The sequence below is a fragment of the Acipenser ruthenus genome, chromosome 19 (genome assembly GCF_902713425.1).
Source record: "Acipenser ruthenus chromosome 19, fAciRut3.2 maternal haplotype, whole genome shotgun sequence".
Taxonomy (NCBI): Eukaryota; Metazoa; Chordata; class Actinopteri; order Acipenseriformes; family Acipenseridae; genus Acipenser; species Acipenser ruthenus.
The window spans coordinates 28107848-28241986 of record NC_081207.1 but is presented as its reverse complement, the minus strand read 5'-3'; the positions used below and the strand labels follow the sequence as shown (position 1 = coordinate 28241986).

The 134139-nt window shown below is 36.7% G+C and overlaps 7 protein-coding genes across 23 annotated transcripts; 1 reads left to right on the top strand and 6 right to left on the bottom strand.

Moving 5' to 3' along the window:
* Nucleotides 1-16929: 16929 nt before the first annotated feature.
* Nucleotides 16930-38110, bottom strand: LOC117424269 (unconventional prefoldin RPB5 interactor 1-like). Its single transcript, XM_034040475.3, has 11 exons — nucleotides 37692-38110; nucleotides 31110-31144; nucleotides 29731-29809; nucleotides 28730-28865; nucleotides 22758-22849; nucleotides 22237-22297; nucleotides 21003-21171; nucleotides 20006-20255; nucleotides 19688-19830; nucleotides 18041-18272; nucleotides 16930-17858 (listed from the first exon to the last, which is right to left on the bottom strand). Exons 1-11 carry the CDS (start codon nucleotides 37749-37751, stop codon nucleotides 17670-17672), a joined length of 1446 nt encoding a protein of 481 aa, XP_033896366.2. The 5' UTR covers nucleotides 37752-38110; the 3' UTR covers nucleotides 16930-17669.
* Nucleotides 38111-49434: 11324 nt separating this feature from the next.
* Nucleotides 49435-55795, bottom strand: ccne1 (cyclin E1). Of its 2 annotated transcripts, none has more exons than XM_034040597.3 (12): nucleotides 55193-55795; nucleotides 54612-54664; nucleotides 54376-54463; nucleotides 54222-54284; nucleotides 53627-53793; nucleotides 53318-53453; nucleotides 52223-52369; nucleotides 51586-51681; nucleotides 51345-51488; nucleotides 50925-51036; nucleotides 50576-50733; nucleotides 49435-50123 (listed from the first exon to the last, which is right to left on the bottom strand). In XM_034040597.3, the coding sequence occupies exons 2-12, from the start codon at nucleotides 54623-54625 to the stop codon at nucleotides 50007-50009; spliced, it is 1242 nt and encodes a 413-aa protein (XP_033896488.1). In that variant the 5' UTR covers nucleotides 54626-54664; nucleotides 55193-55795; the 3' UTR covers nucleotides 49435-50006. The 2 variants fall into 2 exon arrangements, with proteins under 2 accessions (XP_033896488.1, XP_058848722.1); XM_058992739.1 differs by lacking the exon at nucleotides 55193-55795 and adding an exon at nucleotides 54950-55046.
* A 4302-nt stretch (nucleotides 55796-60097) lies between these two features.
* Nucleotides 60098-65398, bottom strand: LOC117424750 (tumor protein p53-inducible nuclear protein 2-like). The gene is made up of 4 exons (XM_034041430.3): nucleotides 65262-65398; nucleotides 63329-63493; nucleotides 62152-62293; nucleotides 60098-61504 (listed from the first exon to the last, which is right to left on the bottom strand). The coding sequence occupies exons 2-4, from the start codon at nucleotides 63447-63449 to the stop codon at nucleotides 61288-61290; spliced, it is 480 nt and encodes a 159-aa protein (XP_033897321.1). The 5' UTR covers nucleotides 63450-63493; nucleotides 65262-65398; the 3' UTR covers nucleotides 60098-61287.
* LOC117424751 (protein C19orf12 homolog) lies at nucleotides 65393-70265 on the top strand. 15 transcript variants are annotated; one of them, XM_034041435.3, is made up of 6 exons: nucleotides 65393-65503; nucleotides 65882-65954; nucleotides 67632-67712; nucleotides 67973-68038; nucleotides 68156-68333; nucleotides 68609-70265. In XM_034041435.3, exons 5-6 carry the CDS (start codon nucleotides 68174-68176, stop codon nucleotides 68872-68874), a joined length of 426 nt encoding a protein of 141 aa, XP_033897326.1. In that variant the 5' UTR covers nucleotides 65393-65503; nucleotides 65882-65954; nucleotides 67632-67712; nucleotides 67973-68038; nucleotides 68156-68173; the 3' UTR covers nucleotides 68875-70265. The 15 variants fall into 15 exon arrangements, with proteins under 15 accessions (XP_033897326.1, XP_033897323.1, XP_058848717.1 ...); XM_034041432.3 differs by lacking the exon at nucleotides 67973-68038; XM_058992734.1 differs by lacking the exon at nucleotides 67973-68038 and having other exon boundaries at nucleotides 68143-68333.
* Nucleotides 70266-72767: 2502 nt separating this feature from the next.
* LOC117424139 (pleckstrin homology domain-containing family F member 1-like) lies at nucleotides 72768-78658 on the bottom strand. Its single transcript, XM_034040250.3, has 3 exons — nucleotides 75957-78658; nucleotides 74636-74841; nucleotides 72768-74145 (listed from the first exon to the last, which is right to left on the bottom strand). Exon 3 carries the CDS (start codon nucleotides 74123-74125, stop codon nucleotides 73304-73306), a length of 822 nt encoding a protein of 273 aa, XP_033896141.3. The 5' UTR covers nucleotides 74126-74145; nucleotides 74636-74841; nucleotides 75957-78658; the 3' UTR covers nucleotides 72768-73303.
* A 409-nt stretch (nucleotides 78659-79067) lies between these two features.
* pop4 (POP4 homolog, ribonuclease P/MRP subunit) lies at nucleotides 79068-82328 on the bottom strand. The gene is made up of 7 exons (XM_034040251.2): nucleotides 82183-82328; nucleotides 81815-81867; nucleotides 80941-81164; nucleotides 80254-80331; nucleotides 79962-80023; nucleotides 79513-79614; nucleotides 79068-79413 (listed from the first exon to the last, which is right to left on the bottom strand). Exons 1-7 carry the CDS (start codon nucleotides 82187-82189, stop codon nucleotides 79277-79279), a joined length of 663 nt encoding a protein of 220 aa, XP_033896142.1. The 5' UTR covers nucleotides 82190-82328; the 3' UTR covers nucleotides 79068-79276.
* Nucleotides 82329-103406: 21078 nt separating this feature from the next.
* On the bottom strand, nucleotides 103407-118248 carry LOC117424395 (V-set and transmembrane domain-containing protein 2B-like). Of its 2 annotated transcripts, none has more exons than XM_034040688.3 (5): nucleotides 117425-118248; nucleotides 116311-116498; nucleotides 115642-115671; nucleotides 114556-114949; nucleotides 103407-104213 (listed from the first exon to the last, which is right to left on the bottom strand). In XM_034040688.3, exons 1-5 carry the CDS (start codon nucleotides 117495-117497, stop codon nucleotides 104122-104124), a joined length of 777 nt encoding a protein of 258 aa, XP_033896579.3. In that variant the 5' UTR covers nucleotides 117498-118248; the 3' UTR covers nucleotides 103407-104121. The 2 variants fall into 2 exon arrangements, with proteins under 2 accessions (XP_033896579.3, XP_058848710.1); XM_058992727.1 differs by lacking the exon at nucleotides 117425-118248 and adding an exon at nucleotides 116630-116759.
* Nucleotides 118249-134139: the final 15891 nt, after the last annotated feature.

The window sequence follows — 134139 nt, the reverse complement described above, 5'->3', positions numbered from 1 at the left end:
CACTATGGTATTGCAATGTAAAATCATTATTAGTGAATTGGGCTATACCATAGTGACATGATTACCCTGGTGGTACCATTCTACCAATGATAACGGTTGCCCATCTGATATGTGGAGCCACTGCATTGTCATTGAAGATTATTTATTAGCAAACGCCCTTATCCAGGGCAACTTACAATTGTTACAAGATATCACATTATTTTTGGGCCTCATGGGTTTTTACTGGAGCAATTAGTACCTTGCTCAAGGGTACAGCAGCAGTGTCCCCCAGCTGGATTGAACCCATGACTTTCCAGTCAAGAGTCCAGAGCCCTAACCACTACTCCACACTACTGGTAACAGTAAAGAAACCAAAACTTTCCACAGAGTGAAAGAACATTGCATGAGAATGTAGATCCAATGATTCAGGTCTCAGTAATGGGAGTGTTCTTCATGCAAATACAAGCAAATGGCTCAACTACAAAAGAGGGAAAGGATCACATGGGATCAGTAAATACTAACTTAATTTCCCTTTTGTTTGGTGTTCATTGAGAACCATTCTCAATAAGAACTAGTTTGACCATCTGAGAAAACATCGAAAACCTGAAAAATACAGTAGCTTTAGATTTAAAGCCAGTCTGTATCAAAAACTAAAAGCACGTTCCCATTTGTGTTGTTAATTTCCACTCTGCCTTCCTAGCTACCGTTGCTTTACTTCAATGCCCGGACACTTGCAGTGTGTAGTTAGAGCATACAAACAAAATAACTTGGCAATGCAGAAAGAATTGCTCTTTATAAAAAGAAAAATATTGATCATGAGATGGCTTGCTTTTAAATTGCTCATTGGTTACGTGGTGCTAACAAGCCTTGACACTTTGAACAGCAGCTCCATAGAAACATCCACCTCCCATGTCACCAGACAGTTCTCCCATTTTTAATTGTAGTGGATAAATGGAAACAAAGAAACAAAGACAATTGGCAGACATTAACCAGGCTTTAAATCAGCCTGGAGGGGGCTCCAGTGAGATATGCAAGTGAGAGAACTTACCAAGGGTCTTTGCGTCTGTGCTCCTAATTGATGCTACTTACACAGATCATAGGAAGATAAGGAAAGGGCTAAACTGTTCTGGGAAATCGCCACAAGCTCAACATCACAAATAGGAGGCTGGTTGTTGTCCATCTTCTTCCCTCTAGGATGTTTTTGTTTTTAAATGGGATTAACATCTACAAATTGAAGCTAAGAAGAAGAGTAAAAGGTTTCGCTATGGTATCCATGGGCTTCGTAATACATTGCAGCTTTTGCAGGTTTTAAGGATGTGGAGGGTCTGGTAATTACCTACAAGTGATTCTAATATCAGTTCCATCACCTTCAGGCCCTTGCAAGACGATCAGAGGTTCTTTCTAAATCCCAGAGAACAAATGAATAAAAACATCCCGCCTTGCATGTGACTGGCACGATTTGGAGAACTGTAATTATGTAGGCTAATTGGAGTTTCACAATTTCTTGTTTGAAGTATAAAGAAATGACAATGGGGTAAGTATGGGAAGCTATAATGCCATATGTAATGGTGTAAAATCCAAACTAATCCAACACCACCATGTGCCCCTATGATAAGATGCAGCAAAGACTGTCCTCAATTTTGTCTTTTTTTATTTCTCGTTTTTACCATCTGCCCTTCTCATCTCCCGCAAAACAAAACTAATTTGCATCCCTCGTCACCCCCCTGATGAATAGCAAAGGTCCAGGTGCTTTGAATAAAAACATATATCATTTTCTATTGCAAACAAGGCTGTTTTAAATGCTCCAAAATAATTGTAAGGTCCTTTCTTCAATAGTTTCCCCTTTACAATGTTATTAATTAGCAATTTAATTAGGTATTCTAAATAGCTTCTGATGCGAGAAGCTGTAAATAGTGAGTGGTGGGAGGAGATCTGAAAATGAAAAAAAAAAGAAAAATATCGGAGCTCTTTACCGCTGCCTTTTTGTATCATATGAAGGTCACAATAAGATGTGATTGTTTGGCACAGCAGCAATGAATTATGCCACCCAGACAAGCTTTTAACCCATGTGCCTTCAGTCTCAGGGAGACACGCCGAGCTGTGCTCTCTTTAAACAGTTTTATATTGAAGAGGATTCAATCACCATAATGAATCTAAGGCCAGGCAGCAATCTTCTTCACTGAAAGAATTTCTAAAAGGTTATAGAATTTGTAAAATGAACAGCTCGGGGAGTAAATGGCTGTGTGGGTGAATCAATTATCCTAGGACACACAGCAGTCATAATATTTAGTACGCATCATAAAGTGTTTCAAGAACAATAAGACATGCTAGTCTTGTATTGTTTGCTTTGGACGGAAGCAGTACACCTAACATGTTTGGGATGAGCTGTTAGGGATAAGGCTTACTTTTAACCACCCTTTGGTTCTTAATACATTTGGTGCAATACAGAAATAAAAACAAAGGAAGACATGCTACATTAGGTTAAGAGTGTAGGAGCTGGCACATTATTTCTGTTAATTCTGAAGGACATCGGAATGTATATGTTGATATATAGGTTTTTATATGCATGAATTTACTTGGAATAAAATAAAATCTTGATCATTGTTTTCGTGAGGCCTCATCGGGATTTTTTTTTTTTTTTGGACAGTAATTTATTTAAGCAGCACAGCTGTGCCTCCCCCTTTCCATTCCAGCACTCATAGCGACGGCATTCTTCTCATTTTCATAACCTGCCACCGTTTTTACAGCTGCATATTTTGAGAACTTTACAGTTTACATTGTCATGTGTCAACACCAGCTTGACCTGGATTACTTTTTCAATAGCACAGGCAATGCCCTCCTCCTGGTGGGAATGGGTCCCTCTTTATTTTTGTTTTCCTTAATTAACTATAACCATCCAGTAAATATAACAATGAGCTGGAAAAACAGAGGGATTGCTCATCAGTGTCACTCATGAAAAGAGCCAGGATAAATGACTCCTGAAATCAAAGGGAGATTACATGGCTGACTATGTATCATCCTCAATATATTGAATGTAGTCATTGTAGAGATAGAGTAGTTATAAAAAGTGGTATTGTGCGTGCTGAAAAGCTGTGTGGGTCTGTGCATGACTAATCTCTCTTCTGCATTATTTTATTCAATCTTCTCTGACTTTATGCTGTTGACATTTTTGCTACACTCAGTAAGTTTGAGTGAATGGACTCTCTCTTTGTTTCAATGTTTAATTTATTTAAAAATGTTCTTTCGACTAATGCTACCAGGCAGGATAAGCCGTTCTTTTAAATACAGTTCTAACGGGCGGTTTGGGTTTTCATTGAAATAAAAAGAGTATGATAAAGTCTGATGAAGTGCCCTAACCATACTGAAAACTTTTCTAGATAGATGAAAGTATGGTTTATCCTTGGAAACATAAATATGGCATTTATATGCCTGCTTAGTAAACTGCTAACAACACAGTTCAGAGTCAATGAGCTACTTTTACATTCATGAGGATTACTGGCTTCCTCTTTGCATCTGATGCCAATCAGAGACACCGTCGGTTAAAATAAGGAATCTGTTATTTTGTCTTCGTATATCCTCTAAAAATGCATCGGGGGGCTCAAAAAATCAGAAACACTAGCAGTGAAAAATAATTGCCTAAATGCTGTATAGAGGTCATGGTTATTGAAAGATTAGTTACCCTAAGTCGATCAGCAACCATCATTTGAATTTGATTATTAATTTATCTTGTTAAATTGATTATAGCAGTGCAGCAGGCAGGATCTGCTCGATGAGCACATCACAACATATGGAGCTTTGGTGCCATGATCACAGAGCACTGTTAAATCACCCGAGTCACAATGCACAGGCTGCTGTGGATTCGAGGTGGGTCATGTGTCGCTATCCCCTCCTGCTTTTAATCTAACCAGGTGCCTGGCTGGCTCTCTTGGCGAGCCAATCAAACAGCGGGCAGACTGTACCTACGGCCGTGAAACCCAGTTAGTGTAAGTGAATGAACTTGGAAACTGATCCATTATGTTCTCCTATCTCTCTGCACTATTTTTGTGGGATAGTCACAAAAGCATACACTTTTTCACGGGATCTGTCACATTTTGTTTCCTGCGTCCCATTTTAAAGGACTGGAGAAACCCGTTTCCTATCGTACATCTGATGCTATACATTTGCCGTAGCTGTGATAGTATAGTTCAGGGGTTGTCTCTTCTACGGCATTCCATTGCAGGACTTCTCCACTTCCTTCATTATCTAATTGACCTGAAGATCAATTGAATAATTAGGACGAATAAAGTCTTGCAATAAAAGAGCCAAGGTGGTCTACCAATGTAGTTAATGTTTTTTAGCAGGCTTTGTACCATACTTTGGTGTTCATAATCAGGCTTTCTTATGCTTTGCTTTGGCTATGGTAGTTTTATTAAAGGTAGTTAAAGATTTGTCTGACAAATACCAGTAGGTGCCAAATGTAATATCTGTGAGAATAGACAGGAACTCAGTTAAATGTCCTATCAGAAGGATTATATGGACTTCAAATAAATTTAATAGAATTTTGATAAGAAAAAAGTTAAAGTAATTAATTTATTTTGGTACTTACTGTATTATTGAATCTTACTTTTAAACAATAGCTAGATAGATAGATAGATCTCTGTTAGTTTTTAATATTAAACTGGTTTGTTCTCAGTATGTAATTGGGTTTAAGACATCTATAGAAATGATGTATATAAAACAAACATGGCTTGATGATTTGTCTTATATAATTAAGTCATTGTCAGAATGGACTTGATATTGATGTAAAGACACAAGAACTGTTTCATTTTTGGCAAAACACACATAATGTTATTCATTGTTTTGTGAACAAAGGCATGAAATCTTATTATAAAATATTATGTGTTTAAATCACGGTTTTACCATTTTTTTTTCTTTTCACAAGCTTTTAAAGAACTGTATTTCCATTTTGTATGACGATTCTGTGACTTCCATGACGTGCAGCATAGAAAGGATGAAGAGACGCAACAAACTAGCGTTTCGACTTCGAATCACCCACATGGAATACGATTTATTGCATTCTATCACTTCACAGCACATACTATTTGAAGAGCACAGCAAACAAAACCTGAGATGAATTCAGCACTTCCTGCCAAGTAATAACACAAAATAACAACCAATCAACCCACTGGTACACATTTTACAGCTTGACAAAATAGCCCACAAAAAAGACTGACAACCAATATATTTAATGTAGAGTACCTCTGCTCGTGGGTATGCTGTATACAGTACATCAGAAGCTGTCAGTATAATGTGCATTTGGCTTGTTAAAACTTATTAATCAAGCGTTAAGGATAAATTAAAACAAATTTACCACAAATGACAATCTAGAAATGATGTATAACGAATACATCATTTATGAATGACATAACCTTATTATGTGTTACTATTGCTTAATTATAAATGCTTATTTTTTGTCTATTGAACATGTCAAGCTTGCTCAAGGAAATGCACAATAAAACCATAATATAGTCAAATGAAAATAATCATTGCAAGTTGGCTGTTGTTGCTTTGACTGTTGTTCTGGGACGGTGAATACCCTACTCTCCTAAAATCATTCAAAATCAGATTTAGAGCTACACAGCAAAACCTCTTTGCAGTAAGGCGTAGCAGTTGATGCAAACTCGTTTGTGTTGTTTTAAGGAGGGTGAGAAAAAGGCTGTGCCACCATTTCAGTCAGCAAATTAATAAATCAATGGACCAGTCTAGACTTTACTGAGACCACAAATCCTGGGTTCACATTAGAGCTGGCCATGCTCTGGCTCTTGAGCCCAGGGGGTGGTTGTATTAATCCTGGATCCAGGTTCCGATCTTGCTCCCGTGATGTATTGAGTTGCACTAAAAGGATCACCGCTGATCTTGAGCTCAGTTTCGGCTCAGAATCTGATCCTACTTCGATCTGGCTTCAGAGCAGGATCAGAGTCGGATTAGAGCTTGGTCTAATGTTTTAAAATGGAGGAATTATTTTGTATACGGCAAGACTGTGTTTCGTTATCGGCAAAATCAGGTTAACTGCTTTATAGCATGCGGCAATGCTTATTTTTGCTTCAAATAAATAAATAAAATATAGTGAACTGAAACAATGTACAGTATATGTTTATATCACATCCTATTGCAATTTGTATTTTCATTGAAAAAAAAAAAGAAAAAACACCAGTTTGGTACAATTTATTTATGTATTTATTTATTTATGGTCAGCAAAAATATATACTGGAATTATTTAATTCAGTTGCCCCTAAAACAAAATCACAGAGATTTGCATAACAAAATGACTACCGGGACGTATTACAGTATGTGTTGACAAATTGTTATCCTTTTATTGATTTTAATGAATGGCTAATTGTTCAATTAAATCTAAAAATCATTCTAAAAGTATCTATCAATCACTGTGTATATTAAGAAGAGTTACAATAATTTTATCCCAAACTCTACTTTTACCAGCGGAGGTTTTGATACCTTCTAATTTTCATGATAAAATGTGCTCTTTATATCTGCACGCTAGAGTGAGAATGGCATAATGCAAATGTAATGGAAGGTATGAGAATTGCCCTTAAATATATATTTATAATGAAACGCTGAGGTTTTCCCCACAATTTCAATACATTAGATAAATATTAGCAGTTTTGCTATTAAAATTATACTAGTACTCTAATGGTATAAGAAAATGATGCTTTTAAAAAGTGCTTTCCACTTTCAATTCAAACACAAAATGTCTCGTTTTCAATCACTCGACAACACCCACAGTACAGAAATGTTCATTGATAATCAGCAAAATGAGAATACGTTAAAATGATGTAAAGCTGGTACATTCGTATCTCAGAGAAACTGGAGAGGAACGGGAAATGAAAACAAGGTAAAGGCAATTATCCAAATAAAGCTGAAGCACTACCGGATAACGACATAGAACGTCTGTACAGCACTGAAACACTATGTTTTAAAAAAACCAACTGTACTGCTGAACCTTGTCTTCTTTAATATAAGCATCACAAGGGTATCCATGTATTATAAAAAATCTTCAGTGAGTTACAGGAAAACAATTCCATCTCGGGTTTCTGTGACAGTTTATAAATTACTCAACCTTCGCTCTCGTAATTTATGATGTCACAGAAACCCTAGATGGAATTATTTTCCTGAATCTCACTGAAGCCCATCTGTTATTCTATATATAAACACCACCAAATAACAATGTCCAAACTTTAAACGTGTTCCTGTTGTTTACAGATAAGAACTGAACTTTATTAGGAATATATTGGGTTATTGTGTTTTAGGCATCATATTACGATAATGTTTGTTATGGTAATTGTTTATTTATTAAGTTTTAAAATGTTTAGTAAAACATAGCTTTACATTTTTGGAACATTGATAAACTTTAAATAATGAAATACAGAGAGAGGTGTGTGATGTATTTAAACAGCTAAAATAATTTAGAATAAGTAACACATAGTGACACAAGAAGCCAGGTGGTGCAGTGGGCTACTTTGCTAGCTTGCTGTGCTTATCCTCCTTGTGGGACTGGGTTTGAATCCAGAACACCACCATCTCCCACAGGAAAGTTGTGTTTCACATTGATTATAAGGTACAGCACAGCAAGCTCATGAATTAGCCCACTGTTCCATCTTACTTTCATGGAAAGTTCTGCTTTATCATTGTCTATACAGGAAATTATCTAATTCTACTAAAATAAAGGGAGGAATCAGCTGGATTTTAACCCAGTCCTCCAAGGAGAACAGCATAGCATACTAGTGAATTACAGCACTGTGCCATCTCACATCCATGAAAGTGCTTGCTTTTTCAATGACAAAGTAAATTAACCAAGTCTTTGTAATAAAAAAAGGAAGGAATTAATCAGGATTTGACCCAGTACTCCAAGGTGAACAACACATCATACTAGTGAATTAGCCCACAGAGCCATCCCACTTTCATGGAAGTTTCCTTTGTCATTGTCTATATAATACATGATCAATTTCTTTGAAAAGAAAGTAAGGAATCAGCTGGATCTGAACCTAGTACTCCAAGGAGAGCAACACAGCATGTTATTTAATTACCCCACTGTGCCAACTCACTTTTGTGGAAAAAACTCCTTTATCATTGTCTATATAGGGAATGATCCAATTCTTTGAAAATAACCGAGTCCCCCAACGATAAACAGCACAGCTTATGTGAATTATCACACGGCACCACTTGGCACCTAGCTAGAGTCCAGCATTGCATAAAAGATCTTATATCAACCTCTTTATATTATTTTTATGCTTAAGACCACTGACACCTTGTCCCGTTTTGTAAAACTGAGTCTATCAAAATGAAAATGAAAGGAAAACACATGTCCCTAACATGGGGTTTGATTATCTAGACTCATACCAGATGCCAGAGTAGTAGTGTATCCTGGAAAAGGCATTTCCACTGGGTTATACAAAGGAGCTTGACTTTTAGGGTGACGGGAAAGCCTCCCCATTTATAGGACTTGTTCTTTTGGTATTCACACAATGCTAACACCCTATCTTTATTTCAAGAGCTTTTCCTTCAGTAGAATGCAATAGATATTACTTGAATCGGGAGCTTGCTTCACATTCATTGACAGAACAGGAGAGCTGCTTTCATCAGGTCCAGTGGTTCCAACCTTCCGAAGAAGTATGGTAAACCATTGCAGATATCCAGTAACATGTATTTATTTATGCATCAATGGGCTATGCCTATTTTTTTTCATCAGAAATCATATGGTTTGAAGCATTTCTATAAATGGTAACATTAAACAACAATATCTATCTAAGAACATGTAAAAACAATGTCTTATTTTTGTCTTGCAAGTTTATTTATATTTTTTCTATTTATAATGTTGTGTATGTTATATAATGTTGGATTATATAAAATCACTAAATTATTATTTTTGTGCCACATACTGTAAATGTTGGAAGTCACTGCTGAATGCTTTTCATGTCTAATGTCACCCTGTGTTATTGTTATCTTAAAACTGTTTGACCTAAAGAAACAATCAATAAAAACAATTATAAGACTCCCGCAGATCCCAAGGACTAGACTCTATGCTAAGCCTCTGTGTATATTCTTTCCTTCTCCAAGAATAACAATATTTAATTATAGTTTATAATTTATGCACATTATCAAAACACTCTCAGTTTATTGTTCTATGTGCATTGTGCAAATGACATTTTTTAAGACAGGGTGGAAAAAATGTTTGCAGGCATAGATGTAGATACTGAAGCCAACGCAAATCTAAAATGAATAAACATGCTGAATCTCTTCAAGAGCTAAATGAGATCTGTTCAAAATAATTTGAAATTGCAATAGGGCCATTCATCATGGCAAAAACAGCGCCTCCAGCCTCGGCTGCAGAACCATATCACTTTAAAAGTACCATTAAATAGCAAAGTTTGACTCTAGGTCTGAGGGCTTTTATTGTTGCTGAGAAAACTGACTACATGGCATATGACATGAATGCCTTCATTGCTAAAGCCTTGGGTTTTGCTCACTCACTCGACAAAATGAGTCTGTAGGTCTCAGCCTAGTCCACAGAACACATTATAAAACTGCCACACGGACATAAATCTATACAGAAGAAATTCAAAAAAATAAGTATCCCTCCTCACTCCACTCAGAGAGCTGCGAATAGCAAAGACAAACTGAACTTATAATAATAATAATAATAATAATAATAATTCAAACCAGTACTTAAGATGGAAAGGGTACATTTCTACTTTTCACTGTACTGAAGCACTTCCGACATCTGAAATATAAGTCAGGGGGGCTTTTCGTTAGCTACTGAATTAGCTTCCCTGACTGACAAAAGCTGTATATCGTGCGGTATACAGGGACATCACAAAGGCTCCCATTGACAGGACAGCAGCATGTCGCTGAAGGAAAGACCAAAGCACTTTTCATATAACAGCTATAACTACAGAACGATCTAACATGCTTTGAGACAACTGCCCCCCTCAATATTATATCCATTCAGAAGTGATCTCCTCATACCCTGCAGTTCTGATTACTGATGGGTGCTTAATTACTCACATCCGCGGTTTTTAAACCCCAAGAAGATACAAAGCTTAGTCCTGTTTGTGACTTTATACAACATGCTCCTTGGACATGAGAGGTTAAATAATCCCTTACAAGTCCTTTAAAAAGCTCTCAAAAGGAGTGGTCTGTCGAAAGTTTTTTTTATATTTTCATTGAACTGTTAAACTGCCTCTTGGTAGACTCGGATTGCTTTTAGAGCCCAGAACTCTTAGAAAATTCCACGTCTGTGATAGAATGTAGCCACATTCCATCATCCGTGGTGCTTAGTCTATGCACAAAGAAATCATTGAAGGTTTGTGGCTGAAAGTTGAAAAGTTTTACTTGATGTAAACATCAAGACACTGGCACAAGCAAGTGTTTTATGAAGTCCTAATAGAATATTGGTTTTCATAAAGCCGTTTACAAAAAAACAAAAACTGCACGATATGTGGACTTTTATAAGGTTAGGGTGGGGGAGGGGGGGGAAGACTGTTCAGTATTATTGAGGTAATGTTCACATGGGGCATTTCTACACATCATTTGACACATTTTAAGCAGAGAAATGGAAACATTTTACTTTGTGATTGTTTAGTGTTCCTTTTCTCAACGCTGTTGCAGATGCCCTGCGCTAACATTTCTGAATGCTTGATTTTTTTTTTTTTCTTTTGGTTTTGAATGCCTCCAGGGTACCTCCAGTCATTCCTAATCAGCTAATCAATAGTGAAGGGTACCAATTAGCAAAACAACTTGCCCCAGTGAAAACCCCTCTACTGTTCCTGCCGAGCTTTTATTATACACCTATGGGTGCTTTATTAAAAGTCATTTTTAATATTAGCCCTTCTGGATTTTCACTTAAGAAGCAACTGCAGGGGACGTGGCTTGTGTAAAAAGAAGCAGCTGTCATTTCTACTGTCAAAAAAATCTTTGTATACTCAGTTTTGTATACTCTGTTTACATGAGGCTAAAGAACGGAGGGGTCTCCTAGTAAGACTCCGTTCAGCCTTAATGTAAATGCACTTTCATTTGTTATATAGCAACAAAAAAAAAAAAAACTACGTGGTAAAAATTCTCCAAAACGTCATCAAGCATGATTTTTTTTTCAGATAGCACAAACACACACAGCAAAGTCACCATATCAGAAATAAACAACTTTATGGATTTGTGAGTAGTCTTAAATTCTTTCTTATTCATTTTGTGAATTTTAAATCGTGTCGTTCCCCCACCCCCCTTCAGACCAAAATAACACGAATAACAATTTAGTAAATAACTTTGAGAATCTAGCACATAGTATAGTAAGCATTGTTTTAAAACACTAACAAATGACCTAGGAATTGCAAGTGCAACAGATTTCCTGAGAGTAAGGTATGGAAACTTAAAACTTTCTTAATATAGTACCAGATAATATGCTTTAAAAAGAAAATAAATGTTTGCTATAGCATGTGTTTCTTTCATAAGTGCACATGTGAGAACTATGTAGCTAATAGAACAACAGAATAGCAACTATTTAAGTTTCATGCAGTTCAGGCTTTTTATTTTTATTTTGGGTCTATATTCTAAATAGCAAGTTATCAATATTTAATGGACATGCTTTATTAACACTAAGAACCATAACAGTGAATGAAAAAAAAAAAAAAAACTTTTCATGTTCATTTGCCTTTTTTAACACAGAGTCTGGTCTTGGCAACTAATTCTAAAATAGTTTGATAGGGAAGGGTTACACTTTCATTTTCTTATGAGGACAAGGCTGGGGGTACATCTCTCTCTGGGAAAGGAGCATATATTTAGCAAAACATCAAGAAAAGGAAAACAAATGGGAGTATCAAATCAGAGAGAAACCTATTTCAGTCATTTATCTTACATGTCATAGATTTTAGAAATCATATCAGCTTTATCCCCTTTCCCGGGCCTCCAAGGGCTTGGATTCCAGTTATAAGAATCAGAACGTCTCAAAATTGTTGTGTTATATTGTTATCTCAGATATCAAAACATAACTTTAAAAAGTACCATTAACATGAAACTAAATGACTTTATAATGATGTTTTGTCACCACTAGGTGTAAAATGGTTGGTGTTTTATGAAATTAGAGATAGGTGAGGGACTGACGATGCTGGCTAAAGCCTGGCATGGCGCATGGTCATGTTAGCTTCTTCACAAAGCTTGACTAATAACAACGCCTTTTCCCTAAATCATTTTACTTTTAACCGAATTTGCCCCAGGCCTCCAGAGTGAATGAACCCAGTGCACCCTTTAGCCCACTCTTGAAACTTTGGAGTTATTGTTATTAGATACTAATCATTTCAATAAAGAATTATGGAAGGCTGCCGGCAGTAATTTGCTTGAAGGGTTTTGCTCTGACATCATAAACCATGAGGGTAAGGCTGGAGCAGTTTATAAACGTCAGCAGAACACCCAAGACTGAATTACTACCTGGCTTTTTGAGATTCTGTTATATGATACAGTACTTATATATATATGCAGAGCACTGGTATATACCATGTATTTGGGGTCGTTAATGTCTGAGGCCGACTGGAGACTTGGGGGTGTAAATCCATTCATCTCGAGCCTCCTACAGCTCTGTGCAGTGCTAAAGCCGCTCCACTCTGCTAGCAGCGGTTAAGTATTCATAGAGGAACTTCTTTTCTAAGTCAAGAAAAAGCAGGGTGTAAATAAATCTTACATCCTAAGTAGTTCTGAATCCGAGACTCATTATTCTCATAACTGCTAACATTTGTTTAACAACAGATGCAATCTGTTGCGACGAAGCTCACTTAACAAGCAGAGAGTAACACTAGGATTAGTCTGGTACTGTGTTATTTATTTCTTTGACAGACGCCTTTATTCAAGGCGACTTGCAGGTGTTACAGGGAAATACGGGGTTACAATGCAAAATCAATAGAAGAAATGGAATAATTTGCTTCAAGATTGATAATGTGCTTGAAACGCCTGGACTTTAAATGGTTTTTAAGAACCTGCATCTGCCAATGAAAATGTTTCATAAAAGATATAAAAGCTATGCACATACTGATTTTCTGTTGGAATATAAAGATTTTTTTTTTTTTTTAAAAGGAATAAGCATATGTGGCTGGTTTTACAAACCCTGATTAGAACAGGGTCTGTGAAACCAGCCGTTAAAGACAAATTCAAACTAACATTTACTATAAAATATTTGAGTTTCAGAAGTAGCCAAGCACGTCGCTCAGATGTTTGGAATAGTGCAAGAGAATGTCTTTTAAATTGACTTCATACAGCTGCATTCAAAGTGTAGTACATTGTAGAAAGATAGAGCAGCAAGACTCTGCAAAGAAGGGACAGCATTCTATTCAGACTTCTATTCAAATACAAAGTGGCAGAATGTCAATGATAATTTCAATAACATAATTTTGTTCCGACGTCATAGTCATTACTGGCCCATATAGGCCATTAACACTCCTCTTTCTGGCAGGTAATGACCATAATTCTCTTCAAAATGATGCCTTACTACTATTGCACGGTCCATAAAAACAATTAAGACGAGTTCACCACTGCTCTGTGCACACGCTCACCTCAGCATCTTACATTAAAACAACTGGGGAACGTGGGTTAGAATGGTATTGTACCATAGCCCTTTGTTGTCTTCCTAAATTCATTTTCCTTTCTGCTATTTAACAAACAAGGGCTAAAGTTTCTTGTACCAGCTCACAGTACCAAGCAGGAAAACCAGCATTTACAATTTGAACAACGTTACTTAAAAGTAAAACAGCAGAGTGAAGGCCAATTGATAGTGTCTGGGTGTGCTTTTATCCCAGCCGTCTTTTCTGCTTGAATGCACCTCATGATGGTGTTACTAACCTCAACCTGGAGCAGCAGCAGGGCCGCAGGCTTCCCAATACAGCAATGTCATGCTTTACAGGCACACTCGCAGCAAGAGCATGAATGAAGCAAAAAAATTGGTTGCCTTGGAAACACTTCAGTCCTGGTAATTATTACTGTAACTATCTCTGCACACCCAACCTATAATAGAAATGGATCATAAATTACAATCACTGACTGGCAGCCTTCTGTTGGAGCTGCTGCTGCTCCCTACTGGTGAATAACAGATCTCACAGCCAGGATTTAAAAAATATTTTTACTGAAGTTGAATATACAAAACCAGACCAGTTTTTCTATTTTATTTTATTTTAGAATAACAGATTCCCACAAAACAGGTAAAGCTCAATTGTTCAATATACGGATGATAATCCATGTGTTTATTTCACGTCAATGCTATTCAACCACAAATCTCTGAAAATAGGGGTTTAATCCCCACCAAACAGCTATTTGTTGCTAATAGCTGTTTGGTAGGGATTACATGAGTGCTGCTCTTACATTCTTGGGATTATTTTGGATGCAATGCTTACTGCACTGATATCATTTCGCATTTGTATGGATTCATTGGTTTGGGGTCAGGCTAACTAATGTCATGGGAGTCCTTGAGCCTAGAAAGTGTGGAAACCACTACATTAGACCAATCCACAGCCATGAAAGTATTACTAAAACATGTGGTATTTAACTAGTAAAGTCACAACCAGTCAATTCATTTACAAGACAAAATTAATTCACAAAGACTTCTCGTTGAAACATTTTACTACAAAATTTCTTTTTAGTTCTAGGTTTGATAATTTTAGAAAGCAGTAGTATTAAAAACTAGCATAAAACCAAACTATTATGCAAAAAGCCATCATTTGATAAGGGTGTTTAGCAGAGCAAAAATACTATAATGAATGCAAATAAAGTGACCTGTGCTTTTTTGTATTTCCTGTGGAACAACAAAACCATGATCATTCAGTTACTTAAATAGCAGCCAAATGAAATAGGTTAATTACCAAAGCATGTTTGATCTTCATTACATTGGAAATGCATACAATAAAACATCCACATTTGCCCCATTATGACAGACAAATTACTTTTGAGCAACCAGAAGATATTTATACATCTCAACTTTAGAACTGATTTACTGCATTGAATTTGGAAGGCACAGTGGGAATTGGCAGAGGACACATCATGAGGTTACTGCGGGATTAAATGTGGCTCATTGTAACACAAAATTGCCTTAAATCAACTAAATACAGCTGATTTTAATTCTGCTTTCTTTTCTAAAATGGAAAGCATTTTTGATGCAAGGCGAGTGTGTAACAGAGGTCTTAACCACTGTGCCAGTTTCCCAATTACTGGCAAACTGCTGAGCCTTAAACCAGTTATCACATATAAACACTCCCCCCGATCCCCCCCCCCCCCTCCCCGTGTCGTGGGTTTCAGCTTAAGAACATTCTCCCATATTTACCATTGCTGTCCTGAGCTTGTCTCCTGGCTCTGTGCAGACCAGTTATTCAAACAAATTCTCTATTATTATTATAAAATGGCCAGGATTACTGCTTAGATCAAATGTGCAATGGCATTGATGGACCAGCAAATCACTGATTAAGTATCATACCAGATCTCATTGCAATGAAGAGATTAGTAAACCAGTTATATTGTATATAGAAAAGTTGCTTCTAGGAGTGTAAGCAACATAACCAAGCGATGTTGTTACAGACATTTCAGGAGGCTGTATAACATTACCGTGGAGATGAAGTTTGGTGCCTCTCAAGCATGACAACACTATCACAAATTCACTTTACATCAGCAGTTGTTGCACTCCATGTTTTTTGGGGGGGTTTGTTTTAAATGACCTTTATGGAGGCTTAGGTTTACCAAAACGCTTCCAAAGTGTGTTCTCTCTAATGGCCTCTGTTCAAACAAACCTGCTACTGTACTGAAGAGATGATTGATCTCTGGGAAAATGCTAAGTCTTCAACACACATGGTCAGAAGCATATGAAGAATCATAAGATTAGTTCCAAGAGAATGACAGGGCAAGCTAGCATAATAAAAATAAAAAAATATATACAGTAATAACAAAACTTGTCAAAAAAGAAATTGGCTAGCTTAGTGTTATTCACCTGACCAGGTGTTTGGTTTCAGACTGTTTTGCAGATAAACAAGGTTGAGAATCACAGCGTCTGTAAATACTTCTTACATTTGCATCCTAATGCCACCAAGCAACCAGATGTGTTTGTTAAAGCTATTATAGATATTCAAAGTATACTGTGCCATGTAATAACAGTTTCGAAATAAAAACCATGTGGAAGAAACAGAGCAATGAATCTTGGCAGGAAGAGGTACCAAATAATAATGGATAACAAGATTTTAGGAATACTACAAAGACACCAGTGTAACAGCTTTAAGCTTAAGCAGGTTTCTACTTTTTTCTGTTCTTATTTCAATTACTCAAATGCTGTTTTTTTCTGTTAAGGTGCTTTCAGCAGAGTACAAGAGCTTCTCTTCAGTTCTAGTGGCCTGCCTTAGATATTTGAAATGTAGGCAAGAAAAGAAAGAGCCAGTGCCATCTAATGTTCTGCCACTTTGGACTAGGTTTCCTTATGTTTTTCTGGCAACACAGGGGTGTGCACTAGATGGCATTGTCGCTTACTAATCTCAGTGACACTTTGGACAATCTAGCCTACATGCATTTGTCTGTATGTCTGAAGTGCGACGCTCCTAAAATCATTTCAAAAGCATCTTGAACACATTTACTTATTAAAAAATAATAAAAACATAAAATTAAAATAATTTGAGCAATTGCAACAAGAACTCAGAATGAAATGAAATGGGGCAGTAAAAATTAAACAACCCCAAACAATTAGTTTTTTACTCTTTAATATAGACAGTCTCGAAGAAGGATTCTACGGTTAAAGACAACAGCAGAATGCAGTTTTTATTTTCACAGGATACACACTATTGATGGTTGGCATCTTGAAAATAGGTTTTCCCAACAGAATTTCAAAATGTCATACTGCATTTAAACCAACTATTAAAAAAAAAAAAAAAAAAAGGTACAAAATCTAGCAGAAAGCTTTCAGTAACTAGTTTTATTTGACAATTAAATTTAACAGTATTTCTGACAAATTTATCTTTATACAGTTAGCTCAAATCAACCATCATGGTTGTAGCAGTTGTACAGCAAAGAAAATTGAGGTACAAAGCAATGCTAGGTAAACACAGAAATTCTTAAAATGTATCCACAGTCAAGTTGGATTTTCTCAAGTCTATGTGAAAAGGTACAATTGATTACTTTAGGATAACAATCTTAAAAATAATATGCTGGTAATGAGCTTTGACTGTCAACACTAGATGCAAGATAAATTGAGAAAGTGAACTGTGCAGACAGAAAAATGATACACCAGCAACATGTAGCTCCTAAAAAAGTACTGATATTATAGCCATCACAGTCACCAACAAAATAATTTCCTTAGTACAGAGTATTAGACTAATTCACAGATCATAAAACTAGAGGATGAACGGCCATTCAGAGTTTAAAAAAAAAAAAATCTGTAGGCTACATTTTTTTTTCTTTTCCCTGTCTTTTTTTAAAGCCTGAATTTAAGGTGCTGCCTCAATAGAACCAAAGCGCTAGGGTACAAACCCAGTATCCAAAAGTATAATGCAGCCTACTGAAAATTACGGAAATAATGTACTTTTACAGTTTGAAGACAACTTATTAAAAATGAGAAATTGAGACTAGATCAATGCAGACTGAAGTCACCAGTCCAGTTTCTGATGTTCCAGTAAAAAATAAACCTAAAAAAGGCGTTAAATCTGCTGCTGCATCCTGGCAGCTTTGAATTTGGATACCTTCTTGCAGAGTTCCTTCTGCACCTGGGGCACAACTTCCTCTGCCTTCCTCTCAGGAATTGTGGGAAGGGCTGGAGAAACGATGGTTAGGTGTGGAATCAATGATGGCTGGGTAGGGTCCTTTTCCACCACTGTTCCCGAAAATGCCTGCCCGGAAAAAGCAGAGACATCTGTGTGTGCAGAAATATGGACTTGAACAGGCGTAGATGTGGACTTTTTATTTATTTATTTATTTATTAAAATTTGGGTAAAATCCAAATTGCAAAAAAACTTTAGGAGATAAGGACTGGGACGTTTGCAATATCAGAACCAAGTTGTTTATGTCTTACTTCAAAGACCCCCGGTAGTGGCAGAGGTTTACTTGGGAAGTTCTCCTCCTCTTGCAGAACCCCTTCGCTGGTGTCGCTGTGTGTGGACTCATCATGGCTCAGGTTGCGACAGAAACCCCGCCGGTCGTCGCTGCTCTCGCTGGTGTCACTGCACATACTGTCCTCCCGGCTACGAGACTTCAGGATGGATTTGCGGGGAACCAACTCGCCGTTCACAACATCGACAAACAGCCTGAAACAAAAAACAACCACTTAAAAGCAACTTCATAGAGGGGTCTCATTATCTCAGGTCTGTCTGTCAGACAGAAGATACATTTACATAAATTGTTAATATTTTCAGAAATGTGTAGTATAAAAAAATTATAATCACCTCACATTGAACAGCAGTTTGAACCATTCCATGCTTTACAATAGACTTGACCGACCCAAGCTTGTTTGCAAGCTTTGTGGTTTGTCTAATTAAACCCAGGTGTGACAAATTAAGCTTACAGTAAAACCTGCTCAACTACACAGTCTGTTTTTCCACTCTGCACTGGAATAGAATCACAGTGTATGTGAGAGATTTTAAAGTGTCTTGGGAAAAACAGGAGCAACAACAGTGTAAGGTGGGCTTCTCCCCAGAAAGTCCTGTTATTGAGGGAGGGCCTTGCTTTGCTTCAGTGGACTCCTTTGAGAATTAGGGATGCACAGCTGCAAGGTCCCCTATGACCGACGCCTGCCAATACCCGATCTGCAGCCAGCTGGGAAGCTGGTGATGAGGCAAACACATTGATTTCCCTTTCCCTTTTTACAAAGGCAGTCGGCTCTATTATCTTGTCACAAAACAGATCCCAAGGCTGTGCCCTACACCTGTTCAGAGTATTAGTCTAATGTAACAAAATGTGACTACCATTTTCAATCTCAGGTCCAAACCCTGTATTTGTCTTGGGAGTGAAAATGATACATTATAAAAGAAAAATCAAGCTTTCTAATCAAAGTTTTAAAGGTTTCTAATGTTAATATCAGCTTAATTTTTGTTTATGTTTTGTGACCTCTAAGCATGCTAAAGAAAGCAAGAATTCAGCCAAAAACAGCTGCAATTTGGAAGGCAGACAGCTGCTAAATCAAAGATGGCTGTGAGGAGGTTATGGATTATGGATAAAGAGACACTAATTTATGGAAAAAAGAAGATATGCTTTCAGCAACGCATTGTTCTGTTTAATGTACAGTTATGACTTAATTGGCAATAAGAAACATTAAAATGGTGATTTCTGTTTACAGTGTCAGACATGCTCTTTGCTGCTTGTTGTTTGGAGAGTTAATTGCATCGTTTGACAAACCGAGCATGTGTAGTTCATTAGGGGTTGTTTTTTTTTTTAAATATGGAATGTGTATGTTGCTGTTGGAGAGATCTGTATGTTTTCACGGTTTATTCCTAAGGTGTTCCACAAGGATTCAATACAACAGTATACATTTTCTTCAACTAGCTCTGGCAAGAAATTTCCCCAAAATGTCTATTTTACCTACCAAAGAGATTACATTGATCTGCGTCTGTCCCAGACTGTGACCCTGTAAGTGAAATCGGGATTGGACAACCAGACTTAAACGTATCTCGAGTTAGACACTATACTAACCTCATGACCACTGGGTCGGTAATGTTACTGTTACCTGTAAAGGTCTGCAGGTGTTTTAATTTTTGTGAGTCCTGGAACCGAGTGTCCGTTCCCATTGCTATTTTTCCTCTTTCGCTTGGCTTCCTCCTTCCTCTCACTGAATTTCAGAGTGGTGTTCTTCCCTGTGTTTATCCTGACCTGGGATTGACAGAAAACCACAGTTGAGATGTTTTTTGCAGGGCAGTAAAAAGCAGTATCAATAACCTGCAGAAACTAAGTCAACATGCAGTCCATGCACATCTACCTTTGTTTCTTTAAAGTATTGTTTCTAAATATTTCCAGTAAATTTGCAAACCACTCTGTCAAAACCCACCCTTTTTGGCTCCACTGTGTGAGTGAAGTAAATCGTTGGCACGCAGCTCCCTTCATCATCTTCATCGTCACTGTGATGTTGGCCGTTGCCGTTCGCCTGGCATGTGATCAGTCTGGAGTCTTCCTGAGTAACTGGAGGCCAGCCCTCCTCTCCATGCAGGCAAGGCAAGTTCCTGCTCAGATGCTCCTTCTCTTCCTCAGACGAAGAGGATGTTGTGTCGTCCCCATTTGTATCTGCACTGTAAGATATTCTGACAGGGGGATTAAGATAGCGTCACTTATTGATCATTGCAATTAAAATAAACAAATGCATAAACAACTAATTACACAAAAAAACAGATTAGTAGGACCATACACTAGCGTGCTGTATGAAATGTACTGCAGATTCACTTGCAGGCAACCTACTGGTTTCAGGTCTGTGCTGTGCACAGCATATAAAAGGTAACAGGCCAGCATGCACACAAACTACAGATTCCAAGAAATGTCTGTCAGTAAAATTAGAATCTTTTATATATTTCAAAACATATCAAACTAGAAGGCTGAAAGACATCACTAATAAGTAGGAAAATTTATTTTGAAATACTAGTAGATATTGAATTCTTATATTATTTATTATTATTATTTATTTCTTAGCCGACACCCTTACCCAGGGCGACTTACAATTGTTACAAGATATCACATTATTTTTACATACAATTACCCATTTATACAGTTGGGTTTTTACTGGAGCAATCTAAGTAAAGTACCTTGCTAAAGGGTACAGCAGCAGTGTCCCCCACCTGGGATTGAACCCACAACCCTCTGGTCAAGAGTCCAGAGCCCTAACCACTACTCCACACTGTTGCCCATATAGAAAGAATACTATCAATGGTCAACTGCACAAGTAGAACTCTGTGTGTGTGTATATAAATATTTCAATACACTTCTAGGTCCAGGTAGCTCACCACGTGGCCCTAGTGTTTTCATCAGGAAAGATTGATTGGATATTTTTGCATTACCGATCTTTCTGATCCAGCAGCTCTTCTTGCGTCTCCAACTCGTCCAGTCTGGCCCACAGCTCTTCTTCAGACAGTATACGGCTTGTGGCTTTGGGATCGCCTTCTCCACACTCAAAAACATCTTGGTTTTTCGGTCTGGAATATGGCTTGTGGGCAGTTCTTTGTTTTCCTGAGGGGCATGCAGAGAAGAGGAGATAGTCTCAGTTCACTGGTTATGCTGATTAAGTCACAAAGTACTCCCATATATATTAACTGCGGATTGATTACTTTAACTAAGCATACCACTGGTCAAAATATAAATTTTACCTGTTCAGATTCCATCTGCAATTCATCCCCCATATATTTGTTGACCAATTTTCAATACGTGAGAAGCCTTGTAACTCACATGAGACACCCACTAAGAATTATACATTCCATTTATCCGCAAGTAAAAATGACCTGTTTTTAAAATGATGCTTTTCTGCTAATAATGACAGCTGTTATATTACAGAATGTCTCAATATGACCCACAGATAAACACACACAATATTATACTAGATGCAAAACAAAATATGTCCACTTCATAGTAAACTGCTCTTATTGGAACTCAAAAATGAGTGTTGTGCAATTACAAATACGAGACTCTACAAAGCTGCAGGGAAAGATGGCTCCATATGGCTTTGGGTCACTATGCAAATTTGAACTGCTTAGATTTCTAAGGGTTGCCTTCTCAGTTACTGAGTTGGAAAGGGTTAAAACGAAAGCCAGATGGACAGAGCTGGAAAAAGATGAGCCTGGCCTCCTGGGAGCAAATCTCCACACTGTTCTACACTGGGCAGCTACTGGAAAAGGTCAGCTCAAAGTTTGGATAATCTGTTTGGTTTAAGACATTCACCGCCCGCTTCATCACAGGCAGGCTTTCAAAACTAATGAGGGAATCAGTAAATATTTGCTGGTGCTCTGAAAATTCCCCAAGTTGCTGAACATTTTCCAGATATGACGTGTGAAACGCTTTAAAAATTAGCTAATAACTTATTAGCACATGCGTGATGATTTTTAAAATTGACACACATAATTGAAATTACACAGGGCACAAGGTAATAAATTCCAATCAGAGTACTTTGCTTTATTTTGTTATACACTTGTGAATAAAAACAACTGTAGCCACAAATTGAAAATGTTGCTGTTAATTGCATTCCTAGCTACTTAGCAATATGAAAGTAATGAAGAGATGCTAGCAAGCATGTAACAATACCTTTGGTAAGGATTTCTTCGTTCTCAACCTCTTCTATAATGTCCACAAAGTCTCCCTTTTCCTAATTAAGAAGAATAGGTTTCAGAAACCACTGGGAGAATCTACATGCACTAAATAAGGTGCGTTTGTTCAAACCTCCTATATCAGAAATAAACAGCAAATGGTGCCTGCATCATAAACAGGAAAAGCACTCAAAATACACAATTGTGTAATAGAATGCTATTATTTCTTGCAATCAAAAAATACATCATACTGAAGCAAAATGCCCATTAGAAGCATTTCATTCTCAACACTCTCTTGGCACATATATATTACACTGTGCAAATACATTCTTACTTATTATCCTGTCTTGTAAAATAGGATAGGCAGAGTTTGTATAATTTAAGCGTCATTTTCCCAAGTGTTATTCAAATATAGCAAGTCAGAGAAAGAAAGAAAAAAAGCTGATTACTCTATTGGATGCTATGTTGTCACAAGCAGGTTCTCATGAAAGGATCATTATTGGAGTTACTGTAACTTACAGAAGATTGTTTTTCGAGGTCTTCTGTGAATCCGACTCTGGCTTCAAAATTCTTCACTACTTTGTACAAGTCATCCAGTGCAGTTTTTACATCTGAAACGGACAAGGAAAGAAAAAGATGAATAGCACATTACTACGCAGGAAAAAAAGTAGGACCTAGAGAAATTATCAACATTTAATCCTTATGCCAGGAACAGGCTGAAATAACTAAAGATTAGTCGATACCTAGTCTTTACAATTAGTTTTAGCATATTTCACTCACATACATTGGGGTCAAGGAAAAGATTATTAAAATGCCTATATTTATGTGCTGCCTAGAACTGTACTAAGTTATTTATCTACGTCTTGCATTATTTTAGCAACATCTGGCAAAGTAATTTCTGTCATGTATTTGTCCCAGAGACAGGTGTATTTATATTAAAATAATCTATTTTCCAGCTTCTGCTGTTATTGAAGAGAAGATTTAGTTTGAGCTAGTGCATCACCCTTTAAATTGAAGGAATATGTATGTATGTATGTATGTATGTATGTATGTATGTATGTATGTATGTATGTATGTATGTATGTATGTATGCATGCATGCATGTATGTATGCATGCATGCATGTATGTATGTATGTAAATATTAGAGGTTGGCACGGATACCTGACCTGGGTCTGTTTTTACTACCGGGTATCGATTATTAATTTGAGAAAATGTAGAAAATATGACAATGCAGTTGTAAGTGTGGGTCCCTGGCCGGCACAATACAGACAACGTTAAAACAAGCTTTGCATTAAGCCTTTTCTTAACTGACATAATATCAAGGTTTTACAGAATAACACACATCAGCAAGTATACCTCAATATTAATAACTGCAGAGGCTATTCTCATGGACCAAATTGGAAAGAAAACAACATAACATCCTGTTGGGTTTATGTCAGCGATATCTCGGTGATCCATTAATAATAATAATAATAATAATAATAATAATAATAATAATAATAATAATAACCGTGTGGCTTCCAATACGGAATGCTTTATCGACAATTATTGCGCAGATATAGTTTTACAAAAAAGACCAAGTAGCCTTTAATTAAAAATAAATAAACAAATACATAAAGTATTGAGCGGTATACCCCAAACCGTAAACATTTTATTTATTTTAGTGAAGTATATTAACAAAGAAAAAGCATACACACTCCAAAATGTGTAAGATGCAAAAGTACAAAATTAAATCAGTAGAGAAAAACACTTACGAAAACGTTGACCCATTATATTAACCATGCTTTAAAATTAAACTTCTAAAATCAGTAAATGAATACATTACAAACACTTTAATGTAGCCTACAGTACAAAAATAAAACTCCTTTGCTTGGATGCCATGTTTTAAAACAGCGGAATATGGCCACTAGAAGTCGCAAAGAAACTCGTAGCATGATGCGCATTTAACATTAATAACTATATTCAAACTGACAGGTTTTTTTTTATTTCGATGTTTCCAGTACTTAAAAAGGCTACACAAGTCTACAGATCTGAAGGGACTAAACGTATATGTACTATATAGTATTTAAATACGTATCATGCACTTAAAACAATTACCCGAAAAAGACCCGGGTATTTCACGGCAGCTGCCTGGTTCCGGATTTTCTACCCGTGCCGACCTCTAATGTTAATTAAACATACAAACTGCATATAAAATAGATCAGATTTACTGTAAACACAACACCAATCTTATTCCTATCTCAAGCTTGAAGAAAAATGAATGGATTAAAGATTCAAGAGCTCTTAAGAACCACATATTGGATTTGCTATTAAAAAAAGGAAATGTCTTCCTGTAATTAAAAGTCATTTGGATATTGACAATGATGCAGTAACACTCACTGAATCATCTTTGACCAGGAAATCTGATATTAATGACCCAGGACTAATTTGCCAATGCAAATTACAGTAGGCCATAATCCCCAGTAGCCTTCTGCTTCCAATACATGTGCCATTGTGTGCTTGTGTTTTCTGTAAAATAAGAGGCTTTTCAACACTTAAAGCACCTTGTATTTTTTTAATCCAGAAGATAAGACTTGAAAAATAGAAGCACCATGAGTGTATTTAAATTAATCTTTAACTTGCCTTCAAACACCCTGATTAGCATTAATCTTGAAACACTATAATTTACAGCTCAGGTAAGGAAGTCTACATTGGTGCTAATCAAGGTTTACATTGCGACATGTTTGTTTCAGCCATATAAAGATATTTTTGTAATTAAAAAGGTTAAGGGAATAAACAGTAACCTGCATCCATAGCTCCTAGGCACACTCAGAAGCCAAGCAAGATTGTTCCTGTAGGCAATTGTCTATCCTTGAGTATTTAAAAGATACACAAGTCTATTCAAAGTCACAAGAGTCAACTATCTCTACTGACCCCTAGTGGCACAAGCAATTAGAGCAGGAACATTTGGACATTTCAATCCTCAAAACTGCAGGCTGCATACAGGCAACATTCATATTTAGACCCCTTAATCTACAACTGTTTTTGATTTTTCAAGTGAATTTTATGTAGTCGCACCATGGCCAGTGCCCTATTTTTATATGCGTTTCATCGACAATGTGCACTAGAATGCTAGAGTGGAAAAAGTGTCATTGCATCCTCTAAGGTCTAAGCCAAAGGTGTTTTGAGTATTTACAATTCATAGATGTTATTTAAGACTGGTATGGTGTATGATATACAGCATTTATTTAATGCAATAAGCCAACCATAAACAAGTGGAAGAAAAAGAAAAAAAAACTTATGATGCCTTCCTCCATGCAGTTGCACACCTTGTCCCCGATATGTTTGCTTTTTATTCCTGCTGCTGGGCTCATGATACTCAAGATATGTTTTTAGGCGGTTGATAATCTCTACTGCCGACACTCTTATGGACAGGCTGTGGGACAGTCAGTTAATCTCTTACTCCACATGGCTGTGGAAGATCTTCAAAAACAGATCAGACCATGGGGGAAAAAAAAAGACAATGCTAAAAGTCTAATATGACATTGTATGTACATATCATGGCAAGTGTAGCAACTGTTTCTGTTTCTTGTGGTTAAAATGGAAATGTACTTCATCTTAACTTGGTACTGTGTCATAACAGACCATCTCCAAGAGCTATTCCTACAACTACAGTAAAAGGAAAAACAGAAATAGTTATATATTTTAAGCAGTTTCAAATAGGGGTCACATCTAGCTTGATCTGTGAATTCAGTCTCTCGTACACATCTAGTAACTTTCAATAGCAACTGTCACTATCAGCTACGTTGTATCATAGTTCAAAACAGTGTGTTGCTTGCTATGTACACCAACACAAAATACTGACATCAGCCTACAAACCTCGATACACAAGGATGCTAGATCAGTGGGTTCCAAACATCAGAAAATGGCACTGCTATTACAGTACTTACCTAAAACTTGATATACAAGATTAATTACATTTAATATTGCTCTGCATATAGGCTCAACTGTTATATACTGATGCCCTTTCTACATATGTATGAAATAAATAAGCCAAGCTATTTTAAAATTAAAAAGTCTTATCTATTTACTGTCAAGATCTGTATTCTGAGACTGAGACAGTGTCACAGACTGAAGGTGAAACAAAAGCAACACAGCAGGAAGATTGGCTTTTATTAACATTTTGTGACACAGCACATCACCACTTTGAGTTGCAGTCAATAGAGCTAGATAGTGAAAATCACAGTTGACAAAGTACATTCACCCTTAGTTTCAATGCAATTTTGCTCAAGCTCAACAATCAATTGTTTTCCTTTACTTCCTTCAGTGAAAATGGACACAGCTACAGCTACATCAAAAGACACCGTCAGTCACAGTAAAAGATTTCACTTTTTGACTACTTGGCCTTCAGATAAATGTATAAAAAAAAACTACACATCCATGGATTGTTTGTTAAAACCTCCCTCAGTGGAATAAAGAAATGTTGCACAGTGAAGAGGGAGCCTAACTGGCAAGACAAAAGCAACCAGCAGCTGAGAGGTTAAGCCTGAATGCATTAACAAAGGAAAATTATAGCGTAAACAGTTCATAAAATCTCACAGCCCTGATGTCGCTCTAGATCATTAAATTTCTGCAACAATTAGACCTTTTCTCACGGCAGCAAATTGGACCCGTTGCCATGGCAAATCTGAGCCCTTAAGTCATATATCTTTCATTGTGGAAAGGTCAGATGCAGACAGCCTAATAACTCAAGGAGCTGTTTGACAGATTTCATCCAAGCATGATCACATAACAGCAGAAAACTATGTAGGCAGTTGTTAAAAGCAAGAGGGTCAGGAAAAAGGTTAAGGTTATGGAATGTTTTTGCTTCAGTAAACCGAGTAAGATAATGTGTCTAACCAAGTTTACATTTAAAAAGAATAATATTTTAGGTACAAGGTCAGACCAATAGCATTATTTTCTGAGGCAGGGACAGCAATAGTAAGCAGTATATTATTTGTTAAAACAGAATCTATATACCTTTGACAATTTAAATGAAAGATGATACATTCCTTGACTTTTAGCAGGTGAAAAATGTAAGACCTTGAGCACTAAAAATAATTGAAGGCTGTGAAACAATATACCACACCAAGAGACGGCTAAATATCTCATATTTAATTACCTTTATAATATATATATATATATATATATATATATATATATATATATATATATATATATACATTTATTTCAGAAGGAATGTTGAGTAAAATAAGATGGAATTCACCATTTAAAAAATAAATTATTCTTTTAGAAGAATGTGGACCTCATCACAAAGAGCCATCTGTTGGGTTTGTTTTGTTTTTTTGTTTAATTACTTGCTTTTTACTCGACTCTCAGATCTGGAATATAAAAAAAAAAACACTGTATAATTTAAACAATTTCAACTTTGCCTTAGAGCAAGCTTTCCTAGCAATAACACAGGATGAAATGCCTATGATCTTTTTGGTGTTTTCAATTTGCTTGGTTGATGATTTCACTGGCAGTCTGCTAAATGTCCCACAGGTACTTCACACACCGCTGGCTCCAGCACCTCCTGCTGGGAGAGGGGGCATTGAGGGCTGACAGCTTCACAGGCACTTCCTTCTTCTTTACTGTGTTTGGAAGACACCTGCAAACCACACCAACCCCAGGATGCGTCACTGCGAATGGCTGTGAATGGCTGAGATCTGGCAAGTAGCTGAATCGCTAGCCTTAGTTTATATTTGTTAGCAAAGCTGGGGTCTGAACACAAACCTCCTGAGAAGGTTTGGTCCAAGTAGAACACTACTGTATGATTTTCAGCAGTTAACAGAACAGTTTAGTCTTCCAATAGAGGATTGTTTTAGCAACAGGTCAACCCCTCTATTACCTGAAGTGGTAATGAAACAGTGATGGACTTCCCCATTTTGTCACCAGTGACATGGTTTGGGTAAACCTATTTATACAAACATTCATTTATATATACCACTAACCAGTACCTATATATGTCCGACTAGCGTATAGAACGAAGGTATTAGGTCTACATTTAGACTATGTATGTGACTACAGTATGTAGCTCTGGTAAGCATGTAATATGAATGGCATACAAAACAAATATCTACAGTCCCATCAATTTTCTTAATTGAAATCACAGTATGAGTAATAAAAATTACTTCTTGCCCTCCTAATGCACTTCAACCAAAACCTCCACAGAGTACCCACTGGTGTACCAGCTTTACTTTCTCCATCCCATTCAGGTTGGCCTTTCTATGCGAATGAATACCAACTGGTCTTTGCTGATGCATGCTGCAGTTACTAGGAAAACAGGGAAAAGACTATAAATTTAAAGCAAAAGTTGACCATACATATGTGTATTTATGTTCAGCGGCAAGACTGATTCGATTCTTTAATTTCACACCATGTACCCAGACATCAGGTGATCGCTAAAGCTTCTGCCACAGAAGTGCTGACAGGCTTAATTCGTGGTTTATAAAGTGTAAACATGACTTACGTTTCTTCCTGTGCTCCACCAGGTTACTGGCCTGCTTTGCTGAGCATTTTGCAAACCAGTTGTCACCCAACAAAACCGTGACCTCATTTGTATGGACAAGCTTTCCTGGCATGAAGGCAAGAGGGCCAAATGGTACCTGTCACAAAAAATTAGATGTCACAAAACCCCTGAAGAGAATTAAATTCAGATGCAAAAAGCCTTGCAAAAGCCATTGTGCCCAACAATCCTTACTGTGATCTTGAAATAGCCAGAACAGGTAATTCATCCACAATAATGTGGATTTGACCAACAAATACTGCAAGTTTAAACCAGTAAGTTGACACATCTACACATGCAGTATGTCCACCCTAAAAATACACACCCAAGTACTTTCCACACTAGGAGGGAGGTGTGGGACTGTGATCACAAGATCCTGCCATCAGGTAAAGTCTCCTTAACAACCCCAACCCCTTACTACAATAATAATTACATGTTTCTAAAGACACAACAGGCCAGACGGCATACAGCTTTAATCCCACTCAACTCCATTTGTCTCAAAATAAAATCAAGGCATCCTACCTCATCCGGTAGGTCACCTGCTATAAATAAATGCCTATTCATCATTCTGAACTCAAAAGGGGCTACATGCTCAGAATGGTGACATCTTTAGGCCAGAAGGAAGAATTGAATTAAGTAAGGAATGGACTTTAATTCCATAGAAGCACTTTTTAATGTAAAACCAGGTCACCTGGGCGTAATGATACTGGTGAAAGTGGAAAGTTACAATATTTGAATAACATAACTAAAAGCCACTACCATTAAGAGACTGAAGCAATACACTACAATTAGAAATGAGTGTGCACTAGGTAAAATATTCAACCCATAAACCACCAATATTTTTTAAAAGACGTATTTATTTAGTTTGCTATGAATAAATAACAGGAATGTGTTTCTAAGCAAGCTGGACTAGACTTGATATTTCTATACCACACATAAGAACGATGCTTGAAGTTGGCACTTACCATAATATCATACGATAGTTTGTCCGGCAATGTACTGAGCCGTTGTTGAAGAGCTTCATAGTCGCTTTGGACTTTCTTCCTGTTAAAATATTCAGCATTGACAATTTATAACTGCACACAAGAAACAAAATAAACAATAAAAAAATAAATCACATCAATAAAAGGTTGTATTTTAAGATCCAGAACTTTAATAACTCATTCAGCAGCTTTGAGGTACAACTATAAGAGGCCCTAGTCACCCTACCTAAATAATGCACGATCACCACGTTTTAAAAACTGAATTAGGAATGGCAACCATGTGGTTTCAACACATGTGGTCTCGACTGCGCATTATTTAAGTAGTATGGATAGGGTATATTTGTTTGGTTCTGGTTTAGTAAAATTAACAATCAAAGACTGGAGTAACAGTCTGAAAATCTGGCACAGTTTTACCCAAAGTTATGTTTCAATAATAAATCTTCAAATTATATTATGAAAAATAGCATATACTGTACTGCCAAATTAAATGTGTCTTTCTATTTAGAAACCTCTGAATAAGTTCCCTATTAGTTCCAATCGTAAAAAGATACAACCACTAAAAGGAACTTTCACTATGATCACAAGGTAAAGATTATTTCAGACCCGAACCTTCATCAAGGGAGAATGAATTGTACTAGGTAATGCAACTTTCAATTAATGAACATGCAGTTAAGAAAATAATTATCTTCCAAGAAATACTAATTTATTTTAATTTTAAATTAAATTGAATAATTGCTTAAAATAAAAACAGGACAAAAACTGGGAATTGGGTTTACTGGGAAAATGTAATGTTAGCACAGACTCAAGGAATCTGTATGCAGACTTATGCACTACAGCAAAACTTAGCCTCTAAAAATCAGAAACATTAACTATTCAGACATTTTACACTTACTTCATTGCAATGACCATATGGTGTACTTTATGTTGATATTATGATTGAGTTTGTAAAATTATAGGCCATTCCTGCTATCATATATGTATTTTATTTAGAATAGCGAGTAAAAAACAGGACATTCTTGCAAAGATTATGTTTGAAATTAAGTAAATGGTTGTGCCAGGCTACATGATCTGTATGTCTCATATCATTTAAGAGAATGATTGTGGGTCCCGCTAGATTATCAATTCTACAAACTTGTCAAAACTGCAAAAGCATACAACTTACCGCATGTATACTTCTCTGCTTTTTTAAAAATGTATTTTGTAATGGGAACACTGCTACTGCACCACACACTGGTATAAAGCTAGGTCTGCCTCAGTAATTCTTATACAAAGGATATTCACTTTGCATATACTGTATAGGCACTCAAGCCATACTCTATTGTAAATGATTAGTTATTCAGTGGAGACAAGCTTGGACTTACCAGTGCTGGATTTGGTCTTGGCAGCCAGTGACTACCTGTCATTAAAACAGACAACTGCTTATGAAATACACAGAAAAGCACATTACAGATTTTCTTTTTTTTTTTTTTTGTTAACACACATCACATTCATCATCCTTTGAAATTCTGTATAATCATGACTATGCTATTCCTTTTCATATTATCTTCAAATATAAAACCAGAAAGTGGAATTGATATACAGTGCCTAAGAATATGAATTGCATTTATATCCAATGAACATCTCTTGATTCCACAGGAACCAATCATATCACTGGCCTTAATCCAGTGCAGCCTTATAACAAACTCTGCAGTATGGGGTCCTCATCAATAAACTCTATACTGTAGATACCAAGCCTTAATAGTGCAATGTACCAATAGGGCCCTGCTTTTATCCACATAATGAGTTAGTCCACTTTTAATGCCAGTACAAATAGGGATTTTAAAGCAAGCATTTCATTTTAACTAATAGCACACCGACCACTAGGTACGAGTAACTTGTAGAATTTACTTTATCAGGGCACTAGTTACAAAATATTACTTCTCTATAGTGTGTCAGCACCTATTAAAATCATTTTTAGTGCACCAGAAATCACTTGCAGTACAACAGCGCCATCTACAGTTTGTAAAATTGTCACATATAAAACATCAGTTAATTCTGGCACGTTCACAAACACAATTAAAATGACTTTGGTTGTTTTTGTTTTTAAAAAAATTACCACTTTTTGAGCAATTTCGTGGTCCGAAGTAACTTACATGTTACACTGTAGGCTACTGATGTTCATATCTCCAGCTTTATCTTCTTAGATGGTAATTTTAAAAGGCCTTCTGTTCTGTGATAACACCTTGAACAGAAAAACTAGACCAAATACTTCACTGTATATTACCATTCGACCCATTGCTCCTTTAAGTTTGTGATAAAAGGAACATTGTAACAAATGTACTGACACTTATTGGAAAGTAAACTAGCAAGGACAAGGAGAGGGATATTTTTTGGTCGAGAAAGAAACTGGAGGTGTGGGTAGTTTGTGGGAAGATTACCTATGAAGATTTCCTTGTCTGCAAAAAAATTATACAACCGACATTTCACAATTAGCATTAAACATTTTACAGAACAAAAAATTACATGGGGGGGGCGACACAACAGTATTTTTAAATAAAGCAATGCTTCAGCCCATTTTTAACAAGTTGCATTTTTCCTATACATTTTAACAGATTACTAAAGGTGTAAATTCCTTTTCCCTTAACAGCTCGACAATGAATTTATCTTTAAAAACAGAGCGCAGTACCAGTGTTAAACCACCAGGTACTGTACAATAAAAAAAATAAAACACCACGTTAGAGCAGGGATCTCCAAGCCTGGTCCTGGAGATCCCCATTCCTGCAGGTTTTACATGTGTCTTTATGTCATCAATGGCTAAAGATCTGGAACACAAGTTAACTTGAATAATTAAGCCAATAACCGGTTCAATTACGTAACCGAGAGCTCAGTTGAAGAAAACCAGGAGACCCTGTAGCTCTCCAAGACCAGGGTTGGAGATCCCCAGCCTTAGAGGAATTGAAGAAATTTAAGTCACAATTACATTTATTTTCACAAGGGGTTTTTTATCACATGCAACACCATGCAAAGGGAAATATCTGTTCCAGTTCTCCATCCTCAACACTGCGGAAAAGTATACCAAACAAGAAAAAACAAGACCGGCGAAGTCTCCTCATGACCCATTCTCTCTGCCAGCAGTTGGTACAATACAGTTCTAGTACAGTACAGAAGTTTTCATCTTTGAGTTGCAACCCTTCTCCTGCATACATGTGTTCAATTTAAGAGCATTACTTCAGAGCATTACTTTTTTTTCTTGGTGACAACAAATAGTGTGCAGAATTGTGGTATCCCTCGTTCAATGCAAATCAGCCTTTTGAAGGTAATGTAACAGCATCAAACAGTAACAGCATACATTTTTATTTTACAAGAATGAAAAGTTCTAGTGTATCTCTACAAAGCTTAAGGAATGTCATTTCATTTTCCCCAGAATAAACAAGTATAAAAACAAAAATCATGATGCAAATGCCTTGAGGGAATGCAGTTTTAAATTAACACACTTGTGGTAACAATGCTTTTGTCTGGGGGGTGGATGACGGGAAGGTTAATTTAAGGTGCTAATCTGGGATCAGGTACAGTACTGTAGTACCCCGTTTTACAATGGGATATACAGTAGAGGTACAGAGGAAGGCGAAATGTCATTCCACATTTATCTCTGCAATGTCATCACATTAAACAATATCACCATTGTGAAATAGGTTTTTTTTTTATTATTTTTGTTTTAGAACATTTCCAACCAACAACGTGACCAGTCAAGCCATTTGCATTGTACAGTTAGTGTGCCAGAAACACTTGCTAATCAATCCCAGAACCGCAATCTATTTGGAAATCTTTATGTTTCAGAAACATGGTCAGAATAGGGATGAGGTGCATTCATGGGGCAAGGGAGACGAGAGCATTGTGAATTGCTGTCTTTATGCATCTCATATGTCTATAAGCGTTATGTGCAAGCTTTTATTGAACGGACCACACCATTCATTTTAAAAGGACAGATTCATTGATTTTTTTTTTTTTTTTTTTTAAGCTGTGGGAAGAAAGAAACATGTTATATTCTATAAATAAATCTTAAATTGTAAGCCATACTGATTTTGCAACTCATTTTTCCATAACTGTATGTTTTGGGTAAAATGAAATCTGATCCAATGAAACTTAGAGAAAAGATGTGAACAGAACAGACGGGTTTGAAATGAGTAAGTTGTGCTAATTGTTTTTACAATTTAAATTACCCTGACAAGTCTATCATCAGGCCATGCGACCATGGCGATGTCTTAACCATTTTGGCAGAATGGCAGAGTAAGGAGTGTGGTATGTTACAATTTCACACTATATAAAAACTCATAAGGCTCGGTTCTATTTTAAGATCATGAAGGTTAGAAAAATTAAATCTGACATGATATACTTCCACTTTTTACAAATAATTTTCAACTAAGGAGGAATTGACTGAAATAAAATAATCTAGGCATAATTGAACTGCTAGAAGTCCTGTAGACAGAGAATGTAAATTAAATTTTACAATCTTTCTAAATAACACTCTAAAAACAGGGCTGAATGATTATTTAACGCACTGATAGTTGTCATTGTTGTTAAGCATATATTAAATTAGGGATTCATAAATTCAGAAACACACAGCAGACTCAGAGGGGATATGAAATTAGTATTGCGCTCCCCTGGATGCAGCCCCAGAGCGGGTTCTCCTACCAATGAGGAGGCGGCTTAGATTCCAAATAGAAAGTTCCCTGTGCCAGCTGTGTGCCTGTGAATAAATCACTTTAATTAAAGGAACTATAATAGAAAGGTGGGGGGTTATGTCAAATAAAGAATATGGCCTTTGCATAAGGTAAGCTCTTAGAAAACAAGCATAAAGCAGGATTTTGCTGTTATCAATGGATCATCTGCATACTATACACCACATCAGTCTGCCATAAAAGCCATTCAAATAAGAGACCCCAAATATGAGTTCCTTTGCATATTGCTTGCAAGTTATTTAAAAATGGGAGAGGGTGTTCAATAAAATCTCCAACAAGAGCTTTTAAATTCTAATTTTTACTATGAATTATGCATTGGGTTTGAAAAAGGTGCGCAGACTAGTTTTAATACCAACTTTGCTAAAACGTCTAGTACAGTATGTACAGAAGCACTGGGTCATAATATCCTATGGATTACAATGATTTATGCTCATAACCCCTGGTTCTCTCAAGTTTAATTTACAGAGGCTAGGGAATGTAAAACTATATTTGACTAGATAAAACAATAATTAAGGGGTACTGTACAGTCATTCTCCAGAACATGTAGGGTTTACATTGCATATACAGGGGTGCCCTCATAGCTCTTAGAACACCTTTAACTAGAAACCAAGACTTCTATTCGAACCTTGCAATCACAAAACAAGACACACACCCAATGTTGGTACACTGTTGTTCAAGTTAAATCCACCATGTTACCACAAGAGGGCAGCACAGACCAAAGCTCGGTTTGTTTGGGGGAAAAAAAATTGAGAGCGAGTCACTAACACTTAAAGGAAAGGCAACTGATAGACTGATAACTCACTTATTTAATAATTAGCTACTGTACAACGTTTCGGCTATCGCCTTCTTCACATAGCATGATAGAAATAACTAGGTAGGCTTATGTGTCATCCGAAAAGCTGTAGATAATTATTGAAGTAGCGAGTCTTTCAACTACCTATCGTCAAGTATTTTTTTAGTTAGCAGTTTATCAATTACTTGTGTGTATCTATATCTACACAAACACACACACACAGTATGTAAGCATATACATAACTTGAGCTACTTAAGAAATAGCTAAATGCTTTGACCCAGTTGCAAACTTATAATTCAATCTGAATCTAATATTTTTTCGCTATTATGCAGTAAGCAATTTTTTTTTTAAGTCAGTGTGAAACGCAATTCCTAATAAAATCTCATACAACCCTTTTCGAGGCGTTGTTTGCATTATATGTATAAAAGTAATATGAATAGTATACATTTGCATAACAGTTGATGTTTATAAAAGCTAACTATTACTAATAATGACTGTAGAAGCCCTTGCCGTGGATAACATATTAGGATATAAAATCCCGTTTCCGTAATGACACGATCATCTTACATTTTCTTACTTTGGAAATTAGACTTGTCGTGCTTACAGTATACGATTTATATATATATATATATATATATATATATATATATATATATATATATATATATATTAAGAGAGTAAGTTAGCAGGACTTAGTGAAATATGTTGATTATTACACAGCTGATTTAACAGGATACAACTGAACACCCAAAAAGAGCTTCTTCCTTTAATGCTCAAGCTACTGCAGAAGCAAAAGTAGTCAGAGATCGTTTTTGACTGCTGCCCCCTTCTGGTAAAATGGTAAAACTGTTTCAGTCAGTCACTAGCTTTTTTTTAAAAATGAGGTTACTTTTCTGTGAAACAAAAATGAATATATATTGGACTTCATTACCTTTACAAGGAATATGTACTTTAATTTAAAAAAAAAATAAGAAAATAAAAAATAACAGCTTTATTGCTGGGATTTCAATTCTCAGGTTGACCTTGATATGTTGCCACACGACTATAGGCAGAAATGGTTCTGCTTATCACTTAACCCACTTAAACATGTGCCCATTTTTCTGTTTTTTTCTTTTCACGGGGGACGGGGGAGCGGGGACGAGGAGAGCATTCATTCAGGGAATGTTGTGTTGTGGTAATTGAGGGTTTGGAAGAGTCTGACAGATGGAGGGGGAAGGGCTTGTTTTATCCACCCCCACAACAATGACTGTCCACTCCAAGATAATCACATCAGTGTAAAAGTAGATTAATTCTATCAGTTGGGATTCACTGTCCAGTCTGTCTTCAAATCCACTCCGTCATGGGGCACACAGAGGTCATTTCTCTCAGGGGAATTTGCCATACATGACCCAATTGCTGCAGTCTTAAAACGAGGTGTCACCAAAGCACTATAACTAAAACAATGGTTTTGTACGATTTTGTTAAATCTAGTACTCTTTAGTGTCTATTTAACTATTAAAGTGCACATTCCTTGTAAAAGTAATGAATACCAATATAATCATGTGTTTCACAGAAAAGTGTTTTAAACCTATTAACTAGTGAAGGAGCAGCAGTCAAAGTGGGTCTCATTACAAACGTTAGTTTGGGAAGAGTCTCCTTTTGAGTGTTCTTTGTTCTATACTATTAAATCCACTATGTTATCAATATATACAATTGTCAAATGCGTTTCAAATGATCAAGCCTTGTTATTAAATGACTATTGCTGAATCCAGAATATTTCTTAAGAAAATGGGTTGAATAAAATGCAGCAGATTTCTTCAAAACTAGTGTGCCGTTAAAAACACCTTTAACCCCAGTCATTGTACATGTCGCTGGCCAAGTATATATAGCAGGCTATGTTTTGTTGAGACCCTCGCAACAACACTACCTGTCCCTGGAACTTGACACTGTCACCATACTTTCTCAACACTGTCTTGGATTTAGATTAGTACAAACACCGATGTGCAGCAACCACACGGGCGCTGCTTTCATTCTCTTGTGTGCAACATTTTTGGTTAGTTTACGTAGTGGACTACCTTCATTATTATTTCTTTTTTTATAAAACAGTAAACTGATTGGTACTTATGTATACAGACTGCATTAAAAAAGTGAAGTTAGGGGGCATAAGTCAACCATCTTATATCATAAACAAGATGCAACACGTGATTGACAACGAAGTTTCTAGAACACATTACAAACTTTCACTTACAATTACTCTTCCAAAACCCACAACGGTGCTGAACAACGTTATGTCGTTATTATTATTTTGCAAAAACAAAAACTTGACTTGTACAAACACGTGCATTTAAACCAAAAAACATCTCACACTGCGAACTCACAACGACCGCGTGGAAACGCAGATCTTATATTAACCCATAAGGATTTCCGTTTGTTTGTTTTTTTTAAAATTTTACCTTTACTTGCTCTTCTCGGAGTCTAGAAACTTCTTGCGGGTGGAGGTTTCTTTCTGCCATCTTGCGATGGGATTATATGTGAATGCGCGTGAGTTATCTGTTGTTTATTTATTTTTTTTCAAAAAAAGGCAACTCAGGGGTTGTGAGTCCTAAAGAAATGTTTATGAATGCAATTGCAGGATTTTTTTATCCCCTCTGATCTCCTTTTACTCATCAATGGAGCAGCGGTTGTTATCCAGAACTTCGGGAGTGAAACCATTTCACACTCGCATTATTGTGTTTCGCTGTTTCCTCAAAAAGAACCACTGAAGTCTCGTTTCCTCACAGTCTCAGCACCTTCTTTCAGTCTGCGCCATGTTCCTCTCTCCAACACAGCTGCTGCTGCTAGTACGCCTCCTACTGAACTCTGGGTAAAAAAAGACTCCTGATCACAACAAAGCGACTACAGCTCGTGAGAGCAGGGTTAATAAAGTGGTATTAACGTCTGCTGCTGTTCAAACAACAACACTTATATTATAGACATCATGCTTACATAATTTTACATTGTATAATGGATCCATAGATAGCATATTGGGCTGTCATGAATGATACACCATGAGCGACAGGCATGACACCATATATCACCACCGGCAATAAACTCGTATTGATCTGCAGGTAGAAAGGCTGTAACTTGACAGATAGTAACTACGCTATTATTTATGCTACACACATGACTGCTTATCTGCATGCAAAAAGGGGAAATCGGTGAAGCCAGCTGGCTGCAAAGCTGCCATGTCCTCTTACTGGCATTACGGCATAATTACATTAAAATGTTTGCTTTAAATCTGGAACAAAATAACTTTGTTATAGGTCTAAACAAAGAACAACTTTATTATATTTACTGAGGGCCTTTCATGAGATGATAAAAGATGTGGCGATAGGTTGCCATACATAGCATAGCAGCTGCTGCTATTGGCCATCACATGATCTCAAAAAGCACTGGTATGGCATGCAATGCATTCCACAATGAGCCCGGGGTGTACTATGACACTGTGAAAGCCGAATACGAACCACATGACACAAGTAATTATTGGATATGCTATTAAAAAGGGTACAACTCAAAAAAAGAAGTGGAAACAGGTTCTAAAATCAATTAAAGTCATGTACAGGCACACAAACTAAGGAAGGAACAAAACAAGAATGTAGTAAAACAAAGAAAGACATTATAAGGCAAAGCAATTCTTTCTTAACACACTACACTGGTTCCAAAAATCTGGAAAAGTGTATTGTTATAAAAGGCTTTTGCTTTACCATAATTAACCGTAGTTTTACAGTACTTTACCATAGCATATATTTGCTTTAACTAAGCTAGACATTGTTATAATTGTGGATAAGAAAGTTAACAGCACAAACTGATATTTTAAATATTTAACAGATATTAGCCTTGTTACACAAATATAGCAAAATGTAGCAAATAGAAACCAGTGCACATGACTCTTTCTATTCAATGTCAGTCAATTTCATAACACTGGGTACAGTAGCTCATATCTAATGCTCCTAATAGCAATGAAATTATGTCAGTTTTCCAGACCAGTTAGCTAACAAGTCACCTTTTCTTTAATGATTTGAATGCTGATTTTGTTTCAAACTTGTTTTGTTCACTGCCCAATTATCTTTTTTTTTTTTTTTTTTTTGCATAGAGGACTGGCATTTTTGACATTGTTATTTTTTTTTCCATACAGTGGTCCAAAAATGTCCTCCACTAACAAGACAAGCCACCCCTTACACAACCCACCAATCCCTAACAAACACACACACACACATTAAGATCAGGTTACTGTAAACCAGATTGGATGGTAAGAGAGGATGGTTGTGGTTTTAATGGAATATATAAGGGACAGCACAGAGGAGAGGGGAGGTGTCAGGGTTTGCCACTGGAGTCAACTTTCACAGCTGCATTCACACCCCTTCCCCCTGGTTTGACATTGCAGAAGCCAACCAGTCATATTCTGCTAGTTTGGGCCAGTGAAAGAGTGCAGTTCCGTTCAATATATCTTCACAATACAATACAGCAGGTGCCCCTTTCAACAGCTTTGTCAAAACTACATATAGAGGGCCAGTGGAATACAAGCTTCTACTTCTGTTATTATCAATTCTAGTTAAACAAAGACTGTACTGTAAAAAAGAAGGACGAAGATTGCAGTGATTGCAGAGTTGTACTGTGCACATTGACATTTGACAATATCGGATTTTAAATGGTCCGTTTGTACTAATTAACTCACTGCAGCCAGTCTTTGTTCATCCATTTTTAATAGGAATTCCTGCTTCAACAGATATCAGTGGGGACCCGATATGCCTAACCTTGAACAAGCAAATCCCCCAGAAACTGAAAACAACATATCAGATTATCCAGCCAGCTGTCGTCTATGAATCTGCATATATCATCACTGATACTTGAACTTACCTTATTTGAATACTTGTGATTACCTTAATAAATTATCTGTACAAGGGAGAGCATTACAAGGTTGCACAAATCAACACAATGCATTTAAACCAACCAATTGTTTACTGCCAGAAAGATCATAGGGTCTATTCAACTGAACCGAACAGCGGAGGATCAAAATAATGCCATCATTTAGTTATTTAATGGATGGAGCTTTTAGCCTTATTTTTAACTTCAGGGTGGAGATCAGAAACTAAGCAGATATTCAGTCCTGGGGCTCACACAAGCAGTTGTAAATTGTACTAATTCGAGTAGGGATTTAATGGAGACAGATTGGAAACCATCCTCTTCTCAGTTTTATTATTTGAACTAAGAGGTTGATTTGATCAGCCTATACTCCGCTGGGGTAAGCCACATCTTGATTTTATTGAAGCATGTTACAGCTTTGGGGAATTGCCCCCTGCATAAAGCCCCTGTCAATGGGATTACCTCTAAAAATAGTTGCTTGATGCAATCCAGAGGGATTCAACAGTGCTGAGAAAAGACTCAGAAGATCTAGAAATGCTTATCCTGGCAGGATATTTGATTCAAGTTTTATATTCTTCACCTGTTTTAGATTGTTGTTGTTTTTAACTACTATCTAGAAAAGTGGCATGCATTCAAAACTTGGGATAATGCATTTAAAAAAAAATATTTAAATAAGTATTTTGATCGCAAGGTATATAAATAAACTACCATGCCCCAGCACTTGTGAAGAGCAGTGCATATATATATATGGATCACATTAGTTTACTGTAAAGCTACGTCTTAGTTGGTGCTTATCTTGGCGAGAGCCGAGTTCAAATCAGCATGAAGTTTTAACATCTACTCTCGTGTAATGGAAATCATTATATATATATATATATATATATATATATATATATATATATATATATATATATATATATATATATATTCTTGTTTTAAAATAGAATTCTGTTCTGGATGTGCTACAGTGATAAATAGAACTATTTATTGGACCAACCAAAATAAGTAATTTTTAAGATCACAGATCAGAGAAAGTTGTTTTTTTTAGCTCGAAAAAATAAATGCTAAAGTGCATGAAGTGTAAAGAGGATGTGCTTATGTGTTGTACCCACATTAGTTCTCAGATAAAACATGTTCCGTCTGCAAATTCAAAAGTGCGCTGTAACAAGGTTTTTCATAAGCTTTGTTGTAAGCCTTGTTTTAAGGCACCTATAAGTGAATTAAAGTTGTAGTAAATATGCATGTGTTTTTCATTGCATTTTATGCAATATTAGCATTAATTAAATGCAAACAGCTGTCATAGCTTTTGTTATTAGGTACATTTTAAAAACTGATAAGAACAGCTGTGCCATAATTAAAATGTAATGCTATAGGGTAAGATAAATACTTACAATAATACAGATTGCCTGTTGTTTTAAGAAGCACATATTACTTTAAAGTGCATTTGTCCCTAAACTACAGGACCACAGTAATGCAAACCAATCGCACCTTTAAACAATAAGGGTTTTAAAATATTTACTTTAATTTTAAAATGTTAACCATTGTGTTAATTAATGCAAGATGCAACTGAATAAGGGGCTGGAGCAGATTGTATAGACAGAAAATGTCCACAGCTAAGCACCCATGGGATTCACTGACAACTGTAACTTGCAAATTAGTTAGCTGATGTGAGTTTAAACACCCATAAACTGTGACCCAGACTGGCTAGTACTGAGTGGTGTGGGATTGGCCTTTGCCTACATTTTTTGTAAATTGTTGAAAAAGAGGTAGGCAAAGAAAATGGGTCTTTAGAGTTACTGTATGTTTTAAAACATCCTAAAGATTGACTTCTGTTACAACCAGCTGGATCTAGCAATTATGTACTGCTTTTTTATACAGAATCCTAAAACAAAAATTGTAAAAGGCACGTTATATCTGAAGCAAGATACAGTGACTGTCCAATCACACATTATTTTTGATCCCTGCAACAACAGCCTTTGATGTTTTTAACAGACTATGGTTTTAATAACAATGTTGTTGTAGTGTTTTTTGTCCACAGCCTGGATTTTATTTCATATAAATGTCTATAACTTTAACACAAATGGGGATAACCTGGGGTACCCCAAGAACAAACAACTGAGCATTTAATTGGGAACAAATCCCCAGTCTGAAAAGTTAAGTTGTTTAATTTTTTATTTATGAGTGTTAACTCGAGTAAGTGGTGAACAACTAAAATTAATTACTGTGTATTGTGAAAGAACGTTCTGGATACTGTATTTACCAAAGATCTGATTTCAGACCACGCCGAAATATATACAACCGCCCAAATCTATGTTTGTTATGTTTCTTTCCAGAACAGCAGAAACAAAGCTGCGCACTGATCCGCATACCGTGACGTTTACTGAAAAGGGGCACTACAGCTCGTGAATGTGTAGCTAATATGGACACGTTTATGGAGACGTTGACACGCGTTTATTAAAGGTAAGAAATTAAGGATAAAAAAGTACATCTTAAGCGTATACTGCATTTGTTGTACGTACTTTATCCACGGACAATTAAAAAAAGTTTTGTAAGTAAGGAAATGCAAGTAGCGGGGTGCTGTTAATCTTAATTATGCAAAGCTAAACATGGCGCTACATGTAGATTCGACTTTTTAAAGTTTGTTATAGTATTAATTTCACTAAAACTAATTCGCAAACAGTGGAAGAAAGAATACAGTAATTGTTGTGCACATGCAACGTAAAACAAAACAAAAAAAAAATATTCGGTAAGCGAACGCAGCAGAAACTCCAAGCGTAAAATATACTGTTTATTAACTAATGTTAATCCCCCCCACCACCCCTTTTATGTTAATTTTGTGTAAAGTTACATTGGTACTCTTAACCAAACAGCAATACATGCGCTATGCCATAACATTACTGTGTGGACTACACTATACTACAACGTGCTTGGTCGTCATGGCATGAGGCATTGACACAGTGGGATGAAGGGGGGTGAGGCTACTGTAGTACCGCCTATGCACCGCTCTCTATGGGAGGTGTTATTGAAGAAGGGCGTGGCCCGATACGGTCACATGTGTAAACAGAGTCACGCCGCTTGTGGCCACGTGTTCGAGGTGGATGCAGGGGCATTTAACAACAAGAGCCAATCAGTAGTCAGAAAGCAGAGAAGGTAAACATTGTAAACCTTCCCTAGTGGGGAAGAAGCTGTACTGAGAGGAGATTCTATTCCTCGTGTCAAGAATGTTCTGATTTGTGACCTTGAGTGAAAATTGAAGGTCGATGTACAAATGCAGTACAGTAATAGCTAATACTTAATTAACTTTATAAATTTCTTTAATTTCCCTTTTCTATGACAGGTATATTTTTTGTACAGTCCCATGCGCCTGTATCACTCAGTACTCAGTAAACACGTAACATACGACACTGCAAGTACAAGTCATCACTTTAATTAAGTTTTACACCACTGTGGCTTTTAATTTTAGCTGTATGTTTGCTTCTTGTTTTGCTGATAATGGTGACCAGATTGATTTTCAAGAATACAGTAATACCGTTTTTATTTTTATATTTGAAATTAAAGTTGCATTTTTCAATATTGTACATGTTGTAATTTGTGCTTCAAAACAGCCAGAATCATTTGCATTTGATTTGTGAGTAAAGCCAGTAAACTATCCCACTGTGCCAGGTAGCCTTATTGTTACAGAGTTTACAGTACTGATGACATTTTGTTTTTTTTAATAAGTGGAATTTAAGGCTTTCTTTTGCATTCATCTCTTCCAGATCAAAGGTGCATTTGGATAAACACCTGGGTGTCATCCAGTTCAAGGGGAACTTTGTTTTTGAAGAGCTGTTTTGCTTGAAAACTGGTTTGGTGTGGATATGGCTACTGGACATGTGATTCTGTAGGGGATTGCCCTTTTCATTTGGACATTCCTGAAATGAATGATCAAATGAATATCAGCAACTTGTATGCTTAATTCAACTTTTCAAAAAGTCTTTCCACTTATATATCTATACTCACACAGGATTTACAACTATTTACATGATTTGGATCTGTAAAAAAAAAAACACAGGTAAGTTATGAAACAAAGTTTACTTTATTATTATTATTATTATTATTATTATTATTATTATTATTATTATTATTATTGTAAATAACTGCATTTATGCAGTCACACACTGAAGCTATTTTAAAAGCTATTTTAACATTGTAGCCTACAGTCTTCCTAATAATAATAATAATAATAATAATAATAATAATAATAATAATAATAATACAAAAAATAAAATAAGTATTTTGTATTGTAAGATGTATTCCCCATATAAACTAGACAAGTGCCTTGTTGTTTTGTTTTGTTTTCATAACTAAAAGGTGTTTTATTTCTTGCCCTGCTGCTGGCTTGCAAAATATTGTACACATAGAATTATGACAAATAATAAAGTGCCTGCGAGCATCCAATCAATTTAAGTAAGACCAACTGAGAACAGATTTTCATTAACATTGGGGGAATAGCTTGACAGCATTTTACCAAAGTAAAGCTCATTTTACAATAAACTGGATGGTCTTAACCAACTCCACCAGGCTTGCTGGTTGTGATGTACAGAAAGGAAGCCCAAGCAGTTCAAGAACAACTTGAATTGTACTAGCCACCAAGATTGGATGACTTTAAATACTAATTATTTTCCCTGAAACCAAGATGGGCAGGCATGCAGTAAGCTTGAGGCTATGCTTTGTTAACAAGGTTATGTCAGCCTCATACATGTCTCCTACCAAAAATATAAACACATTAAAGGTCTCCGCAGCATCTCGTGACATACCCATGCAGTCAAAACCAGACAAGGGATATCCAAGATACAGTATAACCTGCAGTGGCTAATGACCTCGAGCCAGGTTAGAACTTTGATAGGAGACCTTGAGCACCAGATGTTGCATGATGTGCTGTTCTTCCTTCTTGGCCAGCCTTCACCCCTCCCCCACTGTCACACTTCTATCTAGCCCACTTGTTATGACATTACCTTTTTGTCATGTTTACAATTGGTGGGTAGTTTTTGGTGTCCTTTTTTCAGCCCTCTTTCTGAGGCATTCTTCCAATTGTAGGACACAAAGAGGAAATGAAAAAAAAAATTAAGTGTGACAGCGTCACAAAAAACTAGACAGAAATAGCAAAAACTGTACCATGTACCATGACAGAAAGGGAAGTAAACTTCAAGTTGCGACATATTCTTTAGCCCAACACAAAACTATATATATATATATATATATATATATATATATATATATATATATATATATATATATATATATATATATATATTATTATTATTATTATTATTATTTGTTTTGCAATTTGAAGCATAAACATAATTTCTGAAAGCACAGCAGGTGTTTATTAGATCTCTGTTATCTCTGTGATCTCTCCCAACACTGTAAACCTGTATACAGGTCTAAGAAGGATATCAACACTCCAAACTGCAGAACCCTCTTGTGGTATAGAAAAGATAACACCAATAAAAACAGTAGATACGTAAATGAATTACATGTACTAACAATATACAATTGTATTTATTTTTCAGTACAAGCCCATTAAACTATTTAACCTTTCTGTAATGTACTGAGCTGAAAAAGAGACTAATTGCGTAAAAAAAGAGATCAAAATGGAAGCTGATTGTCTTACAGCACTTCACCTGACACTTTTCATCTTATGCTTGGTTTTCTGCCAGTTACCAATAGAGCCTTGTTAAGTTCCTATAGGCTCCGTGCTGTGTTGTAATCTGAACTCAGTTGGAATGAAGTAGGTTATCCAAATAGTATTTGTTTTCTGTTGTTTCAATGATGGGGAAATGTGCATGCAATAGAATTGTGGCCCCAACATTTGTTGTGTTTGTTCATCCATAACTAAGATACAAAGGATTACTGAAAAAAAAAAAAAGAAATATATATATATATATATATATATATATATAGATAGATATAGATATAGATATAGATATAGATATATATAGATAGATACAAAAGACATGAACATTTTGTAAATAAGTACATTTTTTTAGTAGTACTGAATGTCACTGTTTGTTCCAGCGTTTCCAAACAATATTACAATGGTAATATTACAAAACTAGCAAGAGGTACATCTTATTACAAACTAAGTCAAATTGACAAACGTTTCAGTTAGGCCTTTCATCTGTGTAAGGATTTTTGAAGTTACGGTTAAGAATCTATATTCGGGTGTTATGAAGTTATGAAGGAAAACTAGAAAGAAACAACTTTTATATTCAAATGATAGATTTGTAATAATTCAGTTTTATCTCCCTGCTCAAGAGAATGGAGCAATACGAGTCATGAAATGGTTGGAATGTCTGGTAGATACATGACATAGCTGGAAGTCTCTTTGGTGTTCTGGTATTTTAGTGATTTGCATACCAGTTGTTGGGTCTGCACTTGATTAGGTGTGGTTACTGGTGGCTTGTTGTGCTGTAGCCCAATGGGCACCTGCTAGTCCCAGCAGCACAGTCTGCACAGTGAACAAAAGAGTCATTGAGCGCACAACAGCTGCCATGCTGTCACTGCAGGACTGGGGCCTCACAACTGCTGGGGGAGGTTGGGCCTGAGCCTTTATGAGTTAGTGTTGTGCTCCTTGATTTAAGCACTGGTCTGTGCAAAAGAGGCACAGTTTTCCTAATATATTTAAATGTTAGCCTTTCAGTGAGATTCGGGGCGTGGGAGCTGGGGCTGCTTAATTAATGGCTATCATTACTAATTTCCTATTCAAACCCCAATCACATGCACCTTCTCGGTCTAGTGTTTTTGCTTTTTCCTCCTCCTCCCCTCCTCCTCCTTTCCTACGTGCCTTTGCATCGGTCTCCCTCTGGGGGGCAAGTGAAGCTCTCTTCCCCAACCTTACGTCAGCTACGCTACCTCTTCCTTCACACAGGGGGGTTCTCACCACGTGAGTCCGAGGGAATCCTGGGCCACACTATCATTTCGCAGCTCATGCGCTTATCTTACCTCGCCACATGAGGATCTGTTTTATTTCCTTCAGGACGTGGCCCGCTTTACGCTGTCATTGCTTGAGTCCCAGACTAACCCATCTCTCTCTTTGCAGTTTCCCTGTGGGATGCCTCTGTGCTCCCGGCTTCGGAGGCCTGTGCCTCACCTCGTCCGAGGGCAGCACCAGTTTAGTCAGGGAACCCTTTCCTATCCTTTCCTTCCAGGTCCTAACGCTCCAGGACTGTACCTTTCACCCAGAGAGGTGCCTCTGCTGAGTCAGAGCCCTTTTATGTGTTTTTTAGATCCTCTGGGCTAGCAGCCTTTGCGACCAAGCCCGGTCCTACACACAGCACGGGTCATCAGTTGGGGATCTCTTCCTATCCTAATTTCAAGCCCGCTCCTGTCCAGGCTAATGCGGCTCGCTTCTCTATCCTTCTCTCTCTCCGCCTGCTACTGTCCCACTAACAACTCGTTTCTGCTTCCTCTGCTCTACCCTTACAGCCCCAGCATACGCCCCATGAATTAATGTCTGACCTGAAAGCGTACATTTGGTCTGCTTTTTTTTAATACAAACTGCTGACATTGGTTAAATTAGCTTCACCATAACATTATAGTCTTGGACCACCATGGGCAGTTAGCAAGGCACTGCTTCTGCCAATGGTACACACTACAGGTCAATTCAATGCAAATGTGTCTGTGAGCATCCACAACACGTGGAATATCTCATTAAATTGGTGATAAGCCTTTGATAGATCAGAATTGTTATGAATGTCACCCTGATATAGGCTGTAAAGGGACTAGTTGGTAAAATACAAGTAATATCTGCCAAGATTGTAGTCAATATCCCTCACGGCCATGACTAACTTTCGCCTGCTAAAGAAACCAGTGCCCACATGTCAGCAGACCTAAAGCATGCAAGCAGCAGTGTGGAGTAGTGGTTAAGGCGTTGGACTCTTGAGCGGAAGGTTGTGGGTTCAATCCCCAGTAGGGACACTGCTGCTGTACCCTTGAGCAAGGTACTTTACCTAAATTGCTCCAGTAAAAACCCAACTGTATAAATGTGTAATTGTATGTAAATAATGTGATATCTTGTAACAATTGTAAGTCGCCCTGGATAAGGGCGTCAACTAATAAATAATAATAATGCAAGTCTTTTTTAGGCACACAAGTGGAGACATCTAGTGGTGACATCAAAATGCATTGCAACTGACACAGAGGGCAGTGTTAGTGGTATTGAGACACCACATTCTTATAATTCAGAACACACCATTTTAAGATGAGGTTATTTCAGGACTCTTACCCTCTGCAGCTGTTTACCAGTGTGCACACATGAGGAATGGGCATACATAACCATGTACAAACTAGTGATCAGCATCCAATATCAATATTTTTGATATATCAATAATTTCCATATTGCAGTATCATGGGATTTAAACATTTTTGCTTCATCAATAACTTTTTTTGACAAAACTTAAGAGCTTTTGGTGAAATAAGCATGCTGTATGAAACTAAGCTAAATATGTGTTTAACAATATCAGTTTGCTGTGCTGTAATGGATACATTTTTCAGCATAGCAAAACTGGAAATATCATCCACCGCACACACTTCATAGATGTACAGAAAGCTATATGCTTTTTATTGCTAATACTGCTAAAATACTAACGCAGTATAATTAAGTTTATTTTATATTGAGATACAATAAACCCTATACATACCAATCATTGTCAGCCTCATAGGCAAAGAAACACCACACACACTAAAGTATTATTTAAACATTGTATTTCACTGATAAGCATTTAGGTACCAAACACAATTTGCATTCTGCATTAAGTTTGGCACCATTAGCCATCCATAGGGTGTTACTAACAACCCTGTGCTAGGCAATTGTCTGTGGTCTGTCACTTTATTAATAAAGTTATTGTTTTTGAACTCTGATGCTGGCCTGAGCTGTGTTCATAACAAGACAAGGTTCATTAAGTTATTGATTTTCATATGTAAATATTTGATAATCCATATATGGCTGTTTTTGTTTTGTAAAATTCCTAGATTAAAACACATTTTCATATCGTTGCTCGTTTCCTACTGTCATGTGGCAAGTACTGGTGACAAAGCAAAACGACATGGAAATTGTGTGAAAGCGGTTGCTGTGGAACTAAATCACGTAACAAAAGTTGTTCACAAGTCCATTTCCACACAATTAGACAGTAGATATAATTCAAGAGCAGAAACCATTGGTAAAGCAGAAAGCTATATTAATCTCAATGCACTGACAACACACTGAAAAGTAGTCATGCAAACTATCTTAAATAAGTTCACACATAGTACAACTTAAAACAAAACTGTCTGAGACAGTACCTTTATTTAAAAATAACACAGCAAGGTAGCAGCATTTATATCATAAAACATGTATTACAATTTGGTAAACCAATACTCTGAAAAATTGTTAACTCTTATATATCCATATTTTATATTGCTTATCAAGCTGACTTTTTCTGGTGTCTTCAACATGCACATTGGTAAAAATGTGTCCAACAGCCCTTGAAGCCAAGAAAGACCAAATGGCCATGTAGTCCTTGCCAAGATTTTATCCCTACTGGCAGTCCATCTGTCAAGTTCCACCATCTATAGCAGCATCCAGAGCAAAGAACCGTGCTCTAAATATGTGACTGGTGGTGCACTTGACTAAAATGTCAAGTTATTTTAAAAATTCAATTGACAGGAAATGGCCCCATAACTGCACTCAATTACCATTTAAAAAAAAAAAAAGTTTAATAATGCTGAAATAAATTTATCCCACATTAAAAAGCAAAAATCTTATTTCAGTTTTTTTTTTAAAAAGGTTCTTTTGTGGTTGCTGGTGCATTTATTCTTTCAGGTCACATGTCTGGATCCCAGTTCATTCAGGAATTAAGCATCTCAGTTTTCTCGCTACTCTGAGGAGGGGTAAGAACACCAGAGGGCACTGGAGAGTTCCGACCCTTCTCTGAACTGACCGCCCGATGAGCAGAAGCTCTGTCCTACAAAACACAAAAAAAAGTAATGGAGACAGAGTGGATAGAATGAATTGCCATTAACAAACATTCAATTTCATGGTCACCGAAGCTAGTTTAAATCTCAGGTTTTTGGACAAATTTAAATGTGTAAATCCTAAACAAAAAACAGTTCAAATGCAGCTAGCACAAAGCAGATTGCTACTGCAAACTTCCGTAGGCCTAAATGTACAGTTCAGCTCATGAATATGTTGAAGAAAAGACAACTCCAAAAAGTTGAATTTCTCATTCAATCATTACCTGCAACACGGTTTTGTTTCAGGCCTCAGGAGTAACCTAAAAGTTTAATTACTGCAACAAAATGCAGCTCGACAGTAATCCAACTTATCTGGGTGAAACATATTCTCTGGTAAGGTTGTGTTTTAGGTCTTGGTACTAAATTGCACAGCACATATGTTAGAGATGAATTAAAAGCTTACCAGCCACTCCAGGAGAACGGAATGAGTCTGTATGTTGTGAGTGTCCTCTGGAGAGATGCCTTTAAACTTCTTTAATCCAGAGCTGCCCACTTCCCTTATTGACATGGCAAAGGGCACCATCCACCTCACACACTCCTCGATGTCTCTCCATTCAAAACCTGGGGAGGAGGAAGAAAAATAAAATCGTGTGTGTTTACACTCAGGTTATATTTATATAAAAAAAAAAAAAAAAAAAAAAAAAAAAACACACACCACACAATTGAAAATACATTTAAAAAAATGTGCACAGTGTATTGGCTTATATAGGGTGAGGATGGGAAGAGATTGTTCAGTATTCAAGACTGCTTACCTGAAACTTTCTGCACAAGTTCAAGTGACGAAAAGTGAAACAAAGCTGATGCAGCCAAGACTCCATATGCATATTCCAAACACCCGACATCCAGCACACACAGGTCCAAAAGCTATGGAAAAGGGAAGTTAAGACAAGTTTAAATAACACCCTTTACTTAAAACACAGTCACAATAATTATTGGCTATTTTACAATTGTGATCTACAAGTTACAGTGCATATCCATGTTAGGTTAATTAAGCTACAAATAACTCCTGTGCATACGAGTAGCTGCTGGACCTTATCATGCACAGCAAGAGGCATTTACAAAACAGCCTTACGGTCAATAATTGGGAAAATGGCGGTGGTGTAGTTCAGTGTTAGAAATAGACTCCAGGCATTCTCCTGCAAAAAATACAGAAGGGAACATGGTCAGCTTACCTCTGCTATTTGCACAAATGTCGCCTGTGGATAGTGTGGAATCAAGAGTTTGCTTGTTTCTGTGTTTTCCTTCAGGTATGCAACTTGCATGTAAATGTTGAGCCAGGATAAAGTCGTCAAGGGACTCAAACTCCACTTCAACTCCTAGATGGGGAAAAATGTTTTAAAAAAATAGTAAGCGCCATAATAAATAAATTAAAATAGAAGTGTATTTTAATTTGTTTGCAGCAAGCAAACTAACCTTCATTACTATAAGCTCCATATCAAGGATTTCATCTTCTGTACAAGCACCATCAGTAACATAGGCAAACTGGTACAGTTTGGGAGGATATATTTCCTGTCAATGAGAAAACACACGTCTTAAAGTAGGAACTTTCCAACACCTCCCTCTCTGGCAACAGGAAGACATGGCAAGATCTGTGTCATTCACACCACCATTTAGGGCAGTCCAGGTTCCAACAAGCACCCTAATGAATATGAACAGAGTTTAAAATGGTGCCCTTAACCACTGAAGAAAATCAGGCTTTTCTGATTCAGACTTGTTTAATCAGCCTTTCTGGGTACAACAGCATGAAACTCCTCCACTAGGCCTAGATCAAGGCCTGCAGAGCACATGGAGGCCACAGCAGAGTTTTGAATAGCCCATGTCACAGACTAGGTGAGAATTATGTGCTGTCCCCTTTTTGTGTTAGGGAAATCAATGCAATGTACCCCACCCTATTATATAACTTGTGAAATGTATTTGCAGGCTAGGATTAAAGATTACTCTGCATAAAGGCTTTTACTTCTCAGCAACCCTTAAATCTGTCGTTGTACTGAAGATGGAAACAAGAATTGACTTTCTGAATTAAACTTGTACACAGCCCCGTTTTATTTACCTCCAACTTTGCAGCAACAAACAGCGAGGCAATGCCGATAAGCTGTAACCGGGTTTTGACAACGTCAGTCTGTGTTGCCATAAACCGGTCAAAGAAATCCTGGGCCAAGTAAAATGTCTCCCTGTGAAGTTTGTAGACCTCACACACCTGCAGATAAAGAAAACATTAAATATCACTCTAGTCTTTTATATAGCGCCTTTCATAGTGGACCACCATCACAAAGCGCTGTACAAGATGCAGTAACAAGAAAATCCATAATACTTTAAATAGAGAAATGCATAATACATGACACAGTAAAAAAAAAAAAAATGTAATGGCTCGGGTTTTTTTAAAACTTAAGTTAGTCAACAGGTGCTTCACTGACTACATGTTAAACTTCTTGAAGTAGAATGTCCACAAAGAGCTGGACTTGTGGTACTGAAGACAAATCCTTCAGTTAGGGGCCAGAACTCATGCAAAAGTAAACCAATACTTTATTTAGTCATCGCCAATAGTTTTTTTACCCCGATTTTCACCCCAATTTGGAATGCCCAATTATTTTTATCCCAGTTCACCACTGCAACCCCCCGGCGACTCAGGAAACAGAGGCTGAAACACGCGTCCTCCGAAACGTATTCCTGCCAATCCATCATTTCACACTGTGGATCCTCAGAAGCCACCAGATCTATAGTGCCGGAGGACAACACAGATCTAAATGGCTCCCCTGCAGGGCGCCTGCGGGTCTATTTGCCACAGGGGTTGCTGGTGCGCAGTGAACCGTGGATTGCCCTGCTGACCTAAGCCCTCCCTACCCGAGCGGCGCTCAGCCAATTGTGCACCGCCCCCTAGGAACCCCCAGTCACGGTCAGCAATGACATAGCCTGGATTCAAACCTGTTATCTCCAGGCTATAGGTCGCATCCTGCACTCCACGCAGAACGCCTTTACTGGATGCACCACTCGGGAGCCGAGCCCCCCCCCCCACCATCAATAACTTGTTCTAAGGAATACCAGTTTAAATCACAAGGGGATGTGGGGTGTTCCCAAAACCACAATAAAATGTGACATGCAAATGTGATATGCACACCATGTGTTGGAATACATATTAGTTACTCGCCTCCATTAGCCAGTCAAGTAGTATGGCCCTCATTTTTGGTTGGAGATGTGGATGCCTCTCCATAAAGTGTTTGTCACGCAGGTATGTCTTATCTTTCTTAAGCAAGTTATTCCACACATCATCTTTGTTGGCCCAGCTGCAATACAAAATACAAATATAAATAAACACATCCACACCTTAAAAACAGTCAATCTAACCTAAACTTCCCAATATGGAAAACCAATAACTTGCCAAGCCGTTTTCCAAGGACTATGGTACCTTAGTCAAACTCAAAATAACACTAAAGCAAAATGCAACTAGTATACCTACCCCAGAACTGGTAGCGGAGAAGACCTTACAGGAGTGACGAAGATGTTTTTAAACCTATACTGCATGCAGCTTCCTGTATTCATTATAACTGGTTCATCTACTTCTTTGTCAGGTGTGGGAATAAGCCTGCATGGACTTGTGCATCCTGTGGCAGAATTCCAACAGGTCTGGGGAAAACAAAAGGAATACAATTCATCACCTATTCTTAACCAAACTTTCAAAGAACATTTATGGCATTCATGCACTGCACAATTCCTATTGGAATTCCCTCAGCAGACAACCAATTACCTTGCTTAGTGCACAGGTGTGCCTCTGAAGGCTGTCCACTTATTAGATCATTTCATTAAAGCTATATACCAAGGAGGCCTACTTCCTCTGGTCCGGTGTAAACACCCTCACACCTGTCCACAAACACACAGACAGATAAGGTGGTATGGGGCCCTTTGGGTGTGTGTGTTGGGGGTTTATGGCAGTCATTTCATAAACTGGTCTGTGACAGTATCCAAATATGCCCCCCACTGTATATACCTAATCAAATGCTATCAACGTGATGATAGTGAAGCAAAGGAGATACATTCTGAATGGCAAGCCATACCTGAATTTCATATTGTTTTTTCTTTGTCATCTCAGCTACTTCTTCATCTGGGTCCTGCAAGTACTAGAAAAAAAAAGGAAATGTATCATTTATCAGAGTTATTTATAACATTGTTTTTGAACGCGCATTGCTTTCTGGGTGTAATTAAACTTACAATAGCAACATCTGCTTTTCTTTTTCTAGAACGTGCACTTTCTTTGGTCACTTCATTCTTTGTAGTCGTCTTAAGCTCAGTCTGCACGCTGAAAATAGAAATAGAATAGCACTTAACACCTTTTTTAAATTCAAACGATTTTTCATTTTAATCCAGGGCCGTTTGTTCACACAATCCCCAGTACACCAGAGGCACACAAGTCGTTAATTATATCGAAGAAAAATATGAAAACTTACCACTTTCTTGACATTATATGCTTAAAAGAATCCTTTACACGTAGAAATATATCCTGTAATGACAATAAAAATATATTGTTTTGAGTACAAACTACTGTTAAACATTTGATAACACAATTCCCCAACCCCCCACTTCTGTCTCACAAAGCATAAAACGCCCAGACGCCAAGCTTCTTCAGCGCGGGGAATGGAACTGGGGCACCACGTTTGAATTAAACAAACAACTTAAAAGAGAAACCAAATAATATCAAAGTTACATCTTTCAAAAGTTGAGAAATCATTATTTAACGCCTCAAAAGTCGGATGGTTTACGACAACGTTAAAATAAAATAAAATACTTTTAGACTTCCCGGTCTCTTGGCTCGCTAGTCAGAAAATGGCCGAGCTGCTGTTGGGGAGCCCTCGTTTTTGGTTAGCGCGCTTGATTTCCCTTAACTTTTATTTAAAACAAAATTGTATATTTTTTAAGAGGGTGGCCTGATTATATCAAGCCTCTGGTACTTGACGTCAATTTACAGATTGTTGTTAAAGAAAAATAACTTAAAACACAAGGCAAACGAGCCCCCATGATCCAGCCTTACCTTACTCCTTTCAATGTTTTTTTTTTTTTTCTTTTTAAAAACGTTTTCAACGAAAGATCCAACAGTTCAGTTAATTTGGCTATAGTGTTCCCTGATTTAAAAACTAGACGATTTACAAATTGTGGAAACAATTGATTCATCAATTTTGTTCTGCTACCAGCTAATACGTGTTACTACTTTAGTTGCTTTGAGTGACTGAGCTGGCGCGCTGAGCTTTGCCTCTGATCTTGGCTGCTGTCTGTGGGAAAGGCAGGAAAGTACGAGCGGGTCATTTAAAAACCTGGCGCGCTAGATTGATTTAAAAACGTCACTGCAGAAAAAAAAAAAAACACAATGTAATATTTCAAAAAATATATATATTTGTGCTGCTATTATCTTTCTGTACAACGTATCAGTAACAGTAAATATTAAGTTTAACCGGCGTTATTCTGTATTCAGCCGGCGATGGGCGGGTTGAGGGGCGGCTCCGGAAAAGGGGAGTGGTTGCAGCACGGAACTGGAAAATAAAGCATGGCTCGGCAGTGTAGGATGTAAACAAAACAAGCAACCTTTAAAAATACAACGGTCCTACATTATTTATGCTAATTATCAAGTCGATAGAGTTAGCATTTTTTATTTCCACGCGACCGTTTGAGTTGTCATTAATAGAAAAGTTAATTTCGTGTCGCTATTTTGGGGGGATGTCAAGAAGTGCCGCGTAATATGCAGATCCAGGTTGAGGCTGGACAGAACTGAAGTTTACTGCCGGAGAACAACGTCATATATAAGTTATCTTATGTATATGTGAATAATTTACATTTGTCTGTTGTTATGGGTTTTATTTTGGTTAATTGTTACTCACCAATAGTTTGCATGTATTTGTGTTATTTGCACATTAAAAAAAAAAGAAAGTAGGCTACTTGCAGTCAGGCTTAAACTTTGGCCTATCACGTGACAAATAAACAAACTTATGTATTTCCAAAAAGACAAAATTAAGTTTTTAATCGTCATCGGCATGGTACATGTCAAAGCTTTACCAGGTTGAAATGAATGCTTCATATATCTGCATTATTAAACAAAATTGTTCAAATGTAACCAAATATTTGTGCTGACATGTTTTATTTATTTATTTTTTATAGATACTCCACTTGTTTTATTTATTTATTTTTTATAGATACTCCACTAAGTGCCCAATAGCTAAAATTACAGAATAAGCTTGTCGTGAAGCGGACTTGCAGTGCTGGAATAGTATCTTTTTGAATTTTGGGTTTACTTTCTTGTCCACGAACAATGGGCCACGTCATTTTTTAGACCCTGTAGGGGGTTGTTTATACGTACGGTACTGCACTATTCAAATGATCAAAAGTTTAGTAGTATAAAAAAGTTTGCTTTTATCTCGGTGTTGAGAAAAAACAGTGCATACATTGCAGATGTAAAATGCACTAAATGTCAGGCTAATACAAGTGCTGAGCCACAACTCAATCAGTGCCTCAGAATTGTATTCAGGTATACTATGCTATTGGAAGTGCTACCCTTTAGTTTGAAACTTATCTACTTGGACATCACAGATCCCATGGCACTCTTTCAAACAAAAACAGTGTGTGTTAAAATGTGTTGTTAATATATGTACAGTATACAGTGTTGTACATGTGTCCATGTCTTTGTTTCCTTTTGAAAGGTCTAGGGCTGAAGGATTTCTCTTCTCACACATTGCTGACGAAGGTCTTTTAAAAGCATGTGCCGGGGACTTAAGTTTCACTTTATTTCTGACCAGCTGTATTCAATACTGTGCCTGACTGAATGGGGCGGAGTGTAGGCTCTACAAGGAGATTGACTTACGGAATTTGTTGTATTTGTCAAAGACTAGCACCAAAAAGTTGAATTATAATTATACTAAGGTACCATATGAAACAGCATTTGTCATTTAGACAAATATGGTGGCTAGAAAGCCTGATGCTCTGTGCCCAGTGGCAGTACATATCTTGAAAGGAAACTCATAGTTCATTGGGACATTGGGAGAGCTCTAGGACTCAATGTGCTTAGTCCTCTGGACAGATTCCAAGCAGAAGGGAAAGCATTTAAGAGTTCTGGACACCCTTCACTATTCCTGTCCTTAAGAAACCCAGACTTGCTGCCACAAGTAACGAGGCATTCCTTGCCTGCTTTATTATTGTGATCAGGTTTGTCTTCCTCCTGGGTATAAACAGCTTTAATGCTACTGGTGCCTGTGAAATCTGTCTGACATATAAAGAGCAGGGTTTCCTGGGAGAGGATGCATTCCAGTCTCCCGGCTGATATCTCTAATGAAGGGCATGCATTCTGCATGACAGAGACTTGCTCTACTAATATAGCTACCACCTTTGGTCTATTTTTAAATAATGTTCCAGATGGCTGATTTGCTCTGAAGGTAGTAAACACAACACGGATGGACCCAGACAGCCACATTATCCTGGCTCTTGTTTGGCAATTTGCCTACCTACAGCAGACCACTGCTGTACTTTGCTCTGCCAGCATAATACAGAAATGAATCTCAGATGCATTCCCATTTTAAGTGGCTAGCGGCTGCTTATTATTCCTCTTGTTATTTCTAACTAATGTTCAAACATAAAACACTTTGTCCCAGCACTGCTTAGGGCACAGTGAATAATACCTTCTAGCAAACAATGGTCTCCATTCGGAGGCTTGTGATCTGCCAGATTTGAACTCTGCCCTCTAAATGTGAAAGGCAAAACGATTACCACACGGTACCACTTTGACAAGCTGAGCCATCCTTGTGTACTGTGGTTTATATGGACACCAGTGGGTGTCCATATAGTCAGAACTGTGTTGTCCATCACCATCGGAAATGTTACTGCAATAACTTGACTTATTTTTGCAAAACAATGAGCTATATTGAAAACTAGTATGTTACATTTTTTGTTGAACTAATTCATTTTTTGCAGAGGTCGTCCAGGCTGTAAGAATTCCTTCTCTGATTGGCTCTAGTGTGACCTCTGACACTACCTAGATGCAAGCGGAATAATCATTGGCTCATACTTCAAGAAAGGAGGGCTTTGGGCCAGTAGTGTAGACCCACAGCGTGTTAAGAGTTTAATGGAAAAACATACATAAGCTTAGAGCATGACTTGTTTGGATGAAATCACACTAAAAGTCCATTGGATTTAAGTAGACTAAATAGCTGTGTGGACTTTAATTTATGTGTGTGTAATAACCCTTGGTTTTCACTTTTATTAAGCATTATCTACAGATACTTAAACAAAAGTCTTGGTTTATATTTCTCTTATAGGGAGGAGCTAAATTCTGAATACCAGTGGGTTAAATACAGTATTTTATGTGATGCAATTTCTTATACCATGTAAATTTAATTTATTGTCTCATTTAAAAAATAAATAAATGTATACATTTTTTGAAGTCAAATGTATCCAGTGGAAACTGAAGCAATATATTTTCCATAAACATAAGTGTCTGTAAAAATAAATAAATAAATAAATAAATAAATAAATAAATAAATTATAATAAATTCATAGTTAAAAATGACATTTTGTATTCTATAATTTTAAAGCCCTTACAAATAAAAAAAAAAAAACATGCTGCAGAAACACACACACATACCATACTACTATTTCACTTAGACTTCCTTTTGCAGAAATACTCTATTACAATACAATTAGTTTTTATATATCACCTTTCACAACAGAGTCAGTGCTGTACGATCAAGAATAAGCTTAATCAACGTTTTTATCAATCGGAAGCAAGTCAGCCTGGCGGGTATTCTGAGGGAGTGAGTTCCAGAGTCTGGGTGCATAATTAGAAAATGCTGTTCCACCCATAGAGACAAGAGAGCAGACCTGAGTTGAAGGAACGCAGAGAGCGACCTGGAGTGTAGGCGTCACCAGCTCACGAATGTAATCTGGACCAAATTCCCCACAAGCCTTATATGTCAGAAGTAGGACCTTACAATCAATTCTCTGCTTTATAGACAACCAATGTAAGGAAGCCAAGTCAGTGCTAATGTGCTGTCTTAGTTTGGTACGAGTTAGAAAGCGCACAGCAGAGTTTTGGAGTAGCTGAAGTCATGACAAGGAAGGCCTATAAAGAGAGAATTGCAATAATCAATCCTGGAAGAGACAAAAGCATGTCTCAGGATCTCTGCATCCTTTTGAAACAGCATGGGCCAGATCCTAGCAGAGGAGTGCAGGCAGCGATCTTGAAAGGCAGTGGACCAAGCAACTGGATAAGATCTTAGACATTGGTGGCTCCGTGACTGGCAAGCACTCACGAAGCAGTTTAGTAGGCCAGGGATCGAGCATACAGGTGGTTGGCTTCATAGCAAGAATTTGTTTGTCAACTGAGAGGAGAAACAGGCTGACAGTAATCAAGTTTAACAATGTCAGGTCTTGGGGTGCTGGTGGCAGCTGGAATATCTGCTGAGAACAGGGCTTTGATAGAAGTCACCTTATCACTGAAATGAGAAACACTTCCCATCTCTGGACTGAGGAGGGCAAGACAGAACCAGAATTACCTGCAGTATATTATTAATTGTTTTAAACAGGAGAGCTGGATTTCCTTTGTTTTAGATGATCAGGTTAGAGAAGTAGGTGGTTTGTCTCAAGTCCTGTATTGTAGTTTATTTTTTCAGTACTGCTATTTTTTAAAGTTACATCAATTTGTTGACCACATAACTGAGTTGCTAGATGATACAGTAAGACTGCTCAATTGATGGCCCCTGATCATGCTTCTTTAATGGGAGATTTTTTAAAGGATTACTTACTTGAGTCTTTTCCCTGGAGTTTAAACTTGTTCATAACATTGCCTGGAGGTGCTAGCCAGGCGCTTTAGAATCTATATTGTGCTGTAAATTAAAGTTTTTTTTGTTTTTTTGTTTGTTTTTTTTTAATATGCAGCAGTCACGTTAAAAGAAAAATCTAAACAAAAAAGTAACATACTTTTTATTTAGTGAAGTTAGTTGAAATGCACAGAATATTTTTAACAACATTTTGTAAAAAATGTGTGTAATATTTACAAGCTGCTGTGGTGCTTCCTCATTCAATCGAAAGTACACTACATCATACAACACAATTCATTACTCTGCTGCAATTACATAAAGAAAGGCGTACTGTTCCTTTGTAATAACTTACACCATTGTATCGTCTGATTCCAGTACCAATAACAACAACGTGTTGAAATTTGAAGATGTGCTGTGAAAAATGTATACAAATCAACATAACCTTTCAAGTTTGCTTGTAATACGTATGGTATTTTAACATATACCAAGCCCCCTGAGCTAAAACAAAAAGAAAGAAGTTATACTGCATGCAACACTGGATAATATGTATATATGGTACATTAAAAAACAATGTTGCACAATGCTAAAGCATGCAAATACCATAACTGTAAAATGTAAGCATGATTAGTTGATTACATTATAGTTGCTTTTACTTCAATCATGTTTACTTTAAAACTCAATATTAATATTAAATTCACACAAATAGCTGCCCCCATTGCTGTAACATTAGCTGAACAGTGAACACACACATGTTTAATAATGCACTACTAATAAAGTCTAGAAATCACCATTACAGTATGGAGAACATACTGGTGCATCTCTGTGTAACTTATGGAAACATGGACGATTTACTGGACCGGGTCCTCTATACATCCCCAGAATCTGATACTGTCAGTACCTTGAGGTAAATGATACCTTAGCCAACTGGATAAGTGATTCTAGTGAGACATACATAGAGTCATACATATACAGTATCTCACCACCGGGATTTGCATCCACAGCTAGGGATACTAATTCCTGATGACAGTCTTACAGCTATTACCACAAGAAGTAGCCACTACACAAAATATTAGAAACACTGCAAGTAACAGCACAACACTCTCAAAACAATAAAACAGGTGTCATTATGAGTTATACAGGGTATAAAACTATAATCGCTTATTCTCAAAAAAGTGCCATTCTTACTTATTTGATAACATTAGCATGGTTTTCTTTTGGTTAATGAGAAATTAATCAGGCATTTTTGTTTTATGTAAAAAAAAATCTGGCACGCTCTGAGAATATGGGGTTTTTAAACTAACTAGTCTGCAATTCGCATTTGGATTCTTGCTTAGTAATTATAGACACGCTGGCAGGGCTGCTTGAAATTGCCACAGTGCTTTTCTTTTGGAGAATAGTGTTTCTTGGATCGGTTCTGTCTGTGGAGGCGATTCCTGCTCAGCTTTCTGCGGTTGACGAGGAGCTCAGCCCTCTGCATGTAGTGCAAATGACTGATGCGTTCAAGAACAGTCACCCTTCGTGGGGCATACCGTTCCATCTGAGCAGGCCTGCAGAGGCAAGAAAAAGTGGGACATTTAACTTAAATAAAGTAGCATTTTCTACACAGTCTAAAGGCTGCTACACGCCAGACGTGATGCGATGCGATTTTTCATTGGCCGACAAGATACATTCACAGCGACCATGCACACCACAAGCAACACAGAGGCGATGTGACAAAAATTGCTATTGACAAAACTATGATCAAGACTGGGACATATTCATCAACACGATGTAGTAATCTCGGACAGTATTTCAACATATGGCAATAAATCATACATTCCAGGCTTATCCAGTTCCTTCGAAATGGACACCCATATATTACCTTTCAAATCTGCATCTTTATAATTGTGATGATCTTTGTCATAAAACTCTGGGTATTTTTCCACGGGAAGTATTTTTTTTTTCTCTCCATCCTATTGGATACCTCTTGACCCTGCTGGATAACATGCTTTGAAGCTGTTCTCTGATCAGTCAATTCCTAAGTGTCACATGACAAATAGCCCAATGGATCAGGCCATATCGGGATGCACTGCCCAATACTTGGAGGATTGCATACATTCCTAGTTTCATTTTGGTGACCACATTCTTTGGTAATGAAATTGAATTGTGAAATACCACATACAAAAAAGTACAAAAGACTGAGATAATGACTCACCAGGGAACATCTGCATCCTCCTCCTCCTCCTCCTCCTCCTCGTCGCTGCTCTGCCCTCTCATGTTGTACACAGACATGCTGGGGTGCTCAATCAGCAGGTTCTCCAGGGGGCCCATCTCCAGCTGCAGCACTGGGCAGCTCTCTGCACACGACAGTCAAAGCAGTGCAGCTCAGCAAACTGTGCTCACCTGCGCAATCACACATGAAGAATGCACCCCCCTCACAGTATTTTAAAAGAAGTAAGTTGACATTTAGCGATCTTCCAAGACGATCTTTAGCCAAACTTGATATATTAAATGCACATATCTTTAATTTAGAGTTCCAGGACAGTATTGTTACTTTGACACATTAGTGTAATATAATATCCCTGTTTACTTCACACTTGCACCCAGAAATATTCCAAGATGCATCAAAAACAAGAACAGTTTTTTACATGAATACGCCAGTAGCAAAATACCAAGGTCTTCATAAAAGAGTATATTTTTGGTTCAACGCTTAGTAAAATACTACACTGTTCAGTATTTTACATGTTTGCTTACACATTACACATGAATAATGCCTTATGTGATAACTGCCTTGCAGGGGGCATGTTTCTTTAGTTGAGTACATGACTAGCTTTATCTTTGTATGTGACACAAGTCCTATCACTAAAAGAAAAGAACACAGAGGAGGGTTTACACTGTCCCTCTCCATGATACTCACTAGCCTTGCTTTTTAAACAGGGAGTTTCAATAAATGTCAACATAAGATTTGCCAGATCTTCATCCAGTGGCTAAGACTACTACAGTAGGTCAATGCTCTTCACTAAAGAGGTGTTACTAAACACATTCCCAGAATTTCTAGTTTTCCTTAATGTATTTGTGTTACAATCCCTAAGGCTGGTTTAAGCTGATTTATTAAATTCAACTTACTGTAGGAAGTTCGAATGAACAGTTCAGATATATTTGATGGTAAAACCTACAAAGACTGATAGATGTATGGCTTTGAAATGTTCATAGCAATGCATTACATTATGTGTCTCACCTTCTCTTCAGTAGTTCTAAAATGACTTCACACGTTAGGCCATTGTGAAATAGGTTTTGCTAAACCTAAATTGGACAAACTTTTGTGTACGAACAATCTTCAGCGTATTAAAACACAAATCTGCTCTCTCCCCATCAGTTCTGGGAATACTCACCCTGCACATTCACGATGACCCACTCCCCCTCTTCAGTTTCTAAGAGCTCTTCGTGATCGACACATTCATTTGCTTCCTCCATTTTGTCTCCAAGCAGGAGGCTTGTAATTTTTCCAATCATTTTAACAAAAGCTTTCTTCTCGGGTGTTTTTCAATCCACAGTACCTTTGAAGAAAATTAAAATACAAACACTAATAATGTATTGGCTAACCATGCTCCCTCTTGCCTACAGACTAATACACTGTATATCCTCAAATTGAAGGCCCATCCTGAAAATGAAAACCCATCTCCAGATTGATGTTGGCACGAAATGCTTCATCACAAACTGTTACACACTTGTATTTTTTTTTAAAAAAAGCATAAAATGAGTTATACTGTATTATTTGATTTTTTTTTGGCGCCCCCATGTGGCCATTTTGTTTCATTAGGCTAAAGACTGACTGACCTTACTAGCTGGTCTTCTTTATGTGTGTTGTGCTTTTAAAACAAGCAAAGCCAGGTTCTTGCAGTAGTTGTCTGGCTTGCAATGCATCCTAATTACTTTAAAAGTGGGAGTCAATTGTTTTTAAAAAGCTTCTAGTCTTTTTATTTCACGTCTTACTGCATTTTTTCTACCAAACAAGCCTGTCTGCTATAGCATGCGGGTAACCCGAACCCTCCGAAGAAGCCCTGCTCTTTTCGTTTATCCTTGAACCGTGTTAATACCAGACTGTAAAGATAGCTGCATCATGTTCAGCAGTTTTGGCAGTATCCGACTTGCAAGAGACACAGTGTAATTTGCAGATCTTACATGCCGCTATTTTTAATGCGGCCAAGATATTTATAAACTCTAGAATCATGACTTATATATAGGCTGACGTACTGTAAATTCACTTCTCTGTTTTTAAAAACGCAGTGCTTCACAATCAGGTTTAGCTTGATACTAAAAACGAGTTCTTTGGTGCCTGTTTGCCACAATTCAAAGAATACAAACCACGCTCCAGTTAGTTTACATTACCCCAAACCCTCAATTTTTTTTTTACTTTTATATCACATCTTTACATCACTTGCAAAGTGATAAAACATCGCTATCAAAGTTAAACATGTGTTTCCTTGATCGATTGTCCCTGTACTCTGCTGTACAGAAGTTTTGACATCCTGTACGTGCGTGGTGATTACAGTAGAACGTTCTATACCGACTTAAGTTGAATATGCTATGACTCAATAAGAATAACAGCGGAAGTAAATTAATACATACTGTTTGGAAGTTATTTTCAATAAAGCTATAAATGTTCGCATGTTAGCTTGTCTGTTACATAAACAACTGCAACAAAACAGTATCTAATTTCACAACTGAGACTGGAAAAAACGTCTCAGCTGTTTGAGAACAAACTCATTTGCGACCATACACTGCTCTTTGAAAATGTATGATGCTTGCATATTACTGTTTCTTACTCTGTTCAGTAAAGAATATAAATAAACAAATAAATAAATAACAAAGTATGCTCGATTTACAAACTACATAGCGGTATTTATTTGTGTAAGGCGCAGGAAAAAAAAATGACATACAGAGATATACAGAAACAGCCATAATGCTACTTCTTTTACTGGTCTAGCAATGTATTTGTTTTAAGAGTTTATTCACAGAATTGCCACAACATGTTATCGATAGAAACTTGTTACTTTAGAATGTTAATAAGTGACACTGTAATATATATATATATATATATATATATATATATATATATATATATATATATATATATATCACATAATAATATAAAAACGTATTTGAAGACAAAACAGAAAACATCTGGGTTATATCGTGTTAAATCTAACATGAAAACGCCTTGAGCTGTACTGTACAATTTTTTTTACATATTCCTAAACACAAATCCATGCAAAACAGTCGCTGCACATTTTGAGTTATTAATGAATATTGAAAAAGGGTTACCTCTAAAGACGGAAGTCGATTTTTGTACAAGAAACCGAAATAGTTGTACTCTGATCAACAGAATTCAGCTTTGTTTATGTATTGAACACTGTTTACAGCCCCCTGGTTTCGTAATCAAGATTTTTAAAACACGTCACTGTAACTCCTCCCGAAGGGGCGGGCATTTCTCATTTTTACAGTGCGGTGGTGGGCGAACCAAGATTGGAGCACAGCTGCACTCAGCAGTGGTGATAGAAAACGGGGTAGGGTTGGTGAATTTTGAGTTTCCTCCTTCTTTGTAGACATTTTTTTTTTTCAGTCATTTTATACCAAATCATTTATTGTGTTTGAAAGGGTTCCCCAAAGCACAGTTTCAAAAGATCAAGTGCAAAGATAATTAGTCACCTTGTTTATTATCACGACGACTCCGTGATCTTATATAAAGCAATGCACAGACATTTCCAGATGCATATACATTAAAAACACTAGTCACTTTATATTATTATTCTAGCCCACTTTCAAAGTATTACGTGCTAGTGGTACATATGTTGGAAGTTGATGTTTATCACGTCTATACACTATTCAATGAAGCTCACAACTTATCGGAAACACAAAACTAAGCAGTTTTTGCCTTTGTCCAGGTTTTTGGGTCGGTCGACAGACGCTAAACAGAATATTGCAGCTATCGCGTTCCACCTGGAATCTTCTAATTTGGTAAGCAGCGTTTTGTGTTAGTTTAATACAATTTACATGCCTGTATTAACGCATGCACTTAACGTAAATACAACACAAATCTCGAACATATTCATTTAAGAATACTTCCAGTTTTACAGGAAATTGACGTGTAAGTAAAACAAAATCCCGTGAATCAACGCGATGATGGCTGAAAGGTTAAAGCAGCATTGTGAAACAAAAAGTGAAACAGTGTAACTGTGCACGGATTTGAACTGAAAGAAAAGAGTGGATTTTGACTAAAAAAAGAATCGTAATTTACTGTAAACAAGATAAGGCACGGTATGTTATTGTTTGTCGTTTGTGAGGTATGTGTGTACAGGGTAAAATACGGGTAACAGCGCGCAGAACCAGCTGGTTCACAAACTGTCAAAAGTTAGGGTTACCACATGGCTCCAGATTAACCGGACGCTTTGAGACAGAGCGGAATTTCAAAATTCCCCTTAAATTGAAAGTAATTCACGTATAAATGAGCTCCACCTTTGCTGAGATTAATCCTGCTGTGGTGGAATTGCTTGGGCGCAGCAAACAATTCACACTGATCAGCTGCTTCTGATCAGATCTTAATGAACGAATAGCTAATTTATCGATAGAGCAACGAGATGATGATGCGATTGTATTTGCAGAATAATATGGGCGTTTGAATTTTAACAAACAGAAAAAAATAGCGACTGGCTGCAATTCATTCTTAGTATAATACAATTATTTGACGCGCATGCGGGTATTTAAGCACCATTATTAATTGTAGGTAAGGATGGTTCATTTACACCTTCATTTATTTCAATTTAGGGGCAAGTTTGAAATCCCGTTCTGTCTCACAGCGTCCGGTTAATCTGGAGCCACATGGTAACCCTATCAAAAGTCAAACGCTATACCACATCTGATTTAAAAATAAATAAACAGCCTGTGGTTTTACATAGTACCTATGTACACATAACAAACTATAACAGGCAAATAAGTATGCCAACTAACAAAACGCAAATGTTGTTGAATGTGTTATTGTTCATTCGGGAGCAACGCTGGATAGATTGTTAGCAAGTCAGACTAGCTAAAAGGATGCGGATGTCTTATTGTACATTTCTTTGTATTCCGTTCTATTATGTAATAAATAATAATAATAGCACATCTGAAGTATAAGGTCACCGCACCATAAAAAAAATAAACTGTATAACGAAATTTTTATACACTGGCTACTAACTGTATGTACACGACAGAGATATGTTTTCCTTTTTTTTGCAGTATACATGGTGAATGTAGTAGTTTGACCCAAGATTTTATTTATTTATTTATTTATTTTAGGAGTCTGGCTTTTTGTTTTTATAAAGTTTTTGCTTTTTTTCCGGAAGCATTTTACCTTAAATAAATCAGGTGCCTCGTGGATCACGTGACTGTGGGTAATTCTTCCATTGTCATATCAGAATTACTGGTAAATTCGGTTAGAAAAGTCATTGTAATCAACAAAGCAAAGTCAAGCATGACCCACACTATAGTGTATTGTATTTAATCTTTGCTTCTTTGACCTTTAACCTGTACCAATGTACCATTGGATTTCTTTGGTAACTTTATGTACTAAAATTATTATTGCCACAATAACCAAATAATAATTTATTACAATAAATACAGAAGTAACATCAATAATATTTCCTTGTTTAATTTCAGGCAGGTAGATTCTGGGCTTATTATTTTGTTGGGATCTGTTCCTCGCACAAAAACATCAGCATCAGTAAAGCTTTTGTAAAGGTAAATAAAATGTATTTTTCACTTGTCTACTGGACAACAGCTGGGACCAAGCAGCAAAGAACACAGGGTTTAGAAATTTACATGTGTACAGCACAGCCTTTTTCAGAGATTCTTATAAATGGGTTGGTTTCAAATTGTTGTCTTGGATGTTTAAATGCAGTGTACATTTTGCAGTGCAGTGTGGTTAGCGCTTCTTGTTGCTTGGCAGTAAGTATTGCACAGGTACTTGTAACCTAGACTTTGTCCTGTTGTCATTTTAGGTGTGGCCTGTGTTGTGTTAGAAGACTGAATAGCAGCATCTTGTCAACGTATCTTTCAGCAATCAGGTTCACATTGCTGTTACCTTTGCTTTTGTTTCAAAATAGACTCCCTAATTTAAATAAGGCAATTCAAGGCTGAGGAATTCTTTGCTTTTCTGGTCATTAATTAGTGTTTTTAAGCAGGGAGTGTCACTAGCCAGGATGCCTGTGCGAGTGGATGACGTCATGCGCTTATGCTGCGACCTGTCTCAGCAGCAACAAATGAAGGCCGCAGTGAAGCATTCTGGGAAGGGGGCTTTTGTGGCAGGAGCAACAGCTTTCATGGGGGGCCTTGTGGGAGGCCCACCAGGGGTTGCTGTCGGTAAGTGAATTGACTGAAAGAAAACCAAGCTTTTATTTGAAAAATTAGTCACATTGATTAAGTACATTTACACTTAATTTAACATTCTTCTTTTCAAAATGTATGATTTATTTCAGAAGTTACTGGAAGTACAACAATGTCCCCTGCCATTTATTATTTTTATTAGGAAAAAACAACAAGCTGTCCTATCAGTTTTAACAGTGGGTAACCCATGATATATTACATGTGGCCTTTCATCTGGTGTGTGACAGTGATATCTCATTTTCGTGCTTCAGGTGGTGCAGTGGGTGGCTTGCTGGGTTGCTGGATGACCAGTGGGCAGTTTAGGCCTCTTCCCCAGATTATCTTGGAGATGCCGCCCCAGCAGCAGCAGCAACTGTATGACAGCGTCATGACCATCATTGGGAATTTGAACTGGACTGACGCTGCTCAGCTCTCAGCGCTGGTCATGGGGAATGCAGTCCTGCAGCAGAAAGTGGCAGCTGCTCTCGTGACTTACATCACACAGGAGCTCAGAGCTGAAGTCCAGTACGGGGACTAGCCCTTATTATTATTATTTTACTTTAACCATGTGTTGTATGATCAGAGTCCAAAGCACATAATTGTACAAATTAGTCAAAATCCTATAAAAATGTTTTTAGTTGGCATGTTCAGCAGGATCAGTGGTATACTGACATGAGAATTGAGGCTAATCCTAATGTAAAAACTTGAGGGTTTTACTGTTCAAAAGTAAGCCACCTCAGTGTGTCCTTGGATGGATGCAATTGAACATAGGGTTAGTTTGTAAAAAAAAATAAAATAAAAATAAAAGATCAATACTTATTTTGGAAGCTCAATATTATAGCAGATATTAAACATTGCAGGACACATCTACAAAGCTTTTGCTCCAGTGAAAAGTGTATTCCACTCTTTTGAAAGGAAGGTTAAAAATGCTTCCGAAATAGAACATAACAACTTATGTCTAGTTCTTTAACAATAGCATATTTTTTATTTCACTTAAACTAAAAGGTACTGGTATAAAAAAATGTAGATGTAAGATCCAAGTTTATCCTGATAAATATAAGATGCTAATAACCTGGATATTTGATAACTGTTATTCAAACAACAAACTAATATCTATTGAGTGGCAAAAATAGACTGAATGCCGTTTTGAAGTGTTGAATGTTTACTTAAGCATAGGGTAAGCTCAGAACCTTGTATTTTATTTAAGAAAGAAAAAGCTTTTTTTGACCACTACCTCATTAAATGGGTTTTAGGTGTATTTGATTATTGCTGACCTGGTGTGTGTGTCACTATTGTTTTCCTGGTCTTAATGGTGGTTGAATAATGGCCTTAAAAAAAAATAAGTTTAGGTAAACTATGTATCTGTGCCTTTGGTTCAGTATCACTATGACTTGAAATGCTGGTAATATTCTTGACAATGTAAAGAATTTTAATTCAAATGTTAATATGAAATGAGTTCCAGTATGTAGTAACTTGATTGTAATGGATACTGATGTAATGAGGTTAGTGGTGCACATTATCATAACTGTGCTTCTGTTCAATTTAGTAGGTTTTATTTTATTTCTTGTGCTCATATTTTTTTATTCTCAAAAATAATCATCCACTTTTTTAACATTAATATAGGAATTGTAATTATGATTAGACATTATTAATAAGCAGGGTTGCTGCTGCCGTAGAAAATCATTCACGGCCAAGCAATGTACAACGTTGTGAGCAGAATTTATTTTTAATCCTTAAAATCAATTGACATGACATTCAATATATGTACTTAATTGCATGACAGCAATATAATGTTTAATCAAGGAACTACTTGGGGTGTGGCGTGTATACTGGACACAAAGACAAAGAGATATTGAGATTTTGATTAGGTTATTTTTTAAAGCTGTGAATTGTTGACATTAGCTGACAAAATAAATGTTTTGAAATTAATTCAACATCTGTGGTATGTTTTCATGGTGATTTAGTTTGAAGTACACTGTACTCTGGTATGTACAGTGAAGTTCCTAGTGTCTAATCAATATACGCATTGTTGTAAGAGTACCCTGCCAGAACCTTCATCCTGATAGTTAGATTTGCAAAATAGTGCTTCAGCACTGGCAGACACTGAGGAAGATAACACTTAGCTTGATCTTGCAACCAATAGGGAGGCTATTTTTTTTTTTTTTTTTTTTTTTTTTTAAGCCAATCTCAGATATTAGCTGATTTAACCCTTCCCTCAGTCGGGCATTTAAATGCATACAATTAATGTTTTTAATTTAGTGTGCCCAATAATTTTACCCTCCCCTCACCGCAGCAATTCCCCACACAGCTCAGGAGAACTGAAGGTTCAGTGGGTGTTCTCTGATCCCGTGACCGAGCCAGCTTCCTGTTTTACACCCAGGAAATCGAGAACAAAGCCTGTGAAGGGTTTTGTTTAAAGACATGCTGTATTCAGACACAACCACAAGATGGCACACTTCTATTATAATTTATAATGGTTTCATTATAGCATTCTGTGGACTTCAAGTATGTTTAACCACGTATTTATATTGTGACTCTATGGGAACAGTTCATTATCAACCAATAGTCCTGCACCCAGTGCTGGGGTTTTCAAAACGATAATCAATAAAACACCAGTAGAACCTCAAAGTTAAGAAGTACAGTTCATAATTCATAGGACTTAGAGTCTGTAGGTTTACTATGATGAGATGCCATGCAGCTGTACGGGGTGAACAGTGTACAGATTGCTCAGACTCCAGGATCCTGATCATTTAAATATGTTCTTACATACAGGCCTGGGTTTAGGACTAATGTAAAAAAATATATAAATATATCCTTCCATAGATACTTTTGACTCCAGTCCCCTCATACTGACTGACACAGATTGCACAGTAGGGTTTGGAGAGAGACTTTCCATCTGGAAGGACCAGAGTAAGCAACTGATAGTGTCACAATGACTTGTGTCATGGCTAATTCATTCTAAGAAGTCTGAGCAAAGGAAACAGCCCCAACCTCACTCGGCTGGTCACACGCAATATACCACATACAGGAAGATGCTGCAGCAGTGGTCTGTCAACGTGTGGGTCATGCAGATAGTTACTGCTTGATAATGCACTTACAGGAAATCATAAGCTGAGAAGAAGCTGGTCTGGTCTGAAGAGCTCAGGGGGCTTTAACAGACAAACATTAAACTGCAGCCTCCTTCCCTGAATTAATAGGCTTTTACTCTGGTGGGGGACAGGGAGGAATCTCTTATTGAAAAGACAGAACATAAGCAAACCAGCATATTATTGTATAAGTTTTCATTCCTACTGTACATCAGTGATAGTTCTTACTATTTTTCTTTTCTTTTTGCAAAAAATGGGGGGTCTGGATTATAATTATTCCCCATTGGTGATCCGTATCCCTGTCCTGGGGAAATAGCAATGGGACGTACACATGTTACAAACCTCCTGTTATTTAGAGTCTTGTACGGTATATATCTAGAGAAATGCTTGTCTAATTTCACAGAAATTGCTAAAGACTTAATCTCAGGATATATGGAGTCTTTTTTATCTGACTTTCTGTAGGTCAAGCTTTGCATATATATGGAGACCCAAATGTGATAATAAAAAAAAAAATATTTAGAGATGCGATTATTCATTTATGATTAAACTTTGTCTGGACATTCTTTAGCACAAGCTATTGAGAATATCTGAATCAGTGTATGAAGTCCGCAGTCTTCATAAAACATAACTTTTCCTTGTGAATAGTGTGTGGATATTGTTCATGGTGATCAGCCTTTTCATGTTACTCTCATAGGCTTGGTCACAGTTAACAAGATCATTTGGCGAACAGACAAGTGGTTAGCCTTGTGGCCAAGGTGATGGTTTATCTGAAGCGGTCAGTGTGTCATGCTTTTAATCAAGCTTTTGTGTGTTTAGTGACTGAGGCAACACACCATTAGTAATTAGCATTTTGCAGTCATTTAATACTGATTGTAGTATTTAATATAAGACCCTAGGTGCCCTATTCAAACGACTTAGGAGTTATTGAAAGTTAGTTTTATTATTATTACTACGTCTTATTAATATTTATATATTGTTCAAAATAATAAACCATTATGCTGTTATTGACTTCTTTAAATGACCCATGGGTTAAAGCTTTGGGTACAGGCCCTGTATCTCTGCTGTATTTGATAAGGTACAACATGTGCTGGCTACCTTAAAAAAATGCCACCTTCAGGCCACATTTTGTAAGCAGTGATGTATGGATGCAAGAGTGAACATATTTCATGGTTCAATGTTTTGTGATGCTATAACTAAATTAACTTTATACAAATCAAGAGAGACAGAGACTGGGGTGTTCAGGTCAGGATTGGTGTGTGTCTGCAGGCCCTTTGCCTGGCTGTAGTAAGCACTGAAATCACAAGCACATCCCAAGTAAATTAAAATTGAAAATGGAAATGCCAAATTGATTTAGAATATTGTGTTTTATTTGTGACCTTTAGAAGTGCCATTAATGCATGGTTAGTTACATCAAATTGAAATACTGCTCAACCATAATTTAACAATACATTGGAGTCATAAACACATTCCCTTAATACACACCAATACCATATATAAAGGAAACACAATTTCACAGCAATGTCTGAGCAGCCGGTAACACTGACTTCTCCTCTGTAGAAAACCAGGCATTTAATAGTGTTATTTTAAATCACTAAATAAGTATATTCACAGTCAAAGCATTGGCAGAATTCTCAAATATGGCAACATTTTTGTGCATTAGATTGCACGTGTAGTAACCTTTTTTTAACATAAGTACATATTGAATCTTTACAATTAATATGAAGATTAAATCAAAGAAACACGACATTTCACATTCCTGTTAGTTGCAGTGTACGTAATGTTGGTGTCATTTAAAGGTAATTGTCTTTGTATAACTAGGTTCTGCACAATCCAATCTCTTCAAGTCAATTACTGGCATTACAGAAAACAGTTTGGCCACTGTTATTTAAGATATGCAAAGCAAGTGTTTTTTGGATGGTAGATAATATGTGGTTTTGCCCATTGGATGGGCATCATGTCATCTTCCTCCCTCTCATCACTGTCCTCATCACTTGATGCTTCATACACGGGCATTTCCAAGTCAAACCCGTCTGAACTCCTCTTCCCAGCCTCCTCCTTGGCCTTCTCACACAGTAGAGTGTTGAAACACAGAGTGCACACTCTGACAGGTTTTGCAGAGATGGCTGGGATGACAATCCTGCACTTGGAGCATGAGTTACACACCACAAAGCCACACTGCCGGCAGTGGTGCCTCCGTTGTGCTACAGTGAACTTGTCCGCACAGCGCATGCAGATATGTGAGGCTCGGTCAGGAATCCAGGTAGCTGCGAAACTAGTGGTGGGCTCCTTCCTCGAACTGATCAACTGCTGCTCCCTGCACTCCATAATGCGGCAGATCCACGCCTGCTTTTCCTTCTCGGAAGCAGCGGACATGTAGAAAGATTTCTTGGGCGTTCTGATGAGCCACTGGTTTTTCATTTCCAGGCTGTCAGCCAGGTCTTCAACGATGATATCTTCCAGCGGGATGATGTGCTGGTTTTTGTACCAGAGCCTGTGGACCACGATACTGCCATACACCATAATGTCATTGAAGAGGAAGAACATCTTGGGCTGTGGGCTACGGCGACACAGCTTCATGAGCCTCCCCTCTCCCACCAGCACGCGCCCAGGCTTTGAAAGACTTTTACCCGACGGCGCAAAGGCTCTCTCCACGGCGGCAATGCGCAGGGCGTTATCCTCTGTGAATGCTATGCGGCCTGCCATGGTTACACTTTCTTCAGTTCCTAAAATGTAAAAAGAGATTGAGGTTAATTATTACTGTACATATGTTTTCCAGTAAAAGCAACCAGTCAAAATTTGGAAAGAATAGAAATATAACAACACAAAGTCCAAATCACACAAACTCCTCAAAATTGCCCCCAATGCAAAATTGGTATTAACTTTTGAGTGAATTTATTTATTTACTTTTTTTTAATAAAAACTGGCCTGTTTTCTGTATAAGTACGCAAGGTATATTTATTCCTTTAAATTCACTGAAATGTTGGATCTGGTCTTCCAACTTGTCAGTTTCCTCGTGATATTTGAGTCACTCTTGCCAAAAACTTGTTAAAATGTTTTTCAAAACAGAAGAAAATCTTTGATTGGCATCTTTGCTGAATTACTTTTATTCAAGTTGCTAATCCTGCAATAAACCACTAAAAGAGATCACTATTATATTTGTGGTAGATGTTACTTATATGCAAATGTATAGAGAGAAAAAAAACAAGTTCTTACCTTCTTTGCAAAATATTTGAATTGTTATTATTGAATTTTTATTCAGTCTCAAGATGTTATTTTAGTGCTAGGTCTGCAGCGTTCATTTCAAGTTGCAATGCTGCTGAAACTTCACACGGCAAGGATTTATGTAGTCGTCTATTTCCTGGTTTGCGGGCTTCCAGTAAATGTCAATCTTCTGTAACCACAGAACACTGCAAACCTTCCTATCAGACAGAAATTCTCTTATCACGGAGAGTGCAGCTTCAACACCCAGAAACAAATTATGTAACTGTAACATAGACTGCTCTGCTGCTATACGGAATCCTGCGTGATTTAATCGAATCTAATCAATGTTTATTCTAATTAGAAACTGGTAAACATTACCTTTATGGGAATTTTAAATCTGCAATTCTTTAAATTACATATTGCAGGTTAAATTACTGATTTATTTACCTTTTCAATGTCATTTATTTTTAAAGCTAGACTTTTTATCCAACTGTTTCACGGTCATCTAGTGTATAATGGTGGACTTTAATGAAGTTTTAATGGTGGATGAAACTGTTGAGGCTGTGCAATATGCATTCAAGGCTCTTGTTTTTTGTCCTTTACAGCCTAGTCATACCTAAAACCAGACATACGTGCATATACTCAGATCAACTGCTCTACAACCCACACTGACTGTAAACAAAACTTAGTTCTGTATCATAGCTGACTTTTTTTAACCCACAGCTCATCAATACTTGACAATGTTTTTGTTTTTTTTACCAATGTGCTTAAAAAATCTACTTTGCTTTTACCATGGTTTATTAACTTTATTAAGGGTTTGTCATGATATAAAGAAAATGAGCTAATAAAAGCAATGAACAGCATTACAAAATGAGACCTCTGCACAGATCACATAATGAAATAGAGATGCAGTAACAACTTTAAAAAAATAAATGAGTTGGTTATTTGGATGGAGAGTTAGTTCTTTATAAAAGAAAAATGTAATTATTTTAAAACATTAATTTGTGAGCAGTTTCTATTTACAATAAATGATTGTCAGGGAAATTATTATGATGATGAAATATGAGCAATACCCTATTTCACATTTCTCCCAGTCATGCTTATTTGGGGGAAGTGTTTCATATGCAATTAACAGCAAGAATGACAAAACAGGAAGACTTTTTTTTTTTTTGTTACAACATTGTACAGCAGTTTATTAACATCAGCAGAGTTAATGAGATTTTGGTTTATAATAAATATGTAGAGGATTCCGCACCTTATCCGGTTTTATTGGTGTTATATACTATGCACAATGCAGTTTACAGTCTTTTAATTTACAAAACGTTTGACTAACCTGGGAAAGAACCACTAGACCAGCCTCAGGTGCCACTAGCTGTTGTTTGAAACAGGTTCAACATGAATTTCCTGTGCATTGAGAGTTTTCAGAAACAACTGGTTTGTTATCTCCTTTGAAGAATATTTGTATTTTATACTGGCAGAACTATGAGGAAAAGAAAAATGACCTTGTGTAAGCTAGTTTATTTATTTTTTGTTCAATTTCCTTGTTTACTGCTTTGCTTTTTTTTTTTAAAAATCTGGCTTGATATCTTTTCCCCCCATGACCGACTCTGGTAATCATACATCCTGCATACTATTCAACAGCGCTGGAGACTTTCTAAAAGTGGTCTGGGGGTGAGGGTGTATCTGGGGAAAAAGGGGAGGGAGAGAGTCGTCCTTTACTTCAAACAAGCATGTCACAAAGGAAAAGTATGCAGAGTATAACCATAACTAAACATTGTGTGCCATACAAGAGTCATTTCCCCTCTAGTATTCTGGTTTTCAAAACTTTAACCGTTTCAGGTACAAGGGACATAAGTGTTCCATAAATACAAGCGTTCTTATTTTTGCAATGAGGTGTACAAAACAGTTTAAATTCACTGAAATGTTGGATCTGGTCTTCCAACTTGTCAGTTTCCGTGTGATATTTGAGACACTCTTGCTAAAAACCTGTAGTTAAAATTGTTTTTCAAAGAATGTTGCCGGTTTCACCAGTTGAGTTCTGTAATTGTGCAAGATTATAGTCATGAGCGTAAGCAGCAACAAGAAAGCTCGGGAGATTCCAAAACCACTTTAGGAAAGTATTTATGTACAAAAAGGAGGGGAGGGAATTTTGCAATCTGTATTCGGAGAATATATACTTTAAAAAATTCAAGGCATTTCACAATAGTTGTCAAAGGAAAGGTCTTGAACAAAGCTTTTATATGATATCTTAAATGTTTTTGATATTTAAAAATGTAAATCACCAACCATCAGATCACTGGTAAGAATTCTGGTCCACTTTGCATGGATTGACACTATTGTGTAAGAGTAGCACTGGCTGGATGGCACGCCTCTCTTGTTGTTCTAAATAATTTATTGGTGCATCCTACGTTAACTAACATAACCCATAGTTTTGTCCTAACGTACAGAGGGAGATGTGTGCAGATTGTCTAACAAATTGGCCATATATGAGAAAAGAGAGCAGCATTTTTTTTTCTTTCATATGTAAACCACCTTTCCAAACATGCCTCAATAAAAACTTCTAAAAAATACATTGCTGTAGACAATGTAATGGAAACAACAACACCATATTTTTTGTGTTCATGTGTGATAACCAGGCTTATCTATATTAAAAAAAATAAAATAATACATAGCTTATGTTTGAGTTTTCATATGAATCTGCATAATATTAAAATCTTATCTCGCTCTAATTTTTCTCCTAAGGCATAACTTCAGAAAATTATATAAAAAAAAATAATAATAATGTTGGCAAAATAATGTTAACTTTGGTGTTCTGGCTGCATTCGTAAACCAATTAGCACGATCCTGGCTTGACTGTATTATATCTGCACTGCTGACAAATATCGTTAACTCTGCAGGCTGTGCAACCTTGCTAATAAAACATCACATCTCAATGTATTCAGTGTACACAAATACCAAGCCGCTTAGTACTGCTCTAAACATTTCATTCCCAATGTCCTGCTTTATGTGGATCTTAAATTGATTTCCTTGTTTTTTTTTTTTGTTTTTTTTTTAAAGGGTTATATCTAATATTGTTGCATTGTAAATCATTAAGCCTGAACATTGTATGCGAAAGCTAAAGCATTTGTCTCCTTAGTTTAATATAATTGTACTCGTCTAAAGGTTGGTTTATACTTCTCTCGCAGACAAAAGCCATACGTCAGCTGCAGACACTTCTACGGGTGCGCCAGAAGGACTGAAGCACCCCCGATTTCGCAGACTTTTTGACGCAGCAAAGTGGTCATAGCTGTCGGTCATACTTTCAGTCAGTCTGCGTTACTGCCGGTGTCGACTTGTGACTAGGGTTGCCAACAGGCTCCACAATCCCGCGACACTGAGACGGGATTTTAAAATTGCCCGTCTCATGAATGAAGTGAATGTGTAAATGGCTTATATATATTTTTATGAGCAGCTAAAAAACTGATCAGCAGTTCTGATCAGAGCAACGTTACTGATTTGATGGGGAAAGTAATTGCATACAGAAAATAAATAGCAATGTTAACATATTAGTGACTCAAATATATTAAAAGAATAACAATACAAATAAAAATGCATTGTATTCATCATTATTGTTATTACACAAGTGGTTGCTGCGCATGGTAGCCTATGTAAGCACCAATATTCATTTTAACAAATGTTCATTTACGATTTAATTTCATTCAGTTTAGAGGTAAGTTTAAAATCCTGTTCTGTTGTTCATGCGTATTGGGTTCCTCAAAAACTTGCTCTGGTCACGCTTCACTGGCTTGCAACCATGCGACAAATGTTGGATTATTCCAACATCATCCAACCCTGTGCGTTTTGCGGTCGCAGACACACAAGAAAAGGCCGTAAGACTTTTCATAAAAGATGGAGCTCGCGGCAGTGCAGATGATGTCATTCTGACCGTCAGAGAGCACTGACTGAGACCAAAAACTGGGTCGCAATCGGAAGTATAAACCAGCCTTAAGCCACTGTGCTCGTTCATGAATGCAGAACATCTTTTGAGAGAAAAGTGTATTCAAGGGCCACCTAGCGGATTTAGACAACATTGCACTTTGACAGCAAGAAAGGTCGCTTCATTGATATTATTTTTTGGTGTAAATCATACTTTTATTTTAAAAGTAGCTCACTTTGTCAATCGGCATCAGCAACTTTGACAAATCCTTTTTTTTTTTCCTTTCACTTGCATGTCACTCAAAAAAAAAAGTTTGCACTGGATTAGTGACTGATGAAAGAACTTCATCTAACCATTATACTTGTGCTTTTGTTGTTGTTGCCACCACCTAGGATAGTGACACAATATTTTACAACGCACACCATTTCATTCCAGTTTTCTTCATGCCTTTAGTTACAGGGTTAACTTAAATGGTGCGTACACTGCAAACGCTTGATTACCACTTATAAAAGAGAGAGTACTAATTACTGGATGTAATCTGATTAGCATTTAATAGTGGAAATTAAAAGTACAAAGTGAAATGAACGGCTTGGAAAAAGATGCCAATCAATATCTTTTTTCAGGTAGCCAAGTTCCTTTTATACCACATCTGGCAGATGCAAATCTCTTTCCATTACTCTCTGCGGGGGAACTGGTGACATATGTGGAAAGTCTGCTTCAGTTTCACTGGCACCTGATTAAAGGTCTATGGTTCCTTTAACTTTAAATTTCTTAGCTGAACGCTCGCTTGATCTTAGCTGGAACTTGCTGCCATAGATATGGGAAACAAATCCATCAATTTCCACACTGAACACGCTGTTGCACTTTGGAATGACTGTTGAGAAAAAGAGAGAATTAGATTTTTTTTTTGTGGCAATCGCATAATGCATGATCATTAAAAAATAAGCATCCTTTTTTTCTTTACATTATGTACCTTTTAATTTGTCATCTTTAGTAATAATTTTGAACATATGCTTCAGTTCTTGCAGAATGATGCCTGTAGTGCCCACATAGGAAGGACATTTGGACTTTACCACTGTGGAAATAAGACAAATATTAAATACAAGGTGTCTACACAGTTCAGTTTTTACGGCTTGGGTAAATAAATGCAGTATTATTATTATTATTTATTTATTAGCAGATGCCCTTATCCAGGGCGACTTACAATTGTTACAAGATATCACATTATTTTTTACACATTATTTTTTCATACAATTACCCATTTATACAGTTGAGTTTTTACTGGAGCAGTGTACCCCACCGGGGATTGAACCCACGACCCTCCGGTCAAGAGTCCAGAGCCCTAACCACTACTCCACACTGCTGCCCCTGTGAAATACAAAATGTAGTAACACTAAAATTTTCACTAGAAGTACATTTTACCTGTTACAACAGCACCATGGAAATCTGCCTTTAGTAACTTTGTTTGGATCATCATGGGCTGACTGAAGAAAAGAAAATAATGACAATGATACAGAATGTCTGTTCAAAAGGACAAACACACAGATATTACAGGACAAACTATAACATTTCTTGAAATTCAAACAATTCCAGACATATCACTAGAATATATACTGCCTGTATTAGAGGATAAATAACATACCAATTAGTTAATTCACAGTTATAAGAAACAACCACTCTGATTTCTAGTTTCACATATGTACATATGGCTTACACTTGTGGTCCTAGTCCATTACAGAGGTCACGTATGTACTGCTTCCATAACTCATGCAAGGGTAAGAACAGCTCGTATCTGTAATGGAAAAAATGTTTAAAAAAAAATTAAATAGTGAACCGCTCAATCTAAATGCAAACTTTCTAACCTTTAGTCAGTTGCTTTACACTTCTTACTTACTTCAAAATCTTCAGTTTTTACAACCCACTCTCTGGACTGGGATCATAAACAGTTGTGTGAGCCAGTGTCAGACAGAAATGTTTTAATTCAATTTCTGGTGGTTCCAGTCTAGCACTTTCTAGATCCACCTTTGCAATCATTACTGAAATATAACTGACATGAAAACTAATGTGGACTTCTAGTAACACAAAACAGTGGACTCTTCTCACTTGCATATGCTTCTTTGGATGAGAGTGTGGCACATCAGTGTATATTATATAAGAACATAAGAATCCAGAAAACGGATCATATGGATCATCAATACTAGTCTGGATCCTAGTAGCTAACTGATCCCAAAACGTTGTCAACGGGATCATTTATGTTGGATTAAAAATGACCCTATTTATCAGCTAACTGTTACAGAAAGAAAAATGCATGTATTGATTTTGGGTCACATCTTACTAGGTTCTGGTGATCAAACGTTCACACAATATAAAGACGCAAAAAGGCAGCAGATTGGGCACTGACTTCTGTTGTTGTGGTTTAAGATCAAATATTTTCATTTGTCTTCTCTCTTTGGCACTCAGGCTCTTGGTTTTCCTCTTCTTGTTTTTCTTTTTCTTCTTGAAAGCATGCTCCAGAATCACAGCCTTCCGGCTCAAATGCTTCTGGATGTCCTTGTCTTCTAGCCGTGGCATCGTGTGCTTCAGAAAGGAATTCACAAAGGCCTCTGCCTGCTTGGGCCCATGAGGCTGCAGAGATAGACACCCAGAACATTAAAAGACAAAACAAAAACAAACAAACAAAAAAAAAATACATATTTTGTTTTGCACGTCACGGTTGTCATAAAGCATGTTATTTTTTATATATATATATATATATATATATATATATATATATAGATTTTTTTTAAATGCCACCCCCCCCCCCCCCCAAAAAAAAAGGAGTCTACTGGTAAATAATGAAAGCATTTGTGGATGGTTACTAATAGTTTTGAAATGTCATGTTACATATACTGGTCGAGACAAGCATTTTTATTTATTTATTTATTTTGGGATTATGAGATTATATATATATATATATATATATATATATATATATATATATACACACACACACACACAATTTAGTAAACTCCTTCACTTAAGCTATATGCCACAGAGGATTACAACAAACTCCATTAATGACTGGTTAAAAGTCCAGTATTTATATTGTCTTAACAGTAAACGGTGTAATACACTTTCCATTAAAGGGTGCATTATGTTATGGAAGGGCAAGTGCTGTATTCAGATAAGCGTCGTTATCGAGTGACCTCAGCGCAATCATTTTAGGTAGCACCACATATCAAAAACAACAGAGAGCGGCAAAACACAAACAGTTCCAATAATGTCAAAGGCATTACCTGAATATCCAGCATCTTGACATGATTAGGCGGTATATTTAAGCACACATCACCTACGGATAATTAGACAGAGATATTAATTAACAGTCACAACGATGAAATTAAAAACGAGTCACACATGTGCACTTTCTACAGAGGGGTGATAAAAATAAAAATACATTCAAATGCATACAACTTTCACTTGTAATACTGCCCTAGTAAATGCACGTTGTTTAATATGATTTAAACGTTCTGGTATTCACATTCTATATCAAAAGCAAAGCTGTAAACACAGTTTATACTAAATTAAGCATGCGGTTTAAACACTATCTTTAAAAAAAAACACAGATAATTTTATATATTGTACACAAACAACATAGCAAACTTACGCTGCATTGTGTTTCGACTTTCTTTTCAGGTTTTAAAAAATAAATGAATTGCCTTCTCTCGAAGCTAACGTGTTTGTAATATACTTCCCCAGTGCGTAATAACGCACAGACATGAGCAGTGGAGCACAGCTATTTTTGACTAGAGATCAAGACAGAAAGAGCAGAAAATCGATTGGGGCTATACAACTGGCTGCTGGAAAGAAACTTTGTTTTTGAAAGTGTACCCCTTCTGTCGGGAGGTTTCTGCTCAAGTACCCTTTACAGTTTTCGCTCACTGAATGGTACCGCAGTTCCAATAAAAGGCAGAATAATTTGGTTAATACATTTCTTTAATATATAATTGTACACAACTGTGGGACTGACACATTGCTGAGACAGAAAACCAAACAGTAGACTTCATTCTTAAAACTGAATTACATGTCTTTGGATGCAAAGGCAGTATTTAGGAATCTTTGGAAACACTCATATTTGCTTTCTATTGGGCAAAGTCATTATAAACAATAAAATAGTCCGCACTGTAAATGTTTATCATATTCGTAGTGGAAATCCACGCAATCGAATTTGCGCATGCGTACCGGTGGAAAATGTGGACGTGATATAGCCTTTTTTATTTATTTATTTATTTATTTTTATTATTTTTAATTAGCGGTTAACTGAGCTACTAAACAAAGATTACATAAGTATACATCGTGGTTTAGAGACTATAATGCCGTTAAAAAAATCAAGATCATTATTTTCTCTTCATTCCATTTTCATTTCTGCGTCGTCTTGCGTACCCCCAAAGATACGCATAACCCCGGTTGAAAACCCCTGGATTAGACTACAGCAGTCAGTTCGGTATGAAATGTAGCAATTGCTATGATAGCGGGTCTACATTTGTTCATAGGTTATTTTCACAAAACATGAGCACCGAATTCAGTGTGTTATTTGCAAATTGTAGACAATATAATATAGTCAACAGTGTTAATTACTGATATGATAGCAAATACTGGGAGTTTTTTTTAAATTATTATTTTATCCATTTATACATCAGTCAAATACATCTAATACCTAACGAATAAGTAACATTAAAGAGTGTTGCAGTTTTATATGATTGTTTTAATCTCTCGCTATTGAATTAATCCCCATGGCGACCCTAATGCAACGGGAAAATAACTACGTGTGTAAATAACTACCCTCTGTATGTGACTGCACTTATTGATTTTGTTTTTACAGCGGCTTACGTCCAGCCTGTGCCGCTTTGTTCAGTAAGTTGAGATACCAAGCCGTTACAGTTGCCCTTTTGGTTGAAACATGCCATTTAATGGCCGTGTTCAAAGCATTAGAAATCTATAGCATGCATGCTGGATTGAGAGGTGTGTTATTCTCGCTAAACGTTGAAATTCCCTTATCCAAGGTTACTAGAAGAAAACATGAGGGCAGGGGAGAATACAGTGGATCCCTTACTAGCAGCTGATTCGTTTAAAATACTGACATCCGCATAAGTGGCATACCTACCTCTGGACTACAGAGCTTGCTCTTCAGTTGAATGGTAAGACTAGCCCTCAACTATCCGAGATGCCGAGCCATTAAAACATGGAAGTTTGAGATGCAATTCCCCATGCTCTCACAAGATGGCAGTAATTTTAAATACTGAGCAGTAGCGCAACTTCATGGGAACAGATTTAACAAAGCTACAGCTGTATCCCATTGTATCCTGCAAAAATGAGCAGTGTTATGTGTGCCGAGGGTGATATTATTAACACCGTGTCATAACAGGTGGAATAGATCAGAGTGATTCTGGAGGCTGGATTGAGGTTTATGGGAAAACCGTGTGACTATAAATAAAAGATAGGAATGATAAACATACAATATATAAAGGTGACAGAGACCTTGAAAACATAATATTGAAAAGGACAGGAATGGGCTTAAAAGCTTAAAAAAGAAAGGGTCTTTCAATGTGAACAGCTGTTTGTATGTCTGGTCCAAACAATGTAAAGGTTAGTTTTGTTTGGCTATGCTCAGATAGATTATTTGAAGGTGTTCTGAGCTGATTTCAGTTTTATTTTTGTCTTTGCTAAATCCTTGCACTCTATATTCTGTCCAACACTTTGTTTTACAGTATTACCAAATAAAGCTATATATCGATCAACTGTCCAACAGTCAAGGGCTTGTAACTAGAAGGTCACTGGTTCAAATCCCACCTTTGCCACTGACTGTGTGACCCTGAGCAAGTCACTTAACCTCCTTGTGCTCCATTGTCCTATTGTAAGTGACTCTGCATATAATGCACAGTTCACAGCCTACCTCTGTGACACACTTTGTGATGGTGGTCCACTATGAAAGGCGCTATATAAAAATAAAAATATATATATATATTTAATCAAAGGCATTTGTTTTTAAACACGCTCACATCTGCACCTTTGAATGCAACAATATGGTCAAACTTATTTTAATGATGATCACTTTTTTGTATTGACCGACTTTTCTGCAGTGATTAGTGATGCTTTCTTCCCTTAGACAGAAAAAAAAAACAATATCTCCCCTGGAAAATGCTGTCACTTGTTATTTTTCATAGCTTCAGGAAAACTATTCCAAATAGATGTTAACTGTAATTGTTCAAAAGGTCCTGCATGAAGGTTAATTCCCCAGACACTTGTTCAAATTGTGCCACAATCACCTGCAGGCTGAACTGACCTTTCTTCTCTTGTCATCATGAAGAACAACCTTGTGCCATCTCCTGAAAACATGGCTCTTTATCCTCGACTTGTCTATTGCAAATAATGAATTATTTGAACTCGAGTAGCCTGGTCAACTCATCTTTTAAAATTAAATGTAATTAATAAAAAATACATATTGTACCAGGAACAATTGCTGTGCTTGAAAGTCAAAGGGCAAGACAACACTGAGAATTGTGGACTGGATGTGGTAATAATTTAGACAGTTTTAGCTTTCAGGGGTCACACAAAACCAGGTGATGGAGTATCTCGTAATTGGAGTTCCTAATGGTTCAATTAGTAAATGCACTGTTGGAGTGCACGGAGAGTCAAACAATCAAGAGCTCGCTAGTTTGAATCCTGGTCTTGCTCAGTTGCCGATCTTCACTGAGGGCTCACAAGGAGCGCTGCTTTAGCCTTTGAACTCTCGTGGGATGGGACTGTGGGAGCAGACGCTACCCGTTTAGCTTTTGCCCTCCTGAATGGTAATAGGGTTGCAGTGACACTGAAAAGTCAGTATTTAAAATTGGGTTGAACATATAGTATGTTAGCAGTTGTTGTTATGATCTAATTGTCGTGTAAAGACATCTCTCCTTTAGGCCTTCAGATGTCAACTTTCTCTTTGTCTCAGTCAGGCTAGAAACATGTCCAAACAATTTCTAAAACAGCATCAATCAATATTAACGTCAGTGTCAGTTTTTATAATGAACCTCCCATGACAGAAAAACGAGTAGGTAGCTGCAAAGACTTAGTGCAAACTGTATCAGCTCTTCATTGTAATTCAATATGACAGCATTGTTTATATAATTTCAAAAATCAAAGCAACCTTCAGTTTTACAAGTGGGCTGCCATGTTGCGTTTTGTATGGTGTGAATGATATGTATAAGAATCTCCTACTAATATAAATGAATAAATCCATCCATACATTTATTATATTAGGCTCATGACAGTGATGTGAAAAACAGTGAATGTGTGACATTGTTATTCTGATCACTTTTCATTTATTTGTAAGATTGCATTGGCTTGTATTTTATTTCAGAGGGAACATGATTCACTTATCTGGATTTTGGTGGTAAGCTTGCAGAATCATGCTGGAGATATGGGAATCATATCAAAGTGTATTGCAGCAGCCTTGTAGATGTAAAGATGAATATCTTCAGCCTCCAGCAATGCCATCCTATTGCCAAGTACAGGCCTTTCTTAATCTGTGTGCAGAGCTGCATCTCCCGAGCCTAAGTAGACAACAAAACATTATTTTATGCTGCCCACATTTTACATTATATTCTCTTATGGTGATCATAGAAAGTCTTTACATTTTCTATTATTTTACACAATACTGTATAGGCATATAGGCGCATAGGCTTGTACTTGGTATACACTGTTTTCACAGTTACGTTTACAGATATGTGATGGTTTACAACAGCATGGTAGATCAACCTTGAAGGTGGATATGTAATAGATCTTCAGTTTCTTCAATTTCAAACTCTTTTCTAAAATAGTACGAGCAATGTTGCTTATCTTGTATACAGGTGCACCCCCATACATAGTGTAAGTGCATGGGTCTACTGTTCACCATGTAGTTCTTAAGAGCTACCACCAGAGGCCGCTGTTACATTAAAAAAGTAGGCTATTATTTCAAACTAATAAAACCAGATACAGTACTCTATGTCAGAATTCTGTAGGTCAAATTTTAGGTCTGTATTTTAATTCCTTTGGAAGTAAGCTGGTAAGGAAGCCTTTTGGAAAAACAGTTCATATTCTATGGGACTAGACCATCAGTATCACAAGTAAATCATGATAAATAAATAAAAAACAAACAAACCCTGTCACAGGTATAAATTCAAGTACATGTTTCAGTTCAGCAATACAGCCTTTGCGGATGACTAAGTGTCAGGTTGGATCTGTTCATAGGCAGTGTGGTTTAAGGCCATCTTAATATGAGTAATTTTCCATCCATGACCTAGAGTTTTGCTGTCTCTGTTAATACGTGTATTCCTGGGCAGACATATTCAGTCTGTGACCAGAAAAATACCCCATGCAGGGTCTTTACATTTATGACGTAAACAATCGGTTCCTGGCAGAGCCGTAACTAGGGGTGGGCGAGCGGGGCAGCCGCCCAGGGCGCAAAGCCGTGGGGGTCGGAAAAATGACTTAAATGCATTGCCACTTGAGTAATAATTTTGTTCAGCGGTTCGCAACGTTTTCACTTGTCAGCTGTCAAAGCCCCACCCCCCTGGCATAGACTGTACATCGCATGCGCCTCTGCGCTAGAAAATGGAATGCGTCACTTCCTTAGCAACGGTCTTAACGACCATGAACCTGATTCTACACAATACAAAACCAACAGCATAGCGCCGCCAGTTTGTTGGCATGTCTGTGCCATTTGCTTCGCCCGTTGTTTATTTATGTATTCGCTATTGCAGCCTTCAGGACGAGCACTAAACGTAATAAAATGTACACGCACGTTTCATAACATATATTAAGCACCTACGTAATAAATGTAAACCAAAACATTACGATAGAATAGACAACAAGATATTAATTAAGAAAATGCAAATAGATAAACGGCCCTTAAAATTCACCATCCTGAACTACAAGATGTTAAATGTGGTACCAGTATGTATTTATTGAAATAAATGTAAGAACAACTGACCCCCCATTTGCTATCTTTAAAACAACTATTTGGTAATTACGTAGCTCTTATAATGCGTTAAAATATGTATGTATAAAGAAACACAACATCTAGTCATTATTTTTAATGACTTAGGTTTTTTTTTTTCAAACCTGCATGGCTCCTGCGGAATTGTATATTGTTTTCGGCTCTTTAGGGAAATGTAAGAATTTTATTTTTGCTAACTATATAGATGGAAATGCGAGCTTATGTCTTTCTGAATATGCTTCAAGCAATTAAGTCATTGCATCCGCGTTTGTTACGATTATTTTTAATCCATGTTTTTTTTTACATTACCAATCAATGATTATTATGAGAAAATGCCACACATGAACTTAATTTAGCTATATATATATATATATATATATATATATATATATATATATATATATATATATATATATATATGAGGATATATGAGAGTAGCTGTTTACAGCAACACTGCTAAAATTCAAAAAATGCGTGCACGTACTGTTTTAATTTGTAAATATGTAAAATAAACTCATTATCATTGGTTGGTACTGAAAGTGCGTGAATTGAATATAATCATAGAGGCAGGAAATCTAACCTTGTAGTGAACACGTGTTGAAGTTCCTTTCCGTTTTAAGCAATGTCTTGTTCCCTTCAAACATGTTAACGGAGAGATTCTGAAATAACAATAAGTTAATCAAAACTATGAAACATGAGCAAATATACCATCCCAACATTTAACACCCAAAGAGAAAAAAAACGGGCAGGGTGGGCGCAAGTATGATTGCCTGCCCAGAGGGCTAAATGCCTATTTAGGGCTCTGGTTTTGCTCCAACTTTGGAACGGTAGAAAAAAAAAATACATGTCAACCATAAAACTATTTATCTCTGCCCTGGCTGTATCTGTTTTTGTCAACCTTCTCCTTTTTTTTACCACTTTTTGGCACACAAACTCATGAACAAGTTGGTGGAATGTATTGTGCATTTGCATGTGGGTAGATATTGACACAGCTGTGCCACAGCTTTGTCAACAGGGATAGGACAATTCATAGACAAGTTCAGTAGAGGGGTAATCATACCTTTTGAGTAACACTTTACATGAAGTGCCTCTAATTACTGTGCATTTACATAGTAGTTACTTTGTAAATACACCTGTATTTACACATAATTACAATTTTATTATGCATAGTTACAATGTACTCAATGTCTACATCTTTTTGCATGATATATGCAAGTACACAATTGTATCAGAAAAAGGTTAGGATTAGGGTTAGGTTAGAGTTAGGGTTATATTGTGCAAAAAGATTTACACATTAAGTACATTGTAACTGCATAATAACATTGTAATTATGTGTAAGTACACTTGTATTTACTAAGTAACTACTATGTAAATACACAGTAATTGGAGACACAATATATAAAGTGTTACCAATTTTTATTCCCAAAAATATTTTTTTTATGTTGTTCTCTTAAGGTTGTCAGTGTGGTTTGCCACTGTGGGCAAATTGCCCATTTATTATATTTAGTATGGAGGGGGCCATTTGCCTGTGATTTTCCCATAGGGGAAAGTATAGTCTGTAGTATCTATGTACATATGTAAAAAATGTTCATTATGGATATGGAGCAGTGATGGAATGGAATAAGCTCTCTTCCATTGATTGTAACCTTTTAACCATATGGTATTGGAATGTCTATAGCCAGTCAAGCTGCAGGACAGGTCCAAGCCATTTTATATATTTATTTAAACACATATCTTCTGTCGCATTCTGCTGTGTTTCATAATCTGCAAAGATGAGGAAAGCAGACAAGTCTTATTACTGGAAATAAAACGCGATGCAATGGGGTTAGAAAAAAGTCATCCACCAAAGATATTTTTCTTTTAAAACACTAAACAGATTGCACTTGGAAGTAACAAGCAGCAATATGTTTGATTTAAAAAGAAAGAAACACAATATAAGGCTTCTGGATGAAATGGTCCAACAACTTAAATTAATTATGGAGGTAGACAGTTGAAGAACAGACCTGATGATTTGGAGGCAGTCAATTTTAGACAGCTTCTCATCTGCTGGTTGAAACCTCTGGCTGTCTCGGAGGTTTTAAGAGGGAGTACATTAAAAACCTTGAGAAAAAAAAGCATGTGGCCTGAACTTTTACAAGAGCTGACTTGTCAGTGAGACGATGCTTACCAGACGTCATTTCTTTCTCTCTTGAAGGCGAAGCTTCATTATATGCATGTCAATTATTAATAAGCAAGCTGCTTCTGATGCTTTTGTCCTTGGATAAACCAACCACAGCTCCAGCTTAGAAATCAACTTCAGACTGCAGGTATTCTCTGTGTTTGTCACACAGCAGCTTATAGCACATTCCCAGAAGATCTACCCTCTCTCTTATATTCTTTATTAGCATATTCAACGAGGGACAGGGATAACACTAATATGAACCTTGTCAACAGATCACATTCGAATGCATCGGCTAGTTTTCTGGGATATTTCATGAAACAATTACTCTGATGCAACCTTGGTTGGAAATAGCTCTGTCTATGATGAATAATTAATCATAAGATAACTGAAAATGGAGCTGAAAATGGTACGATGCAGGTGGAACAGATTTGACATGACATACAAAAAGTATTTTAAAAACTCACAGCTCACTATAGATGCAGATCCCAACTGGAGGGATGTGACATACAGAATCAACTGAGTAATCCTGAATCAATAGTTTCTTTGAAAAATACACCCCTCTTTTGAAGCTTTAGTTGCAGAATACTTAATATCCTTATCAGTTTCAACACCCCAACTTCAAACTTCAGCACTTTGAAATTATTTTTTTCATCGTTTTTTTTTTGCTTGCTATGTAAAAAAAAATGAAAGCATTTCAAATCTAGAGGAATGCAAGGCCTACGCTGACCGCATAAAACAGGGAGAATTTCTTTATAGTCGCAGGTGGCTGGCAAGTTTCAAACTAGGAAACAGCTGGGGAGAAAATAATTTTGCTGTTTATCTGCCTGCAGAGATGCATAATCATATAGCAATCGAAAACCATATTTAAAAAAAAAACAGATAAAATAGGGCGCAATTAAAGAAAACTGCTCGTCTGACGCTTATTTCATAAACAATTAATAAAAAAACAACAAGAAAAGACTCCATATGCCAGCCTCAATACCAGATTTTCTCTCTTGACATGGTACCTAAAGTTAACCTTTCAAATTTGCTTACTCAGTGAGTAAAGGTAAAAAAAGTATAAAAAATGCAGCCGAATATGTTGCGTGCATCAATGTGGACTTTCTTTAAAATGATTTGAAGAGACAATGACTTGCATGGACAGTGAAATGCACAAAGAACAGTAAAAACGCGACTTTCTACAAAAAAAGACAAGAAGCATAGAATCTTTGAAGCAGAATATATATTGCAAGTGAACAAGCTGAGTGCCAGATGTTCTTTTTAACCGTTCAATTTGAGATAAGGTTTATAAATGGCTGGTTTATAATTTTCTGACACATTTATGCAAAAATCTATAACTGGCTCATCATCAAAACCACCCAGCAGATTACACAACATGAAATATTTGTTATAGTTTTGTTGGGAATGCCCCTAATTTCTATATCCTGGTTTTAAACAGATGGCGCATTATTTAATCTACAGTATCTGCTGGTTCTCGAAAGCAGAACAGACAAAAACACTTGTCCTTGAACAATATGCTGATTCTTTCTTCTTACAAATAGGCTACTGCAAATGAGTGACCTACTTTTACTAAACCCAAGGCAAAGGGTGTTTTTGCCTGCAATTGCCTCCCACTCATAAAAAACACAGAGTTTATTTAATAAAACTATTAGTCTCAGCTAAATTCATTTTGTAAATCCATTTCATAAAACGGTGAAAATGGGGGTCAAGGAAAAGTATCGGACAGACTGTCTGTTCTTTTTTTAATAGGCTCTTTGGCAGGATACAATTGTCTTGATACTCATTCCTGTCGCTTCATGATTAAGTTCTCCCAGTAACTATAATATAAACACACATACATTGTTTCATTATTGTTTGCATTCCCTGGTAAAGGCACAACAGTGTTCAGGGTGAGTCGTATAAAGTCAGGGGAGCGCAGGTTTGTGCCCTGGCTGTGGGAAGCTGCCACTTTTCACTGGGGATTCAACAGAGAGCATCACAATGACCCTGGCCCTTCCATATGTTACGGGGCACCACGAGCGCCACTCTGCTATTGAACGCACTCCAGGTTTGCGTGCTGGCTGCCCAAGTTGCCAAAGGTGATCTTTCTCGACAGGTGAACCCTTGCAAAGTTCATCTATCAATCAGCTTGCAAATAATGATGCTTGTTATCTGCTTGCAAACATTACCATGTATTGACACCACCTGAAATGTTTGCATATAAGTTTATACATTGTTGACTTTAATTCAGAGTTTAGTGTTTATTAATTATTCAGATACATATGCTAGGGATACAGGTGTTAATACACCTACTCCCACCTCTACAAATGACACCCAATATCCTAACAATTCAGTATCCCTAAATATTTTTAATTATTGTACAAGAAAAGCTCAAGATACTGCAGTTAGGAATTCATTTGAAAGTTCTCCTGCACCTAACACTTTTATTAATTCGTATGAACCACCCTTCAGTTTGAGGCTCAAAGTCAGTCTTATTGAATGGTCACACTGTGGTTTTTGTGGACTGAGTCTTGTTCATATGGTTGTTCATAATTCTACCTCGGCCTATCACATGCAATTGAATTATGGCCCAAATATTTGCAGACAGCAAATCAACAGGAGTGAAAGCCATAAATATAACATGTTGTATGAATGAATCAGAAGATATTAACCTCCAGGAGAGGCTCCCAGCTCGGCGGAGAACCAGCTTTCTAAAGTAAACTGGCCAGAGGGGTTTTCAAAATGTCAGAAAACCTTGCAAATAGAACGCAATGTACAAGTTGTACTTTGTTTTTTTTAAAAGGAGATTGTGAAGCTGTTACACTTTCAAATAAAAATCGCTCAAAATCAGTCCATGCTGATATAGTGATCCATTACATAAAGCTTAATGAACTTCCTTTAGACCTTTGTTAATATCGACTTACTTTGATGATCTGTTTTCCATTAAAATGCACAATGAAATACATTGTAGACTAACTGAGGATGGGGGGAAAAAAAACTTTTTGGAAAAGGAGTAGTCAAAACAAGTAGTCTGCTATACAAAATCCAAAAACAATTTACACAACTGGATGTTGGACTGGGAACATATAGTAAAGGTCTTAAAAATGCTTTAGTACACTATGGCCATCACCACAATTGCTTGATACTTAGCATTGGTGGCTTTGGATTGAGAACTCCTGGTTTCATTCAAAGGCTAGATATCAATTTACTATGTAATCAGGGCAAGCTGCCCGCCTGTCTAGATATAGCAGATAAATGCTAGTTGCTAAGATAAATTACCATGGGGGCAGTAGTGAGCTTTTCAGTCCCTTAGCTACTACTGTAAACATCAAGGACACTGTCAGCAGTATTATCTGTAGATTCTAAGCTTTATTATCTAATACTGAGTAGAACTGGAACAGAGAAAAAAACATACCGTAGGCGACATTATGTGACATATTTATCTCATATTTAAATTTTGAAAGGACAATATAGAAAAACTTGTTCATTTTTTTTAATTGATACCAAACAACCGAAACCTGCACCCTAACCTCAACCAAGGTCTAAGAGAAAGTGGGGAAATAAATACCAAGGAATACATTATGGAAAGTGTTTATATAAATTAAGTTTAAAAGAAACGTATTAAAATTAAAAAAAATGTTGAGCTCCTAGCTGCAGAGACTTTTATTAAGTCAGTTACTCCAAGGCTTGAGGACCGGTACTGATATCCCCCTAGTTGATTAGAAAAAAAAAAAGTACTGGTATTGCAGCTTTTCCAAAATTCATGAAACGCATTAGGAACCTCAACACATAACCCCATTTTAATGTGAATTAAATTGGAAAGATTTTGCTCTGGATTACCTTGTAGGTTTGGTTTGGCCTTATTTATCAGATTGTTATTTGAGTCAGTACGACTAGCAATAAAACATTAAGAAGATTTTGCAACTGGCCCTCACCTTTTGGGCCACTTAATGCTGCTTTAAAAACGTGGTTAATTCTGGGAAGGCGATGGTAACCAATGTATACTTGACTTACGGTGATGGTTGTAGAGATTTGTCTGTCAATTAAAGTATTATTTTTACAGGTGTATATAGAGTTTGTCTAGTTTTACATTACACTCTAAAGAAGCCATTCTCCTCAGTACCACTTGACTTCCTTGGCCAGATGTGAATGAGGCGCTGGAGGTGAAGGGTGATTATGCAATGTAAAGACGTCTCCAATGCTCCACAGTGATTTCAATTATTTAATGAAATCCTGAGAAATGGATTTGATATGTGAAAATATGTTCTGAATGAATGTAATATGAAAGGAGTATTACAGAATGACAAGCCATGTGGAGAATGCTTTGCACTGTGGCACTAATATCTCTAACAATGTATTGCCACACAGCTTACGAGCGATGGCCGTAATTAACTTGAATACTGAAATCCTGATTGCAATTTAGTATATCAGATGTTACAGCTTCCAATGGAATGTTGGTGACAAATAAATTGATGCAATTTTCTGAAGTTGAAATCCATTACAAAATCAAAGGGGTCAGGCAAAGCAATTTGGAAATCAGTTTTTAATTGCAGGCAGAGGGTTAATTATATGGAATTTAAGTTAGAAAAAATATAGATTTTACAGTTGTTGTTTTTTTAATTGTGTTATAAATGGACAGCTTCCTATTGTTCAATAGTAACAGGAACATCCAAAAAATGAACAAAAAACCATCTCCTAAGATGAAAAGACTGGTGATACCACAAGCTCCCCCCCCCCCCCCCACCTAAAAAAAAAAAAAAACTTTGCCTAGAATTAACTGAAGTAAATTGACCCTGTCAATTTGAGGAAATTCTTAGCCGAAAGCTCTGAACCAGGCAATGTTAATTTATTACTACAAGTCGGTATGCATACTAAAATGGTCTGACTATACTTAGCTAACTGTAAGTCATGCAGTAAATATTGAAATCAGAATTGTCCTGGTCTCATTTCAGCAAGATCACAGCTCAGTTCTGATGGATGCTCATTAGTTTCCATTTCCTCTCATTTTATTGAATATTTTCTAGTCTGTGGGAACAACATGCCTCCTACCAAATCGTTTTATGAGATAGGTTAGTAGGATAGCTTTTATCTTCCTTTTTATGATCTTTAAAAAAAAAAAATGGAATAGGCTTTAACAAAGCTTGTATAAATTACCCCCAGAGCCCTGAAGCTTTCATTTTGTAAGTTCAAAACAGTGAATTCTGACTTTCTCTGCATGTCAGGCCAGAGTTATAGGTACAATCCATCTCCATATACATAATATACTTCATAAATGATTACTGATATATTATTGATATAAATGATTATTGATATATTATTGATATAAATGGCACATGGTTTTGTATGTAAATAACATTTTCATCAGTTTTTTTTATTGCAGTTGCAATCATTCTGAGTTGCTCTTATTGTACTTAAATATGATTTTACTTTTTTACTTCTTGATGTAGTCTTTGTTTCCCTGATTCTTATTGCCTGTCATATACATCATATGTTACACAGCCTAGATCAGCTCAAGAGTCCTTATATTAGCTTTATATTACAGCACAGCTGTGTATTGCCAGGAATACAAAACAAAACTGTATCCCAAGATGCAGCTGGCTCTGACTTCTACAAAAACAACTGCTGTATGTGGTGTACAACACTACCAGAGTATAGCTTTTTGGATGTATGTTTTTAATTCGCCTTCCCTCCAGATGCTATTCTGTGTATACTGCAATTCTCTTTCATCAAATAAACAGTAGCCAGAGCTGCAGCTTGAAGCTTGAATACATTGTCAGTACAGTTTGTATTGTGAGGCAGCTCTCCCAAGGATTTTTTTATTTTTATTTCTGAGGATCATTTTTTTATTAAATTGATCTAAATAAGTAAATGGGCTACCATGGAAGAGGAATATATTTGTAGTCCTCCACCTGCCTCTGGAAAACCAGAGAGGTACTTGAGACATGCAAGCCCTTGTTCCCAGTGTAGTGTACATAAACAACTACAACCGTACGCTGTGTGCAGTCATTGACGTTACATCTAAAATCCAGAATAGTTTGTAAATTCGCATTGCATGGACAAGACCATATTTATGTGACATTTATCTCATATCCACAGATTCTCTGTTTGTTTCTCCATCTGGTCTTCATAAAGTTTCAATTACTTCTCTTGTGGACGGCTGTCATTCTCCAACATTGGGCTTATTAATGCTGTCTTCTTTGTAAATCTATTCAACAGCCCTCGGAGGACTTTAAACAATGTTTGTGATTTTTTTTTTTACAGTCTTTCTGGCGTAGCACCAACTTGATAAGAACCATCTTCCTGATGTTCTGTGCTTGTTACAATTTTATAAGCCTGGAAAGCCTTATTAAATATTAAAAAATGCATTTGCCGTCAATGCAGTGTGCATTATGTCTCGAACTATAAAGTCCTTGAAAACCTGAATCATAAACAGTATCTACAAAAGTCCTGCTGGATAAAAATACTAAAATATCCCCATATTTCAATAATTCAGAATTTAAACTTCAGCAGTAGCTACCACCACTGTGCCTGCATAATTCACAACTCTTAAAATGTTCCTTTTTTTTCTTTGCTGCGAAAACCAACTTATTATAGCTCAGCCTTCAAAAAGCTAAAGCATAAAGTTAGGAGCTGTCAAAATCTTGTTTAAGGGAATCTGGTACTCAAGAGTGTGACCATTATCCTGCCCCCCTGAACACCAACTTGCTCTTTTCGGAGACCTGATACTCAAGGACACTTCAAACAACACATTGGCCTTCCAAAACACACCATTGGTGCTGGGTTGTGTGCAAAATAGTTCAAATTATTCATTATGCATTCATATGTGTTGTATTGCTTTATTTGTTGCATTGTCACATCTAAGTTAAAAAAAAGTCAGTTGAAAGTCTTCAGCTAAGTTCAGAGATTGTATGCCTTTTCCATTTTTAGATATTTATAAACAGCAATTTTAAAATCACTGCATTTGCGAAACATGATCAGACCTTCTTCCAGGACTTCTTCATTATACAGCCCTCAACATTTGCTCCAGGATCTGTAATATCTACATTAATTTATTTGTATTACTTGTATTGTAACACTTGAAATGTATTTGCTTACGATTGTAAGTCGCCCTGGATAAGGGCGTCTGCTAATAAATAAATAATAATAATTATAATAATTAATAATCAAAGAGCACTGTGCTGTGTCAGCACGGACAGCAAGGAGCAAAAGGAAAATAAGGCAATAAAGCAGACAGAGAGCAAAAACTGATGACAAACCAGACTGAAAAAAATGGAAAAGACCACATGTAAACCAGGAAGAAGCCTGCTTTTCTGTTCATGCCCATTGGTTAATGTAGATCCATAGCTGTATGAAAGAGGTGTTAAATGAAGGAGCAGCCTAATGCAAAGAAAGGTGGCTTTACTTTGAAGGTAATCCCATTTCACATTATATTACATCCCCTCTTCTAATGCCCTTATGTGTATATCTCTTTACATGTGGTAATCTCTCTAAGCTCATTAGACCTCTAACTTGTCCACTTATCTTCTGAAGGCTATGGTATATGCAGATGGTGTGGATGGTGTAAATAGGAATGTACTAAACTACTCAATAGATCTTTTTGCAGTGGCCCACAATGCCTTACAGGGTTTCAGGGTCTGAAGTAGTGATGGAGTATTTACAGAACATGCCCCATTTAAAATGTTGGAAATCAAAATCAGACGGAGATTATTGTTTTGTCCCCCTTTACAATAACTAGATGAACCATCGCGGGAGATACAAGAGCGTGGTTTGCCCGTTTATAATCTTAATCTGTCATCTGAAAAAGCAAGATCCATTTCGGGTTTGTTGTTGAATTAATACCCACCTTAGTTTCTCTACCTAGTTTTTTCAGAACAGTAATGTCGATAGCAGCTATTTTGCACTACTCCTTTCAACAGCTTTGAGTCAGATTACCTGTGTGAGGTATTATGGGCTGCTACGAAATCCTGAATTACCAGTTAAGGTGTTATCTACTGTTCTCATTGCAAAAACAAAACAATGTCTCAAGGCTAAAAAACGAAATGTTTTTTACTTAAAGCACGTGATTTACTGTTAAAAAGGAGTGAAACAATTGACCCAAAACTATTCTTTAGTTGTATGCTGCCAAAAACAGATTTAAATCTGAGAAAACTGTGTCACCATGTGTGTCACATTTTATTCTCTACAGTATAACGGGAATCTCAATTGACAGGGTAAAATGAAAATTATAGTGCTTTAAGGCATAATTAATTCTAATTCTACAGAATCCTTAGTGTACTCTCTTGTACAAGTTTGCCTAGATTGAAAATTAAGAAACATAGCCAATGAGACAATATAAGTTTATGGAAATCGCCCTGGCCGACACATTGGCCTTCGGATCTGGGAAGTCGTTACCTCCTACATATTCAGCTGTGCGCAGAGTCTTAATCTGTTGCATTTCATATCCCTTCAAATTCAAAGAGAAGAGAAAAATGTGAAGATCGTTTTATAAGTTCTCCTTAGAATTATTCTGGTTGGTTTCTTTGTGCATTTCCACTAATATTTAAGACCAGATTTATCAAAACACCAAAATGCAATTTTCTTTAATTAAAATAAAGCAATTATACTTACAGCCATCAACGCTCTCCTGAGGTTAATTTAAGGACTCAGATGTGTGTGTGTGTACGCTGTATGTTACTTGTTAGGTAACTATGTAACTTTGAATGGTCTGTTAGGAGCGAGCAGTTTCACAATAGCAGGCAATACATCGCTGTGCATTAATACAGTTGCTTTAAGCGAGTTTGCAATTTGAATTTGAATTACTACTACTGTATTTTTTTATGTAAAGTTATTGACACTTTTTTTGGTTTAGCATGTTGAGGCACGAGTCATATTTGTCAAGTTATAAATAGTCTATGTTTTCTTTTGTCAATATCATAAACAGTTTTAAAAAGCTGAAATGACAAAAATATTACTTATCACACATGTGTTGGTCATACAAATCCAAATTTTAAAAATCCATTTGCAGCCACTGCACTGATAATGCAGGTCAGCCATTTTGGCCCTCCAGCGAGGCAGCTCTGTGCTTGACTCGCTAATGTTAGGAAGCACCAAGTAACTCTCTGGAGCGCTTTGCCTATTGAACGCATCCCTGCGTTGTCCTGTGTGACTCTACCTGCACACCACTTAGTCGCATCTTTACCAGGAGAGACATCCTTAAAGCTTTGAAGTTATTTTGCATTTATGGGCATATTTTGTAATGCAAAATAAAATAATATCTTCAACGCTTCAGTTCCAAGGTTAAGGCTGTGGGCATGCTCAGGGCATCACAGTCCATTCCAGGTCTGTATTCATGTTGTCCTTCCGTGAATGTAAAGCATCAAGGTTACATGTGGCCAGTGAGGATCTGGCTGGAATCTCCCTTTTGCTAACTGGAAGGCACCACGCTGACAACTTTGCTTTCCACTTGGAAGTCTATGTGAATCAAAGCCTTGGTTTCTGGTATGTGCATGTCAATTCCAATCTGGCACCCGGACAATTTCTGAAGTAGAACCCTCTGAATAACAAAGAAACCTCAAAGCACTACAAAACAATGACAAAAAAGGGAATGAAAAAGATAGGAAATTGGTATGAATAAATAAAAAATAATAAAAAAAATCCAAAAAGGAAACCTAATTCAAGCAGATATGTCGGGTTTTGTTTTAACCCCGAGGATACCAGTGCAGATCTATGTACATATCATTAGTGTATTTGAAGTTTAAATTTGTATTTCGTTATAATTTAGACTCTGTGAAACAATATCCATGGGTACGGCCAATAGAATTCCTGAAAGGTGTCAATTCTAGGACGGCAGTGACATGTAAACTGTGCAGGTTATAGCCAATTTAATTGAAATGACTGGAAGAAATAACAGATTGCTACTAAGGACACTTTGCTGTTGTGCAAGGCTTACTGTATGTGGCTTACAGTTTAAGTATGGCTTTTGGCAGCATTATTATCTAAAAGTTAACTAGCAGCTAGACTGCCGCTAGCTGCCTGTTTCGAATGATCCGGGCTGTGAAATATTTTTTAAGATTTTTTGCGTCCAAGCTACCATGGTTATGCTTGACCCACTTGGCCTGTCTTGACATGCAGTCCTGTATTTTCTCTGTGAAAGTACCTTAGAGTGAATACAAAGCAACCCAATGTCTGGAAGAAACATATCAAGATTTTTTAGAGGTTATTCTCTGGCTGTATCTTCAACAGGCGCTGTGGGTGAAAGCAGCATTAATGGTTGACCAAATGTACATCTGGGTTGACTATGATGGGTTTGCTTTAGCGTGAGTTTATCCAAGGGGTAAGCTCAACAAGATTTGATTACTATGGTAATGCAAATCAGGGCTTTAAATTGTAAAATTCTGCTTTGGTGTGTCATATTTTATGTTAATGCATAGTAAGACATATTAATAAGTATATGCTGGATATCATGATAGTGTGGTATTAAGACCATGCACAATTCCAATGAAAAATTGCCTTAGGCGCCTCATAAAATGGCATCAGAGTAGTGATACTGTCATGCTATAATGAACCCTGGCTTATATAAACCAGTCTTTGATTATTGGCCAATTCACATGCCCTCCTTGCCAAATTAATTTCTCTGATTACCTACCAAGGCTCTTCCACAGATAACATAGCTACAGATAATTTGAAATGCAGTTTCAAAATGAGGCAGCAAAATCACAAAAGGGTTACTTGTGCAACCCATTTCTTGAATCTAAATGACATTAAAATCAATATAAGTAAGTAAAATAAAAAATTTTGTTAAAAAAGGGGGGAAATCAATAATGTGCTCAATTTTAGCTTTATTGAAGAGAGTTATGAAGCACAAATGAAATCAACAATACATAACCAGACTCGCTGTATATTTGTAAGACACAAATTGTTGCATTTACAAACAAATAACAGTAGAGGGCAGAGTTTCACAGGAATTTAACTTAAAAAAAATAAAGATAATGATCAAATTAAACACAAAAGTAAATCTGCTATCCCCTGTCTCTTTATAGATGCACCACAGATCTCAATTAAAGAGATGCAGCATATAAACATTAGGATTAGGAAGTTAAAGGTGAATTGTACATTCTCAATCATTAAGTAAATCATAGAAAACAGAACAAAAATGAAATAATGAAAGTGACTAGTTGTGAAGTTATGTATATATTGTATTGAAATACCAGTTGTGGTCAAATGCAACAGTATAAAAACTGTCACAAATTCAGTACAGGCTACGTTTATGTATGATTGTCCAATCCAGGTTCATCTCACATTTGTTTAAATAAAAAATACTGCAATATCTTTATTATATTTATTGAACTGTCAGATAAGCAAAACACCTCCAGCATTCACGATGCTCCTTTTTCTGGACTTCAGAATCTCACAGGTCACGTTAAAGCGACATGAAAGCCATGTCAGCTTCATATAACCTATAACTCTTCTGGATTTATATTTCCATTAAGTAGATCATAAACATATTTTTTCCCCCTGACATCCTATATCCCATATCCATGCTTCTTGCTCCCAGAAATCACAGAACAGTTTTGTATGTAGACAACATCGCTGCATAATATCTGTCTTGGCTGAGCTCCTTAGTGATATCATTTGTGGGTGGTCTACACATCAGATTATTTTCATTCCTGCCTGGATCATCTTTAGCCAAGCGTACACACTGATGCTTCAGCTTAGGATCCAGTGCTTGGGCCTTGGGTCCTCAGGCAATATCCAGTAGGCTTTATAGATAAGGTCTTTTGTCTCTCTTGGTGTTTTGTTGCCTCTCATAAGCACTAGAAATTTGTTTTTGTGGGAGAGGCTAGATCACAGCCTAGGCACAGCCCCAGGCATTTTAGTCTATTTTCTTGATGCAGCTTTGTAATTGTTCATAGGTATGATATACAGCTTTTCCACCTATCCTATAGTGCACAGACACCATTGCTGAACTAGTTTTAATGATCAGAAGATAAATGTCCACTGCAAAACTACAATGAACTCACAGTGACCTGCTATTACTAGTTATTAAGGTTCTGTTGGTTTTTGCAGTAAGTGAGGGGCACTCCAAAATATAACCCCGGCAGAGCAGAGATTTCAAGGCCAGAACATCTAAATGAGTGAGATTTGAAAGAAAATAGGAGTGAGATTTGGGAATATTTTGTTTCTGTTAGGACTGAGACTGCTAAAGTTCCTAAAATGAGTGAGTCTCACTCCACATGCGTGAGATATGACATGCATGCTATTGCTGTAACTCATTTTATAATTGAACAATTGATGCATTATTGCCGAGTTAGATTATTAGAATATAAATTAGAACATGGATGTGAAATGATCTTAATTAGATGAGCAAATGTTGATTCTGGAACTCTGGTGACACTAATTGTGAAGTACTTATCTAAAAGTATGAGTGACATGATTTGAAGTATAGGTTTTACATTTTAACATCCAATTCAGCTGAACATTATTGCAAAAACTTAAACAAGTCATATCTGATTAAACCACCTTGACCTGAAAATTAAACAAGCTGTATCTTCAGCGAGGTGGAAATGTGAAAGCTGCTTTTAATCTCTTGCCTCTTTAGGCAAACAAAGTAAACAGTCATGTAAATGGAATTAGAAACTGTGTTTAGTTGGTTAGCTGGGCATGCTTACGGTACTTGTGAATGTGTTGCATTTTTGTTCTGTGCCAATTCAACTGTAAATGAAAGAATATGCCACAGTCTATTGGGCAAAATGCATTACCGTTTAAGGAAAATTGCAGACTACATCTGACAACTTAACATTCACATACCTTTTCTTTATTATGCTAAGAGTCTGGAGCGTTGCATTCTTCTTGAATGCAATGTGAATATATCAAACCCCGTTCTCTTACATTAATGCACTTGCTGTTTAAATACAAACCTAATAAAGATTCTATTTATATTGAAGCAGGTTCAGATGTTTAATTGAAGGCCCTAGAGCATTTTCTGTTCTGCTGCTATGTGCATCTTAAAATACTAATTAAATCAGAGTCCATTTCCTGATCACAAGCGTCCTTGTAACCGTTTTATATGAACATTACTGAGGGTATCAGGGAAGAATGCCCTTTACAGAGCCTTAATGTTAGACAACACAAGCGCAACAGTCAAACTGCAAGTGACTGCGGAAAACATCAATTACATCGTCATGACTTAAAAAGGTCTTTGCTGCAGATCGTTTTTATTTTCATTCACTTTTTTTCCAGAAATAGTTTCAGTAATTCTTTTTTCTTTTCAATGGTGAAAATGTTCCCTCACTAGACTAAGAAATCTGTTCAAAGGTTTAAAAGTTTAATAACTGATTTGTTGCCTGCCATTGGCATAACAACTTTCCTGCAAGCCCCTTCTCGTCTTTCTACTGGTTGTTTCATTTCCTGGTTGTTTTATTTCCTAAACCCATTTCTCCTGCTTCCACACTAGTATTTTTTATAATACTGTATATGTATGTGTGTGTGTGTGTGTGTGTGTGTGTCTGTGTGTGTGTGTGTGTGTGTGTGTGTGTGTGTGTAGTGTACTGTTTGCAGTATCACATTTAACTGTCATAGATCATTTAATGTATACTACCCTGAAGAAACCTTAGGTAGGTATTTGTTCCATCCATGATTTAAATCATTTGAACAAAATATAGGCTCTATATGTCCTCAAGCTCACTCTCATGGTAAAGGACGCAGGTTATATCATTCTTGCACTGTAAGTATCACACTGAAAGGCGTCAAGTTTATTTCAAAATCTTTTATTTCAACTGGTGTTGGCAATATACCAAAACTGTTTATAAATTAATGTCATATCTTCTTTACCATCTTTAATAAAAATAAACATTATTGAAGGTGGTTAGTAACTATGGTAAGGTGTGCCTTATTTAGTCAAAATATATTACAAGTAATATTTATATATATGACATAAAATGTTTGAAAAAAAAAAAACAAGATCAAAAAAACAAAACAAAATAAAACACATTGATCTACCTAAACGTTGTCCTCCGTAACAGAGATGTCAGACCTGACTTTTGACATGTAAGATAATGGGAGGAACCCATTTTGCAAAGGAAAATCATGTTACTTACAATAATATAAACCATAGATGCCATGCACACGGCAGGGCTTGACGCTCTAGTATTTGGAAACTTGATGCATCGTTTTGTGGATGTCGGTTGTGTGCGACACTAGATTTCCCACAATTGTGAAGCTTGATTTCACATAAATTATTTTAAATTAATTAATTAATTAACTTTTTTAATTTTTTTTTTTTTGTCATGCTTCTTACAGTCTGTTTACATCCAGCTTTAAGACAGTCGTTCTTCTGTGAATCCTGGTTTGTTTGTTTTTTCTTATTACTCCACGGTGTGCCATACAGGTATATTTCCCTTTTTGTTTGGTACAAGTGAAAACATTGATCGAAGATTGTAGTATTGTAGTTTGCTTGTCGAAGTCTATCAATGGTTCACCAGTAAGGGAAAAAGCCTATGGAAGATCAGCAGAGAAATATACAGAAGGGGGGCTGTGATGGTGGAAGTAGCTCCGGAACCTGTGGGCAAAAGAAAAAGAGAAGCTCAGTTAACCCTTTCCTATACCACTACATTACTACATTACTACATTACTAAAGACAGTTTTGTCAGCCACCAAACTATAAGTTTGCTTCCTGTGTTTCAAAAAATAGGACCTTCCAAAACGGTTACAGCGGTCATTATCCCACAGTTAGATGCCCTCTAAAGCTAAATGCATTCATGTGAATTTACATCCATCATTTTAAAATATTAACAATGAAATATAATAAATACTTTGGTTACACTTTAGAGTTCTGTTATAACTGGTTATTTACAATACACAAATCTTGTAATAATATAAATGGTAAAATGTTTACAGAAAAATAATAGTTAAAAAACATATGCATGATAATACTATAATGAATAACATGTTTATAGATGGTATATTCCCACTTATAAGAGATACCCAAACTAAAGTGATGATTTTGAAGGGAGAGTGAATTATGCTCTGTCACTTCAAAAACTCCCTAGAGCCTTGTATATTGTTCCAGGGTCACCACTAATACCAGTCAAGCCCCAGCATGCAAATCAAGCTAAGACACAATTCTAATTAACAGAACTGCATTCGGTACATAGGAGGCAGGATTTGAAATGTAATTGCACACCATATGAAAAGAAAATGTATTTATTTCTTAATTCCAACACATCTTTCGCAATGCTGGGACCTCTAATGTGTGATGATGCAATTTATTATATTCTGTGTCACAGTAACCCCCCAACTGTGTATGGTTAATAATGGATACATACACTGAAGTACATTCTACATTTGTAAAATCTTATTCCACCCACCATTCATAGACGCTGCCACTAACTGTAACACTACAACACAGTAAAACAGAACAAAGTGCAGTTTCAACAAGCAAGTCAATAAGAGATCAATATAGCCAAGACTGAGTGCTGTCACTGAATCCTGGAAGGGTATTAACAAAATACTAATTGAGAAGATGCAATTTGAACGTTGCAATAGATCATTAATAAAGTTGCACTGCTCTGCTTAGCAAAACAGCCTCAGTGCAATACAGGCGCTTGAAGGACAGTAACTATTGGTAGTGAGCTTCCAAACAAAACAAATAGTGCAGTGCAAGCATTTGAATGTTTAGGATGTTTAAAGAAGAAACTTGAGACCAGAAGGCCTGCTTTTGAAAGCTTGGTAATTTAAATTGAGAATTAGTAACTTATTAGTTTCATTAAGTTTCCAAAATAATACAATTGAGTAAATATCATCAAAATGATCCATACACCAGGAAAAAGGAGTAACTAGGTTTTGAAAAACAGGCCCCAATTGCCAGATACAACTTATAAACATGGAACAGGGAACATTAGTGGTTTAGTCTAAAATAAACAAGATGCAGCAGCCATCAACTGTTCAGACTCAATCAACTGCAAGGTCAAGACAGGGCAAGTATTAAGAATAAATCTTGCTTCAGTGCTGTTAATGGAAAACTATTTTTCCAGGGCTGTGTTGGAAGCAGTCATGTATATAAAATTGCCTTGCATCCATTAGAGACCAGTAAATGCGGGCAATCCATTGTAGATAACCTTGTGAGAAAACAAAACGGTCAAAAACACAGGTATATACAGTATATTATAAGGGTTGGATGACAAATTTGAAACAACTGCGCTGTGTAGCACAATGCATTGGGGAAATGGACTCACATAACCTACATCTTGGAGAACTCTCATTTAGCTTCATTGCTCCGACTCTCTGGAACTCTCTCCCAGCTTTGGTGCGTGATGCTCCCATCGTCGCTCGCTTTAAATCAACTCTCAAGAGCCACCTGTTCTCTCTTGCTTTCCATGCTCTTTAAGCCTGATATCTGCTATTAGCTGCTGTGTTGCTGCTACTACAGTATTTCAAGTATTATACTACTATCATGTATTATGCACTTTCCACTGTACTTAATGTAATATGCATTTTTCACTGTATTGTTTTATGCATAGTTTTCTTTTTAACTGTATATCATGTATTATGCATGATATACAGTAGCAAGTCAGTTTGAGCAGAACAGACCTGCCACATTTTAATAGCAGACTGATAGTAGGTGCTCAGCTGGCTGATACTTTAGGTACTCACACTATCAAAGAAACATCTGAGATTGTGTGAATTTACATACACTATAAATCTAAATATCTAAGGTTCTTTTTTAAAAAAAAAAAAGAATATGTTATTTAATCAAGGTTAAGTAACTTGAAGGCTAAATGCTGCAATGTTCTTTATAGCCTGACATAACCCGAGGCGACATTGTAAATCTGTATGTATGATCTGGGATTTGCAATGTGTAACTCTTATAACCTGGTCCTCAGTTTGAACAATTCCCAGACATCCTGCCGTTAAGAGGACTACAGAGTGATTGAATGGGATATTGTACTTTTACCTCTTTTTATAATGTGATCTGTGGGCAGTGTTAATAAAGAAAGAATGTGTGTTAAATGCAGTAAGAGTCATGGCATTCTTAAAAAAAAAATATATATATATATATATATGAATCCTAGTCAACAATGAATCGTAGTCAACAATCTCCCTCCCGACCTGTGAGGGCACGGTATAACAGGAACAGTGTGCCTCGTACTGGATGGTTCGGCAGTTCATTCCAGGGTCAGTCGGAAGCCAGCCATCTAGAATGGGGGCGGTGTCACAGTACCAGAAGTCATCGCCCTAGTACAGTAAGCGATGTGTCAGTCATGGCTTGGAGGAGACGTGATTGAACTAGCTATCGGAGAGGGCGTGACTAAGGGTATTTTAGGGGATGTGACGATGCAATATGTTCCTTTGTTATGGTTTTACGAAAGGACCAGGAGGGAGTAAAAACGAAAACGTGAGTGTTTATATTTGTTTTGTTAACCACTGTTTATTTGTATTTAGTAGACGGCTAACAACCAGGAGCTGCACTAGTCACCAATAATTGTGTATTCATCACCAGCACTGGAGCACTGCGAGAAAGGATGCGGAGCCATGCTTGTATTATTGTATTATTCTTTCAGGAATGAAACCCTGTTTTGCAGTCAAACCGTGACACCAATTAAAAGAACTGTTTGGACCGTGAATACTGTGTTATTGCCATTGCTTGAGCACTGCATCACCTCTACACCTGCACACTATTAACTACTTTGCCACAATACTGTAAAAAATTCAGAAAGAAATATGCATTGTATTCAGCATTCATCTCAAGTAATGACCATTTCAAAAATGAAGAGCAGACAAGACGCACAAAGCCAGGGATCATATCGTTTCTATTGCTTTTAAGCCTTAATGAATTTTTTGGGATAATTTAATTATGCCTTCCACAGGATCTAAATGCTACTCTCCTTGCTCCATCAAGACCTTGCAAGGTACTTGCCACAAGAAACAGACTGGATTTTTTTTAACATGTCTTCGCCATTGATTCTGCTTTTCAAGGCTGTTCAGGTACAGAGTTTTTAAATAAGGTAGGCGCCTGCAGTCATTTCTTGCCAGGTGTCCTTGTTACTTTCAGGGTGTGGGTCAAATATCCGCTAACTATCGTGCTGACACCCACGCATTAAAAGAAAAGAGGCATAACAGAAAAGTGACATGACACATGCTCTGCACAAGGCCAAAGATGTGCACAAGTCAGACATTTTTTATTGTATCCTCAACACACTCACTAAAAATAATAGTGGCAAAGCGTTTCACATCAACAAAACAAATAGCCCCAGAGTGCCACTGTGAACGACATAGTGAATCCACGTGCGGCATTCCAAAGAGAAGCCAGTTGCTGGCCACTCTGCGGCTTACCACGATTGCTTCAAAACACATGACTGCCTTTACCATTTATATTACTAGTGCTATATATGCAAAATGGGCCCTATTCACAAAGCTTTAAGAGAGTGCTAACCAGTGCTTTCAAATCCATTTCTTACCTTTTAGAGCTTTAATAACATTATTTATTGTCCTGTTTCTTCATGTTTTATTTTACATTAAATTGAGGTGCCAATATTTTAAATACAACGCAATGGATTACTGCATCCTGGTCCTTTTGCTGTATGTCACATGATCTGATTGCAACTAGACCATTGGAGTGGGTTTAAACTACAATAAATCAGGTGATAAAGTACCAGGATGCAGCAACAACCTTTTATCTAGAATGTTGTTGGTGTTTAATAGTCTAGAAAACGTTCATTTGCAGGGCAGCAGTGTGGAGTAGTGGTTAGGGCTCTGGACTCTTGACCGGAGGGTCGTGGGTTCAATCCCTGGTAGGGGACACTGCTGCTGTACCCTTGAGCAAGGTACTTTACCTAGATTGCTCCAGTAAAAACCCAACTGTATAAATGGGTAATTGTATGTAAAAAATAATGTGATATCTTGTAACAATTGTAAGTCGCCCTGGATAAGGGCGTCTGCTAAGAAATAAATAATAATAATAATTTGCATGAAATATTATTTAATCTTAACAGACTGAAAAAAATATATTATTTAAATAAAGCGCAGTGAATAGGACCAAACAGACTACGGACAAACCAATCTCCTACTTAAATGCACACATAAATAACATGATGTGTTTGTAGCAAATCTGCAGCTGTGTTTTGCAACATAATATTTCATATTTCTTTATTAATAATTTAAGATAAAAATAAATTGACAATGTCAAATATGATAAAGCCAGTGCAAATTATGTTAATGACCAGAAATTATGTTAATGAAGAGAGCCGCAATATACTCATTTCTATATTTATTTCAATACTTCTTAACGAGATCTCTAGCATTACACGTTGCGAGAGTCATGCAACATTGTTCAAATAAATAGTGGGAGTTGAGTTGTGGTTTGCTGCAGCAGAAGGTGCCCGAAGGATATACATGCAAGGGTGCAAGATTCAAAATAACATTGTTTTTGTTTATGTAAACGTCATCTGTACAATGCATTCTGTTCTGTCTTCATTTTGCCTATCCTATTTTAATACTGTTATATTTAAAAAAATAAATGAAAGGCAGTTTAATCCCATCAGATTCTATAGTGGGGTCCCCACCTACACCTCCAAAAAGCTTTTCATAATCATACAGTAGCCCCTCACTAAACCGGACATGTTTGTCCGACTAAGGAGGTGTCATTGGTGTACAATGCAAATAAAAGATTATATTAATTTTAAACTAAATGATTTTAGCATTTTTTTAATTGTTTTATTATATTATTTTTAACTTGGCCTACTTAGTAGACAATTAACACAAAATAGATCATGGTCCTATACAGATGCTCAGAATGACCTGGAGGTGTTGGGGAAACCAGAAATGTCATTGAAATTTGTTTTCAAGGCTTGTAAGTACACTCTGCCTTTCACGAAAGGTACGTGGGTGTTCGCCTAAAAAATGCGTTGAGCACAACTGGCAGTACACGAGAGAAAGTGGACTGGGAAATGGCAGCAACAATTGCGACTGTTTAAAACATGCTTCAAAAGGTCTTAATTAATTGATGCAATTGTAAGTGTCGCAATTTCGTACATCTCATTATAATATTTGATAACCCTCATTTGCATCTCCGCCCCCTTTTTGTGAATTTATGCGCAACACTTTAGTACATCTACCCCTTAGTGTAAGGATTATTGCCCACAATGTCAAACAGGTAAGGCAGCAACAACGATCAATAATGTGGTACGGAACAGAAAAGCCAGAGCACTTGTTGTTATGTTTTTTTTATCGCTCTTCCTGCAGTGATTTAGAGGCCAGATCTCAAACCCCAGTGCACTAGAGCGGACATTTTGAAAAGAGCTTTGAAACAGACTTTAAAGTTCGAAGTGTAAAAAGTTCTCAGGATGTTAAGAATGAAAAGAAAAATTACAGGTACGTTACTTAAACAGCTGTAGCAACACATGGATATATAATGCTATGCTTTTCAGAACCCGCTACTTACTCTTTAATTGAGCTGATAGTCCATCAGAAAGTCACTGCTGACCTTTACTGAGAAAGGTGTCTCGCACACTCTTCTGTTTTACTCAATCTGTCTCTGTTTGGTCCAGAAACCTCCTTAAACACAACAGCAAGCATTTTACATCCATTAAGCAATCGTGTCTGCATAACCTGCCTTCTAAATGGCATTAATTAAACCAAGTGCACTCGGCAATACAAATCTTAGGGTGCACCCACCTTCAGGACAGCAGCTGTAAAGACAGCTACAAACAATGCAATAGAAGACCTGCACAGACAGGGAAAAAAAAACAAAACACCTGTCTTGCCTGTATTGAGCACATTGGCCATGACACCCAAGGTCGGGTTAGGTCCAAGGCCATAGATTGTATTGCAGGCACTTGACATTACAGATTGAATTCCTGCAGCTCCAAACTACAGCATGTCACTGCTGTCTAGCTTTGTGCCAGCCTGGCTCTCTTCCCAAAACAGAACATTGCTTCCCAGCTGGAGATAAAAAAAAACAACTTTGCATTTTAGAAAAATGACTCTTCTGTTGAAAATAATAAACGGATTACCAATAGAAATGCATTTAAATACTTATTACGAAATGAGCCGAGATTTGATTGCGTTCTCCACGTGGACTAAATATTGACACACCACACTGGAATTATCAATATTAATTCATTTATAGACCATTTCTACAGATTGATAGTCATGGCAGCACATTTTTTTATTATTTGATCTTATCATCATAACAATACAGTTTTCTGATTAAACATCTATGACAACAGAATATTATTTTTGCCAGATTATTTATATATGTCTGTAAGAGGAATTGTCTTTGTCTTCAATTTCCAACTTAAAGAAGTGTCTTGAGAGCTAATGCATATATTTGTTGTTTTCCCCATTGGACCAAAGTACAATGCTTCAGAGCTCTAGATAAGCATCAAACTGCTACATCAAAAACTACCAATTGACACCAATAACCTCTAAATTACATCTTACCCATTTTTATTTTTCATGATACTAGAAAATCATTTGACTTGGCACTGTGTCAGGATTCAGTGTACTTATTCGGTGTACTTATTGAAATAATTTAATCTTTTGACATTCATTGGAAACCTAAGGTCCATATGAAAACATTTTGATGAATTTGAGTTAATTTATATTGCCCAGAGATGGTGTCTGTTGCAAGAACAGACGTCCTATGTGACATTGTGAGAGATACTGCTGCCTAAGAATGCTGTGAATTTGCTTTTAATTTTATGGCAGTAAAACCAGACAACTATGCAAAAAATCCAAATACTTTATTTTATGCTTGAGAATAGAAGGTATATCTCTTTAATTACAGAATCCATGCCACTGCACTATTATTCTAGCAGTTATACAGAAATAATTAATGAAATCAGAAAATGTAATAGGCAATTTTAAACACCTGACAGTGTGTTGAAGACAGGGCTTTTCTGAGACTTGCCTTTGGCATTTTCTATTTAATATGAATTGTTTCCGCCACTCAGTGAAATGACATTGTGGAATGTGACAGATGTGGGTATTTTAGGGGACTATTCAGATTTTCTCAAGTATTGTTAAACTAGCAGTTTTGTTTTTTTGTTCCCTTCTCTGTGGCTTTTACCATTCTCAGTGTGATTGAAAATACAGAAATGGAGTCTGAGAAACCCAAAGAAAAAAATACAATACAAGGATATTCCTGGCCCATACAATCACACATGCCCAACTCCAGCAAACCATACTTGATCTTACTGCAAACACTTACAATATGTCACACTGTACAAGCCAACAGCAGATACCCTGATGTGCATTAACATCTCCCAGAAATAACAGAGATTTCTTGTTCAATCTGTACAATACAAAGCTGTATAATTGTGAAGGGGCTTGATAGACTGTTGTATGGTCTAATAGTCTTAGTTAATAATTTGTCAATATGTTGAAGGTAATTCTCTGATGAAATAACTTCCTGTTTCTACAATCATTGTTTTATTAAATGACTAATAAAGTCCCAAAGTCCTAATCTCGTAGCTTGTATAGTACACCATACAACCTTCAAATATAAAACTAATATAGATGCATAAAACTGTACAGGTCACTTAACCCACAATATGTTAGGTAGGGATGTAATTACATTGTAATAACTAACCTTTAATTTTGTAACTATATCTGTAGTTAATTATGCTATAACTACTTAACCATGTACAGATACAGTGCAATGCCTTTTAAATTACATTGTCAATAAAACATGAACTCAAAACATATATATGTATGTATCTTTAATTCAATGTTTTATTTTACAGAGCTTTTCTGGTAGGGTATGAGAAACAAATATATATATATAAATATATGAGGGTAAAACAATTTAAATTAGGATCAGCAAAAACCTAGCCAGACATGAACACTAAATTGAAGTAAATTGATTATAGTATTGGTATAGAGACAGTATAATATACCCTTAGCTGTGGCATAGACTGTATAATTAGCTCAAGGGATTCTGTTATATATGGTGAACAAACAGTAAGTCTCCATGTTGTTTTTAATCATTGTCATGATTTGTTTTGTGGCTAGCTTAAAATATATTGCAATAAAATAAAGGTTGCTTGAATTCATGCCATTGTGTTCCAAGACTTGCAGAAAGGGCAGAACATACAGTACATTGTACATAAATAATGCCCCTATACACTAGAATGGTATATTAAACATCGTTCACTGCCTGTGAAACTGTAATTACACTGCTGCTTGCTTCATTAATCAGTACAGAGCAAACACGCATGCTCACCCAACACTAATTTCCCAATAACAAGATCTATGCCTGCTGTATTTAAGCAGCAGTTTGTAATGATTTTTGTTTGTGACAGTCACAAGCAGATGGCTGCATATTCATAAGGGGTTAAATTACAACATTTACCCTGCATCACTGTGTCCTGACAATACCAGGTCATTTCCAGCTTTGAGTCATTTTAAAGAAACCACTCAAGTGGTAACAACTAAGTAGGCCACGGCTCAACAAATACTGTCAAATCTCACACCAACTCATTTAGATAACATATTGTTTGCAAGGATACACCTGCAGCGGCTTTGTCTTGGTTTTACATCTTCTAGAACACCCTCCTAATGTACAGGTATGATCCCTAAGATAAAGACAACAGACCCTGACAACACACCAAGCCATTTAAAAGCAAAGTGCAGAGCAAAGTGCCGTGTTTGGGTTTTGCAACACAGGCTTTGGCTGGATTGAAATACCCAGCAAGGTGCAGCTGTTGTCTCTACTAAGATACATTATGATTGACTGTAGGTCTAAAACACACATCTGGAACAATAATACATTCTTATTGGTTGCAGCTGTGTTGAACGTAGTGATTAGTTTGGCTTGCCATAAGCTCTACTTGTAGATAACTGCTGGATTTCCAATAAAGTCTACAAAATATGAACACATCCCCCCCAGTTCTGCCCTCACTACCCTGGCTCTTTGACATTTACAAGGCTCTGGATAACCTGACTCCCTCGTGAACAACTGAACTGTTCTCTTCTTCTGTTACTGGCCTTCGCAAAATTTAGATCAGTTTCAATCAAAAAGTGGCATCTGGCTGTTCCTGTTGTTAAAATAGATGTTAACATATTACCCAAGAGACCCTTAAAATGACTGCATTACCACTATCTAGTAAAAACAAACATACACAGAACCTGCCTGGCCTATTATAATCCACCTATTATATTTGACCACAATTGAATAAGTAAAAAGAAATAAACAATCATGATATATATATATTCATAAATGCATCACTGCAATAGGCATAATCTAATTGAACCTCTTTTCAATTGTTGCTTAGTTACTATTATCCGATTTAAAGATTAATAGGCTTTCTACGGAAATTTTAATTAATAGCCAACCTAAGGTTTTTTAATAATTTAATTCTAAAATGTAATTAAAATAATATAATTATTATATTTTTTTGTAATATACTAGTTCATATCTGTAATGCCTGTTTTAAATTACAAATACCTCACGAATACACTTACTTTTAGCGGAATCACAAGCTTCCAGCAAAAAATATATTACCAACCTACTATAACTATAAATCTTGAGAACGATGACTATCTCGTTATAGTGGTATATGTTTCTCGAGGTTACAGAGAGCATTGTGCTAGACAGGGTTTATACCACAGCATATGCATTATTTACCAACATAATATTCTAAGCTCCCCTGCAGAGACACAGAATGAAGGACATATAATACGCAGTTAGTGTCTTTGATCGCTTGTTTAGCGTTTAAGCGTAGAAAACGTTTGATCACAAAAACCTTATGACAAAATGGAACGCGACATTATCTAGAGTGTTTTCAATCTGAGTCAAATTCAAGCGTCATTTTCACTTCAAAAGTCTCCCAAATGTCTTCAATAAATACGTGACATTTTCAATTTTGACCACAGGGTGTCGCTGTGGCTCCATCACTTACCGGCTCCGTGCTGCTGTCGGAGGATGGCTGCATTGCCAGGCTGGGATGAAGCTGGGGACGAGGCGGTATCAGCAACTGCAGTTGTACAGACAGAGACCGGGACAACTCCTGCTGCAAGTGGAACACGGCGTTTGTCCTGTCCTGGATCGGAGGTGGCTCTCCCGGCAGGATTGTTCCTGAGGGGCCCGCTGCTCTGGATGTGGGAGACGGCCTCTGCAGCCTGCATATCAGGGGAGAAGCGGGATGTGACCCGCAAAGCGGCCTGGGCTTTGTGCTCCCGAGTCTCGTCGCCGTTATAGTCGGACACCCTGCACTCATAGACCCCCTCATCCAGCTTTCTTACATTGGAGAGTCGGAGGCGGTGTGAGATGTCATTGCCTTGAACTCTTACAGTCTAAAACAAATGTGTGGTATCCACATTAAATTCACAGGGTAGAAATTACACGTATAAAATATGGCAATTATTAATAACACTATACATTTAAAACATAATGGAGATTGGTTCCGTGCAAACCAACAGTTCAAATTAAAACCAAGCACGACATTTGAAATAATACATACATGTTTTAGGTTTAAGTATTCACATTATAAATCATGGGCGTCATTTTAATTCTCTCGAAAAAGGGTTGTTTTCTTGCTCTAAAAATATATAGCCTTCTTCTGTCGAAAAAAATGCCCTGGGATTGTATTTTCCTATGACAGTGTTGTTTGCAACTGTATCTCAGATGACAAACTACGAACAGCGGCCCCCCCCCCCCTTTTTTTTTTTTCTAGGACCGCAATAACTCAGTCTTGTTTTCTGAAATTCAAACATGCAAAAAATGGTACATTATTATCAACAAGTATAAATTAGTAAAGGTGTTTTCCAATGCCCATTTTAGACTTTATAATGCGGAATATTCAACTACGAGCAAAACAATGACTGCGTTTAATAATAACAAGTATTAGTCAAATACTTTTTTAAAAGCGTATTTATTACAGAAAACGACAACACTATACAATACTAATACTACTACTACGACTACTACTACTACTACTACTACTACTACTACTAATAATAATAATAATAATAATAATAATACTTACACTTATTTTGGTGGCGTCCCTTGGAGTGACCTGAAATCATAAAGCGTGAAAAACAGCTGTTAACTATTTTGATTCCATTTGATAATGGTTTCCCCCGAAGGAAGCAAAATGTGAACATTTATAATCAGATTAAATCTTTTGTGTGCAATTCTAATGATACCATCTCTCGTTGTCAAAGACTCTAGCCAGTACTGTCTAGATACAAATAACGTTACAGGTTCCCTTTTCTAATAATTAGCTGGAGGGCTTTTTGTTGCGCTAATAACAGGCCCTCTAATAGATTAAAATGATACAGTTTAGCTACAATCGTATACAGAGTTTTAAGTATAAAGAACCTGCTGCTGATTTTCTATTAAACATTTCACACATCTGCAATTCCTATACTGTTACTGTACACCAATTTCAAACATAATACGCTAGGATTGGATGTTTTCTGATCTCTTTTCTCAATTTATTTTTGCAGATGTGCTTAGACCGTTTTAGTTTTGTCTGACCCATTTGCACAGTGCATGTAAAAAGGTGCAGTGAGAACGGATTGGTCGTAAATGTACCTCTACAATAAAAAAAAACTTTCAATGGTCAGTCAGAGATGTTATAGAGTTTGTTTATCAGATGCAGAAACCTATCAAATATTTACGAACTTCCTTTTAATGATCGGTTCGACATTACCTTGGCTCTGTTTGCGGGGGCACTAATAGCCAGTTCATGTGCAAGTTCCCTTGCTGCGGGTTCCTTAAGATACCACCACTGGATTTCCAAGGAGAAGGATGTGGATCCGCTGGCCCGGAAAGCACAAGGCATCTCAATATCATCTCCCTCTCGGACAGTCACATCTTTGGGGACTTCAGTAAATGTCGCTGACAAGGAGAAAGAACAGCAAAGCGATGGTTAACAGGAGATATTAAGGGACAAGATCAGTCTTTTGTAAATTGTAATCGGACCAGACTTCATTCAAGACCGAGCTGTTTTTATTAAATAAGTCTCTCACATTTCAGCGATAGAAACAATAATGCTATCTCTGCAGGTCCCGCTTCTGCACACTAGCGAATATTCCCCGCTTGTCTTGTGATCAAAGTAGCAACCCCCTGATTTGAAAGTATTTGTTGAAACTTTAAAAGGGATTGAAAAAAAGAGAATGCACTGCCCCCTCACTCTAGGTGCATCGATGCAAAGATGCGTTATTCATTTGTAGCACTACATTTTGCTTGCAGATGCACAGCAGGACATACCACTGAGCAAAATTAAGCGATGAACTCTCTGATTCTCGAACAGTCCTAAAGTATAAGACATTTCATTGCTGACTTTTTATTTTATTTCACATACTATTACAGATACAACGTGTGTGTGTGTGTGTGTGTGTGTGTGTGTGTCTGTATATATATATATATATATATATATATATATATATATATATATATATATATATATATATATATATAGATAGATAGATAGATAGATAGATAGATAGATAGATAGATAGATAGATAGATAGATAGATAGATTATAATTAGAATGATCGATCAGACAAAGCGCTATAAATAATTATAACAGTGAGATAAACACAACAAACAATGCATATGATATGTTGTAAAGCATAAATAGCCAAATAATCGTATCTTCACAGTTTGACACCTGAGTAAACTAAAATAATGTACGCCTCATAACTGTAGTGTCTGGTTACAGAAACAGCTATATTGTTCGGCAATCATAAGCTATTTGTCTGTATCAAGCAAAAAAGAACAAGGAATTAAACACAGGTGATCATACATCAAGTTGTACTTACCATTTACATACAATAATAGGGGCGCATTCAGCATCAGGTAATAAAGGACGCTGTAGAGTCCCCGATTTTCCATTTCATTAATACAAGATTTAGAATAAAAAACAAGCAAATATTTTCATTTGACCTCTAATGATTATAAAATCTGCATTCCCATTGCAATCAGACCAAAAAGAGTCTTAGTTCTTGGTTTGTTTTTTTCCCCCAAAAATGTTGCCTTCCAAAATCCGAGTGTCGTAGTCCCAAAACTAACGTTTCAGAAAGAGAAATTAAGATCCCGATCCCTAGGTGACTGTATTATTAACCCCCTTAGTGCACAATCGTGTGAATGTCCAGTGCGTTCACTTCTGATTTTTGGTGTATTCCTTCTAGTCCTCGTTTCTTTATTTCCAGATTTGCTTGAACTCAAATCGAAACTTATTCCCTGCGATAATCAAACGGTATGTCTCGCTTTCCAAACGAGGGGAAGCTTTCATGGGCTCTTCTCCTACATCCCATCACCAAGGCATCCGACAGTCTCTGATCCAAAGAAGACCAAATGAGAGAGAAAGGTTCCCTGGATTCTCTCTAAACCTGGAGATCAATCGATAGTCCCAGATTGTGCTACCGGATCCCTCTGCTTTGTATTGAGTGCATAACAGTCAGGAGGCGCTTTGGCATCTCCAAACCGACTCGCTCAGTGTCTATGTGCGCAACTAATACCAGCCAGAGTAGAGCTGGAACCTAACCAACCTGTTCGACTACCAAATCAACACACAGATCAACCTATAAGGGGCATTTTCACAAACTGACGTCCACACGCAATGCATCAGTAATGCCAGCAATAAAAATATAGAAACCATACGATTCGTGTTGTTTTCTCAGGATCAACTAGAAACCCTTAAAGCGGCAGCAGCCTTGTCCGGCAGCTAATTAATTAGAAACTCGGAGAGATCAGGGATTAAGCGTCCCCATAATATTTGTTGCATAATTATATGTATGTAAAAAAGCAGTGCTTATCAGGAGCGATTAGTTTTAGGATCTGTCATACTTATGTTGATTTTTGTTGCATTACAGTGGGGTGTAGAGAGCTTTATCGTTCAGCATAAGTGTTTTTATGTGATGTTGGTAGGTCATTTCACATAATGCACAAGGAATACTACTGAGACTTTAATACATATTCTGTTGTTCAATATGTAAGTTGCCTTGGATAAAGGCATCTGCTAAATAAACAAATAATAATATTTAAATGTAATTCTGCTACGTACTGTTGGAGATTAAGTAGTAACCAGCAATCACTTAAAAGCCTAGGCTTTACCCAAGAACAGCAGACTTAGGCCCATGTCTACTTCAACACCTTAATTTTATAAAATGGTATTGTTAAGTAATTCATTTAATTTTCTAGCCACAAAGACACAGGGGCACAATCAGTGAATCAATGCAAATAATAAATTAGCATTGTAATACAAACGCATACATTAGGTGTCTTTGAGGTGTATTAAACTTCCCATCCGTGACTGAGTAAATAGAAATGTAGAAACTGATAGGATCACAGAGATGCTTAATGCAAAATGTTATTAGTGCTTTGCTCCTGAAAAATGGATTTAAACTGAAAGCAACGGAAACTGTTTAAAGGGAGCTCAGTGAAGAATACTAATCAATAGTAAAACGAGTGGGGTTTTCTGTTAACCCCCTATGAACTGCACACGTAGGCCTTATGTGTGTGTGTGTGTGTCTGTGTCAGGGAGATAATGAAACAATCGGATGGGATCAATAGTTTGTTTAATAAAAAAAGTGATTGGTGATCACAGACTTCCAACGTCCCACTGGTGAGCATAAAGGGATTTTGTGAAGAGTGATCATTGATGCAAATTCATTAATTAATACAGACGTTAAGGGCAGCAACAGTTAGATCAGCTGCTGTTCATATCATTGAAATAGACCCCCTTGTCTGATTAGGCTTTTGGCTATACAACCAAGTCATAAAGGGCAAGGTTAATAATTTTGCCTTGTTTATTGTGTTTTCCAAAGGGATGCATAATGGAGGTATTTTCACACTTACATTTTTAGGTATATCTAAAGAATGGGTCCTCCAATATTGATGATGCATGGTATGATCATTCACAGCAAAGGGGATATTCATTCTAGTGTTCCAATTAGGTATTAGGGCTATGAGGACACCCTGAATAATTGCAACTAATACAGTATTTTAACAATTTGGTCCTTAGCCTTTCTAGAACATTAACCTGTGCTGACCGCTTTATCATTGATTTATTGACACACATCAGCTTGCTGTGCAGTAGATAATGCATGTGACTAGTGGCCACTTATGATTGCCAGTGGTTTCCAAACATCTATTAAATGGTCCTATGGCTAACAATCATACATCATTGGACTACATAATTTGTTTTAATTGTATTTACTGAGAAGAAAAGGGAGCATGCAGCCTTGTACCGAATGTTGCTGCTCACTATGCTGGACATAAAGGCACAAACCTGGGGAGGAATAAACAATTATAACAATTATTGTGAAGTAAATGCAGTTTTACACCTTTCATTCTCAGTCAGAAGTTTTATCCTTGTATTGATGGGCTGAATTAGCTTGAACGTCTTGCTTAGAGCACCGTGTCAGACTTTCCATTGCTGACCAAATTCAATTTATTTACATCATATTGGACAATACAAGTCCCAGGCAGTATCTTTTCAGATTTCATTGGAGAGTTTAAATTGGGGTTAAAAAAAAAAAGAAAAAAACATTTAACTGCGTGTGTATGCATCTTCATATCCCTTCAAATCCCCAAATCCTGTTTTGAAATAGTCCCCCTGATCACACCACTCTTAAAGCATTTTAATACAGGTATCAGGTGATGGTAAAATTAAAAAAAAAAAACTGACATTACAGTGTGTTCTGGAAAAAGTGTCCCAGTTATCATTATGGTAGAGTATGTGTTCACCAAAGATATCATTACAGGCCTGGCATCGTTCTTGCAGACTGGAACTAAGTGTTTCGAAGACTTCCTGAATACACACACCTCCGAATAAACCCTGAATAGTTTGGAGCAGCGTTCTGTATATAAGAGAAAGAGCTTCTGTGTCTTCCTAGATCAAGAAAGTTGAAGTGCTAAAACGTACAGTGCCACTTTATGTGTTATTTTCATAATGGTTTTATTCAATCAAACCTCCAAAGCAAAAACTAATTTTGTGAGTTGTCAGGCAGGGTAATGAAAGCCACAGGAAGGCCACCAATGGTTGTTCAATTGAAAGTAAAAGGCCTGAATCCTTGGAACAGAGTACAGTCAAGCACAGCAAGTGAGGTCATCTAGAGCCAAGAAGCCTTATCGGATACAGAATGAAGAGTAGGGACCGTCCACAGCTACAGAAGCATTGCCTCTCAGGACGACGGCTGGCCAGGGTAGTAGTAAGACAGACATTCCCTCCATTGATTACACAGATGGGGACTGAAAGCTCTACAAAAACTGAGAAATATCTAATTGAAATTACACAGGTAAAAAACGAACTACTGCACTGCATTTAATTGGTGTAACAAAATGTCATAATTTTACTATACGCAAGGGCACTTTCAAGACAGAAAGTAATGGTCACAATTTAACTGGGACTCTCTTAACAAGCAAGCAGAGCAGCTCGTTATTATAATAAAGCATCATGAGCCACTGATGTGTGTCTTTAAAAAGCTGCTGCATCAGCTCTGGAAAATACTGAATAATAAAAAAAAATCATAACAAAGCAAGTGCAATGGGACTTCTATTTGTCTGCCTTGAAAATTGGGCCTCTGTTGGTTTAATTAAACCGCTATCAAAAATTATCCTCAGCCCTTTAGGAAACGCTGTGGAGTTTGTAGCTGTACACCCCTGCCTCTCCACTATGTTCCAAATACTTGGAGCACCTGGAGCAAATGAGTAGTGGTTAGGGCTCTGGACTCTTGACCGGAGGGTTGTGGGTTCAATCCCCAGTGGGGGACACTGCTGTTGTACCCTTGAGCAAGGTACTTTACCTAGATTGCTCCAGTAAAAACCCAACTGTATAAATGGGTAATTGTATGTAAAAATAATGTGATATCTGTATAATGTGAAATAATGTATAATGTGATATCTTGTAACAATTGTAAGTCGCCCTGGATAAGGGCGTCTGCTAAGAAATAAATAATAATAATAAATAATAAGTGAAATGCTATCCAACTGCTCCTCCAGCACAAATCTTATGCTGAAGAGCATCCGTTGCTAGTCACTGGGAATAACTGTTCTGCGGTTGGAACCAGGGTTACGGTAAGTAACCTAACGTTCCCTCTCAATTCGAAGACGTCCACCAAAACATTATGTATGGGAAATGTATACCAGAGCTGTCGTGAGGGAGAAGGAGCGGCAGCATATGAGCAACGTGTCAGAACTGCTTAACCCTAGGTTAGCAGTACAAGCGTGCAACCTCAAGGAGCCTCGTGCCTATTGAAGGCAAATAAGGATCTACCATGTACTGAGATTTTCAAAAGCAATACGAGAATATTCTTCAGTGTGCAGGCACAAGGAGCAGGGTCTGTGATATGATCGAGACCTTGTCATTTCCAGAAACTGATTATATTTTTTTAACGGGTCATTTCAAGTGCCAGGACAGTAATACTTCATCATGTATCAGAACATGTATTCCTTTCAGCTAACTTGTCTTTCCTGTAGAGTGACATTTTAATAAAGCAATGTGGAAGATGGATATTATAATGGCAAGATCTCTGTGTCCCTTTCACTCATGTTCAATTTTCATTGTATTGATTTGTTGCTTTGATTTGGAAGTGGTGGGTCTGTCAGCTTTTGCCAATGAACGTGTTTTATATGGTAGCATTGCTTGCAGGTATACACTGCCCTAGAGGGCAATCTGTTATTTCTAGAGGATCCCCCTTCCCCCTTTCCATTTTGCATGGTTAGCTCTCAGTGATATTGATTGACGTTACTGATGTCTATTGATGTTAAGAGTAGTGTACAGTGTGAGCCTTTTAGCAAGTAATAGCCATAAACAAAATTGAAAGCATTCAATTGTGGTAATACTTTATTAGTTAGTATGTGATGATTTTTTATAAAATTATAAAATGCAACTATTAAAAATGAAAAAGGTCAGAGGGGAAGCAAGGGGAGGAAGAATTCTGAGCGCAGTTATTCAACAAAAAAGGGTGTTTGGATAATGGACAGCCCCTGAAAAGAGGCAAATGGGTTGTTTAAGACCATTCTCATGAGTGGAAAAAAAAACCCAAGTAGTATTAAGTAGTGTTACTTTTATATCAGTCCAGTGTTTGAAAAAAATAGTATGTTTAACCCCTAATTACACAGCTACATTAAAATAATGTGTAGAACTTTCCTTAGATCAAACTCTGTATCTGCATTACAGTGCATGTCTTTTGTAACAGTGTGATTACCCCAATCATTCTTCTGTTGAACTCTTCAATGAATTCAAACTAGATTTAAAAACTCTAATTGGTAAAACAGTTCTCAACACTTGTATAAATCTCTGTTTGTAACATATGTACCTAATGCGGAGACTGCTGTATTCAATAAATATTGTTTCTTTTAGAGGCTAAAGAATATAGGTTTTGTCGGTTTTGCATCATTCAGACCTGCATCAATGTAGTGTAGACATTAATTAACTGTAAAATAATGTATTGTTTAAGAATATTACATCTAACCCTGTCTGAGACTGCTCGCTATTCATTGTGTTTAAAACATCTTATCATTTGCAATTGCATAGATAAAGTTCTAAATTTAAGAAAGACTTTTCTCCCGGGGTTAAAAAAAAAGAATGTTTTTTAATGCACTGAACCTCAGAACAAGGTCTCTTTCTTTTACTGTGACCTTTTATAGTTGTTTTGTTTAATGATGGATGTGAACTGCATTTTATATTCCTGGCTCTGGCCATAGATGAAGACAGCAGCAATATTCCTTCAGCACTTTTCCCTCCCAGGGATACATATATCCATAAGGTTCTTTAAGTAAAATCATTAAGTTAAAAGTAGAGCATTAGCTCCCAGCTGTAATGACGCTTGGCACCGGTTCATTGCCACTGCTAATCTTTTATTTCACAAGTGCTGAGACAATGTCGACAGACTAATTTCCACTTTAAAGACAAAGTCAAAGGTTTCTTTCTTTACTTTTAAATGCATACATTGCATGTTTTAAATGTAAAGTACTGGGCAAAAGATAACAGCGTCAGTCCTAACCTTGTCATGCATTGTTGAACTGGTAATACGACTAGGACGGTGATTTTCAACTTAATGTGTACTGCAGTTTTATTCGTTTGAATGTAAAAAGCAGTTGAATATCAGTGGTTAAAGCCTGTTTCTCATGCACACCAATAAATGATCCCTTTAATGTGCGCACTAAAATTAATGTCCTTTAGTAAATACCATGTTGTAGCAGGGCGGTAGAAAGCCCTGCTGTTTAAATGTATTGTTTATTTATTTTTAGAACGGGGTCTTCCCCTCCGCCCCTGTGCAGTTTATTATTTTGTATTTGTTTTGTTGTATTTGTGGTTTATTATTATTTTTGTTTATTAGGTGTAAGTATGACGACGAAAGCTGTGTTATTGTTTATTTGCATTTATCAAAAAAATGTATTAACGGCGTAGCCGATTATTTGTTTTATTTTTGTATTGTTTATTTTAAAACGTGTTCTGGCAGAGGCGAGATTGGTGCTCGTCCTCTGCCAGGAATAATTAATAATCTTACATCTTAGAAAATCACTTAATGACATCCTTTTAAAATATTGTTAAGCATTTAAAAAAAAAGTATTGTTTAAAGAAATATCAACAGTTCTCAGATTGACGTATTTTACATTAAGAGCTACCTAAAAAATATTTTACAGATCTATAAATAATGTTAGCTCTCCACAAACAATTTCCATAAATCCTATTTTAATATAATTATATAGTATTGATTTTAAGGTGCCTGAAAATCTATTTCTGATGTCTTCATCAAACTATAGATAACTGGTAAATCCTTGTCTTTTTTTTGTAATCCTTTTTAGATTTCGATTGGTTTTGAGATTTGTAAGAATTCTTGAAACTGAATTTGAGATATGCTGTGCTGGTTTATATGGTAATGTCATGAATATTTATATGCTTCTGGCTTTGATATCTACCAATAGCTCAAATCTTGTGACGTGCATAATGTGAATTTGAAACTAATGATCCATTTAGAGATATCGGGATGGCTGTTTAGATCAACAGATCATCATCATTTCTATCTTTTAGTGACCTAAAATCCACATACCATTTACTTCATACAAAACCCTGTAATACTCTCCCCCAAACAACAGGCAACAACAGAATTGGCAGAAGGCACAGGTATCGTTGTCCATCCATCAACAGTCCAAAGCACCTTTGACCATTATTCCATAGTCCAAATTTTTGTGTTCTTGTGTATATTTTAGTCCTGTTCCCCTTTCTTAACAGAGGTATTCTTACTGAAACACATCCTTTAAGTCCTGATTTCAAGAGTGACCTTCGTATTGTTGCTCTGATGGACAACGACAGTTCTGCCAGTTCTGTTGTCAATTCAGTGCTTGTCTTCTTTTTATTCGTTAAGGATATTATCTTCAAGTATTGCTCATCCTTGTTAGACAGCTTTTTGGGTCTTCCAGTCCTGGGTTTGTCAATTACAGATGATGTGTTTCTGTACTTGTTGATTATGCTTCAGATACCACACCTTGAAAATCGAGTGATGCAAGCTATTTCACTCAGTGTTTTTCCTTCTTTATGCAAATCAAGGTTGTTATAGAAGTAGAAAACACCAGGAGAGGCTTTGAGTAAATTGTTGATGCTCATAATGCATCAGAGTAGAAAAATGCAATACGTCTAAGACTTTTGCACAGCAGTGTATGTATTGTGCTGTACAAAAACCTACACTTAGCTTACTGAAATGCTTCTCAAATAACCTTGCAATCATTGATCTTGGTTTTGGATTTTGTTTTTCTGTTTTTTTTTTTCTCTCCCCTCTGATTTGCAGCAAAGTTGTGCAATACAATTCAATTTATTGATTTAGACAGTGTAAGTGAGATATTCATCACTCTTTCAAAGTTACAACGTACAGTCAGCAACAATGTTTGTAATTGGTAAGGGCTGATGTGGGGGAGTTTGAATAATATGGAGTAAAAAACAAACAAACAGGATTTTAAAAAAATTAAATAAATAAATATATTAAAGTATTGAAAATGAGCTACTTTTTATACACAATTGACGGTTTCTCTTCAAGGTAACATGCAAATGGTAAAAAAAACAACCAAAAACAAAACCCCAAAACCCTGGATGGGGGTTAGCCTGATCTGTTCACAGCTGTAAAAGCTTTTTCAGAAAGGTCAGATAGCCCATTCGTGACTTTCTGTTGAAACCTCACGAGAATTTCTAAAAGGGCACAGTTGTCTGATTAGCCTTGAAGCTAGCAATCTGAGACCTGTTTCCCACTGGAAACAGGAGCCAAGACTACAAATTAACAACTTTAAACCAACTGCAGTTTTGTGAAGTTTATTATTTATCCATGTATTTTTCAACAGGAGTATTATTCATTTTGGCATTTATGAAAAATGAGGTATTAGGGACCTGAAGGACCATTGTTTTTCAGTCCTCGGCCTCCTGCAAGCAGGTCCACCAAATTGTGCTGGATTGTGGGCCTGTTTTGCGGTCATTTGTGTCCCAAGCTGGAATTGAATTTGAGGTTAACAGCTGTGGTCCATCATGTCACCTAGCCCCTTACAAATGAAGCATTTTTGATATTTACTGTACGCTTGCAAAAATGAATTAAAAAACATTGCATGCGCTGTATAGTATAATGTACCCTGCAGCTATACCTAACACTTAATAGACTATATGGTTTAACCCCATAGCCTCAATCTTTCTATGTCAAGCAATTTTTAGCTGTATCAAACGTGTCATTCACAATGTGAGTCAAACCCCCAACATGTCCAAATCAGTCGGTTAAGACAGATAGCGGGGGATAAAAACGAACACTGGAACTGGAATGACAAAGCACCAGAGTGTTTATGGGTGATTATACTTTGACCAGCTTGTTCTTATGGTAAACATGAACCTTTTCTGTTCCTGAAAGTAGCCTTGTTTAATAACTGCCAGAGGGCTGACATACTTTTACATGCTTAGTTGATGGGGTATACATTTATATATATATATATATATATATATATATATATATATATATATATATATATATAAAAGTAAGTTACTATGATACTGTAATTTCATGACTATAAGGGTAGCTTAACAACTAGCAAGTTCCTCTGAATTTAGCATTATTTGTATGTTATATTACTGTATACTGAATAGATTTGTAAAGAAACAACAAACAGATTTTTTGCAATAGTATTGTCATAAAAAACTGTGCATCAAAGAAACTGTGCCACTACATACTTATTTGAAGGAGAAAGACATGCATTGCCGCCTATATTAACATCAATAAATACAATTTTTAAAAATACTGCAGGGTCCATGTTAGAGTGGTTTTGAGAGTTTGAAGGTGGCGGTATTAAGATCTACCATTGTTAAGATCATTAAAATAGTCTGCCATTGTTTGCAGCCCACACTGAGTCATTCAAAAATACAGCTATCCGAGGAAAAGTGAAACTCCACAGAACTGATCAGTCTGTTTAACTAAAGGTAGAAAAAATAGCTTACAATTGCGAGAAAGCACATCTTTAAATTGAACTAGCATTGTAAAGGTTATCTATTTAGCTGCCCCTTCAAATAATTCAACATTAAACCGATAAAGGTTCTTCCCATGCCAAGCTATGGCACATACATGTAGAACAGAAGAAGGGTTTAACGCGGTTTATGTAGAGGCTTAATTTAGAATCACATTTAGACTCCAATTAATCAGCTCAGAATTATAATTCAGTATTAAAACCTTACAAGCAGCCAGATATGCACAGAATCCCAGAACTTTCATGATAGGTTTCCTTTTTTTTCCCTCTTAATAGAAACTACCATGCGGCATATGGTATAGGCTGCAGAATGGCCCCTGGTGGGTGATAACAACAGGATCGCATTAAAGCTTGTTTCCATGGCTTCCTGGTCTGATGTCACTCAGAGAATTGTTATTATATTATCCTGGGTGCACTGTGGCATAAAAAAGATATGTTCTTCTTCTTGTATACAGTATGCATTTAGATATGGAGTACATACATTGCCCTATTAGGTCAGATATAGCTGAATAAAGTGTTAACTAATGAAAATAAGACCACTCCTGAGGCCTAAAAAATACACAAACTGGGTATAAATTGGGTTGTTTGATCTGAATGAAATCAGTAAGTGTCAAAGGGCAGTCTAGTGTGAAATATAGATACATTTATTTATTTGTTCATAAAGAATATACAGTATGTCACTGGGCAGAAAGGTCTTATTATCAGAAGCTAAAAGGAAAGAAATAACTTATTTTTTAGAAACGACCCCCTTTTTGCAGTCTTTGGAAATTCTCTCTATGTCCAGTATTACTGCTGAAGCAGTCTAAAATATAAATATATGGTCAAGATAGTACCGATCCCTCAGACCTCACTTAATGGAGTAGCGACACATTGATAAATAGAGGCCAAGGAATATACAGACTAATGTAACCACTATCAATTTCTTCCAAGCTCTTCTGTGACGAGGGAGGGTCATGAGGTTTTTGAATGGACTAAACAGAAAACCCTCTCTAAATTTGTATTCATCGACCCATCGAATGAGACAATGCTAAACCATTGTAAGACAAATTAACATGCACAGATATCTCAAATTCAATTCTGAGGAAAACACTTCCTTGACATTGTTTTTACAGCACCCTCCAGGATATTCAGATGTTTCTGTCCTCCTGTTAAATACCTTTCAGGGCATTTTTATATCTGTATAGATCCGTTTTGCCTCGAGTGGTTAAGGCACAGGACTATAAGCCAGGAAACTCTGTGCTTGAATTGTAGCTCAGGGACAGACTCACAGGTGTCACCTGACCTATTTGAATATGAATACCTACAGATTACTAATATTGAGGATAGTAACTGCTTAATGATTATGTTTATCGGGCAACTACAGTAGAAAAAGGGTAAGATTCTTAGGAGGTTGTCGTAGTAACTTAAATATGATCATCTGTAACAGCAGTCATATTCAACACCCAAAAATGAGACAAATAACTCAATTATAACTTTACTAAAGAAATTAAGCAAAATATAACAATATTGGTAGAATAATAATATACAGGGCTATTAGAAAGTGCATTGACATGGTATATTTACTTTCTAATCACCTTGTATATATATATATATAACACATCCATATGAATATAATACATTATATATACAATATTATTCAGGAAACATTTTTAGACATTTTGTTAAAGAAGCCAATATCAGTTTACAGAACAATTTCACAAATATCCATTTTATTAATGAATCAAAATAAAACTTATAAGAAATTAAGTGAAGAAGACAAACATTTTGTCAAGTTCCTTCGGTGAAAAAGGTTTATTTGCAAAAATAAAGTTCATACACAGGTATACGTGGCTGCTTCTGTGAATTGTATCTCTACAAGGCTTCTACACAGCTTGTTATAAGAATTAACCTAATTAATTAAGTGGAACCGATCAGGGATATTAATCTAAAATCATTTCTATAGGAAAACTGGGATATTTCCTCCTATTCTAGTACACATATGCAGACATTAGCCTGCATGTTTGTCTACTTCACTTCGTTTTTTAGTTTAGTTTTACCTCAGAATTTTGATTGAGTGTTAAGTTATGGATGGATGCTTGCCAACACAATATGGCACGCAGTGGGTTGCAAAGCATTGTTGTGTTATTAGGGATTGCTTTGTTTGTCTGCTGAGAAACAGTCTGGTCCCTATTGTAGCATCCCTCCAAACCTGATCTTGCAGGTATTATTTGAGGGAAATAGAGAGGTGGGCTTCCTGACATCCATCAGATTCCCCTGACTTGACATCCAGTGACTCGTTCTAATTTATCAATGCAGACTGCAAGTGGTAAAGTATAGAAAACAGACGCCAAGTGCATTGGTTGTGTTGAAAAGTAGGGGAACAAAAACTATGAATTCCCATTTCACTGCTTAATTGTTAGGCTAACAAGAGTAATCTGAAAGGATGCTGGCAAGGAAACAGATTTATTAAAGTTTTTATCTTTCAAATCTAATTGGCTTGTGTGGTGTTATCCAACAAAACAAACCCTTAATGGATCTGTATCTGAAAACCCTTACAAAACATTAAGTGGACATGAATGATTATAGATTGAAGGCTCTGGTTAAATTGAATGCAAATCAGTATTGTCAGGCTTCTAATTTTGTCAGTGAAAATGGAAACAGTTCTCTGTGTGGACTAAGATCTGGATGATATGGTCTGCACATCCTTATCAGACACAGTCCAACCAGCATCTGGTCAGGTCAAATATTGGGCTGGATCTAATTGCTATTGACACAAGGTTTGCAAAATCTGTGCCAATCTAAAATGAGAAATGTTAACAATTGTTTGAAAGAGTTTGAGGCTGTGAATTGTTAGTCGGTTTTCTAAAACAAGCTAAACAGAAACACTCAAAATGGATGGACCGCTCCCTGTGAACAACTTTTTCTGATACTGTTTTTTTTTTCTTTGCATATCAAGATTCAACAAGCGTGTTCAGCTAAATACAAGTCAGATTGGGGCTGTAGTAGTCAATGCTGGTGGAACAGTAAACAAAACCAGCAGAAAAATAGCTGAGAATATCTGGATAATTAAAAATCACTATGGCAGAAGCACTGCTTGGTTGTGCTTAACACATTTTGAAATACTTTGAAATCAATAAATATTAGCATTTGCTTGAGTTACTTAGATAACTCCAAAATGGCTGGAGTTTGGAAGACATATACTGTAAGAAATAATCACTTATGCATTAAAATAAATAAATTAGACATTTAGAAAACTCCACCAAAACCCATGTTCACGTATTGTGAGTGTAACAGGTAGTGTGATGCACTATGGAGTCTGACCCGTCGTTGAGACTAACTCTATAACAAATACAGACGAGCCTGGCTCTTTTGGATAGTAGTTGAAATGCATGCTTATTTGACCCCACTTCACACCCACGCTTTGCCCCTGTGGCATGAGAATCAAAAGTAGTGAAGGACAATGTATACAAATCATGTTTGTGCTTTTTTAATGTACATGGTGTTGTTACTCTGAGGATCTTTTCCTGGTACAGATGTTACACAAATCTAATTGTAGATTTTTTTTTTTATCTCTACCGTTCTTTCTTTAGTTTAATGATCTATATATAAATGATGCCTTAGACACCTGTACTATTGCGTGAGCAGCATTAAAATGCATGCCGCTTTTTTTTAGTTGACAGTGGGCTGTAATGGTTTGCATTGATCTGTAGGATAGGATAATGTGACCAGCATTCTTACTCTGAAGATTTAAGCTCTCCAAACCCAAATCTCTTTTCCTGCTACAAATTATCTTAACAGTATGTATGTATGTATGCATGTATGTAAGTGCCGGTATGTATGTATGTATGTATGTATGTATGTATGTATGTATGTATGTATGTAATAATAATAATAATAATAATAATAATAATAATAATAATAATAATAATAATAATAATAATAATATCTTTATTTTTATATAGCACCTTTCATAATGGACCGCTATCACAAAGCGCTTTACAGAGGTTGGCTGTGAACTGTGTATTATATGCAGAGTCATTTACAATAGGACTTTGTATGTATGTATGTATGTATGTATGTATGTATGTATGTATGTATGTATAATAGGCAAGCCTGCATACTGTATGTAAGATTGTATAATGAGCAAAAGAAACTTATATTTGAGCATCAAAAGAAACGTATCCCTTATATTTGGATAAAATTCACTAGATGTGATCAAAAAATGACAAACTCTGTTTTAGAGCAGGTGCAGTGACTTTTTATTGTGCTGATTAACAACTGACATCACAAAGATGCTGCAAAATGATCTGTCGATCTTGGGCAGGTGTTGTGATTCTTGGTCTCCCAGTTCGTGGCCTGTCATTGACAGAGTGTGTCTGTTTATACCGTCTCGCCAGGTTTTAAATTGCTGGCTGTGAACACCCAAGACTGTAATCCACAGAACACTGCCCTAGTCCAGCCTCCAACATGCCGATTGTACGAAGGTGCTGCTCTCTGGACAGACGTGGCATATTGTTATTTTTTTTCTGTGATGTTCTTTATTGCTTTATTCAAGCTTGCAATTCAACAGCTGAAATCACTCCATATCCAGTGTCCAATCAGTAATTAGGTGATTAAGTGCATATGCTTCAGTCATAGTCACTCAAGTGTGTCATGGTCAAGGATGTATGATCCAGTGATTAAAAAGAAACCAAAAACATTTCGTCAATGTCCATCATTTATATACCTTATATTTTTAAATAAATGTGTTATAATAGTGCTAAGTTTCTTTTGATGCTTGGTATATTTATGTCCAGAAAAATACCACTGATTGTGATACAGACAGTATAGAATGCAATGTGAGCAATAAAGAGAAAATGACACTGTCTAAAAGATCATATCTCAGATCCTGATCCAGTTCTGTTCAGAGCCCATTTTACCTTATGGGCCCCTACACTGGGACATACAGCAACTTCTGGCAGCTACGGGCTCAAATATATAAGTCACTTGAAAATCTGCAGGCACACAAACAAACTTGCATTTCATTGAGATGAGGAAGCTTGTAACAGATTTAGTGAATGACCAGGGAAATAAGACCTGTCTGACCTGTTAAGGCATGTTTGTAATAAGGTTGATTTTGTAGCATTTAGTCAAACAAAAGAGGACTGGAACAAGAACCACTGTAATAAGTAAGAACTGCAAAACTGAGTTCATTTTCAAACATGCAACATTTTCAAGACACTTGTTAAAAATGAATCAAAATAATGCATTTACAAATGTGTTACAAATTAGGTTATAAAGAGTATTAGACAATAACAATGTATTTGTTTACGACTGTAAGTCGCCCTGGATAAGCGCGTATGCTAAGAAATAAATAATAATAATAATAATAATAATAATAACAACAGGTTATAGCACTGCAGTATTTGAAGAACAAATAAAAAAGAGATTGATAAGAAATTATATATTTATAGGAAACCTTATTACTTTATAACGTGATATAAAGCTTTATACAAATGACGTATCATTAATGTTACAGTAATAAACTATTATTCTTTGTCAATCTTCATTAAAACCTAAAATGACACATGTTCAAAAGTAGCAGGTACATTGTAAAGCAGAGTGGGTTATCAGGCAATAGGCATGCCTTGCTACTGGAAGATTCAGTGATATTTTTTAATCCTGTCTTCTGGGTATACAACTGTTCGTTCCAGAGTCATTGTTACAAGCAAAATTGTGACTGCCCAAGCATTAATGGGCCCAGCATTGTCATTAAAAGTCCTGTTTGGCTTGATTTTGCTGAAAGGCAGTGAAAAACAAAGATATCGATTTGCTATAATGACAAGTGCAGCACTGTGCCAAAAAGACATTGTTTTCAATGTGGAATCATTTGCAAATACAAGCTGCATAGTTATCCATTTGTGCTCTGTGCAATGGTTCTGGTAACCTTGATGACCCCAGAAAGAAGCTTCAGCAGGGCTTTACTGCAGTATTTGGTGTATTTGACAGAAATCAGGGTGTTGATTTAATTTATGTTTGAGAGATACTACGTTTCTTCGGTTATATCTTAATCCCATCTGTTTTTTGTACAACAGCTCAAACTGATTCCAGCTGAACAGCTCTTATGTGTGACACTTAGCAGTGGCATTGCCCCAGGTCAGATCAGTCCAGTTCCAGTTCCATGCAAGTGAGTGGCCTGGATTGTAATCTGTTGCTTTTTGTGTTAGGCACATTAAAACAGAAAGTAATCTAGGTGTTCATACCACGACAATGAACTGGTGTGGGTTTGTAAAAATGGGTCTGTCTCTGTTTGTAAAAATTGGTCTGTCTCTGTTTGTAAAAATGGGTCTGTCTCTGTTTGTAAAAATGATGTTTTAATCAACTGAATAATATGAGCACAAAACATCAGATTGTGCAGATAGACTGATCCAGGTGTTTGTATTCCAAGAAAAATTAATAAAAATGACAGTACTGCAAACCTGTATATGTACTGTATAACTTAGTACTCTATTTGTTTATTTGCAATACAATTATCCTTTTTTTCATACAAGTGTAATCAGGGAAAAGCTGAAACAACATAGCCGACATTCTAAATCCTCCCATGTTCACATGAAGAGCGATTCTTGGGATGTTGTAAGGAAATACAGGGCTGCATCTGCATCAGTGCTAAAGGCAGTAACATGCACAGCATACTGCACATATATACTCTTCACCAGATATGTTGGAAGAAACATATTATCCCCAAGAAATGACAGCAGAGAGTGTGTAAAGGAAGAGAAGACAGTTGATCCTTTTAGACCAATTCACTGCTGAACATGGAGTGAAAGATGTTCTCCATGAATACCAATTGGCTAAAAATTGAACTGTTAGAGAATGAGTGCATAATAAATAACACACCATGTGACTGAATAATGCAATGAGTAGATGTAAAGATACAGTAATGGTATATATTATTAACGCGTAGCATAAAAGTGTTTTAAATCATTGATTAAACAGAGATATGGTTAAGCTCTTCGTAATTGCATAACACAGTCTGTTAAAATAATCTAGTGGACCCCTCATTCTATTATAGGCTTCAAAT

What these genes read in the sequence shown, in the direction of transcription:
- LOC117424269 (XM_034040475.3), bottom strand. Translation starts at nt 37,751, where the DNA reads ATGGCAGAAAGAAACCTCCACCCGCAAGAAGTTTCTAGACTCCGAGAA. An exon ending in GGTGGAGCACAGGAAGAAAC is followed by an intron (nt 22,850 to 28,729) that starts GTAAGTCATGTT and finishes TGTCCGTTTCAG; the next exon opens with ATGTAAAAACTGCACTGGAT. An exon ending in CTGCTGGATCAGAAAGATCG is followed by an intron (nt 20,256 to 21,002) that starts GTAATGCAAAAA and finishes TCCCCCTGTCAG; the next exon opens with AATATCTTACAGTGCAGATA.
- ccne1 (XM_034040597.3), bottom strand. An exon ending in TTGTTGCTGCAAAGTTGGAG is followed by an intron (nt 51,682 to 52,222) that starts GTAAATAAAACG and finishes TCTCATTGACAG; the next exon opens with GAAATATATCCTCCCAAACT. An exon ending in ACTTGTGCAGAAAGTTTCAG is followed by an intron (nt 50,734 to 50,924) that starts GTAAGCAGTCTT and finishes CCTCCTCCCCAG; the next exon opens with GTTTTGAATGGAGAGACATC.
- LOC117424750 (XM_034041430.3), bottom strand. Translation starts at nt 63,449, where the DNA reads ATGATTGGAAAAATTACAAGCCTCCTGCTTGGAGACAAAATGGAGGAA. An exon ending in GGTCATCGTGAATGTGCAGG is followed by an intron (nt 62,294 to 63,328) that starts GTGAGTATTCCC and finishes TGTCGTGTGCAG; the next exon opens with AGAGCTGCCCAGTGCTGCAG. An exon ending in GAGGATGCAGATGTTCCCTG is followed by an intron (nt 61,505 to 62,151) that starts GTGAGTCATTAT and finishes TTGCCTCTGCAG; the next exon opens with GCCTGCTCAGATGGAACGGT.
- LOC117424751 (XM_034041436.3), top strand. Translation starts at nt 65,799, where the DNA reads ATGTTTATCACGTCTATACACTATTCAATGAAGCTCACAACTTATCGG. An exon ending in ACCTGGAATCTTCTAATTTG is followed by an intron (nt 65,955 to 67,631) that starts GTAAGCAGCGTT and finishes GTTTAATTTCAG; the next exon opens with GCAGGTAGATTCTGGGCTTA. An exon ending in CCCACCAGGGGTTGCTGTCG is followed by an intron (nt 68,334 to 68,608) that starts GTAAGTGAATTG and finishes TTCGTGCTTCAG; the next exon opens with GTGGTGCAGTGGGTGGCTTG.
- LOC117424139 (XM_034040250.3), bottom strand. Translation starts at nt 74,125, where the DNA reads ATGGCAGGCCGCATAGCATTCACAGAGGATAACGCCCTGCGCATTGCC.
- pop4 (XM_034040251.2), bottom strand. An exon ending in TCAAGATGCTGGATATTCAG is followed by an intron (nt 81,165 to 81,814) that starts GTAATGCCTTTG and finishes CTATCTCTGCAG; the next exon opens with CCTCATGGGCCCAAGCAGGC. An exon ending in TAAAGATGACAAATTAAAAG is followed by an intron (nt 79,414 to 79,512) that starts GTACATAATGTA and finishes TTTTCTCAACAG; the next exon opens with TCATTCCAAAGTGCAACAGC.
- LOC117424395 (XM_034040688.3), bottom strand. Translation starts at nt 117,497, where the DNA reads ATGGAAAATCGGGGACTCTACAGCGTCCTTTATTACCTGATGCTGAAT. An exon ending in CCTATTATTGTATGTAAATG is followed by an intron (nt 116,499 to 117,424) that starts GTAAGTACAACT and finishes TCTCCTTGTCAG; the next exon opens with CGACATTTACTGAAGTCCCC. An exon ending in GGGACGCCACCAAAATAAGT is followed by an intron (nt 114,950 to 115,641) that starts GTAAGTATTATT and finishes CATTTGTTTTAG; the next exon opens with ACTGTAAGAGTTCAAGGCAA.